This window comes from Tinamus guttatus, unplaced genomic scaffold (assembly GCF_059628265.1).
Source record: "Tinamus guttatus ecotype Peru unplaced genomic scaffold, ASM5962826v1 Tinamus_guttatus_pri_ptg000246l, whole genome shotgun sequence".
Taxonomy (NCBI): Eukaryota; Metazoa; Chordata; class Aves; order Tinamiformes; family Tinamidae; genus Tinamus; species Tinamus guttatus.
In genome coordinates, this window is record NW_028288780.1 from 3,263,786 (window position 1) to 3,374,476 (window position 110,691).

Consider the following 110,691-nt stretch of genomic DNA (forward strand, 5'->3'; position numbering starts at 1 on the left):
AGCCGGGCCGGTTGAGCACGTGCCACTTGGCCGAGCGCCGCGGGCGCCCGTGCTGGGCACAGGCGGGCAAGGGCCGTGGCCGCGCTGCACATGGGCAGGCGAGGGCGGCGGGCGCCGGGCACAGGCGGGTGAGGGCCATGGCTGCGCTGCGCACGGGCGGGCGAGGGCCGTGGTCCCCAGCACCCTCGTGCGGAGCCACTGGGCTGCAGGGCGGCCTCCGGCCCCAGCGGCACCGCGTGGGCCTGGCCTTGCTGGTGCTCACCTCGTGCAGTGCGAGGAAGGGATGAAGTTGGGAACGCCAAGCTTGGCCCTTCGACCTAGCGGGAACGTGCGTTATTCTAAAGGAAGCTGATTCAGCTTGTTCGCTGGGGTTAGATTTTGCTTTTTTTCATCCTTAACTATGTCCTAAATTATCTGGTGAGATGCTGTTTTGTTCTACTGATAATTGTTTGTTCCTGTTGTGTCTGATGTCCCAAGTTCGTAGGGTAACAGTTACAACTGTGCTAGCATTGTACACTTGCATAGCTGAGTAAAGGTGGTATTAAAATAGCATCTGTGCTTGCTGGTTATAATGTTGTATCTGCATTTGTACATGTGTAATATACATAATGCTGTCCCATGCTTGCTTACAATTTCAGATGCAATTAGTGTCTATATGGGTATTGTGCTGGATATCGTTTTCAGTTATGTCAGTATTTTTGGACTACTTTTCTTTATAAGGATGATTTGTTTCATATTCAGATGGTGAATCACCAGTCTGAAATGTGTCTTCCTGCATCCATTTAAATAGATTTCTGCAAAAATGCAGCATGAAAAGATCAGAGCTCTTAGTGTCCGTGTGTATTTACATATTTTAACCTTATAAAGTTTGTGAAAGAGCTCTTCAAACTTCCCCTGTCCTGGAAGATGTCTGCAGCACGGTATCTGTGAAGCTGCTTTTCACCTGAGACTCAACATTTGTGGGTGGGGATTTCCATTATCAAATGTTGTTTTATCCCTGTGTATGAGAGAGCCTTTGCAGGTATTATCTTTTAAAGAGATTAAATGCAAGTTCTTCACCTTGCAAACAGCTCTGTTCTGGTGTTTAATCCTATTGACTCCTTTGAACCCTATATGCAGACTATACCCATACGTGCAAGTGGCAGCAGGGTGGGTATCATGCTGGAGAAGCAGATGAAGTGTTCTCAAACTGTCACTTTCGCAGAGCTTGCTTCATTTCTAAGTGCTTTTGGACAACATGCAGAAATAGAGCTGTGTCCAGCCTGGCAGTCAGTGGCTGTTTTTGATTATTTGGGCTGTGCTCAGCAGAGCCTCTAACTCTGCAATCCCAGCTCTCCTTCGCAGAGCAAAGCTGCTTTCCTTGCCACCCATGGACACGCCGGTCTGTGGAGCCTGCTGGGCTGGCATTGCATGGAGTGCAGGGCAGACCCACTGCAGACCAAGTCCATAAGGAGTTTAACTCCCAACTGAGAAAACGTGCATGAGGAGGGCAGGTTGCTTTTTGTGGGGATGCATTTTTTTCAAAGTTGAGTGAATCTTAATGCTACAGGGGATTGCTGCCAACTGCAAGTCCCTGCTGCAAAGCATGGGAGCAAGAAACTTCTCAAAGAAGATATTGACAATATTCTTATTCTTAATGTTGTTTTGTTTGGTGTATTTTCATCATGGAAAAATAGCCAAAGTAGGTAGGTGGGAAAATTGCAGCCTGTGCTCATATCTTGCTGAAGTTAACAATGAAAATGGAATTACAAGTGTAAAACTTCAATGGCTGTTGAGCCCAGAAGTTGAGCTCTGCTTCTGTGGATGAAACAAAAGGCTCATTCCTCATCAGTCGTTATGGGAGCTGACTCTCCAAGCCTGTACATAGCATTGATAGGATTGCAACCACTTCTCCTGGGAAGTTGGAATGGGTTATCTTGCCCTCTGTAACTCAGTGTTACAAGTGTTGTGTATGCAGAATGTTTCTGTGCAGCCCTTGTACAAACACCATTCTTGTTTCACGCGTTCATTTTTTCCTCAGTGGTAACAGCTCATGAGAAATTGTAAATGTTTGTGTGTACCGCCTTCTGTGGCAGAGAGTAAATCTGATGGAAACTTATCTAAAAGGGGGACTTTTAGCTTCCCCTAAACCTCTGCCTGACAAACTACCACTGAAGGAAAGGTGAGTAAGCAATCAGCATAAGATTTGGCTAAGTTGATAAAAATGGTCCACTGTATCTAGTTAGATTTCATTATAATCTCTCCTAAATTTGAATGTGCTGACGTGAACATTACTAAGTTGTAGGAATATTGGAGACGAAATGGTATTATACCAACCAGTAGAAGCAAGTGTTTTCTAACAGTAGGAGGGAGTGAGCGCACTACATAAGTATAGAAGAGCTGTAATTTTTTGGTTAAAGATGTGTTTTGTTTTTACCTAGCTTCTGGTGCAGTGAGCATTTACCTCCTGCAGACACTGTGGCTCGTGGCTGGCACAGCACCCTGGACCATGTGCCCTCCCCAGGCTCAGTGCTGACATGTGTCCTTCCCTCCCTGCTGCCGGTGCCCAGGTGAGCGCCCTCTCCAGCGTGTCCCTGGATCCCTCTTTGCTGCCACCTCCTATCGTGCCCCCGCTAAGCAACCCAGCCTGGGGGAAAAGCCCTTTGCAGAAACAGAAAATGGAAACGCATAAATTTGTGCACAAGACTAGAATGCAATGCTTTCCTGAAAGTATTGGTGAACTGTGAAAAGCAAGAAGCCAAGGGTATAGGTCAAAAGACAGTGTAAGCAGTTGCCGGCACATGTGTTTCCCTGAACTACTTCTAATTGCTTCCTTTTCTCCCTGATTTCTTGCAGATCTTCCTGTTCCACCATGTCAGCTGACAGCCACCAGCTCCACGCTTACTCCCACCAGGACACACTCAACTCTGCCTGTTACGGTTCCTTGAACGTCAGCAGTCACCCCCTGTCAAAGAGCTCCTCAAGTCTGGTATGTGCTGGGCAATGGCGTTCAGAGGAGAGGCAAAGCAGCAAGCAGGAGCTCAGGAAGAGCCACAGCAGCACCGTCTGCCAAAACCTGGGCTGCGGGAGCGACGCCAGGAGCCTGCCGAGCCCTGCGTGGTCCTTCACGCAGCCTGGGACATCCCTAGTCGGAACCATGAACAGTCAGCCAGCTGACGATGCTGCACAGAGCAGAGCTACGGCTACAAACCACTTCGTTATTGCTGACCAGTGCCCTGCATCCTGTGAGCTGGGGGAGACCAGGATGTGTGTCAAGAGCAGCACTGCTGAGAATGTTTCTTCTGCCTGCACTGTGCACCCACAGAGCATGTGTAAAATGGAAGAACTGGGAGCTGGCCTCCAGAGAAGCCACTCAGACCTAACCTGCATCTGCAAACAGCAGGGTTATATCCCTCACATAAATGCCAGTGCTGCTCACTCCAGCCTGAGCTCTTCTAGCAGTGGGCATGCTCCGTCAGTGGCCAGGATGCCTTTCCAAGCACAGAGACATGGATCAGAAACAAATGAAAAAACCCATTATCAAAACCTTGCAACTCACCTGTCAGTTCTACCTAGAGACCAAAAAGTACCCACAAATAGCTACGACAGCGGTGGTATTCCACGTAATACTACTGTGTACACAGACCCTGGAACATTTCACACTGCTGTTCTAGGGCCCCACATGCCTGGAAATGGTTTCTCCAACAGGACACTGTTCTGTCAAGCCACCGGGATTATGCAGGGTGGTCTGACTTACAGTAATACCCCAAACTGTGCGTACTCGGCCCTGGTGATGAGTGTGCATAACAACTCTGCGGTGCCCTGCACCCCAAGGCAGGACCCGTGTATGAAAGCAGCTGCCACGGTCGCTGCCTACTGCCATTCCTTGCCCATACCGTCGATCCAGCTCGTCCCACGGCTGGTCTGCTCCGTTAGCGAGTCGGGGAAGGAGCAGGCAGCGCCCGGCTATTGTCATTCCTTGTCTGCCTCAGACATTCTCACGTACCCCAAGCTGGTGTCATCGGTGAGCGAGTCGGGCCTGGATGCCAAGAGAGTCCTGAAGTGCTGTGGCGTTCCCGGGGAAGAGCCGCCACACGCTCAGCACTGTGCCCAGCAGGGCAGAGCTCCTCCAGAAGCCGCCTGCGTTGCCTTCAGCAGCCAGCACGCGGCAGACGCGGTCACGAAAACCAAGGACGTGTGGACTATGACCTCCATGAATGACTTGACCAGAGGACTGAAACAGTCTCTGGAGTGTAGAGATGCCGAAGTACAGACTCTTCCAACCCTGGAATACAAATCTGTGGCCACAAGCCCAGCGGCTGCAGCAGAAGGCCAGCTGCATGTGTTCCCAGAGGTGAATCTGCAACCGGACTTGGAGGCCCCCAAATCTCCAGTACGTGAAGTGAGATGGGACGATGAAGGAATGACGTGGGAAGTGTATGGGGCATCTGTGGACCCAGAAGTTCTTGGTTTAGCCATTCAGAAACACCTTGAGATTCAAATAGAACAATTCCAGACAGAGCCCGTTCAGCCGGCTGAGAAAAGCAACGAGGATCCTTCGGATAAGGAACCACCTTCTGCTAAAGCGGGGAAGAAAAGACCATTCCGGACAATGATGCATTCCCTGAGACACCCGAGCTGTTGTGCCCGGTCCAGCGCGGCAGCAGAGTAAGCAGAGCTCTGCGACAGCCAAACTGTGAATAAATAACACAGTGCACGTGGACAAGCCACTCGCTCCAGCATGAGCTGGAGCCGTGTGAGTGACCGTCAGACATGCGGCACGGGGAGGAAAACCCACGCGTGGGCCGGGTGGCAGGACTTGGGATTGCACCTGCATCGTGCCCTCGGAGTGCTCTCGGCTGTGTTTAATGTGGCACTGTTAGATTCTTCTGTGCTAGTTTTAACTAACGGGATAAGGAATAAGCCTACTTTTCTAAATGATGCATCTTTTTAAAATCATGTTGAATTTCTCTGTGCTTTAATTTAAAGGTAGGTGACAATGATAGGAAATAATGCTTTAGCCGAAGTTCTTGTCATTAGATCCTACTCCCTTAAGTATTTTGGGAAGCTATTTTGCTGTTAATTTATAATAATGCTGACTATAAACACATTTTAGCAATAGGTATCAGGGCAAACTAGTGTAATGCTGTATTACAATAAGCGTAGCATTTGGCTTTTAGTTCTGGAAAGTACTTCTAGTATTGCTCACACAAACTCATATTTCTTCAACGTGATGTATGGTTGGCGGATGCTGCTGCAACTCTCAGATTAGTTTGCAGTTATTTACATTCTGAATATTCAGAGCTAATATTTACCTGGTGGTTGACACAAATATGCAGTGCTACCAAAGATTACTCATGTAATGTGAATTTTTATTGAATGCTTATTTCTTAAATACATGAAACAAAAGCTGATCAGTCTGTCATACTCCATGAAATATAAGCAGTCTTGTTTTGCTTGTATTAAAAGTAATTTCCAGTGAGTTCTTTCTAGGTGCATCTGTCCTTAAGAGTGGTTATTTTGTTGTTGTATAAGCCACAGGCAATAATTTGCATGTAACTTTTACTCATCAGTTTTGATGTGAAGCACGGTCACAACGTGAGCCTTGCTGTCTTCCCCGAAGCGCAGCTCTAACATTGTTTGTTCTGAATGACTTCATTGTAACAGGCAGCTTAAAATATTCTTTTATTAGCAAAAATATTCCCAGCGAGGAACCGTTTTCGAATGTGCTGCAGCAGCAGCAGTGCAAGGCCTGGCTGCATTGGAAGATTTGCTGTAAAAGCCGAGAGCACCGTCTGCAGCATCGTGTGTCCAAGATTCTCTGGGAAAGCAGGCATGTGCAGCATTTTTTGGTGGAGAGAGAGGAGGAACATTCATTTCTATTGCAAAGGAAAAGTTTCCAGGTCAGAGAACTTAGTACTGTGTAATTATCTATTCTTTCTTTAGGTATGTGAGGTTTTGCTCATTTGTCCTGGCTCGCTATAGCAATGACTGAATAGACTGTCTATGTAATGTTAACCTAACAACTATGTTTGAACAGAAGCCACTGATCCTCAAGGCAGTAATAAAATGTCACCCATAAAATCCTTAAATGTAGGTTCCATTACCTGGAAAGTGCTGTAATTTAATAATGTACAAGATTTCAAGATGAAGCTTTCATTTCTGGGTATTAAGCACTGCAAAACTCCCTTTGACTTGAGTAGACCTCATTTAGGCTTTACAGCATTTGCTTTGATCAGGTCTGAAGTCGGTGAGTTTTAATCAAATTCAGTCCAAAGCTGGTGGAATGTGACCCAACATTTAGTCTGTCTTTATAGCTGGGAGCCTTCAGGTTTTGATAATGACCCCTGAAGTTTTGAAGTTACTTTTATTAGATTTACTTGTATAAAAGTACAATCTCTGCTTCAGCAGAGATCTGTTACACTTCCAAGATCTGATTACTGTTCCTGGACAAGAAAAATATTATATGTCAAGGGGAAAGGACACCAATGTTTTGTTAACGAAGAAAAACAGATGTTCCCGCATTTCTAACAACATAGCTCTTTAGATACTAATTTGAAGCACTGTTGGACAGCGCATTTGTGTCAGAGGATTTCCTTTGCTTTGGCAAGGATTAAAATATATGGGATATTAATGGAGATTTAGGAAAAAGAAATCTGAATATTGACTGTATGGATAAAACGTAAGCTGTTACATTTGTATGATGCGTGTCTCTTAAAGGGAATACGGAATCACTTTGCATTTGGATTACAAATACTTGAAATTTCAAGTTGTACACTTGACTACTTTTCATATTGGACTTCCGTTAAAGTGTTATTCTTGTAAATTTGTAAGAATTAGGATTAGTATTGCAGCAAGACTGTATCTCTTTTTCTTTTTTTAATGTTTTCTAATTTAGGAAAATCCAAATTGCACTCTACTTTTAAATTTAAATGGGAGAACTTAACCAGATGATCCTTTGGCCTCACGCTGCTGGAGGAGACCATTTTACTTGCTACAGCTTGGATCATGAGCTGTTTAGGATGGCCCCAAATCTCATCCTTCCTGCACAGGTTTTGCTTTAGGACCCCCTGCTCTAGAATAAGCATCTTTCCTAGCTTAAGGAATTGTGTGTGTTGTATAACAGAGCCAAAAGTTTTTATTGCAATAGTGCTCCTGCTCCCCTGAGACAGGAGTGAAGTGGGGGAAAGGCTGCTTGGTGTCCAGCTGTAACCATTTGGGATGTTTCTGAGAGAGAAAAAAAAGAAAGCATCTCCAGTGTATGTACTGTGGGACACAGTCCTCCTTGATCACTTTGCTGTTTAAAAACAGTACGAAATAATGGCAAGTTGGACTAATTGCATTATTGGATAGACATTTAGCCTTTCAAATCCAAAGCAGGAATGACCTGTCCAGACACATGCTGAGGTAAGGGGCCTCCTGGAAGGATGTTATTCCTTGTTAGAGATGGAATAAGGAAAAACTGTGCCAGTTCGTTCAGGAAAAGCCATTTCCAGTGAGGTTGGAAGAACCCCACACCTTTGCACAGGGAACTAGACCCAAGAGTTCCTGGCGTGGAGCTGGGTCGGGTGCCCCCACGGGCTGCTGGCCCCTTCCTTTGCCAGGCCTCCAGCTGAGAAATTGCTGTGTTAATTCTTCATTGCCATCTGTTCCTTTCAGACATGTTGAGGTGATTAATTTGTTTTCCTAAGCTCTTTGAAAATGAAAGCAGTCTATTAGCGCTAAGTACTACTGTTAATTGGCAGGAGAGGAGGGGGGAGCATAAGGTTTACTAGATGTAAATAAATACTTCTAATTGAGTAATTCCACAATCCGAATGAAGTAACTCAGTGGAACTTGCTGCATCAGCCATTTGTCTTTCCCTTCTAAGGACCTTCAGGATTGGAAGAATAGAGAGTTTAGGTTGCTTACTTTTTTTTTCTTTTCTGTGTACTCAGAAATATACATTTGAAAGGGCAAGAAAAAATGCACAATGAGCTTATTTCCAGAGCCTGATTATGTAAATGGCTCACGGGCTCCTGCTGGCCCTTGGTGAGGGAGGTGAAGCTGCTGCAGGGGTCTGCGGGGCCGCACGCGGCTGCTGAGGGCGGCAGGAGGCCGGTGAGGGAGGCAGGAGGCCGCCCCGCGGGGTGTCCTGGCACCGCCCGCGCTGAGGCGCCGCCATCCCCTCCACGGGGCTCTCCAGGGGCCGCGGGCTCGCGCCCCGTGCGCGGCGGGCGCTCGCGTGCCTCGGAGCGGGCGCGCGGCCTCGCTCGCAGGCTCGGCTCCAGGGGACGCGGCGGGCGCTCGCGTGCCTCGGAGCGGGCGCGCGGCCTCGCTCGCAGGCTCGGCTCCAGGGGACGCGGCGGGCGCTCGCGTGCCTCGGAGCGGGCGCGCGGCCTCGCTCGCAGGCTCAGCCAGGGCTCCGGCGCCGCCTCAGCGCCGAGGCAGAGTGTCCCCCATGCATCCGTGTTCTGCCGGCACTCCGCCTCGCTGGGAAGCTGCTCTGCTGTCTCCTCCAGTGGCAACTCTGCAGAGAAGGAAAGGTCCTTGAGATTGGGCTAATCTTGGTGAAGTCCCGGTGAAGGACCAAGCATCCAGCCTCCTGCGGCATTTCCTGCTGCTCTGAGGTGCTGAAGGGATGTCCTTTGCTATAGTTGTTTGGATGTCCAGTTTCACCCTTCTCAAACTCTAGAAATGCCGGCTCTTGAGCCGATAGCTGTCACACATACAAGGGTCAATGTGCTCAGATAGCTCTTAGCTGTAGCTCCTAAGTCTTGAGAAGCATTAATCCTATCTAGTATATGACCTAAACAGATGGCATCTATCTTATTATCAGCCTTTCAATATACTACAGGCTATGCGGCTCGGGCAACACGTCAATGAAGCTTTGAAAAGTCAGGGAGAAAGACACTGGTGAGGACATGACACTGCAACCTGCCATCCTGCTCCAGGCACCTTCTGCTCCCTTAGGAGCAAAAGCCCTCCCAAGCAGCTGGCCGAGGCCCTCAGAGGTGTGAAGAGGGGAGATTCTGCTCTCCGTGCGGCTAAAGGTAACGCAGTTTAATGAATCTGTGTCAGACAGGGCCGCGGCTGGCCAGGAGCCCGTCTCCTTGCCCCACCTGTGCTGCGGGGCTGGCACACGGCCTGGCAGCACAAATCCACTCTCTGAGCTTTCCTGCTTCTGCTTGCCCTATACGTTGTTTGCAGAGCAGCAGAGCTGAGCTGGGAGCCCTGCAGAAACCTGCTTCTGTTGGCACCTTGTGGGGTGAAGCCGCTGCCGAGAAGCGCGTTACTTCTCCTGCCTCTGGCGTGGGCCAGAGCGTTGGCTGCAGTACCCCAGACGGGCCACAGGCTGCAAGTGGGTTTAACGCTGCCTCGTGTTCACGTTGTCTGGAAAACCTTGCAAATGTCAGAGAATCCAGAAAGCCTGTGCAAAGTCTGTGCCTAAGCTTGAATTTGGTTATGGTTCTCATTTCTTCCTTGTTTTCTCAGCAATCTGTGTTAGCCAAAAGTTATGCTTTTTTCAGCATCGACCTCACTCTGCAATAATTTTGGGTTCATGTAGTGCCATGCTTTCTTAAAAGTGATCTTGGAAAAGAATGAGAAAGGAAGGGAATGAGACGGAAGGGATGTGTTGTGATTGTGCAGGGATCTCTGATGTTCAACAGGCCCCTTTCCACCTCAAGTGAGAGGTACCAGCTTACCTCTCTGGCAATCTGGTATTTTTATCCACATAAAATTAAAATCTATAAATACCAAGAACAAATGGCAGAATGAAGGTCATCTGCCACATGTTCCTCTGAGAGTATTTTTTTCAGGGACAATGTATTGAAGCCACTGCACATTCAGTGTCTAATAACCAGACACAAACAAATCCCTCTCCATGAACATGCACATGAACTGTCCTCAAAGCAGGCAAACCAAACCCCGGCCTCGTGTCCCCAAACCTCTCCAGGCTGAGATGTGTGAGGGCTTTAACCCCAAGACCCAGCTCTTCTGGGAGCCAATTTTAGCAGGGGCCTCTACCCTTGCTGATAAACTTTTCCGTTAACATTCTGACTTTTTACATGTTCAACCTTTCTGTTATCCCCAGTATGTTCTTAAAATTATTCAAGAACGGTGTAGTGTACACAGAACATTACTAAGGATTTCTTTTTAATATTCCTTTTCCACTAGTTCAAGTTGTATGAGCCCCTAAGTCCAGGATCACTGGACCGCTGGTGGTGGCATGTGACCTTGCCTACTGAAAGCAAATACATGTTTTGTCTGCGTATTGCGGAGTAGCTCACACCCTGTGCAGCCTTCGGAGAGTATTTCCTGACAAATACGGCAGCAGGAACTGTCTCAGGCACCGAACTAAAGCCCTGCTGGGGGCAGTTGCGGGTCTCACTACAAGCACATCCAGCCTCTAAGGTGATTTTTTTCAGTGACACAAATGTCATTGTCGTATTTAAGTCACTAACAAACACGGTTACTGCTGAATAGCAATAGCCATTTCTGCAAAAGCCTGGCTCTAAGAAGTGGTCTCCGAGCTCCACCAGCGCCCTGAGGCTTCGGGGAGAAAAAATAAAAGTGCTACCGCGCCCGGCAGGGCCGAGATGGCGGCCCTCGCGACATGGCGCCGCAGCGCGACATGGCGGCGTGGGCGGGGCGGCGGCGCTCTCGCGAGAGCTCCCCCCACCCCCCGCGCGCAGCCGCCACGCAGAGGGAGCGCCGCGGCCGCCGGTAAGAGCGGCCCCCCCCCCCCGCTGCCGCGGTCCCGCCGGGCGCGCTCGTTGCTGCGCGGGCAGCCCGGGGCTGCGCTAACGGCAGTACCGGCCGCGCGGGGAGCGGGCCGGGCGCCGCCGGCGGGAGGCCGAGCTGCGCCGTGCCCGGCCCCGGGGCCGCGGCGCCACGCGTGGCTGCGGCCCGCTCCTCCCGGGCGCCGCGTTTCGGGCGTTCCGCGGCGCTCGGCGGGCGCCGTGCCTCGCAGGCGCGTTCCGGGTTGGAAGCGCGCAGCACCGAGCCGTGACCAGAGCAGAACGGAGCACCCGGTGAAACGTGCCCCGGCGGCGCCCGCTGCACGGCCCGCGCGCCCGGCGCGGTGCTGGAGCGCGCTTCTCCGTGCGGGGGATCGCAGCGGCTGCGCGGGAGCACGGCCCTTCCCCGGTAGGAGATTCGTGCTGGCCGCGCTGATGCTGACCCGTGTAAACGCGTGTTGATTTTGGATACAAACGGAGATGCCCGAGGGCGGCTGCTGGTGCCCAGGGCCCGGCCCCGCCGCCCGTGGCGTTTGGGGTGGCGGCGCCCGGGGCGGGCTGCGCTCGGCCGAGGCCGCTGCCTTCAAACCAGCTCGGAGCGGCCTCGGGGCCGCCGCGGGGAGGCGGCTGGAAGGGGCCGGTCAGCGCCTGCAAAGGGGAGCGGGGCGTCGCGTGGGAGCGCGGTCCCCTCCGGGGGCTCCCGTCCCTCCGGGGAAGCGGCAGCAGGAGGCGGGCGCTGCGCCCGGCCTGGAGCCGGTCGGGCCGGTTCCCCGCGCCGCTCTTCGCAGGCTGGGGAGCTGGTTCCGCCTGCTCTGCTCCCCGGCCTCGTCATGTTTAATTAAAATCCGAATTACTGTGTTTGTTATCGCGCTTCTGAGCGAGCCCGAAACGGGAGCGGGAGGCGGCGGCTCGCGCAGCCTCCCCGCAGCGCAAGGCGGCAGTGCCGGGCCGGCCGTGCGGTTCCGCGGGGACAACTTTCCCGGGAGACGGGCGGCCGTTCGGCAGCGGGGACAGCAGCGCGCGTTCCCAGCACAACTCGCTGGCGCCTTCGAGGCGGTTCGTGAGCGGTGCTCGTGCTCGAGCCGGTGCCCCCGCGCCGGGAGCGGGGAGGCGCCCGGAGGCCGCGGGGAGGGGCGGCCGCGGGGCGCCCATAAAGGCGCGGGGCGGAGGCGGCGGCGGCCGCGGCGCCGGGCGGGCAGGTAGGGGGGCGGGAGGGGCGCGGGGCACCGGGAGCCGCGCGGGGCCGGGGCCGTGTCCGTGTCCGTGTCTCGCGCCGGGGTTTGGGACGGAACGTGTCATTTTTTGGCTGCTTCCGAGCACGGGAGCTGCGCTCTGACCTGCTGGTGCTTCGGGGCAGCTTCGGGCAGTTTGTTCAGTTCTGCTGCACAAGCAGGGGGTTTGGATTAAGGTTGTTGAGAAGGGTAAGGTTATCTCTTATTGAAAATTGCTAGCGGGATGAAGAATGTGGAGCCTTATGGAACTGAAGCTCTGACCCGTGCAAGTAAGAAACTAACGCTGGTCTCGCTGGCTCTGGTTGGAGGGTGACGTGGTTTGGCCGTTTATGCCTTGATGATGCAGTGCAGAATTGAAACGAGTTTAGGAAATAAATCCAGGGCACCTTATCTTGTAGTTTGGATGTGCTCTGTGTTCCCTAGAGGATGAGCCAGGACAGGAAGGCTAGGAGCCTGTGGAGCTTGCAAGCTGCAGACCAAGCGACCCAACTCTGGAGGGTTGTTGCTGTGTTCAAAATAATCTCAACTTTCCTCCAGTGTGCATGGGAGAGAGACCATAAAGTATTATACAGGCATGTTTGTACCTAACTCTGCTGTGGATTGTCATAGAAGCCTTTGCTGGAGGGGCATTTTAACTTGCTAAATAGATCGCTTACTCTGAAGCATTTTAAGATGGTGCTTCAGGAGATCCGCGAAACTGAACGGGAGGATTGAAACACTCAAGTAACAAGAAAAACTGCTGCTGCTTCCTGTTTTTATTAAAACATCTATATTTAGCTTTTTTTGCCTGTCTAGCAAAATCCTTATTCATCTAACTCCTTATTTGTGTAACTTCTGCAGAAACTTTGTGTCTGAGCTCCTTTTATTTGAGGATATGTCGAAGTGAGGTCACTGCAGGCTCTGTCCCCAACAAATAGCAAGCAGTTTTTGTAAGCGTGGGCCCAGGACGCTTAGGGGAGCATTTGAGCCGTGTATCATGGAATTTATCAGCTCCTGCAACTGACTTCCATTCTTTCCCTCTATGAGAGGCTTTAAGGGAGCAGCGAAGCGCTCGCTGCCCTGGGGACGTCGCCAGGCGATTCCCGGGCCGCCCCGTGCCTGGAGCGGCTGCCGCGGTTGCTGATTAGCCAAGTTAAGCCGGAGGAATGTGAGCGCCGGGGCTGGGTTGCTCAAGCTCCTGCGGTTGAGCCTGTTGACGAAGGGCTGTTGGGTTCCCTGTGATTGCACTAATTCCCGTGCCAAGGCTTGGGAGAGGCGCTCGTCTTCGCTTTTATCCGTATTGAGAAGACTCGCTTTGCTGTGGGGTCTTCGGCTTTCTAGCAAATGCATATGGAGATGGGGATTTTCATATGATCACCATTCCCTATTGAAGAGGAAGAGAAACTATTAAAAAGAACACTTTTCATCCTGCTTTAGGAACACCTCAAGAATGAGTCCACCACAAGATAGAAGTAGGAATTCCTGCGGCAGCGAGACTCTGGCAAAGTGCCTTCAAGCCAGGAAAGACTTGGAGACGGCCATTTCTGGAATTGTCAAAGCTGAACAACAGATTAAAGACAACTGGAGAGAGGTAATTTAATTTTGAAGTAAAACAATGTGGCTTCACCAACAGTTCTAGTTATTCCAAAGTACTTTGTGCAGTATGGTGCTGGAATGAAATTTTCCTAGAGACAGCAGGCATCTTGCTGTGCAATGTGGTCATGCTCCTGCTGAAGTACACTGAAGGTGCTGTAGTAGTGCTGCTCTGTTTTATTTCTTCTGCTTTGGAAAATACCTGGAAATAGCTCTAGGCTTGGACATTGGGATATAGAGATGCCACAAATAACAGTGTTATTTGATGCTCCCTTAGAGATTGCCTTGGAACTTGCACTAATTTATGAGTCATGTGGCTTAAATGGTGCCTGTGGTTTGCGTTCAGAAGACTTGAGAAATAGCTTGGTCCCAAACTAGCCCTCTCCTGTGAGCGATACGGTTTTGTACGGGGCGCGGGGCGCTGCTGCTGGGGCCGCTGTGGAGACGCCGCGTGTCCCCTTGCAGGTGAAAGCCAAGATCCACAGCCACATCAGCCGCCACCTGGAGTGCCTGCGCAGCCGCGAGGTCTGGCTCTTCGAGCAGGTCGATCTCATCCAGCAGCTCAAGGAGGAGGCCTTGCAGCAGCAAGCTCAGCAGCTCTACTGGGTAAGATGTGGGTACATTTACTGGGTAAATGCACTGGCATTTCCCAATACACTTCAGTTTTGCAAGTATTTTCTTATTTTACTCTTAGAGGCCAAAAAATTAACGGGTGTGTTGTCTTCCATGCAGTACTTGGGACAGTTCAATTGCCTTATCCATCAGCTGGAACACTCCTACAGCAACGAACTAGCAAACCAGATTTCAGTTTGCCTGGAGAGGTAAGTGTATTGTAGAGCATGTTAAATTCTTAAGTCAAAGTCAATCTTTATTTTTTGATTCTGAGTAATGGATATAACTTGACTTTCACACATTTTCTTTCATGCATCCTTAAAGGTTCCTACAAATAAGATTTTTAAAGCACTCCGATTCCTCTCACCACTTCTTTTAATCTTAAAGTGAAAGAGCAAGACTATAATTAGGAGTGTAGATTATTTCAGATACTTTTTTAATGGTAACTGAAGTGAGAAGGGAACATCTGTTTTTTCTTGCTGACTCTTTTCCTTTTTTGCTTGTGGATAGGCACCTCATGCTTGTGCAAGCATGAAAAGTTTTTCTTTAGTTAATTATTGCAAAGACTTGAGTTTGGAAGCCCTTTTATAAAATGCAGGTCTAATCCCTAAAACGTGGCAGGTGTGGAAGAAAGTAGTTTCTTTTTCCATAACTACCATTTTGTTTTTTCAGACTGGAAAGTCTTACTCTTAAACCAGAAGAGTCTTCTGTCCTCAATTTCGAGGCCGATACATCTTACCTTCGCCAGGCTATTACCTCATTTGGCTCCATTAAAACCATGGTAAGCACCAAGGCTTGCCTGCATTACCAGGCTTCCCCCCCAAAAATCTTGTTTCAAAGCAGTAATATATTCTGAGTGATCTTTTTGTAGTTGCGTGTTGACTAGATAGGATGTATAAGTCATGTTGTTATAGCTGTAGAATACATATGTGGTTTGTTGATTTTTGCATTTGATTTGGTTCTGGCCAAGCTAGATCTGGTAATGTACACATTACTGTGATGTATTTTGGCAGAGACTGAACATGTGATGGCAGCATTCTTTGCTTCACCAGCAACTGTAAATTCATGTTAAGATATTATTGATGTCAGTAGTTGTAGATAGATAGATGGAAAGAACTGGATAGTTGCAGCGGTGCTTTTACCTCTGCTGTGTTTATAATTTATCTTACAAATTGGACAAAATTGAGATTTTAATTGACTGCTACTTTACTTTACCTACAGCAAACCTCTGAGAGAGAGAATACTTCTCCCTGGTTTCATGGGCAGAATTGCACCCTAAAGAACTGTGAACAGGTAAGATCAAGACTTGGTGAAAGGAGAACTCACACACGATAAGTTGGCTTGATTGAGTAACAGCTTCTGCTTCTTTGTTAAGATGATGGTTGAAAATTAGTGGAGGAGTCTTATGGGTAAAAGGAAAGTTACGGTGGGATTGCGCATATCGGAGCTGCGTGTTGTAGAAGTTGTCACTTCCCCTTCTTGCCCCTTGCTCTCAGAGGGGGCTGAAAGACATAAACCAGTATTTTGGTGCAGTGACTGAGAGTCGTACTGGTGTTCCTTTTTTGTTCCTTTCTGTCTTTTATGAGAAAGGCCTCAATGATTATCCTTTTGCTTTAGAAATATTAATGCATGCTGAGTGCCCATTTTGATGTTTACTGTAGATTGCTTCAGCACGTAGGTATTTCTGTAACTGAAACCACTCTGTGTGTGCAGAAAACACTGTACGGGACCGTGGGTGCTTCACTGGCCGACTGGTTACTTGGAAGCAGATCCGTGGGCGTTCGCCCGGCTCCCTATGTCCCCAGCACCAACCTGGAGGACTGGGTGCTGCAGAAATGCGTGTGGGACCCCAAGCAGGTAGGCTCTTCCTGCCTCGCCTGAGCTGTCATAGAAAGGAAAGTGCAGCTGGGATATGGTGGGAGTTGCATCTTCTGCAGTTCTCTTTGCTTTGTGTCAGCTAACAGTTTTGCATTTATACTCAGTACACTCTGAACTACAGCTGTGCAAACAGTATTTGGACATTGTCTTTCAGCGTTACTAAACGCATTTCAATGTGTCTTTTACTAGGATTTACATTCGTCCAAAGTTTGTTATCTGGAGCAAGCGTGGGGAAATCTGAAAGATTTGGAGCACTGGCTCCTGAAGAACCAACAGCACGATGCTGCTCGGAAGGCGGATTCCCAGGGCCGCAAGGACTCCACCTCGACCTCCAGCTCCACCTTTTCCATTGAAAAGATTGAGGAACTGGAATCCTTTGGGCAGGAGGAGATGGATCTTTCTGACTGGCTGCTTACGCCTGACACAGAAGATGGAAATAGTTCTTCGGATGAGAAATGGAAGAATGAGTTTAAACCTTTTAAGGAAGAATTTAATATAAGTGATTGGCTCCCTCAAGCCGAAACGTGTACCAGCTGTCGTGGCAGCCAGGCCAAAGGTGTGGAAATCGAGAACCTGGGAAACCTGAAGTGCCTCAACGAGCATCTTGACGGGAAGAAGTTGCCCACCGCGTCCGCTGTTAACGCGTGGCTTCTTCAACACCCGCCAGCCCCGTTTAAGGTGGAAGAGGTGTGCAAAGCTAACGAGCTGTGTGCCAGCCTGTCCGAGTGCGTGTGCGACGAAAACTGCGGGAAGGAGGCCCTCTGCCAGTGGCTCCTGAGGAAGGACGCGAAGGATAAGAACGGGGTCCCGGTGAGCCAGAAGGCCCTTGGCAGCCCCGGGGAGGAGCCGCCCGCGCCCGCTGGCAGCCCCTGGCTTCACCCCTCGCAGCGGGGCGCAGAGGGACCCGTGTCCGCCGAGAAGGCGGATTATTCAGCAGAGGTAGCGGAGCCCCTGAAGGTGCTGCTCGAACGGCCGCTGGCGAGCTGGCTAGCCCAGCCTGAGCACAAAGCAGAACGTGCAGAAGAAAAGGCCAACAGCGAAAAGGCAGATAACAGCTTCAAGAGCCCTTTCCTAGACCTCTTGGCTCCGTTCCACCTCCCCCTGAACGTAAACAGCTGGGTGCTGACGTCCAACAACCTAGAAAACACTGACCCGCCTCCCGTGGAAGATAAATGGCTCCTGCGCAAGAAAGCACAAGTGAGTGTGTTCCCCGTGTCTCTAGGGCCCTGTCTGCAGCCAGGGGGCCGGGGTTTGTTTTACTGAACCTAAATTCTCAAATTTCGTAATTCAAATTCTTAACTCTCCTAGAGAATACCGAAAGATGATTTTTAGGTTTCTTTCCTCTTCTACTGTGTTCCGTGGTTTCTTAGTTATTTCAGCAATGAGGACAGCACTGAACATAAAGCACCAGTTAATTCTGAAGTCTAAATGGTCCCATTAAATGAACAAAATACTCATCTCAATCCTAATACTCAGTTTTTGTGAACACTTCACAGAATTTGAAGATGTACTGGAATATATTTAACTTCTATTTAGCTACCAGTAATAAAAGTGATTTTCTCTTTCAGGACTTTGGTCTTCCTACAGTTTGTGACCTTTTTGCCTGTATGAAACTGAGTGGAGATCAAGACAAATGGCTGTACCAGACTCCCTTGCAGGTAGGATGCAGAGCATGTGCTAGAACACCCCCACCTAAGCGTAATGTAACTGAAGGATGGGGGCAGCTAATTACCATCCTCTGAATTCTCCAAAGCCAGGGGCTAGCAGCCTTGCGGCTTCCTTATTAACATTTGTACCCGCTTGGACTGCTCTGTTTTTTTCATTATTTCTCCTCAATCCCGAGCTGGGGAGGGAGTTTGTTCTGAAGTAAATCACTATTAAACTGATCATCTCTTGGTACAGTCTTGGTAACTTCTACTGTAGCTAAGAGGTGCACTTAATGCCTGAATTTCTAGGCAGCTACTTGCTTATCTTAACAGTGCATTTACAGGTGGAGTCATGTTTTGCTCTCTGCCAGAATAACTTTATCACTGTTTAGGAAATTAGTGGAAAGCACCCCTTTTGGCAAGAATACGTCAAAACCTAAAATAGAAGGGTCTTGGGTTCTGAAAAGTATCTTAGTATGATTTTTTTTCCTGAGTATGCCTTATATATGCCTTTATCCAAAAGTGTTGCTTTATCAGAGATCAGAGAATAACCCTATTTTGAATTTGCTTAGATGTGAAGAATCAGAAGCGTTGGAATTGTCCCATTCCTGCTGATTATCGCGCATCCATGCTGAGTGACTGCAGCCAGATGAATTCTTGTGTTTGTGTTTGGACGTCTGCTTTTTCTTCCAAAATTATAACAAAAAGCAAAAATATTCATATGACAGAGTTATGGTGCAGAAAAATGCCTTTTTGTTATGATTAATTCTGAAATGTAGACCCACAGAGCATAAGCAAACTGACACAATGGAGGTGTTTGTAAATTCCTGTCTGTTATGGGACTGTGTGAATCCCCTCTATTGGGTTGCCACTTGAAAGCCAGTGCAGGTGTAACGCGAAATGTCTGGTGCTGCGAAACGTCCACCTTTGGCGTTGATTTACGAGTGTTGTTCTCTCAGCTGCTACAACTTTGTCGTGAGTTGGGGTCCGGCTTACTGGGGTGGTAAGGTGGCTTCGGCTGTAGTGGGAAGCAATTTCTTAATGGGCAGCTGCTAATTTAAAGATTTCATTTGCGTTTCCTATTGGCCTGTCTCCCCGCTGGGACTTTGAGAGAGATGTGAACTTATGGGACCTGACCTGGGGCAGGAGAACTGGTAACTTAGTTCTGTGGGAAAACTTCCTTGTAGATTTCTGAGCCGTTCAGAGAACGGAGCGGACTTGGGTCAGCTGGATTGCCAGGCTGTTCTGCGGGGTGGTTTTCATGCAGCAGTGGACTGAGAACCTGTGTCCCCCACTCTCAGCAGTATGAATTCCACTGAAGAAAGCTGTATGATGAAAGGTGTATGTTTCTGCTAGTTTTAGATAATTTATGACTAACTTGTTTTGACTAAGCCACTGTAACACAGGCATCCTAGTTAACATTTGGGGAACTGGGTGCCTTCTGTGCTATTTAATGGGAAAACACCACCATGGCAACCTGTGTGGATCCCCACTGTCTGATCTGCTTTAAAGCTCCTTAAGCTGTGGATTCCCTTAGAGCTGTGGGGGGGAGTAACTGCTCCCGGTAGCAGAGGACGTGGTAACAGACACCTCCTTCCGTATGGGAGATTTTACGCCTGTAGGAAACAGTGCAGAGACACTAGATGGAAATGTGGCCCCTGCTTGCCAGCTTGCTTGGAAAACTGCAGTTTTTCAGCCTCTGGTGCAGCTTTTGGTCACCTACACCAGCTCCTCTTAACAGCTGTACAGAACAGCTTCCACTTCTTCCCATCCCCAAAGCCACCTGGAATTAAGTGGTTTCAGCTCTTCCCAGGATGATCAGTCGGCTCGAGCCATGATACCACTTTGCAGTAGGAGAGGGCTACACTGCGTGTCTGGAACTAGACCCCAAAGGACATCAGACCCAATCAGTGAACCACTCGACATTGCTGTCACTTGAATAGTTTGGGCTTTCTACTGAAAGCAGAAAGATATTTCTGAAGGTAATTTCTCCCCTCTCAGTGTGTGCTTGTTGCTGCATGGAGGACTCCACTGTCACTAACTCCAGTAATAGCCTCTTTTGATTAGCAAGTGAAGGTGATTGAAGTGTCACCCACCTCTAATAGTAGTTGTCCATGTGTGCTCTCTGTTAGTCCATTATGAGCCTTTAAACCTTGGGGGTTATGTACGTATTCATTTACTTGTTCAACTGACCTGTTATCACTAATTGATATTTATGTAAGACATTGATTAGTCTTTTCCATTAAAAAAAATTACTGCAACCGAAGTCTGTGGTATGTCGTGTTTGAAAGGTGACTGAAGCAAAGCGCGGAGGAAGCGTGTCCGGCAACGCCTGCCGCGGCTGGGCCTGCGCTTGGGCCCCGCTGCTGCGTCGGGGGCTGCTCCCTTGGCTGCTGCCTGCACCTCCGCGGCCCTGGGACCCAAAGGGATCGTCGGATACGAGGCACTGGCTGCCTCCCGCAGGTCGCTCCCACGGGGAATTCCTGGCACAGGCTCCCCTGCGACATAAACCAGCAGACGCAAAGCTCGTCTGTCTAACCCACCTGGCCTTTATTCAGGTGCTGTAGAAATACAGATTCAGACAAAATGACACATTTGTTTCTTATCCTTCTTGAATATTTGAGGATATGGTTATTTTAATAGGCCCTGTCCCTCCCTGCCTGTGATTGTAGCACCTCTCCTGGCTGGGCAGCTAAAGGTTGGTTCCTCTTGCTGGGGCTCTTCTGTTTTCTTGGATTTTGCATATTAGGCTCCATAGTCTGTCTCCTTTGAGTCCTTCTCAGTCCTTTAACCTGGCAGGAGTGACTTCACCCAACCTGCGTTACACAGGGAGAACCTTCCCCCGTGCGGCTGTGGCTGGCACCTTTCCTACCCCTGTGCCTTGGGTTTCACAGGGTTGTGTAAAAACACATTTAAGAAGAAAGAAAGAAAAGACTAGGGTTTGTGTTAGATGGAGATGTGCACATGGTATCTCCTATGAGTCACAGGGAAAACAAGCCTTCCACCTACCCCAGAATGACTATTTGTGGTGTTACAAACAGCTGAGGAACTTCCCCAGACCGAGAAGATCAGCGGCCTGAGGCTCTGCACTGAGCGATGGGGAGTCCCCTCCTGAAGGCCAACTCCGCTTCCCTGCGCGCAGCCACCTCCCCCTCTTCCCATAGCAGGAAGGTGCTTGCCTTGAGGGGGAAGCAGCAGCTCCAGGCTACCTCCTGCCCTGGCCCTGATACCCTGCGGCAGGAGCGTGCCCGCTTCCTACCTGACCTCAGGAACCATGGGGAGGAGCAGGGAGGAAGGGCACGGGTGCCCTGCAAACCCCTTTCCTTTGCCACAGGTGGGTGAAGCCCGGGGCAGCCTTTACCAGACAGAAGTTACTGCTGCTTCAGGCCTTTCAAAGGAGGTGCCAGAGGAGAAGGGGGGCCCTTCCTGAGCATGTGCCCCGGGAAGGGCTCCTGGGCACGAGACTGCCCAGCACCTCCTGCTCCTGCTGCAAGTCTGGCCCCAGTGCAGGACTGGGGTGGGGAGGGGGGGATCTTGGTGCCAGAGACAGCCCAGGGGCACGCAAGGAACATTGAGGACAGTTGGAAACCACCGAAAAGGGTCTGGGATCCTGTGGTGGGGTGCGTGTTCACAATCCTGGCTGTGTCTGACCTTGTGCAGGGCAAGGCTAGTGGAGTTTCCCTAAAACTCCATTGAAAACACACAACCTCCCTAACTCAATCTAGACTATTCTGCACAACCGTAACAGTCCAAAAATCCAAAAAGGGCTCCTCCCCCGCCCCTTTTCCAGTCCGAGATCAGCCCTGGGATGCACAGGATAGGAGCACTGCGTCCTTTTTACTGCCCTAACATACACATCCCCCATGTGGTGACACTCAGCCTCTGCTCCAGCCAGGACACTGGAGAGTCCCACCATGGGACTAGAGATTTTTTTTTTTTCAACAAATTCCCCCAACCATAAGAAGTTTGATAAGCTGATGGGAAATCATAAAAGTGGTTTGCCTTTCTCAATTCCTTAGATTACACAAAAACTGCTTTACCAAGTGCAAGAGATGTTAGGACAGCCAGCAGCTCCAAGTCCATCACTGGCTGCTACAGGACAGCAAGTTGCCACCAGTGTTGGCAAAACTAGGCGGCCTACGTAGCACCACAGGCAGAATAAGCAGCTACAAGATGGCCAAGATCTCCCACACTCACATCCATGTACATCACCACAGGAGGACCAGCACGTGCTCACCAGATCCTATGGCTGCAGCTTCGTTTTACTTCCTTTTATTCCTGTATTACTGTCTCCTCCTTTCCTCAGTCTCTGTATACGCGTGAGCCGACTTAAAGCCTTTGTTCTAACTTATCACTTGCCCCTTCCAACTCTCCTGTGCTCATCCTCCTCTGAAACGCTTCTCTGCCTTTGGCAACTTTCCTTGCTAAGACTCAGGACATCCAAAGCCAAATCTAATCCAGGGACGGAGATTGGCGTCTCGCTGCTTTGCTGAGTCTGGCTGCTCCTCCAGGATCTTCCCAGGCCGCTTTTACCCAGGTAGGGGAGTGAGGCCACATGGGTCACAGCCTTTGGTAACAACCCTGCATCAACTGCTCAGGGGCTGTGGACCCAGCAAGTCCTAACAGGGAACATCAGGATGGGTCCTAGACCCCATACCTCCAACCCGCAGGAGGGACTTCTTGCTTTGGAGACTCCGGGCCATACAGCATGGTCGTACCTCAGCACGTTCAGGGCTGCACTGAACTCACTCGGTACAGTTCATTCCGCTGTAGGCAGCCAGGCTACGAAGCAAGGCTTCTGGCAGCCTTGGAAGCAAAGCTATTTGAGACAAACGCACTCTGCTCTGCCCCGAGGCCGTTCCAGGAAACAGAGGTTACTGCGCAGCAGATAACGCACGAGGTTGTCCTAGCAGCCAGCCTGGCCTCGAGGTCACAGCAACGCTCAGCTCAGGAGCTCGTTTCTACACTCTTCCCACTGAACCCAAAGGAAAGAGGCCATGGGATGATTGCGGCTCTCCCAGGTCAGTTAGGGGCAGAGAGCTCCCAGGTCAAACTTCCGCACCGAGAAAGCCTCTAGCAAAGTCAAACCCAACTGACGTGCTGCTCAGCTCAGACACATACGGCACGTGCCCTGGCAGCCAACGGTGCTCTCCCTCACGCTGAAGGGCAGCAGTGCAGGTGCACAGCAAGGGCGCCCAGCAAGAAGGGAGCCAAGGGCAGCCATGGGGAGGCCATGCGGGCACCTGCAGACATCCCACCCGACGGCACCGTGGGGCTGCTGCGCGGGTCACCTTGCAGCAGCCTGCGACTGGGACGCAGATGCTCTGCTGGGACAGCCCGTGAAAAACGCATGTGAGGAGGCCCAGTGCTTACACCAGAACAGCAATGTACAACCTGCTAAAAAAAGCAGAACCTAAGTAAGGATTAACAGAAAACAGCACTTATAAAAGGGGTCAGAAAAAAACCTGTATTCCTTCCCTCACACAGATCCAACTAGGTACTGGCACACGGCGCCTGCTCTGCACCGTGGCCAAGGCAGGCACACTGAATTCAGCTGCGGAGGCTCGTTAGCGAGAGCCCTCCCGCTCGCTATAACAAGCTCCTCTCAGAGGCCTCCTCCTCCCCAAGGAAGCAGCCTTGGGACAAAGCTCTGCTACTTCTCAGAGGAAGGTAAGTGCTGTCTTCTTCCCTTGGCTGCCTGTTATTTCTATGCTGTTGGGTACACTCGCAGGAGCTGTTTCAGCAGGAAGTGCCCAAGTAAAGCACCCCCTTGTTTTGCATTGTCACCTCCCAAACTCTGCATTTTTCTCTTTGCTTTCTCTCCTTTCATGTTGTTTCAGACCTGTTTTACTGTTTATAGATTCTATATAAAATCTGGGGCCTAAGCTAGCACACAGTAACTCAAGCTATTGAATCAAATAACCGCTTATGGCTTAGTTTAGCTGCAAACGTTGCCCTACATGTGGTGTAACACTGTTGAAGAGTCAGAGTAATGGAGCAGAGTCCCCAGTTCTGTCTCACCATCACCTCACAGCAGGATACAATCAGCCCATCGGTTCACTTCCTCCCACCCACCAATTCTCTCAGGATTGTATCACATCAGCCCTTCAAAACTAAGCAGTAAGAGAGCCTCTGCAGTTGGCAGTCTCTTGCCTCAGCAGCAGTAAGAACAGCAAAGCATGTGAAGACCTATAGCCTAAGTACCACCCTTTTTATTTGCCACCCCTTCCAGGAGCTTACCCTGTGCTGCAGGAATAGCAAGCCGTGCCTGGCTCGCTCTGGGCGCTGCCTGCCGGGGTGGTGCACGGTGAAGGACTGCAGTGACCGGCTCTGTGGACACAAACTTTATTGCGCAGCAGTACATGCGACTGGGCGAGCCTGGTGGCGCAGCTCTGGGCCCGCGTGCCCTCGCCGCCCCGGCCTGGGCTGCCTGGGGAGGTCTCGGGGAGCCTGCGTCCTGCCAGGCGCTCTGCTTGCTTGCAGGTCCAATGCGCACTGCGGCCTCCAGCTCCCGGCTGGCAGGAAGGAAAGGGCCGGTCCAGCCCAGCGGTGTCAGGAGGTTGCTCCCAGCATGATAGTTTCCTTCAGTTTCGCACGAGTTGTCAATAAAATAGGAAGGGGCACCAGACAGATGTCAGCCGATTGCCTTGGTGACGGTGGAGCGTGTCCTCTGCCCAGCGCCGGGGCCCTGCTCAGAGGGACTGCCGCGCCAGGGAGCCCCTCATGTGCTCCCAGTTGTTGTAGAGAGCGTAGAGGCCTGTGAGGGTCAGACCCATGATGCCGCCTCGTGCCACCCCACGCACTCCACCTGTGGAGAGGGGAGGGGAAAGGGGAAAGATTAAGGGCCTATTAGCTTACATACAGGGAAACAGCCAACTGCAGCAACTCCACGAGCTGTTGAAATCCACAAGCATCTTAGGTACAACACAATTTTGCTTTTGTGAAGAACCTTCTGGACAGGATACCTGGGGGAGTTTTACAGGCCCTGCAAATGTACTGCCAGATTCTGAAACATGGGTTGCTCCTGCTCCTGACTCTGGTTTGGCTGAGGTGCCTCTCAAACAATTCTAACACCACTGCCTTAAATCACTACAGAACATGGGAAGCAAACATGGCTTTTCCTAACTTCTACTTTACCCACTTTTTTTTTTTCCTATCCTCATAACAGATGCTCATATGCAGATACAATCTTTCCTGTTTTGAGTCTCAAATCTAGAATTTCAATTGAAGAGTAATAATCGTGTTTGTCAGTTATAGCAGTTGCTTGGGAGGATGAGAAAGGGCAGGGTGGAAGTAAGTGATCACAAAGCAGCTGATGTGGACGTGATCTGGGGCACCCAAGCTTCATGAGGGCCAGTGCATAGAACTGACCACTGCTTTCAGGTCTGGGGAATTTCTGAAGAAAAAGGGAAAGTAGATGAAAGGGAAATTAACAAGCATCCACTTTTTTAAAAAACACTGGTATTAATATTCCAAATTATCTTGTCAATCATGACCAAAACCTAATTGCACACAATAAAATCAACAGTTTCAGAAGAAAAAGGCTTAATTTTCAGACAGACTTTCACGAGTGGTTGTGCAGGTAAACACACTTGTTGGCTGCTACCAGCACAGCTGATTGGAGCGAGGAGTCAGATGGCATCTCCATGCTCCACTCCCTGTGTCAAGGCTGGGATGTAGAGCAGAGGAGGAGACTTCTGCCATGCTGCTTTTACTGACCAGCAGATCACTCTTGTTCCTTCTCAGTAGTTTAGACTGTCTTGGAAACATTCCCAGAATACAGCATACGTGCAGGAACACCTGAACCCATGAGCCTCAACATGTAGGAAAGCTTCACTAAGTTTGATACTTCAATGTTTATCAATCCCAAATGGAGCACTTTGATAATGTGTACGGAATACAGAACAGGGCCATTTCCAGATAAAGCCTGCCTGCTTTAGTAGTGAAACTGACTGTGCAATTTGAGTTGCTCAGACTTGAAAGGAAACGCATCCTGCTAATCTGGGCGTGTGGTGGTTATCTCTTCATTGTGGGCCATAAAGTCTTCGCCCTGGACCGCGTTCAGGCCTGTACAGGGTGAGGAGCTGCTGGCGCCAGCTAGCCTGGGACGGGTACGTGTGCTGCCAGCCTAAGCAGAACCTCCTGGGTGCTGCTTGCTTATACTGCCCAGGCATGTGCTGAAAGCAGGAAGCTGTAGAGGGGTTAGCAGAAGTTGGACTAGCCCTATGGGTCATTTCTCACAGCAGCTGGATGTGGTACTAGAGGTTGTGTCTGACTCTTCTTTCCAGAACCTTTGCAGTTGGACTCTGATGGTCTGAGGGCCCTTCCTGGCAAAAGGGCTAGCCAGATCTCCAGAAAGCCTCCCTGAGAGCCTCTCCTGCTGTAGCTGCAGAGAACCTAACAGCTCTCAGCAAAGCTCTGAACAGTAATGAAAGCCTTAGCTCTCGTCTAGAGGCCTTACCAGGATCTAGGAACCTGAATGCACACCTCTGTTTTTGATAATCCTGAATTTGTGGCAAACATTTCTTTCCCCCTCCACATGAAGAGCTTGCAGCTGGGTACACAGAACTGTTCTGCAGCAACCAGCTTCTGGCCAAAAGCTGTAAGTGAAATTTAAAGGACACTTTGTGCAAAACAAATATGTGAGAGAATCAATAAAACCTCCACCTCTTCACTACTTCTGGGAAAATGAATACAACCTTAGATTTATTTATTTAATTTTTTTTCCCCCCTACCTCTGCCCTTTACCTTAGGAGCTCATAGGAGAAATGGCAAAAGAGGGCTCTTACCCAGGCCAGTACACAGGGAAATGCAAGAAAGTTGGAACTCCCTCATAGAGCACAAGGTAGGACAGAGCTGTGACTATCCTGCAGTCTTTCCTCCCTCCCAAGTTCAAATCTTCTGCCCATTAAGCACCTATTCTTCTCATGGAAAACAGACTGGGAGCTGACCGAGTCTGGTTTTGGCTTCTGGGAAGCTTTGATGGTACAAGAAAAACACTTTCTCTAATTTGGATAGCTAAGCTGCCTTGCAAGTACCAACCACAACAGCCTGTAGGTCTGCATGCAGCTAAGGGTCACCTCAGTGGAAGTTCTTCATTAACTGGGGGTGCACCTGTGCAGTTGCTCTGGGGGCACTGCTCAGCAAGCTGGGAAAAACGCCCAGAAGAAAATGCGTAACAGTTTCTTAGCAGGTTCACTATGCTTCTGCCACAAACATTTAAACATTTACCAGTAATTTAGTTTTAGTTGTAATGTCTGTCTCAAAATCCACAGTATTTTTTAAAAGCTTTTCTTTTTCCTATCTGGCTAGCAAGTATTTGAGTCAACACCTCCGGGTCTGTGCAGGCATCCTAGAGCAGTGCAAGGCAGAGCACAGCCCAGCTGCTGGGCAGGAAGTGTTAAGGTCTCTGTGGAGACGAGTTGTTAAAATTCCCCCCTCCCATGCCAGCTGTGTTTGCACGATAGACAAGTTCTCACCTCTCCTCTGCAATCACCCTCTGCAAGCTTGAGATACCAAGTCTGCCTCGGCAAAGCCTGCTAGAAGCATGGCTGGAAGCACCTCGGCTTGCATGTCAGGACAAGATAACTCTTAAGTGCCAGCTGACAGACACTTCTGGAAGCAGGTAGCTGAACATCAGCCAACTTGCAAGATAGCTGAGAAGCTGCCATGGGTTTCTAAAGATGCCTCTGATGCTCTCTAAACGAGAACTTTTCTTAGGTTTAAGACGATGCAGCCTTTCACCATAGAGTATTCTCCCTCCCCTATGCATTTAAAATCTGCTTTTTTAAATGCTGTGCAAAGACCCAGAGCAATCCAGCAATCCAACTTTGTACAGTTTGATGCATGGCCTGCTCACAAATACTGCATTTCACCCACTTTTATAGTAGGGAAAACTATAATCAACATTGCACAACAGGAGGGAACATATCCAGTTTAAGACTTTAACGCCTCTATTAAATAGCTAAGATTTTCAGAATATGTCACCTTAGACCTCCTAGGAAATGTTCTTAAAAGCAAGAACTATCCAATGGTGAACACTAGGAGCAACACCTTAATTGGAAGCCCAGACTCCTATATTTATGCTGAACAAAAGTGGAACAGTTAATTTGTGATTAGTTTTCTGGCTTTGGTCTCTATCTCAGATGTTTAGAATTCAAACCTTTTTATTTTTTTTATATTTTTTTTCTCCTTTTGGGCTTCCATAAGCTATTTTTAAATGGTTCACAAGGCTTAACTTTTCTGACATAACAAAGCAACCTCAGTCTGCTCCAGCTTCAAGCAGAGCTCTGTGACCATCTGAACCATAGGGCATAGCTGTTTGGTGGGTATTTGTGGGTGGCCCTATGATAGGAGAAGATTCTAGAAATTTCTTCCTGCTGCCCTATGGGATTTGTGTGAAGTCTCATAAGTGTGGGCTAAGTCTGTGGATACAGTAATTACTGTACTGAAAATGTGACTTTTTTGCAACAGGAAACACTAACCAAACATGTTTCCTTTTCAAACTGCTGCAACTAAGACAGCTGTGTGGTTAAAATACAGAAGCAACAGCCTGAAATAGGGAAGTTTTCCTACAATAACTAGAGAGATGGCTACATTAGAAAAAGCGGAAGAATTTACATTTTCCCTTAGAAGCTGATAGGTACTAAAACTGATAGGGTTACTCTGCATGTATTAAATTACTCTTCTCCCACTGAGTGCAAACAGCAGCAGCCTGCAGTTCCCAGCAGTGGCAGCACGAACCCTGCGGCTGGGTAATGCAGGGAGAGCGGAGACCTGTTTCTGCTCTGGGACTGGGCAGAAGGCAGCACCACACTCATGTTCCCTGTTTATTCGTAGAGGTTAGCTCTTGAATAACAAAGACAGCCTCAACAAGTTCCTTCATGCAAGATCTTATTCTCATCTTATTCTATTCTTCTAGAATATGGGATCTCATATTCTACTCCTTGTTTCAGATCTTAAGCAAAACCCTTTTGACAAACTTGTGTTTGAGCAATCAGCCTGTAGGCTTGCTTTCATACTAAAAGGAGGTTTTAACAGAGGTTCCAATTTTCTGAAGGCCTAATGGGCTCCATGCTCGCAGCTCAGAAGCAAATTCTTTAGTTAATTTTCCTGCAGGGCTGTAACTGTAGCTGTCTGTAAATGTTTTCCTGTCATCCCAGGAAAACAACAAAACATTTGTACCAAAAGAAAATGTACATGAGTATAAAGGAAAGAGACTATTACAGTTCCACATGTACTTAGTTAACTCCGTTGCCCTGTGCTCCTGCCCACTGAAGGTCACCAAACTTATCTTTGACTCTGGTCCAATTTTATTGCTAGTAATGGAAGATTTAGCTCATAGTTTGTAATGCCCTGTCTTTAGGGCTGTGTTCTGAGGTCTCAGAAGGGTAACTTTTAGTTATCCTTGGCATGTGTCTCCCTTCTCTTCAGACACATGCCTTCATGCACCACGTTCTCTAACACTGACTGTACAAGCAGCATGAGATGGTCTATCTAGCATCAGGTTCGTACCGCGCTGCAGTACAGTAAAACAAGTGGATCCAGCTTGTCCTAAGCATTAGTTCACTCTTGTTTTTATTCCCCTAACTTCCAAAGGGGAAAAAAAGGGAGAGAACACCTATAATGTTCTATAATATGAGTTAAAGGTTGTTTAAATTTCTGCCTAAGGAATTCATTTTCAAGAGGGCCAATAAACAAGATATTAATGCCTGTGACGCTGAGGCAGTCCAAAGTCCCACCAAGCTCAGTATCTTTTTCCTGACTGATCAACAGCATATGCTTCCCGAGGTCGGTAAAGTTCTTATCCAGCTATATCCTTCAAGATATGATGACTGGAATGGTGTACGCACTTACATGATAGAAGGGTGCGGGAGTGACAGAGTGTACAGTGACTATCAGCTTCTGATTTTGCTCTTTTCTAACACTGTTTGCCTCCTTAACCACTGCTGCTTTCAGAGATGAATGCAGTTATGCCAAAGTTGTTGGATTTGAAATGGAGGATGTAGGAAAAAGTATGTGAGAAGGGGCTAAATACTTGTTTGCTTTAAGATTTGTGCTAGTATTTGTGTTTTGTATCATATATCATAATAAAACTTAGCACAGTAGATTTTAATTTCTGCCTTTTTTGAAGTTGAAGAATACATAACTTCTTTACTAACTGGAAAATCCATCCTAGTGGAATTAGGAAGTCATATTTCATTTTAGTGGAAATGGAATAGTTTTGATCAAGTCCAAGTTTGTTTTGTTTTTTAAATACAAGGAGTTTTGCTTGAGTGTATAGTTTCTGAAAACAAAGGATAAATGCTCTTTTCTTAGAAATTGACTCTACTTTTGGAGACTCACCGGGAGCCAAAGGAGGAGAACTAGTCTCTCCAGCATAGCAATAAGGATAGTTATAAGGGCAGTTAGAAGATAGCTTCTATCTGGGAAAACTAAACAAATTAAGTTCTGTTTGATAGCTCAGAGCATTATTGCAACATTTCTAATTCATAAGCCACTGGCAAAGGAACAAAAAGAGATTTTTTTTTTATTATTATTTTTAAATCCTACTCTTAACTGCTATCCAGAACATCCAGGTTAAATTGTGAATTCAAAATGCAGCTTGCACGAAGTTGAAAGTCTAGCTTACTGAGTTAACACTGTGCTTTGATTGCTATGTTTGACTAGACACCAGTAAGTAATCCCAGCAGTAAACTCCTCCTCAAGCAAATATGAAAGCTTTAGATCCCTTTGGATAAGAGATCAGCCAGTGTACTGTTTTGAAGCTTCTCCAGTTACTATTCTGCTTGCATTCTAAGCCTTACAGAATTCTGAAGAAGATTGTATGGCACAGCTTCATTTATAATGGCAAAATAAGTCTCCTGCTTACTGCTTGGAGGATCATCGGAAGACTTAACTGCTTTAGTCACATACAGCAAAGAATTTTCAGAATTTTCACTGACTAAGGCCACTCCCAATGGGGCCTTACACAGGAGGGTGGTACTTCCAGCTCTCACATGCAGATTTTTTTTTTTAAAGCTCTTTCATCCTCGCACAAGCTGTGTGCTAAGTAGTCTGAAGAACTGCTTGCAATCCAAGGCATTAGAGTGTTGGAGCTTCGGAAAGTCTCTTGGGTCTAACTGCTAGCATTTTAGCAATGATCAATACCTCTACAAGGACGAAATGTAAAAACTGGAATTTGTTTAGATAACAAATCTCATCACCCTTCAACAGCACTGTCTGTACCACATCTGTATTCACTCTTGGTGGATTTATAGAACAGACTTGCTTTGAAATGGGGCGTGCGTGGGAATTGCCAGCCATTGCTGAAGAGTGGGGGTTCAGCACAAAAATGTCTTTGCCAGCCTTTATATACTCATTTTTAAAATGCCCTAGCATTCCCTGTAATGTGGAAAAAACTACAAATTTAATATATATCCCAGACATGTGCCAATCATTTGCATTAAATTAAAAGCACTCTCCCCACTGTCATTCCCCCCCTCCTCCATTATCTGTTGATGCTGGCAAAAGATAACGTTTTTACAGGGAAGATTTTACTGGAGAGAATTAGGAAGGGCATTCTGGCAAAAGGTGACAGGAAAAGGTGATATAAACAGTGGAGACAAAGCAAGAAGGAAAGACAAAGCAAGGGGGAGACTTCTGCTAAGTGTAAGACAGTTCTGAATGATAACTTCCTACAGAACACATTGAACTCCTATCCTGCTGTCCTAACCAGCTGTTTGCTTGCAATGTGACATACCAATTACAAAATCCTAAATAAGTAACTGATTACATGAGATCTATATGGCCTTGCAAGGTTGAGCAGTTATGACGCTGCAAAAGCTGATTAATTCTTGTTTCAGTTGCTCAAGACCAACAAGAAAATGAGGCTTCTCAACTTGTTTTGCCCCCATATATAAAGCTGACCATATATAAAGCCAGACACTGAGGCTCAGTTAGTCATGTAAAAATCACACTGGTTAGTTCTAGTATTTGTGCTGTAAAATACAGGTGAATCACATAGCCAAACCTTTATTAAGGTCCTTGAAACTCATAAAATACTCCCCTCTGCCCCTCACCACACTGTGGTAGGTAGTACTTCTCTAATTATGGCCTCCAATGTTCAGCCTGTCAAACCTACTAACAGAAGTTCTGCTGATGGAGGTCAAACTCTTTCTTCTGTAAACAATTTGATACTCAGCAACAAACTAACCTCAAATCCATGCTGTTCTCAAATAACCTTTTGTTGGTTTTGATCGTTATGCAAAGATTTGGCAGTTTCACAAACAGTTATGTATATTTCTTTAAAAAGAAATTAATTTCCTTTTAGATATTCTAATGATATGGATTTATAAAACATTTACCACAATCTTTTCTCTTTTTTTTTTGGAGGGGGGAATTTATGTTAAATTTGAACTTCTGATTTTTTTACTTTATTGAAAGCAATTTCTAAACCATTATTTAGAAAATGTTTTTCATAAACCATATTTAGGATCCTAGATGGTTTCATATATGCTTAGAGAAGGTCAAAATCTTGCTTCTTCTAATCTTTCTCATTACTGTTGCTTAACTTCAAAATTAGATGGCATCAATTTATTTTTCCTTTTTTTGGGGGGTACAAATAAATCTAGCAGGTAACTGAGGCCTAATAGTTTAATACTCCCAAACAGCATACTGTTTTCCTAAAAACTACAGCTACATAAGGGAAACTTGTGCTTTAAAAAAAAAATGTATTTATACATTTATAGACAAATTCAACTGGTTTCTTTCAGGCTTGCATAGGAATAATAACAGTGATGCAAGCTGAACTGTCTGTTACTTTAAATCTGAGCAAACATTTAAGTGCTCAGTTAATATACCCAATCCAGTTTATGCTTAGTGATATTTTTCAGATATAGCAAGAATTAGAAACAGTCTCTCAAGTCCACTAGTCTATGCAGGCAAACTGAAATAACTTCTGAAAGGAAGAGAGAGGAAAAGGAACACACAGCACATAGGCTGATTGCTACAAATGAAACTTTTTTTTTTTTTTTTCCCCCCCACTGTAATTTTCAGAGCAGGGATGTATTTAGAAAAAGAACTGACTTTCTAATAGCTCGGATAAAGGACAAAAGGGACACTCTACCGGTGCTTTTGTACAGCATTCCTGTCATAGTTCCAGCAGCTATGGTATTCAGGTCATCTTCTGCACCTCGTGTTTTTTCAATGACTACTCCAAATGCACTATAAAGCAGAGCTGGAAAAGAAAAGAAACATTGAAAAATTAAACCAAACTAACTCCCATCCTCTGCAAAATAAGGCTTAAACTTCAGACTCTGTTTGACTATTTAGGCTATGCTTCTAAAGTATATACTTTTTCTTAAAGGGGGAAAAGCTTCTTTTTTTTTTTCCCCTTCCCCAACCCTACTTTAATTTTACAGATAACATTTAATTTTCCAGTCAGGGTCTGGTAATAAAATAACATTTTTAATGACGCTGGGTTGACAGGGCAACTCCACCTCTGCCTGCATGCAAAACCTTTGTCCTGAGCCCTAGAGAGCTTTGGGAACTGATAGCAAATGGATTAGAGAAGTGTGTAGGCTTTTAGCAGGGATGCACATATAAATCATGCCTTTTGAAGGGGACTCTCCTGCCCACCAAGCACTGTGATACAGTCAAGTATTAAATCTTTCATGCTGACAAAGAACAGGAGAGTATGTCCTTTCATCATAGCAGAAAAATACACTATATGACTTCATTCTTTCTCTGTTCTTCCAGAATAAGAAACACTTCTGTTAAAAATCATGTTAATTCCTTTATAAGCAAGCATATTACAGTCAATGGGAGGAAAAGTAGCATCTTTCTCCACTCAACATAAGTAAGGATGTTTTTACCTGGTCTTAGTACATGTAGTATTACAATGAGAAGGATGAGTTTTATTCAACAAAATATTTTGAAATACTTTAATACAGTTGTTGCTATCCTTCTTTAAAAATAGAATGACAAAAATTGACAGCAGTGACAAAGAAATCCGAGTGACAGAAGCACTTGCACAAGTGAACTGAAATGCAAAATACCTCACCTCCTTGCAAGGAACTTTTCTGGTAATTTCTGGAGCAATATCAGCTCCTAAAATACTACATTCTGTTTAAAGCTATGTTTGAGAGGTCACATTTTAAAAGAAAAAACAATAATTTGTTAATGGAACACACCTACAAACATTTTTGAGTAATCTTTCTTCAAATACAGCTGGAAAAATATGTTAATGTTTCACTTACCCTGGAACCTTGAACTGCAGTGTGCCAACACCTCTGTTTTCAGGCTTGTTTTGATCTGTTTTTGTTTTTTTCTCCAAAATTTACAATACAAAAAATATAGGCAATATACACCCCAACATGTGAATGGCTATACTCTATGTAGTTCAGGACCCCAGCTCTGACCACTGCCTCTACACAAGGCATCAAAAGTGGATGTCTGGACTAAACAGCAAACTAATCTATTTTCTATCTATTCCAAAATAATCTTTTTGCATTAGTTTTGGATTTCTTCCTTCACAGTAACTGAGCATCTTGTGGTTTTAAGGCTAAAGAAAAACAAACTTGTATTCTCTAGTGCACCAGTTATTTCACAGATATTTATGAAGTCCTCTAGAGTCACCTTTGAGGTAGATGGTGGGATTTTTTCCAAAGCTTATCTCATTGAAAAGTTTTTTTTATTCTTGTACATCAGACTCTTGATCATTTTCTTTGTTCTTTGTCTAATCTGTCAACATACTACATTAAGTTGTTTTCTAATGTATACTAAATTGTTTTCTAATTACATGCCTCCAGGTACCTGTGCTTAAACTTTTCTGAGTGTCATTAATTTTTTTCTAATGCTTACTTGATATTTCTTTATGATCCAAAGGAAAAAAGTTGCAGATTTTTTCCTAGCAGATTTGATGATGAAAATTTTGAAGGATATTCTTGCCCTTTAAAAAGGTCTATCTGTATGAATTAAGCTTACTCTATAATATAAAATAGCAAGTTTACTTACCCAGAGATCCCAGTGTGTTAGCCCATAATGCTCCTTGCCTTGTCACCATATTTAGAATTCTATAAGATAGTTTAAAATATATTAAAAGCTTTAGTTCTCTGCATTTATATTGAGGTAGAGTCATAAGCTGCAAAATTGAGGTTTATTGAGGCTTAAAGTGTTTATTCTGTGCATTTGCTTTATCAATTAAAATGGAGTAACTACGCAAAGAAACAATCAAAGGTACATAGAACTGGAAGAAAATGCACAGATACTGGTAATATGTGATCTGCTCTACTATGCCTATTACAAACAGCAATGTGTGCAATGTTGGTAAATATTTAGCCCTGTCAAGATTTAAGAAAATCTTCCTCTTTTCCAGTTTAACTGGTACTACTAAGAATTAATTCTCTCCCTTAACATGACTTTCCAGTAACCTAGTCAATAAAACTTCTTCTTACAGTGACTGTATGTATTTATCCAGACTGACTGATACACTTAGACTGACTTCAGGGGCTGTGAGAGCTCCAGGAAAGCTAGAGCCCTCCCCTAGCAGGTGTGACTGATGGAGTCAGTGACCATGTTTGAGGGAGCACCTTGCGGCCTGAAAAAATGGGATGGGAACCAAAGCTTGAACAAAAGCATGTCAGGGAGAAAAGAGGCAGGCTTTCACATCTGTTTCTCCAGGGCGGCACACACAACAAGAGCAAAGAGCACTGAGTATTTCTGCATGTATGCTTCCGGACTAGCACTAAAGAGGTGTAGCATATCCTTAGTATGCTCTCACAGAAGCATAATAGTACTTCCTTCTGGCATCAGCCGTCTCCAGAACGGTGACAACAACAGCCAGAAGAAATGACTGACGTTTATCTCCCAGCAGTGTAACACTATCACAGGCATGGTACTGCCCTGGACAGCTGACTACCACTGGGAATAGCTCATCATTTAATGCAAAGTGTTGCATGTTATATTCTCATTAGAGAATGTTACTTTTCCTTTTTTTTTTTTTCTCTTATTTTTTGTTTTATTTTCACTAGGAGATAAGCCATTACACGGTATGGGTAGGTAATGAACTAAATGCTTATGGAAAAATTCAGTCTCAAATGTGGGGGGAGGGGAGAAAGAGGGAAAAACAAGAAGCTAGTGTACTAGTTAACTTCCATCCTGTTTCCCTCCCCCTGTCGATTTTGTTAACATTAATTCAGTTCTGAACTGATGAGAAAGTTTGTAATTTTAATAATTACAATGTGAGATATTTGACAATGGAAATATTAATAGCAAAATTCCAGGTCAGAAAAAAATCTCAATATACACAAAAATAGTCAAGGAAAATCTAGACAGGCATCTTTTTTCCTATCTGATAAGGAAAACATGGAACTTAACATGCCATTTCAAGGTGATGACCTTCAATGTGCCTTCTCCCTTGAATGGTAAGAACTAACTGTGTCCTGACTGCCACCTGCTGGGCTTCACTCATCAGAGCTTGACAAAATGTTTTTGTAGGACTTCGCTCATTTCATGTTCATAAAATACACCTTTCTTCATTTAGAAGATTATGGAAGAGTCATAGTTATAGTGAGGAGTTTTTAATTTTTAACTGCATTTTTAATTGTAGAGATGGGTAAAGAAATGGAAGAGGAACATAAAAACGGCATTTAAAAAGGAGCAGAGCCACTCCAAACAGTACCAATCAATATTAGCGTCCTCTAATATTCCCTTCTTCCAAAGCACTGTGAAAGAGTGAAAATGTTTTCCCTCAGTTATCTCACTCCTCTAGGTTCCTATGTCCCCCTCACAGGTAACGAATTTTTCCTATTGTTATGTTTAATCAACTGATACTTTATAATTTTAGAAGCAGAAGCATTCTGCATTAAAAAATGTTCTTTACTGGATTCTTTCAGATATTCAGATGCAGTGACAACATGGGAATGCTCTGAGTGTTTGTGGAAGCCATAATCAAGAAAAACTTGCACCATCCAACACTTGCTAGCACACACCTAGGTTGTCCCTAATGCAAAATTGGGCAGGCCCAGCTTCTACATTTTAATCTCTTTCAGTTTTGGAAAGGTCAGGAGTTCTATGAGAACTTACTCTAGGGAAAGTGAAAGCAAAACATGCCTCAAAATGGGCATTTTGGGAATATTTCAATGTCCAAAAAAAATATTAACTTTGAAGCAGATTTCTAGCAAATATCAAAGAAACAGTTACTTTCTCAAATATTTAAGGTAAGTCAGAGGAGATACTGATTATTATCCCTCACTGAAACGGAACTATGTAACTAATGTGTGTATTTTTGAGATTAAGTACTTACTGTACATTTCTAGGTTTTGACCATGCCATATTCTGTGTCTCCTTCAAGCCAAGCCGCAAGCCATTCAGTGCACCAAATGCTGCTCCTAGTTAGAATAACATTAGTTTAGTACTAAAAAATAGCTACTAGAAGCAGAGAGGATATTGAAGGTGTTCAGACTGAAGCAATTTATCTGGATCTATAGATGAACACTGAATAACAAGACACTTAAGATCCTGTTAATTAGTTTGGTACATTAGTACTACCTGGATAATTGGCAAAAAAAATACTACAGCTTACCTGTCATACAACATCCTCCAATGGTAAAAAAGGCCAATTCAAATCTGCCCCGTGTTTTGTTGGCTCCTGTGGGCAGGATAAACTCATCTGTATCCTGGAAAAAGATCAATATGATAAGCTTGTATTTTCCATGTATGCCCCTTTCAAAATATAAGTTGCATTTAAAATTATTAATCTTTCATTCATAAAATGAACTGAAGGAAAAACTGAACCAAACTGTTTCTAAATAACTGGTATCTACATTCAAGGGAAGAGCCCACCTATGTATGTTAATGAGAACAAAGGAAGATCTTCAAAAAACAGCTGGCTGTCCTAACTTTCCAAAAATGAAATCAGACAGTCAAGGAACTCATACTGTCATTTATTTAACAAATGTTTGCTTAATTAAACTTTATAATTTGAAGCTGGCAATACAGGGCTAACTGCTCTTTAGGGACCCTCCTGTTGTCTGATTACACAGCATTGTTTTTCCTTGAGAAACCTATGGTAATGCATTAAGATTTTCTCACTACTTGGAAACTAAAGGAAAATTAAGTAATTCACTGCACTAAGTGACCTATTTTGAAGATATGACAAAACAAATAATTTATTCATGACCACCACTGGTTTTGAATGTGAAATATGAAGTTGGTAATTTGGTTATATTTGTGCATTCTTCTACAGGAATAGACTTGTGTTCTTGTAGACAGTCTAAAAAGAAGAATATCAAGAGCAGATGGATGATAACTAGCATATGTATAGAAATAAGGTCAACTAAAGCATACTTTTTTTTTAGATTTTGCTGAGATGTACGTATGCTCATAAGGTGCCCAAGAAGTAATATCTCTTTTTATGCTTCTGTGCTTTCCACAATCACACTTGTAGTTTATTCACTATATAAATAGTACATCATTAGAACAAGCACAGTCTCAACTGCATTCTGAACCTTTTTCTTAGTCCATACTTGACACATTATCCAGAGTAGCAATTATTTAAGGTGGCAGACAGTATAGATGATTTGTGTATATATATGTATATATTTGGCTTCTAATTTTTTTAATAACATGAACAAACTGAACCTGTAATATTGTTCCCTGTAGCTGGATATCTGGAGAAATTGTGTGATTTATTAATTAGGAGTTTATTACTAGTTCCTCCTCGTAAGACTCATGCTTATTACTAGTGCTAGTCTGTGTCACTACTGGCACTGTGTTACTAGACTGTAAACATTAAGGGTGACTCTCCTAGGCAGGAGGGTGCACTCAACATTCTGAAAGCAAATGGGTGTTCTGCCAGAAACAAGGGATCTCCATCCCTCCACAGATACTTTAAGACACAAAGCAAATTCTAAGGCTAATAATTTAGACTCTTGTATTTTGAAATCTTGCATTAAAAAAACTCCATTAATTTTTAGAACAACAAAGTAATCGAGATTGGAATGGACCTCTGGAGATAATCTTGTCTAATCTAGTCCAAGCCCCTGCTCAAAGTAGGGTCGTTTCCAGGTGGGTTTTGAGCATCTCCAAAAATGGAGAATCTGGGCAATGGTCTAATACCTGACAGTCTGAAAGGGGGGGGGGGAGGGGGGAAACAAAACACGTTTCTCTCAAATAAAGGGAAATTCAATTGAATGTACTTCTCGGTGACAAATGGCAAGAGCATACAACACATGCTGTTCTGCTACCTATTGTTGTTACACTAGAGATTATTTTTAGATCTATTTTGTAAGTTATGACACTAAGTTATGACATTAATGCCAGAAACTTAATTTCTTTTAAAGCCCCTTTCATTTTAAAGCTGTTAGTTAGCATACAGAAACTTTGCCACCAAAATTCTGGTCTCATACAATGTTGTTTCCAGATATACTGTGCTAGCTACATGAGACAATGTTAAATGGCATTTTGGGAAGAGATCTTTATAATCACTAGGCCTTTTTTCCCCACTACTCAAAGACAGCAGGTTAGAAAACTGTGCTAGTGAATCCACCTAAGACAGGTGTGTATCTCTTGTTTACTACCTTTAGAGGAATTTCATATTGTATTTTTGACCACAACAGCTTATAGTAGAAAAACAATTTTTTAAAAAATTTCCCTCAGTTGCATTCACAGCTTTCTATTGGCAAAAGTGGTGACAAAAAAAATAAAATGAAACAAAAGCCTCAGATTAGCAAATACTATATAACTGATTACTTTCTGTGCTACTCTAGCAAAATTTAATGGTCACAGATAATCATAGAATCCTTAAGGTTGGAAGGGACCTCTAGAGGTCATCTAGTCCAGCCCTCCTGCACACGCAGGGTCACCTAGAGCACGGGACACATGACTGTGTCCAAGCGGGCCTTCAAGATCTCCAGAGAAGGAGACTCCACAACCTCTCTGGGCAGCCTGTTCCACTGCTCCATCACCCTCACTGCTTGTGCAAGCCATATACACATAAGTTAAGTAACTGAAATCATTAAGACATGTTTCCTTATTGACTAAGCTTAAACTTTTTTCGGCTATGCTTAATGTAACAAAAACAAAAAAAAGGAAAACACAGCGTTTTCATTAATGTTTCCTCATTTGTCTCAAGACTGCCTATCACAGATTGGTTGAGGTTGGCCAGTCCAACTCCCCTGTTCAAGCACGGTCACCTAGAGCACATTGCCCAAAATTGTGTCCAGGTGGCTTCTGAATATCTCCAAGATGCTCCATAACCTCTCTGGGCAACCTGCTCCAGTGCTCTACAGGCCATTGTATGTTAACTAAATACTATGCTGTGTTAAGTACCCAAGCCCCATTATTCTGTAGATACAAACTGAAAGATTTATCTCCTAACAATCTCACTTTGGCTATGAAAGGTGATGGCGGAAACTGATGGAGAATTACAGGAATTTGCAGCCACTGTGGGAACAGCACATGTCTGTGTCACCCCTTTTGTGAACTGTCCAACTCATGACTGTACAAAAAAATAACCCATTGAAAGGGTGGATAGTTTCTGGATGTTTTGACTGGCAGAATGGGCTCAAAAAGGCCAGAACTGGAGCAGGGCAGTGAGGCAGCCAAGTGCCTGAGAGCAAGGAGGAAAAAAGGAAAACAGAGGTGAGCAAAACCTTTTCCTTTTCACTAGCAACAGCTTGTTATACTGATACAGTAGCCTCATTTAGTTTCTATTGAATTAATTTTCTTAGACTAGACGTTATCTTGCCTTGGCACTAGGGCCATGCATGATTTTAAGCACAGTACTGAAAATCATCCATTGCCTTCAGGAGTTAATCACATGCTATACAGCACTGCATGAATTCTGAAGCCTCTGTACATACCATATCAACAGTGGGAATAAGTTCAATGCGATAAAAACAACCATTCTTCTCACCTGTACTAGGTACCTGGGGTCCAAATTTAAATATGGAGACAAAGGATTCATCCCGGTTACTGAAAGAAAAGAAAGAACACGCTGATTGACACTTTCTCTCATAATTTCAAGCCCAGTATGTCGAGGAGGGCAGAGCCAGAGGATGGAGCCAATGGGAATCCCGTCATTGTGCCGCATAGTTGGCTAAAACGGGCAGGCGCCTACAGGAGATCCCTATTTAGGGGAGCGCCGCGCTCAGGTACGCGCTGCGTTTCCTGCCACGCGCCCGGCGGCCCGGCCGAGGGCCCGGCCAGCAGGAAGCGCTCCCAGGCCGCCCCGAGCGGCACACGAGGCCGAGGGGGAGGCGGCGGCCCGGCCCGGCCCCGCGCCATGATGCTTCCCCTTCACCTTCCTCTCCTCCCCTTCCCGGCGCTACTCACGCGGCACCCCGGCCAGGTCCGCGTGCGAGTAGCCCGCGCTGCCGGCGCCGAAGAGGCCGCCGAGGCCGCTGCCCTTGGAGTTGCCGCCGCCGCCCTCCATGGCGCCGCCGGGGCCGGGCCGGGCCGCCAACCGCCACCAACGGCCGCCGCGACGACCTCGGCGCCGCCGTAAAGCGCCGCCCGCGCGGCGCTGCTTTCCGGCTGCCGCGCGGCGGCGGCGGCGGGCGGAGCGCGGTTGCCATGGTGAGCGGCAGAGGCGGGCGGGGAGCCATTTTGGAGCGGGCCCCTCGCTGCCCGCCCGCCCGTGCCGCGACCGGCCCCGGCCCCGCGCCGAGCCCCGACCCGCCGCGCCGCGGCCCAGAGGATGCGCAGGGCCCGAGGCGCCGTCGCGCCGCGCCGTGCCCGGGGGGCAGCCCGGCCCCCGCGGCCGTTGGCGGCGCCGCCGCGCGGCTGAGGCGCAGGCGGGTCCGCGCCCGCCGAGGATGAGCGCGGCCTGCGGGCCCGACCCCCCCCGAAAGCGAGCGCGGCCCGACCCCGGGCCCGGCCCCCGGCCGCCGCCGCCCGCCAGCCCCGCCGTGGGGAACAAAGGTCGGTGCCGGCGCCGGCGGCGGCCGTTGTTGATCCTGCTCTTTGGGGGCCTGCAGTAAGCGCGCAACCCGCGGAGCGGGGCGGGGGCGCGTTCCTGGGGGCCGGCGGGCATGGGGTGCCCAGGCCTTAGTGCGCGGCGAAGTGCGCCCTTCGGGACAGCAGGGAGGAAGGGAAGGGAAGGGAAGGGAAGGGAGAGCCGTCCCTCGCGTTTGCCGCGTGCCCGAGTGGGTGCCTGGGACATCGGTAGCAACGGGAGCAAGTAACTAAGAGGCTACTTGGAGCAGGTAGTAGTGTGGTGTTGTACGCACGCTGATGTTGTTGTTTGCAAAGTGATAAAAACTGAAAATACAGTTGCTTTTCTCTGATAGAATCTGAGGAATGGTATGTTTTTTTGTTTCTTTTTTTAAGTTGGAAATGTTGATGAGAAACTTAGTTATCCTTTAAAAATAACAAAAGTTAACCTTATTGTTTACACTGATTGCAAATGTATGTTGGCTTGTTCTTAACTTTTATGCTTTTACCACCTTATGAGCAGTAAAAACAGGTGCTAGTCTCATTAAAGACAAGTACTATGTGTTATATTCATTTTCAGGCTTAAAGGGCAAGTCACATGCAAAGTTTCCAAACCAAAGTGATTTTGTTCTGTTCTGAAGCTGCTGCTGCCACAATTTCTCCTTTTTTGTCTAGTTTGTTCCTCAAACAGTAGTCATTTGGCTTGATAGAGATTTATTTGCCCTACATTTCAGAATGTCTGGCTGCTTTGCACCCCTTTCCTGTTGGTGATCTTGAGACATGAAATACAGGATGATGAAAATTTGATAAGCAGGGATAATATTTTTAAGTTATAATGGATCATTAGAAATATATATTTTTTTATTTTTCAATTCATAACTCTGCCAAAAGCTCTTGTTTTTGTGGGGGTGGGGTGGCAGTTATTTTTGAAAGTGTGGCATGGCTCTGCCTGTGCCTCGTGTGTATGTGGCTTGACCCCATGACCTAGTCAAATGGTAGCAACTTTGCCCCTTTACTTTTGTGCTAGGTTTTAGAAAAGCGTGAGATGCTTTAAATATTTTCTAGACATTACCTTTACGTGCAAAAAATTCTGTACTTCTGGAAAGGATATTCATAACCAGCTGTGGAGAAAGTGGCATTCATGGCCTTGAACTTTACTGTGATACCTTCTAGGTTACCTATGGCACAAAAAAGTTAGAGAACCCCTTTTGCAATAAAATGCTAAGTCAGTAGTGACTGTAAATCAGAGTAGCTAGATCTGTTGTTCTGATCTACATGTTGTGCAAAACTGCTGTTGCAATGGGAAAATTGTATATTTTAATTACCCAGTTGACAGCAGTGAGTAGACACCTTGTACAGTCAGCAGGGGCAGGTAGAGAAAATCTCTTGGCAAATGGAAAGAAAGGGAACTGAAGCTGGCCGTCATTTTTTTTTAGCATTAAGTTTAAAAACAAGAGTAAAAAAAACTGAAAGTCTTCTTGCACTAATGCCACTCTACTATAGACTTTCCAGATGTGAAGTGACTGCCTCAACTCTTTGTTTCCCGAGTCTCTAGATAATTAGTTCCTGGGGTGCTGTTCTAATCAAAGCTTTTCTGAACTGCAGCAACGTGGCAGAGATAAAAAAGACTGATACATTCACTGGGCCTTTATGGTTGATAGTGAATTTGAAAAAGATGCAACACATTTTCTTGCTGTTTAGGGGAGTCAGCATTGATAGCCTTTACAAATTTGTTTTTGGCGGGGGAGAGAGTCTTTTTTTCAGTGTTGGTCACTCTTAACACTCAGTCTTTATATTAAAATTCATGCTCACGGTATACTACGTGCAAGTAAGATTGTCTTATGGGTCTTCTAAAACTCAATTGCAAACAGGAGGCTTTGGGTTGGTTTTAATTTGATTATGTTGCATCTCCTCGTTATTCCAAAGTTCAGCACAAATCTTTCAGACTCTCTGTGTTGGTGAGAATAAAAGGTAATAAAGGCTGACTATATTAAAACTAAACATTGCACCACATGTAATGTTAATAATGTTAATCTGGATGCTTCCTGTAGCAGAGGTGATGATAAAGAAGGTACTCTCACTTGCATTCCACGCAAGCTATTTTACTCATAGGCAATCATGTTGCAGTCTCGTCATGTTTCATGTAATAATGTAGCAAATTGTATTTTTGCAGTTTGTAAACAACGGACAATTACCTCTTGGTTGGAGAACAAAGGACCCCAGAGAAAGGAGTCCGAAAGGTAAAATGTGCAAATGTACATATACCTATCTAAAAGCTGTGTTCTTTGAGATGCCTTTGGCAAGCACGACTAGCCACTGAAAAAAAGCAGCTCTGGTTCTGTTGCTTTCTTTGCCTAGGCATGTCTCCTATGGAGAATTAGTTGACAGAGTCTCACTACTGAAAGCTAGCTAGCCAAATTTAAAAAAAATAAATAAAAAATGCTGACTTAGCTCATTGGATCAGCATGACACTTACCCCTGCTGGTCTCAGGAGTAGACAACTGTTAGATGAGATCGGTGGTCATGTCCTTAGTTAAGAATCCTGCCTTTATTTTGTCTTAACACAGAGAATAATAATTTTCAGATTTTGACTGATGGTCTTGTACTCACAGATTTATTGTTAATTTAAAGACAAAATTCAGTTTTGCTTCATCCCGATAGGCTATAATAGTATAAGTTCATGCAACCCTAATTAATTTGGGCTAAAATTAACAAGACCCTCAACTGTTAATTTGAGCTATTTTGTCAAAGGTGTCATGGAAGTTTTGCTACTGAAGAGCACCATGTAAATTTTTATGGTACTAAATTTTTATGGTACTTATGTAGTGTGTCAGGAGCAGTGTTGGCAAGACAACTATATTCTCATGGGTTTCATTTTAATGATATGTACTTCAGAGGAATATCAAGTGGTAAATCTCTATAATTCCAGTTGTAAAAATGGTGTTTTATTTTTCATTAATATTTGTTAATAATTAGATAGTATAATCTATGGCAGTGCTGAAATGATTAGCAAAAGACAGGTGAACTTATGAAAGTTAATAGTATAGTTCTACTAGATTAGTACAAAAATTAGTTTATTAATAATGTTCATTTAATAATGATTTAATAATTAAAATTTAATAATTGTAATTTTGTAATCAGTTCTAAACATACTCTAATGTTATACCTATGCATGGTGATTCTTCTAGGTATAAAGAGCCATATTCTGCTTACAAGAGTAAGGAAATAGCTTGACATTTTTGAGACTGTTACATTATTTTGCATCTTGCTCTTTTATACAGTAAATGGGAGAGAATAGTTACAAAGCAATAGAATTCCTTAGTCTTGCTGTCTTTAACTGTTTAAAAAGAAAGTTAAGGAGGACTTTTCATAACTTTTTTTTTCCCCCCTCATTTGGAGAAAATACCTAAATAATGAGTTTCAAGTGACCTGAGGCACAGTATAATACAGTTTTTGGAAAATTTAAACAAAAAGATTTTAGGTTTGGACATAGGGTTAATGAGTCATTGGACTAGATTTACTAGGGTAAGCAACTGATTCATCATCCTTTGAAGGCTTTAAATGGCAGTTATTACTAAAAGATATTTCCCACTTCAGTAAAACTTGTTGGTCCTGATAGTGCTCACTTAACAGATATAATGGGGTTTCTGTTTTATGCTTACAGTCATTCTCTGCTTTAAAAATACGTAGAGATTTCGTTTGGAGATAAGGCATTAATTTCTCTTAATTCTATCCCACAGCTTGGAAAGGAAAATTAATAATAATACTGAAGTAAATCCCAAGATGACTTCCATTAAAAAAGACAACTTCTGTGAACATGATGTGAAAAAGCTAGAGAATATTTGTCAGCAAAATTTTCCAAATATATCTGTGGAAGTTGGTGCAAAGCACCCAGATGTGCCTCAGACAGGCAGCATGTATAACTGGGAGGCTGAAGGTGTGTGTAAAGACCCAATCTTGGACTCGGAGCCTGTGAAGGGGACACAATCTGGAGAGCTGTTTAGAAATGCCAACATTGATCAGCTGCATAAAACTGGCAAACAGGCCCAAAGAGGCTCCGAAGAAAACAGTGACATTTGGACTCAAAGGAAATTATCTTCAGGACGGTCTTTGAAAACGGGAAATACAAAACTTTCTTCAAAAGTCACTGAGACGGATGCACAAGTTGTTTCCTGCAGTTCACAGAAGCTGAAGAGTTGCAATTCTGATGATGTAGCCTGCTCAGTGAGTGAACAAGAGGAAGGGGATGTAGTTCCAGAAAGCCCCCTTTCAGATGCGGGTTGTGATGCTTGTGTATCTGATCTTGGAGGTCCTGGGAAGCTGAGCAAATGTCAGAGTAGTTCAGGAGATTCTCCTGCTTTTGAGAAAGAAAGTGAACCAGAGTCACCAATGGATGTAGATAATTCTAAAAATAGCTGTCATGGATCAGAGGCTGATGAAGAAACAAGTCCTTTTTTTGATGAGAGAGAGCAGATAAATATGTCAAAATCCATAAACCAGTCTCCCAGAATTCAGTGTGGGGATACTGAACTGGAGGCAAGGAAGTCACAGTTCTCTACCAAGGGTTGTGAAGGCTTTGAGGGGACAGATAACTCTGCCAAAGAGGATGAGCTGCATATGAAGTCACTTGGTATCTGTCCTGCTCCACTGTCAGAATGCAAAGGTGCAAAACAGGGTGGGAAGAAAGACTCCAAAATCACCTCTCATTTCATGAGGGTACCTAAAATTGAAGAGAAAAGGTTTGTCTGCTTGTCTCTCCGTCTGTGTTTTCTCACCTGAGTATTTTACTACTTAATGATAGCATTTTGAATGCTGGATTGTACAAGGAATGTTGCAAAATATGTGCTAAGAAATGAAAACAACTTCAATGTAAGCTTTAAATAACCCCTATTTTTTAATAGGACTGCATTTTTAAAGGATATGTTTTTCTAGTGCCATTTTTAATTCACTGGAGACTTAGCTAACATTGGGAGCTGTGTTCACTGTAGAAAGCTGGTTTAGTTTATGAAGGAAGTGATTTAGGGCCATTGGATTTTTAATGCTTGAAAACAAATGGTGATACAGGAGTACTTTGCACAGTGTAGAAGCTTTGAGGTCAGTGCAAAAATTTTGTCTTTCAAAAGAAGTAGAGATGTGAGGCTTTCTTTTGGGGAGTCTTTATTCATAACTTGTGAGAAAGGAGGAATAGAGATGAGACACATCATAGAAACAAAAGGCCTAAGCAGGACCCAGAAGTCCATATGTTAGATTAGTCCATATGTTATATAAGGACACACGGATAATTTCTGCCCTGAAGAGCTTGGATTTCAGAGAGCAGAGCAGGGAGAGAGCTGTGTTAGCTGTTGTAATATGCAATCATCTCACACTAATGTTTCCTTTCAAGTCTTAAAAGTGGGACAAGAAAGGAGTTTTTTATACATTTACTGGGACAAGGAACAGCACAAACCATACTAGTGAAGGAAATACAGAGGGTAACAGAGGGTGAAAAGCTTGAATTTGAAAAATCTTGAGATCGGTAGGCTGGGAATGGACTTGGGAGTATTAGGGGTGCTTTGCAGAATAGCTAGTAAGATAAACTGTGAGGTTGTTCTGACTTTAACCAAGATGATGTGAAGGTTTTAAGCTTCAATACCAGGCTAAACAGTGGAATTGTCTATAGTGCTTAAGAAAACAATTAGAATAAAACTTAATTTTCTGAGTTTTAGTTAGGCGAGGTCTGCAGTAGGTAAGAGCGGCCGAGTTCTCAATTTGGGGAGAAAAAAAAATCAGTGTTTCATTAAGCTGGTCTTGGTAAAGTGTCATGCTAATGCAACTGCATAGTTTGCATGTTATTACCCTTCCTTTTTTCATTATTTGCACCTGAAAATATTGGCGTATGCACAGATGTAGCAAACAGGTTCAACAACATCTTTATTCAGAGTGGAGTAACTTCGCTAAGGGGAGCCAAGAGATCTAAGCCATACCTGGAAGTGTAGGCTTTTATCTTGTTTTGCATTTTCCTCTGAGAACTTTTCTTTCTTGAATGAGAAACATTCGGAATGTTGCATCAAGCACATAGCTAAGCCCCAGTCAAATTTGTAGAAACAGTCACAAATGCTATTTAGGGGCTCTTAGCTGGTCCAGTTAAATTGTCTTGTTACAGAAAGAGTTTTAACTTCTCAAAAAGGAATAAGGGAATCGAGGTGATGCTACATGAAATGCTAAGAATGGATGGCCATGCAGATTGTGTCGTGTGACATGCTGAATCAGCACGCGTGTGCTTTTTCGAAACATGGGCCTATTTTGGATAGAGGAGAGAGGAGTGAAGTTTGAAATAGACTGTCATGTCCTTTCTGTCAAGTCCGTAAACTTCTAAGTAGCACTTCTGTCTCCAGTGTCAGCTTATGAGTATGCCGAGATTAGCACATATTTGTAAAAGTTGCATCCTAACATGGTAATGTAACATAAAAGCGGTTTTAGAAACGTAGCGAAGCTTAAGAAGCCTTCCTGGTATTTTATGCTCTGATATCAAAGCAAACCGTGAAGAACAAAATAAATAAGTTCCATATGGGTTATACACTTAGCTCTCCCACCCCCTCACCTGCCATGTTTGAAGCTTTAAAGGAGAAAAATTGTTGCATCCATTGCGAGTGTTTCATACTGTTTGAAACAGATGATAAAATTTCAAACATAACTTGTTTTGAAGCAGGTAGATTGATCTGCTCTTCCACATATTTAAAACTTGCAGGTGTTTTTTGAATTGTCATTTTTACTTTTTTTGTAACCATTTGGTCTGACGTGAAAAAAATAACTGAGAAAAGGTGATCAAGAATTTTAGTTTGTAGTTAAAGGAATGTGTGTATGCTTGCCTGTGTGTGTGTGTTCGTTTTTTGACTACATTAAGAGAGGGCTCTAGAGAGGGTCCTGACAATTGCAAACCACTGAGTAACACTTCTGTCCTTGGTAAGATCTCTAATAAGGAGTGGGATCATGGAAAAACAGTCTGGAATTTATCGGACTATTTATCAGTCAGCCTTGCTCCTCAGAGAAGGCTCCTGCCTCACTAACCTGTTGCAGCTCTGCCAAGGTGTTTGTGAGCATGTAGAAGAAGAAATTTAAGTAAAAGTATTTGAGAGGGAGGGGGTAGATGGGGAGGGCTGATGTTAGTGGTTGAGTGTTTTCCCCTAAATAAGCTTTGGTCTGGGGCTGCAGCAAGGCTGGTGTGGAAACTGGCAGACTTATACGCTTAAATCTCGAAGCAGAAACTGTGTGCATTTGCCACCAGGTTTTTCAGTGGAAATGAAATGTTTAATTATATTTGTATTTTAACAGCAAGAAAGAAAAGTGTGAATTCAAACCTCAGAGGCCAGGAAGGAAGATTCCTAAATATGTGCCCCCTCCGCTTCCAGCTAATAAGAAGTGGTTTGGGACACCAATTGAGGAGATGAGAAGAATGCCTTTGTGTGCGGCCCGTCTTCCTCACCTGCGACCCTCAGCTAATCACACAGTAACCATCAGAGTACGATCAGTTAGCATATTTGCTTTAAAACAAAAATTTCTTACTGAGTTGATATTCAGTAATAAGAAACTAAGGCAGTTCTGCCGTGCATTAGATTTACTACATTAGCAGGTTATGTAAATCTTTCCTTGCAGCTCCCTGCTATCAGCCTGGGACAACTGACTTTCCTGAGAGTTGAGTTGTCTCCTGATTCTGAGAATCAGGATGTTAAGATCCAGAGAAAATGTAGTTACATTTTTTAGTGCCTCTGGCTTGTTTGATTATTTTTTTTTCCTTGCACAGGTATATGCATGTTTCTTGGTCTGATTTGTAAGCTGTGGGTTTTGAAATATGTCTGCATATTTCTTTTGGATTTAAGATGGAAAATAGGTTCAAGATATAAGAAAGACTATGAGTGGAGTTGGGAGCAATTTTGCACTGGATTTTAGGTCAAATCTGACATATAGATCTTCTCCTTTTGAGTAATATGTAGTTGAATATTCCTGAGAGAAAGTGTGTGACCAAAAACTTGCAGGGTCCTTGACAAATCCCAAACAGAAGCACGGTGCATTACATTTAAAAAAAATTAAGTTTTGAAAAAGCTTAAACAAAAGTTCAAACAAGCAAATGCCAGTATTAAGGAAATTAATTCTTGCAGAAAGACACGTAACAGGTTAGATCTTTAAGAATATTGCATTATTTATTTTATATTTCCTCATATTCTGTGGCATAAGATTAAACTACTGCTGTATCTTATAATGACTTATCCTGTTTATTATTAGTTTAAAGGATGTTATTTATGTGCTTGGCTATGGTTTCTCTTCCAACAATATTTTGATTACTTTGGTGAAAGTATTTGGATGAAGTAACTGCTTAAGCTTATAAGTAAGGATATCTGTAGCTGAAAATTGAACATCAAGATAACTGCATGTATTGCTTTTATTTTGGTGCACATTAGGAGATCAAATGTTAAGGTGTTCTTTTTTATCAAGTTTAACACTTGAGGGGATCTTAACAATTATGTAGATCTTTACCTCCTGTCTGAATTCCTGTTGGTAACCTCAGTGAACATTATTTATTTATTTATTTTTGTTAAGTTGCGACACATACTATTTAGGACTTAGAGATGGAAAAATCCATCATATAGGTTTTTGGTTGTTCTCGTTTTCCCTCTTTCTGAAAGAGGTGACTGTAGATGAAAGCTTTTCATTTCATTATGCCTGTGCTTTTTCTTTGCTCCATATAAAATTTTCAAAATGAAGCTTGAGGCTTTTTTTCTTCTCCCTCCCCCTGGGTTTTAGGTAGACCTTTTGAGGGAAGGAGAGGTACCTAAACCTTTTCCAACTCACTACAAAGACTTGTGGGACAACAAACATGTCAAAATGCCCTGCTCCGAACAAAATCTCTACCCTGTAGAGGATGAGGTAAGATAAAGGTGCTTAGAGTTGTGCAATAAAATATGTACTTTTTATTCCATATATATATTTATATACATATACAGGTCATGTATGAGTTTTCTGTTTTTCTCTATCTGAGTTTTCACTCATGCTCGGTGGGCAAACTATGTGCTTGGCACTGGAAAGTCTGGTAGATGGATGTATTTGGCCTGAAAATCTGGATTCTGGGGCATGCATGATGCTGCAGATAGAGGGTTGTTTTTTCCTTCTAGTAGTTATTATCTATTTTTTTTTCTGATTACAGAGGACAGGGGGAGGCTTTTATTGGTAAAGCAATTCAGGATAACCACAAATATGAGTGAAATGACAACCAAATTCTGAATTTAATGTTCTGTCAGGGGTTGCTCACTGATTGAAATAAATCTGACTTTGCTGTTTGGCTAAAATGATGGCAGGAGGATTAAAGAGGTGGCCTTGCTTGGTTTGATCAGGTGTTTCTGCTCACAATATATTTAAACACCTGATGAAACACAGCATAGGGTGCTGGTTAAAGTGAGCAAGTGCCCTGTGGTGAAAGCTGTACTGTTGGTAGTGGGAATGGAGATTTTTGACTTCTAGGTAAATTACCCTCTGTCTTTTTCATTTATCGACTTTACAGATGCAGCATAAGATGAATTGAATTAATCTTTCACTGATGTTTCTTTGTTGCCAGTTGAGGAAGATGGGTTGTACCTGGCCAGCAGTAGTCTTGTAGCTATTGTGTAAATATCAGGCACCAAAACTTCCTGTTCCGAAAGAATATTATAGGGTGTTATATGTAAATTGGGTTGGTGGATAAGTGAGCCATACCAGTCTGTTTTTATAATATATGACCTTAATTTTCCTAATTTTACATTTTTATAAAGTTAGTTAAATTTATATTCTGAGTTGTAGCATTTATAAACTGTGATAATGTTTTATGCGCAAAATTAACTTTATTCATTTGGCCTGAGAAATAGTGCTGCATATGTGAAAAAGAAGACTTCAATTAAAAAGGCACACTTTGAGATAGTAAAATGCAGTGGCTTAAAAGTTGCAACAAGTGCTTTATAATTATTCAAATCACATCATTTATTTTTAAATAACCTCACAAATAAAATGACTCTTCTAAAGTTTTGTGGAAAGGAAGCAATGAGCACTAAATGTCTTTCCATTTTTTTGAATGCTTTCATCTGACTATTTTGATGGTTTTGTTTTGAAGAATGGGGATAGAACTGCTGGAAGTCGATGGGAACTAATTCAAACTGCCTTACTTAATAAATTTACCTGCTCACATGATTTGAAGGTAAGTTTATCAGTCTGAAATCAAGTGCGTATAAACATATAGATTAGAATTACTACCAGGTTTTTCATGTGGTGATGTCAGTGAGTTTGTTTAATCATTTAAAGTCTGTCATATTCAGGAGGTCTCGTAATGAATTCTACAAATTCACTGGGCAAGGAAGATGGGGAGCTTCTACTTTTCTCCCTGGAATCACTTCTGGATATGGTGGTATCTCTGAAAGATATTAAAGGGGCTTGCCTTTGCGAAGAACTGATACAATGCTACTGTTAATACAACAGATGCTGAACAGCATTAGTGAGTCTTGTGCTTAATATTTTAAGCTATATTTTTAAAACTAAATTTAAAAAGAACTACTGTCACTGTTTTGTGGAACTTGAATATGGAATCTCTTTTTTTAACTTAGTTAATTAAAAGAATTAGAAGGATTGATTTTTTTTTTAATCTGTTGTCCTTCTCCATCTTCTAATTAGTCCCATTGAAGTAGCTTCATAGGCAGACAGTTATGTTTGAGGACTAACTGCTCCAATTTCTAGTTCTATGTGCCACACAGTAGCAGTGAAATAAGTAACACGGTCAAAAATAATTCAGATCGGAAATCATTCAGTAGTCGGTCGCGTAGAGTTGGTTGCATCAACTATCTGTCTTTTGTAAGTTGCCAGAAGGTCACAAAAACAGAACTGTTCTTGATAGATTGTCACATTTTTCAGTGAAAAGAGACTGGTATTACTGTATTACCTGAGATGTGTATTTTAGTTTCCATGACTTGCTTTTGATGTATTTTCTCATTATCAGGCTGCTTATACTAGTTAGAAGCACAGTATAAACAATGTTTGCACACAGTGATGTCTAGGTTAAAAAGCTGAAATTCAGACTGTCGTAAGTGTTGCCACTGAATTTCCTTGCTATTGTTAAAATAAATCGGGCTTGATAAGTCTGTACGAAACTGTTTGTCCAGCAGGAACAGCATCTGGATCTTTTTGTGTAAAAAGAATTGCAGGGAATTCTTTAGCCCTTGTTGTGGAAGGGCCAGGTTAATCATGTGGTTCCAATTCTTTAGATTCTTAAACTGATCAAACCTTTGACGTATTGCAGAGGGATACTAGGAGGAAAAAATGTAGACCAGGGGAAAAACTTTCACCATTGAGCTTAAAATACAGGATTTATTAACATGGGATTGTGGCATGTTAGTACAATTGCATGTATTTTGGTAGGTTTTGTGGTAGGCTGTAGCCACTAGATGGTACTGTTCTTTCAAAAAGGAAATTTCATAAATAAAATAATTTTCTTCTGTGTCTCAAAGCGTTAATTTTGCTGTGTTCCTTCCTTAGGAGGCTATCCTGAGATACAACGTTGCTTATGCTAAGAAGTGGGACTTCACGGCTCTTACTGACTTCTGTGATAAGGTAGACCAAGTTGATTTGAAGTAGGAAAATAGGTAAAATCTAAAGAATTGTTCTTTGTATATCTTGAATTGCTTTTGGCTTCATTTCCTCTTTTGGGGTGAAGTTTTGCCTTTTCCAGTAAAAATCTATATAAATAATTATTAGGCTGATAACTTCAGCTGAAATGGTTATTATACTTTAAAAATTAGTTTCACTTTAAATCTTATGCAGCTAAGTGCTCTGAGAGATTCCGTAACAGCTAAGCTTATTGAAGGTAAGACATTAAGGTACACATCCAGTGTTCTTTTTCTGGAAAATGTTGCTCTTCTCTTAAACAAACAAACAAAAACTTTAATGCTACGTTGTAGTGGTTTTTATGTAGACTGTACTTTGCTGGTCTAGCAGTAAAATTTTGCTATATGCCAAGATGATACAACTCTTTCAGTGAGGGTCAAAAGACATCTAGAAATGATGACTGATTTGTGAGATTGCCTGATGAAAGGAGAAAAGACATGCCAAAATATTTTCTTAGACTATGGTGAAACGTGCAGAACTATATTTAGAAATACATATTCTATCATTAAGGATTGTGTGAACTTTTTGTTTTGTAAATTAGCAAGGCATCTGCTTTCAGAAGAGACTTTGCGCAATATATTTGTGCTCTGCTTAAGCGAGCGTGTATTAAACAGAAGGGTCAGATTCTCTGTGGAAATGACCTACATATACTAACTGTAGCAGAGTGTGGCTTTTGAAGTTACTGGGTTTGGGAGTGAACAGTGACTTTTTTTTTTTTTTGCATTTCCTTTTAACAAACGGATTCTGAGCATGAAATCTCCTTTCCTATTCTTGGATCCTATCGACTTGTTATATGCTCTTAACCAAGAATTCTGTGGTCTGTTTTGGAAAGGAACTTGGTAGTGTGCATATTTAATAGTGTCTGTATTAATGATTGATTGGAGGATATTTATTTGGGTGTTACTCTGATAGGTTCTGTATTTTATTAGATTATAAAGCATAATTTGGTGCTGTATTTTATGATTCTGGACACAACTGATGTCGTCTGTTAAGTGCATTCACTTCAATGTGTTTCTTTTGGATTGTTTCCTATTTTAGGTAGTTCCCTTTCAGTTCTTTACAATCCTACTTCTAAATTTCAAATAAATTTTCTTATAGTAACAGCAGTTACAAGTTCTGAGACTTTCTTTAAGTTTATTTTCCTAACTAAAAAAAAAAAAGCAAATGTCATGTAATATGTGACCCAGGACTTCTGCTGTATAGGTCACTTCTTTCACAAGTCTTCTACTGTCACATATGTGTTCAATGCCACCAAGTGGGTGGAATGAGGAGGGCAAGATCTAAAAAGACCTTCATGTAAGACTGATAGCGTGCAAATGATTTGCATTTTTGTAATGCAAAGACTTGACAAGAAGGTGCTTTCCAGACCTGAACTACTGTATCAGTCTTTTGTTGGAGAGCAAGGCTACATCATGCTGGAAGTGCTTAAAACCTTGAGAGCTCGGTCTGAGGATCAAAAGAAATGTGTCTGGGGTTATAATTTGGAGTTCATTAAAACACCTTTTTTTTTTTTTTTTTTTTTTTTTTTTTTTTTGAGCTGTGCTCTCTTATACTGCTGCCTCTTGCTCCACAAAATGATCTCTGGGTTTAAATAAAGCCAAAAAAAAAAAGCCAAAAAAAAACAAACAAAAAGGAACTAGTAAATCTGCTCCAATTCATTTGCCTAACACATCTGGACACCAACCATACTCTATGCCTTTAATCACCCCATTAATTACACCAAAATGCTTACCTGTTAATACCTAAGCTGAAGTTTAACATCTGGCAGCAATACTACTTACTTGAATTTAAACACCTGCTAGCTGTTATCCTCAGCGCATACACCATTTCCCACCCTGGCTTGCCCTGGTGCTGTGATGGGGGTGGGAATTATTTGCTAGAGCTTGTCCCCACGTTGTGGCTGACTCTTAACTGCAGAGAGCTGTTTTGAAACAAATGCTAACGGGAGCCCGTGGGAGGTATGGTCTAGAAGTGACCTAGAGCATAGAATTTATGGTCAGGTGGGTTAAACTGGATCAGTCAGGTGGTGGGTTTTTGGTTTTTTTTTGTTTGTTTGTTTGTTTTTGAGACTGCAGTTTCTTATATTAGTAAATAAAACGCATGGTGGCTTCTGGGGAAACAGTATGTCACAGGAGCTGCACTCTGGCACTTCAGAAGTCTTAGATTTTTGTTTTTTTGATTGTTTTTGGCAATATTGAGGTATAGTAGAGAGATACTCAAAAAGCTGAACTAGCATGTAGCTACCTTCCCAATGGTCTTCCCAGTGAGACACTACAATTAAGGTCCTGAACCAAAATCTGGAGATTATAGATGACTGGTGCCTTTAACCATCCATAAATTAAGTTTCAGATCCTTCCCTATCTTTATTGAGAGGTTAACTTTTTTATTATTATTATCTGTGTGCAACTTTCTGTAATGCAAATGCTGGGATTGGAACTCTTTTTAGAGTGAAAATTTTAGAACCAATAAACTGGAGTGAAATACTTTGGTTCATCAGGGCTGTTCTCTTGGTAGAGACTGTCCCTTGCTAGATTAGTGTACTACCATGTACCTAGGGAACGGAACAAGTTAGCCTGAACTGAAATTCTTACGGACAAAAATGCTGTCTGTTTGTGGTCCCTGAATCCCCTCTACCTAATCGGGGTAGCAGTTACTGACTAGCTGTAAAATGTTAGGTGGAAACTAACCTAAATTAACTCTGAAGTTGGAATAGTTTAAGTTTAAAAGCCATTTCAATCTTCTTTGCATAACTAAAAGTGTAAATGATTCATGTTGCTCAACTCACTGTATTGTTATAACTGCATAAAATCACATCTTTTATTTGGAGAGGAGGGCAGTTTGTCCTTTCTTTCCCATATAGGGAAAATGTTTTTCTGATGCCACTGTTACAGCTTTTAAAAAAAAAATTCCTTCATGTTATAGAAATTTCCTGACAATGGAGCTGCTGGAATTTCAGATTGTTTTTCTTGGTGTGCTTTTTGGTAAGGGGGAAAATTCCGTACTCAAGTGTGGGATGCTGAATAAAAATTTGAAAGTTCTATCCAAATCTCTTCTACTGAAGTGTTTTGTCAAAGAACAGCTATACATCTCTCTTTAATGGACTGCTGTGCAAAAGGATCTGTTTTTGCAAATAACGTCCTAAAAACTTCTCTTATTTTCATGAAGAGTGTGGGTGTTTGTTTTTTCTTTTTCAAAACAGGATTTCCCGACAAACGCATCCTTACTGCTTGTGCTTTTTTTTTTTTTCCTTTTTTTTTTTTTCGTGTGTGTGTGTGTGTTGTCGCAAGAGGGAGCCCTCACTCTACTTACAAAAAAAATTCTCTGGATTGCCAATTAATGCGTGAAAGTAAAATTCCTGTTTGTCCTGGAAAGTAAATGTGGGAACTTGCTTTAATTCTTTTGTATTTTGAAAATTTCATAGCACAGATCAATGATGTACATCAATGGCATCGTGCAAGACTGATGTCTTAAACTAATCTCCAACAAAAGCAAATTTACTTAAAGGGAAGAAGATGACTTTTATCATTTAATGCTGTCAGCTGCCTTAAATTAGGACTAACAGTTTTGGACATAGTTTGTTTTCTTTGCGTTATTTTTAAGTCTCTCTGGAGTTTAAGCGTAATTCTCTCTTGCTGATAGTGTTTCAAGAACTCTTCTTACAGCTCTGCTCTTTCAGAGACAGGGTTTAAATCTAAAAAAGGCATCATATAAGCAATACAGACTCTCTACAGAGGTGATGCTGCTTTTCACTTTCATTTTAGTTGCACAGTATACAAGAAAAACTTAAATGAGCAGGACTTGCATTGTGAATCCTCAGTGACTTTGATATGGAACCTCATTCATCATTAAAACTGGAGCTCTTCTGTGATAAAACCAGTCTGTGAGCTGCCTCATGGTTTTTGTCCTTTGCAATAGAGCTGTTTAAAAGGAAGTTTTTAGTCCCATCTGAAACTTGGGAATTTTATCAGCAATACTCAAATTAATAGTAAGACCACAGGGAAGAAAGGCTGTGAAGGGATAAAAAGGAACTCACGAGGTAACAAAGCGACAATGGGAGCTCTTATCGTCCATGAGGCTTAATTTTGGGCTGCTTTAAAGCCCTTAGTTTTCATCCTCCCGTCTTCTGTAGTATTTCTTCTTCTTTCTAGTGTCAGAAAACAAATACACTGATAATAGCTATTGTTTTTTATTTGCAGGTTATCTAAGTTACAGGGTCTTCTGATGTGCTTCAGTAAAAGGGAAGCCTAGGATTTAGTTACTTGATTTGTTTGCTTTTTGCTTTGTTTTTAGCCACGCTTGCTGCTGGATGTATATAAAAAGCAGAGCAAGAGATTCATTTGATGTTTGTGGCGCTGTTAGTGTTTAGCATATGACAAACATCCTGTTTAAAAAACTACTTTGCATTGGATATCAGTATGATGTCCAGGGCTGAAAAGGGGTTAAATCCAGTTTTTGAGCATGTCATGAAAAGACAAACTGTGAAGTCTGATCATTCCTGTATTGGAAATTGCAAATAGAAAGTTTAGATTTGGTATTAGATCCCTTACAAAACACTGAGTAATAGAATTTTGGTAAGTTTATGTGGCAAAGATCTGAAAAATGTGAAATTGAGAGGTTACAGTGAGAGAAGCAGGAGTGATTAAAGCTGTATAATAATGTCCATGGGAGGAACATTTCAATAGTGTAGGATTACTTCATGCTTGTCACTTTATTTTTCTGGGTTCTCTGCAAATCTTTAAACCCCTCCTTCTGCCTCAGTATGTGTTTTTACAACAGAGACTTAAAGGGCATGGCCTTTACAAAGATGCTCCTTTCTTCTCCACAGTTTCCATTCTCTGGGTGTGTGTCTGCAATGTTTTCTGCTTATGGATATAGAGTGAACCTTTATCACCATTTTTTTGCCAGGCTCTATCAGTCTGTATAATGACCAGGAGTATACTTGCTGTTGATTTCGCAACGTAAACTTGGTGTCCTAAACAAAGTAGGTTATTTGTTTTCAAGACTATTCTTTTCCAGATTTTTTTTTTTTAAGAGAGTTCATATGTTTTCCATGTTTTCCATTTGGACTTTTTCTGTGAGGTAAAAGAAATGTGATGATTATCTTTAGAAAGGCTAGCCTTTTCAGTATCTGTGCTCAATTGCAAGGAAAATCTTTTGCATGAAAGAAAACTGAGGAATATGCCAAACAACCTCACCTGTGCTCCTTCTCCTGTTTCAGTCAAACACAGTTTCACTGCTTTTAGCCTTAAAACTGGCAGCTCTTATCAGTTTGCTTTTATCATGCCATAAATCTCAGCTGATCTTAAAATCCAATTGAAGCTGTGTAGCAAGAAAACAAGGTCAGTTGTCAGGCTGAAGCAGTGTATTCTAATTTGTCTTCATCCTTTAGTTACACTTATACAGGCTTAAAGGCAATAGGCTATTAAAACGTTTGTCTTATAGCTTGTAATTTCTTCTTGAAACAAGATTAGGACAAGACTCCTACTTCTGCCTGCTGCTTTCCATTAATGTTCACATGATGATTGTGTTGCTAGATCCTCTTGAGATCAGGGTGGGAGATTTTATTGTTCTCCCTTTATGTGCAGAAGTTTCTTTCAAAAATAAATTAAAAAAAAGCTCATTGTAGTTTCTATTTGCACAGATTTTTTAGATTTTGGCTTAGCAATGTTCATGTGGATATGTGCATATTCTTTCAAAAGTATTGTGTTTTTTTTCTAATGTAAAGTGCTCCATGCAAGCTTCAGCATATAGCGCAGTAATGAATGCCTAATTCTGCTAGTCAGTATTTTCCACACAAAATAATAATAATAAAAAAATCTTTGGTAGATTTCAGCCTAAAAACTAGAATAAATATGTGTTTGAATTGCTAAGTTGTTCCAAATTTTGCTAGCTTTGTGTCGTAATATCTGCAAAATGTACTTAGTGTTTTGTTGTTGTTGAAGTATTTTTCATTTGAGTGTATGTTGCTAGGTACTATATTGGTGCTTTTGATGTGAACTTAGTAATTTAGAAAACGTATTGGCTAAAAATTGGGTTAAGATATTTGAGAAGCACTGGAGAAGGAAATCCTGTGTGCAGATATTGGCAGTGTATTGACTGGTTACTCTCTTGAGATGAATTGTGAGATCATGGGCTGATTTGAATGCAATTAAGAAATGTTTTAATTGAGAAGTAAATGAAATTAGGGATAAGGGAAATATTCTGCTTCTATTGCAAAAATAGCCACAAATAGCCACAGAGCCACACAAAGCTTTGAGCACTACAGACTTTAATAAGAAATTTTTGAAAACCACCTGGTAAAGGCAAAAATTATACTTGCATTTTTATTGCTATTACTTCCCATTTTCTCATCTAAAAAAGACGGTAAGTACAACATATCTGAACATCATTTGACTGTAGTTTGATCTAGCTGGATTAGGGTTTTCTACTCATTTCTTGAGGAAGACTAGGCCATTTAAAGACAACCTCTGGCATCAGGTGCAGGCGTATCTTGGAAGAAAATTCCTGTGCTTTAATAAGACTTTATACCACTCTTGTCTTTGAGTGGGTCTATGGAACTGCTCAGGCCTTTTGTGTACCTTTTGTTATTTGAATGAACTGCTTGAAAAAGTGATGGCTGTAATCAAAGAAGCAGGAATCGCAAAAAATTTAAAATACCAAATTGTTCTGATGACTGGTTTTTTGATAATAATTTTTATAATTGTCTGGACAGTACTAACAGAAATGAGCATTGTGGAGAGATGTCAGTGCTACAAATGTAGGCTTTTAAGCGAGAAACAAAATGCCCTAAGGCTTGAAAATAGCTTATCCTTTGCTCTTTGCTGCGTTTCACTTTAGTCCAGATGTTTCCAAACAATTTTCATTACATCAGATTACCTTTTTAAAAGCTAAACTGAAAAACTCATTTGAATGTGTAGCAGAGGGTTTCATTTGCACAGTAGCAGAGGAGAATTTGTCCCCATATTGGACAAAACGTCAGGTTCCCTAGTATGTAAAATAGAGAGGCAAGTACTTGCACGTCTTGTACACATTCAAAGCGCGAGAAGCCAGCTATTGTCAAGGTGAAATATCAATGAGCTCTGAATTACAGGCGACTTGTTAGTTTTCTGTGGTTTCCCAGCAAAACAGTTGAATATCTGCCAACTGCTATTTTGTGAGCACCTTAGCAATGGCTATTGAATAGACTCAGATGTCCTGGGACAGGCTATACCAGATAAAAAAGTTGTAAGTATAACGGTTAAGGGCTTTGTGGCTCTGTAATGCTTTGAGACAATGTAAAGGTACATCCTTAGAATCTTTCAGAGTTTTTCACTGCATCAATAACATTTCTGGTTTTAAAAATAAGAACTAGTAAATTTCAAAGATCATTAAAAAATATTTCCCATTGAGAGTTACACTGTGGTAGTTACAGGGGGGCAGATGAACACATTCCTCTGCTACTGTTAGATTTTTGTTTAAATCATTACTGCTCACCCATCTAAAATGAGGAGGAAAAATGTTGGGCTGTGAGAATTTTCATTTTGTAGCTCTAGATTTTGTATGTCAGAAGAAGTCGTAATAAAGATCAGGTGATGGTAAAACATGTGGAGGGAAAGAAATACTCCATGGAAAAGTGTACGTGGAAGCGGGGAGGAGGTAAAGAAGCACTGCCATGATGAGGGCTCTAAAGGCATAAATAAAGTGTTTATTAACTTTATTCTGCATTTAGCTCCTGCTATTTTATCTGTGATGTTAATTTGTTAATATCGCTAGTACGTCCTTGCACTTTGCTGTTAATAGCTGGGCATGCCTTAAACTGAGTTTGCCAGGGTGATGCTGAACATGAGCCCTGGGAACAGGTGCTTATGTCTCTTAACGGGGAACTAATTTAGCCAATATTAGCTTGTTGGTTATTTTTTCTCAAGACACTACTAAAATTCAGTCTTTAATACTGATAATCTACCAGAAAACATTCTATACTCTGTGGAAGTCCACAATTTGTTTACTCTTGTCTTTAACCCCTCTGTAGAAACAAGGCTGATGTCCTTTTCAAAATGCTCTGCTTCTCTATAATAAGTCACAAGCTCATGGAAGAGGAGGATATGGCATTCCTTTGAATGACTCTGCCGGTGCTTGGGAAATGGCTGTGATGCTTCCGTTCATTAGGATTTCTTTTCAGTGGATGTACAAGGAGTGTCTGTTGAGAGCCTTGCTGAAAATTGAAACGAAGGTGTCCTCCGTTGGTAGCAAAAATGATTGAGGTTAGCTTTCCACTGCTGTGGAAGTCTGAACTATACTTTTAAAAACTTAAAAGGAGAGGCAAAAATAAACACACAGTCTTATATCTCACGAATGCTTCTTTTTTTTGTAACATTGCAAATCTCTAAGAATGAAGCCACGGTTGTTGCGAGTGATAAAGCTGAGAGATCACCCTGGGCTGGATTGGCAGAAGATGTGAATGAGCCTTCAAAAAAAAAATTAAATGAAAATGAATTAACCTCTGCCTTGTAGACTGTCTTCCTTTTTCCTCCTGGAGTGTCAGTTTATGGTTGTGATAAATGTCAGAAGCATTCTTCTCAAATAAGATTCTTCCCCATATAATCCAAGGTTGTTAATTTTTTTTTTCTTCTCCTCCCTCCAAAGATTACGCTGTATTTACTGTGGTTTCTAATCAGACAAGTGCTCAAGAAATGTGATGGATTTGACAGCTAAGTGTGTTTCTTAGTGAATTAGTTTTGTGAAGGACCTAAGGTGAGAGATGAGGTTATTCTTTCATGCAGTTTGGAAAATTCATTAACTTAAAATAGGAGTTAAATATTCTGCCCTGCCCCCATACTTTGCTTCTACATTTTTATTATATTAAAACATTATATGTACAATATTTTGCATAATCGAATATTATTGTTTCACTGGTACAATGGCATACATGTATACAACCTAATAGCCTGTACCCAGTTTTTCTGTTTAGTGCCTGATACTGTGTCACAACTATTGGTGTATTTACCTAGACTTTACCTACTCCTTGCCCAGGAGAAAAGCTTATCACACAATGATGATGTGATAATTTTGTAGGAAGCATGAGTTAAAGAAAAGTTACCATTTCTGCCAAGTATATTAGATTAATATATTAGTTTCTGAAGTTAACCTGATAAGAATTTAAGTCTTTGTGTTTTTCCATCTGTTTCGAATAACCTGTTCAGAAAGTCTGCTTTTAGGATGTTGGAAGTGTTTGAAGGTACTTAAGAGACGAGCATTAGACTAAGACTCTGGACTCTGGGGCAGGAAAGGGGGCACAGATTGGCAATTTGAGGTTGTATTCCTTTCTAGTAAAAGATTTTTTTAAAAAAAAAGTTCTACATTGACACTGAGAAATTGCAGTTGTGAACCAAGACCTGAGCTTGTTTGTGTAGCACAGTCCTTGCACGGAACACAGACCTTGTATATGAGGCTGAGGTGAGCAAGTAAATAAATACAGGCTAATGTGGAAATAAAAGAATTAGAGGGCAATGTTCATTAGTGCAGCAGGGAGCAGTCACAAGTTTAATTAGGTGAAATTTTTGTGTTATATGCATCATCTCAAAGGAAAGCCTTAGCTGAAGGGGAATAGAGAGGGAGACACTCGAGGATACATGTGAGATTCTTGGGTACCCAAGACTTCCTAAGGGAATCTTGCACTTAGTGAAAGCATTAATAGTATCTATTTGTTCACACATCTCTTTCTTTTTTTTTTTTTTTTTTTTTGTTTGAGATGCTGACTTGAAAGAGATCTAATGATGATGTTATGCCTAAGTAGGCTGTGTATACCTCTTCTTGTTACATTTCTGTTTTCAGTTGGGTTTTTCGACTCAGAAGGAAATGTTGTATATATCTTGTATACGTAGATCATATAATGTTGTAAAATTATACAGAGACTATTTTACTTTGAGACAAGTTGAAGGTAATGAAGAAAGCAAGCTGCTTTTTATCCCAGAAAGTAGAGAGGTAAAATTACTCTGAGTAAAGTAGATACAAATTGCATGGTTTGTCTAATTTATTAGCTAGAAGGTCATTAGCACTTACTATCTCTTATTAAAATTATTATTACTCGAAAGATAAGAGAGTAACTAGTGACATAAGGTGCACTTTAAAGCAGGAGCTGAATCGCGGTTATTCTGAGAAAAGAGCCCTTTCTTGTACTCGCGTTATGTCCGCGTGGAAGCACGAAGTCAGGTGGCCAAAACGCGTTGCAGTTAGGAAATGCAAATCCCATCGGGTGTGGGGGGAGAAAAATAGTCCAGTTTTCTCTTCATCTTTCAGAATGAGGTTCAGTCAGTGTCTGTTCTACCATGGTTAGTTAATATGGAGAATAAAAGCGAACAATAAAAAGATGAAACTTGAAGCCTTTGCTGTCTAAGCATGCTGTTTGCATGTTGGCTTGATTAGCCTTCCTTCTCACATGATAAAGCTGTCCAAAAATCTGTTTTGTATGTTAGGTTTGTTTGTTTTGATGAGCTGTCAGACTTGGATTTAAGTTCTCTACCATCACCACTGCTCTCTGCTACCTCAGCTCCTTCTCATTAGGACTGTCAGGCACACTCGTCCATTACAGTTTGGAGGAGTGGTGTGCAGTGACAGGTAGCTGTTATTTATGGCTGTGTTTAGTCAGGCTTCCTCACTGTAGTATGAATGTTCATTCTGCTAAAATGCAGGGAAGATGCCTGGCCAGGAGCTCTTACCTCTGCTGCAGATTGCTGAGCAATTTGCATCTTATGAATTGGAGCCCTCAGTCATGTTCATTAATCAGCTATTCCTGTACAGACATTGATGAAACCACCAAGTGATTTCTTTGGCAAAAGGCAGTTCATGTTTTGTAACTCTGATTCTGTGCACTTTTCCCAGAGGAATAGCCTCTGCTTTTATCTTATTCCCAGAGTTCTCTTAAATGAATCGGGGTTTGTGAATAAAACCAACAATATGTTTTTATCGTTCTGTTTTGAATCTCGAAAGAAACTGTAGAGAATGTGTGTTTAATGCAAGCACAAGGACTGATCAATTATAAATCAACTCAGATGTAGTACTCTGATGTATTTTCCTTTATCAAAATTCATTCATAACTCATGTTTTGAGAGTTCATTAAGTTATAAAACAAGAATTGTTAACTTTAAAAGTTGAAATCCAGTCTTTTCTCGTGGTGTTTTAAGATTTGCATACTTTTGTACACAGTTAAAAAGACACTACTGAATCAAATATGTTCCTGTACTAGGTGATCTACTTCAAAGGTGCTTGTTTTGCTGTAGCAGCTTCCTATTAAGTAGGCATGATTGCAGTTGTGTGAGAAGAGTTGTACCTTGAGCCCTGGTGAGGGGGGCACCTGCTTCTGTTTCGCCTGCCACCCACCCTGCACCACATCTCGTAGTGCCTGACCTTCTGGTAGGCAGGTTCAATTAATGCAATGGAACATAGGAACTGGTGAAATGGGGTGGATGGGTGTGTTTGAGAGGGAAGAAAGGTGCTAGCTCTTTGAGCAGAAATGGGTAGACTGGCTCAAGCATGGTGGGTAAGGTGACTTTAAATATACAGGACTTTACATCATAGAATCATAGAATGCTTAAGGTTGCAAGGGACTTCTAGAGATCATCTAGTCCAACCCCCCTGCACACGCAGGGTCACCTAGAGCACGTGGCACAGGACTGCGTCCAAGCGGGTTTGGAAGATCTCCAGAGAAGGAGACTCCACAACCTCTCTGGGCAGCCTGTTCCAGGGCTCTGTCACCCTCACTGTTAAGAAATTTTTCCTTAAGTTCCTGTGGAACTTTTGGTGCTTCAGTTTGTGGCCATTTCCTCTAGTTCTGTCAGTGCCTTCATTTGCATGCAGGAATGATCTGTCTGAAGTCCAGTGGGAATTTTTCTGGACATTAACAGCTCCCAGTTTGGAATTTTTTTCATTGGAGAAGGGCTTGCAATTAAAATTGTAGGTGATAATGATGCTGCTGTATGACATGAGGAAGAAAAGGAAAGAGAGGTAGAATTCTAAAATTCTAAGGTGTGCATTTTGTTTATTTATGCATTCAGCATTGGATCTGAGCTGTGCAGTTGCTGGCCCTGCTTTTGTTTTGGGAGGAAATGTCTCATACTATTACATTATTTTCAAAGGAGCATAAGGAAAAGGTTGAAGTCTTGACAGCTATGACAAAGTCTAGTGCCATAATGTGTCATCAGATAAATGCTGCTGTATGGTCTGTGGCAGTCAGCAAAGCATGGCAGCCACTATTTATGTCAACTTTAAAAGACAGGAAGTGCTACCCGAAGGGGAGAGAATATCAGAAGTTGACAGCCTGGTAGACATCTGGGGTTAAATGTCATATTTTGAATAGATTTAACTTACATATTCATTTTATTTTGTGTACTGAAACCTGAAATTCCAGTCTTCAAATACTCATTTTGTTATTTAATAGTGCTTAAAGGTCTGTGTCCAAGAGGAGCAAGGAAAAGTTTCTTGCTAGAGTGAAATATGTAAAAGGTTATGTGTGAGTTTGGGATAGCTGACTTATACTGCTTAAAAATATAAGTTTACCTTCAGCCAACAACTATAGAAGAGAGATAAGCATCTTATTTATTCTTTAACAATAAAACAATACAAACAACAACTGTTTTTAGTGATAAAGTATATTACTTGGATTCTTCTTCTACTGAATGAAATGACCTTCAGATTGCCTAGGTTTGCTGTTCCCTTGTTCTCTATAAGTCTTTGTTTCAGTTTAACCTTTTAAATTAAAACCTAACCCAGCAGAGTGTTTCATGCAATTAACGTAAATAGTTCCAGTGCTCTGTGGCTGCATGGCGATTTCTTTCTTTTGAGAATCTGGTTCATTATTCTGAATATGTTATTGCTCCCAGGTTACTTTACTTGGTGTGTTTGATAGTCTCTGCAGCAGCTTTGGAGAGAGTTGTTGCTCTATTTGAATTTTGTTGTTTATTGTGAGGCAAAACGCAATGAGGTACTGTGATGAAAAATGTTACAGATTTTGCAAGTTTTTTGCTCTTCCTTTATTTGGGCAGGCTCTGTTTCTACGGACTTGTGTGTTTGTTATTTCTGGAGTAAAATCTTTCTTTTGTTTATTCACTGTTTAAATTTAAACAGATCCTTGAAGATGCAGAGGCTCAGCACTTGTTCCAGTCCATCCTTCCTGATATGGTGAAGTTGGCACTTTGTCTCCCTACTATCTGCACGCAGGTAGGTAGAGCTAGCTGAAAGCTCTGTGGCAGACTGCTTTTATGCAAAGGGTAACTAATGGCTACGGTCAAAACACCAGGGCCATGATATGTCCCTTGATAAATATTATGGTCGAGGGTTAGGTAGTCGGTATAATCGAATGCCAGGGACAGGACCCTTCACTGTCATATTTTTAGCCTGAACTTCAGTTACACCTTACTTTCCGTGTGGTAGAGGTGCTTCATGTTTTTCTTTAGTAAAACTGCTGTAGAACTTTTCAGATTTTAAATCAAATTTAGCATTTGAAATATTTCAGACATCTGAAAACATCTGATTCTTGCTCTTAGATCTTTTTTTTCAGTCATGGGAGTGCTATTTGCATAAAGCCTTCCTTTAGTCTGGAGCACACTTTGTTCTTGTCAGAGTCTCACAGTACTTTTGCACATGCAGCCCTTAACTAATTCTTTGCTGTTATCATAGGAATCGGCCCTGTAGATACTAAAGCTGATAAAAGGTCTATTGCTGTGAGTAGTTCCACTGAAATTAATAGGACTGCTCAAATAAGTGAAGATGTAGTGCGTGATGAAACATGAGCTGGAGTGAGACACATTTATAAGCTCCTTTGTTGCAGGTTTCTAAATCACTTTTCTTGCACTGGAGCAGGAAAATCTCTCCATACTTTAATGTGCTGACAGAGTACCTTCAATAGATGTACTATTTCAAACAATATACTTAAGATTTTTTTGTTACATGATGGAAGGGGCTTTTGAGTGTTATGAACTTTCCAAATATTAAGTTAAGCACAAAACTTCAAGCTCATTCAGTAATGCTTATTATGAAGATAGTGTACTGCTAAGCAGTATAAACTGCTTAAGAATTTATTTCATAAGTTAAATGTACAGCTAAACTTGATGTTTCAGTATAACATACCATCCAAAATGCCCTGTTTTTGTAGACTTACAGAATTAATTAGAACTTCTCAGAGTCTTTTCCTCTCTACCTGTGTGACCTCAGTGATTGTAATAAAACTTATTAATTAAATAGCCGGCAGGCTGAATGAGATTCAGAGAATGTGAGTATAATAATTTCAAGAATCAAGGAGAACTTTCTTGCTTATTTTTTGAAGACTTTAGTGTCAGTTTTAGGGGCATGTATTCAGCAGCCTAAAATTAGCAGCACTTTCTGCCCTCACAAATGAAATGTAGCTTCTCAGCTCTCCTGGAATTAGGCTAAGGGCGATAGAGAATGATGAAAGAACAAATTCCTGTCTTACTACCAAGTAGACTTGTTATAATCATTGCTGGGCTGTTTACTAAAGACTTGATTTTTTAAAAAAATATTTATTTGTTTATTTTGTTTTTTTTAGAAGAAGGAGCCTTAAATATGGTGAGGGAAAATTCCAAATCGGGAGACGACAGCCTCATAAGATGAATGTCACTTTAGCTTTGGGGTTTTTCTCCTTTGTTTTTTAATGAAAGCACCTTTTTCTAGAGTGAAATAAGCTTCTCAAATTAAAACCAATATGAAGCTTTGTTTCTTATTCATTCTGGTTATAAAAGAGGTGCTACCTATATTGTTTCTGCAGAGATTTTTAGTCTCCCTCAAAAGAGGGAGAATAGAACAAAACTCAAAGCAAGCCGCAGGGTAAGGATTATTGGAGTGACTTCTACCTTTCTAAAGTGCAAAGTGTGGTGGGGGTGTTTTTATTTCAATTTTTAAGATTTGCCAGGATTTCAATATACCATCTATTTCTTTTCTCCCAATTTCCACTGTTTTTGTTTGGTAAGTTGTGTTTTCTTTGTCTTATTATTATTGATTAGAAATCTGCAGTTTGTCAAGCAAGCTTTTCCCAATCATCTTGAATAAACTATTCTTGACTTTAATGGTGCTTCTGATTTAAGGGTACTCCAATAGCCTAAATTACTCTTGCTCTAATTTAACAAATGTAATTTGGTGCTCCTGTGTTTTTTCTCTTAAAATTGGTAAGCTAATTACTTTTCTTTTTTTCCTTCCTTTCCTCCTTCCCTTCTCCTTCCCCCTCCCTGGCTTTTCGTTCCTACTTGGTAGCCAATACCTCTGCTGAAGCAAAAGATGAATCACTCCATCACGATGTCACAGGAACAAATTGCTAGTTTTCTGGCCAATGCTTTTTTCTGCACCTTTCCACGTCGTAATGCGAAGATGAAGTCCGAGTATTCTAGTTATCCAGATATTAACTTCAACAGGTATGGCACTCTGAAGTGAATGGAGCTGATGACATTTGAAAGGAAGTATTACTCACATTTAATGGAGAAGCCTGCTTGTTCTTTCACCTTTTAGATGCTCATTGTTATTAATTCCAATAGATTGCTTTGTGTCTTTTTTTTCTGAGAGACAAGACGACTTTATCACTCAGAAAAGATTTTATGGTCAAAAGATGTACTTAATATTTGAATCCTTTTTCATTTCATCCCACATCTCTATGCCTGTCTTCTTCCATACTCTTACCCTGGCATAAAAAGCTGATGTAGTACCCTACCTCCTCACAGAAGTCATCTAAGAAGGGCTTATTTTGGTTTCAGTTGTGCCTTGATTGTCCTATTTAAACTTGTATTAAATGCCAGTGTGGCCCGACAATTTTTCAGTTTGCTTTAGGTCAGATCGGTAGGACTGGCTTCTTCAGTAACTATACAGTCATTACTAGTTCAAAGCATTTGTGGAACTACATGTTTAAGTAAACCTGTCCTTTTTGCCCCAAGTTAGCCTAAAAGGTTTTAAAACCACAACAAGAGTGTCATTTAGTATATTCTGATATCTGAACCAGCCCTTACTCAGTTTTCCTCAGTACTAGTTTAAATACAGATTTTATTTGGAAAATATTCAAACTTGTTTCACTTATAAATGGAGGAGAAGCTCCTCTGTTGAGTAAAATTGTTCTTACACACTTGTAGATTTAAAATGTTCCTGTTCTTCTGGGCTTTTCTATTCAAGTCAGTTTTTCTTATTTTGCCACTGCTACCACATGTTACCATATATGCCTTGAACGATGGAATGAATTATAAAAACATAGTGCTGCCTGTGAACCAACACACTGGATATTTGTATTATAAGAGCTATGTTATGCTGGACCTTTCCAGAATTAATTAGTCAGGTATGATGAGGCACTTAATGGTTTTGGCCTTTGATGTCGTTGCGAGCTAGCACAGGGATCTTTACACTCCGTTTTCCGAGAAATAACCACAAAATTATTCTGGGAAAAGGCTTGATGACTTGATGTTGATTTCGGAAGTGCACGGTGGGCATTCATGCTCCATACAACTCAACATATTTTCCACAGTAACTTCATAAAAGCAAATAAAAAAGGTAGAGAGCCATTCATTGCTAAATATTTATGTTCAGCGTAGTTTAAGAAGAGCTACACAGCTAAGCTGTGGTGAGAGTCCTGTTTGCACCATCTATGCGCTTACAGTTGAATGTTTTCTTAAAGAATTTATAAGTTACTATTAAGTACTTATAATTACTATTTTTTTCTCCAATTTAAGATTGCTGTAAATCAAGCTGCTCAATTATTAAGTAGAGAATAAAACACTGAAAGAGATTTTTAATCATTGGAGTGAGTTTATGTCCTCTGACCACTGCACAGCAATGTAAAGTCAAAGCAATGCAGTGTAGTAATAGCAGTTAACTCAGCGTAATGTTTTGAACAACTTCTAAAAAAAATCTTGACAAGTTATAGGGTAAATAACTGATTTCTATGGCCTCAGACAACAACTAGTGTAAAGTAATAAGTATTCAGGATTTTCTGCCTAACTCTTGTCAGTCTTCCTCTTTTTTTCTTAGCCTGTGGTTTCTTAGCCCATATACATTGGTTGCTATAAACTGAAGTAAATTCCAGCAGTATTCTTTAAAAGGGATAATACAACGGACAACATTCAGACTCTCCTCTTGCATTATGTATGAGGTAACTCATGACACACAAGGTAGAATACAACCCTTATTTGCTAAAGTGCAAGAGTATTGTCGCCAAACTGGAGAACAGATGATGGGGAACCTGATGTCCTTTGGTTCCTGAAGATTAAAAGCAACTGATCTTCAGTGTTTGCTAATTTATGGGTGTTCTGTAACAAGCGTAGTCTCATTGATTGATACTTCTTTTGTATAATCATTTGTTAGACCAAATACAGTATTTGTTCCTTCTGTTAATTTAATGAGCAAGTTAGTGAACAAGAAGAAATGAAAAATAGAAGTGTGACTCACAGTGAATGAAGTGAATGTGCCAAAAAAGATTGATAGCATAAAAGCAAAAGGAGATTGGCATGAGTGAAGGATGGAGAGACTACTACAAGGTTTTACACCACTTCTGTCATGTTATTTCATGTAACCTGACTTGGTTTAAATCTAAAATGAGAGGAAAAGGGCAGGAGGGTGGACAGCATCCCATTTCTTTCTTCTCTGTCAGGTATGTCGTTTTTCATCTCAAAAATCTAGCTCTTCAGTAGAAAGGAAAGACCATAAAATATCATGTTTCAACCATTATCTCAGATTTGTAAAGAGGACAAAATTTGGTCCATAGCAGTGTGTATTTTCAGCTTTTACAAAAAGTCTTTCACAAGGCTGGATATGTTCAAAGGACAGTAGGCAACAGCTGTAATTACATTTGTGAGACTTTTTTCATTTATAACAATGTTTTCATTTAAAGGCTTTGGAGGCTATTTTTCTGCTCTGTTTAAAGCTGGAGACAAGGGACTGTGGCACACAGCAACCCATTCTCCCCTCGGTGTTATAGTCCTCATTTTCTTCCAGGCTTAGTTCTTTCCTCCATGTAATTTGTCTGCTGCCTGGCTGTGGGTGAATTATTTTGTTCCTTTGGGTACGACAAAATCATGCTCCGTCATTCCATAATGAGGCAGGATTACTGAGCGCAAGTGAGCACTGATTACATGAGCACAATTATTTTAAGCAGATATGGTCATCTTAAATTGTGCGTGCCCCTTCTGAGTTCATATCAAAGGCTTGATAAGCTGGAAAATATTTTTTTGTCCTCCTTTTTATCTTAAAAACACAACTGTGTAAACAATTTCTCTTGGGTGTTTTCAATTTTATGCTGCTGCTGTTGATCAAGTCACATTATACAAACTTAAATATTTACATGTTATAAAATATTTTTAATGCAATATTTAAATAGCATATTGTGATTTTTAAGCCCTCTCCTTACTCAATAAAAATCTTTTAGACAAAAAATAGGCGCATAGTACCGGAATTTACCCTTTCCTCTGGTAATAGTTTTGCAGTGCACCAATGGGGCTTGGCCTCACTAAAGCAGTGCAGATGGCCCGTTGTCTGAATGCTGGTGTGTGTGCCCGTAACTGAATCTGCTCAGAAGAAAGAGCATTTCATGTGTGAGCGTCACATAAATCAGCGGGGCTTCCTCTCCTCTCTATGCTGGACTTGCTTGGTGGGTGCAAGGGGAGGGAGTGTTGCCCTTTGGACACCGGACTCTGCTGGCTTAATAGAGTCTTGTGCCACTGAGTGTCCTTTTTGGTGGCTCACTGTGCTGCAGTGACAGCTGCTCATAGAAGAAAGTGCTTGCTAATTTAGTGAAATTCCTCTCTTTTGAACTTGACAGGGATGGGCCTCTTATGGTTATTAAAAGTTATTAATAAAATAATTTATTTAGAATGGGGTTGATATAATGGAGTCTCTAGCTTAACTTTGAGAGCTTGAATGGTTATGAGTTTTAGTTGATTAAAGCATTGTGTCCTTTCAAAACATGAAACTAGGAATTCTGTGCTCAGTTTTTCTTACTAAAATATATATTTTTTTAATATTTACCATGGAAAATGGTAGGACAGTGTTGTGCAAAAATATCCTGTCAAAAAAGACAGTGTTAAATTTGCAGTTTTGTTGCTCTTGCTGAAGACTTCCACAGAAATCACATGCCGATTGAGTGTAGAGCATGAACTGCACTGACTATTTCAAGATCACCCTCTAGAGAGCCTCTCTGTAGGAAGATCTCAGACCACCTAGTGCAGTTGTGATGTTGGATGCTGTTTCAAGTAGTTTGTTTTGGTGTTGCTTCTAATGAACCTTCTTTATGAATGGGCTAATTTAAAGCTTTTCTGAAAAAGGTTTCAAAATGGTTGTTAGCCCTCCTCTTTTGAAATATGTTAATGTTAAGATTAAACTGTTTTCTTGCATTTACTTTTGAGTGGGTATTGAAAGGGATACAGTGTACTGCATAAGACTTTATTCTGTGAGGTGTTTTTCCTCCCTCCTTTTGGCTGAATTGTCAGACTAGCAGGGTACGATTTAGTAATTTAGAAAACTACCAAGTTGGACATACATAAAAGCAAAGTGTAAGTGAGTAAAATCCCTCTTGCCATCTTGAGTCGCTCTTCTGGCCAACTGAGAAGGTGCCTGGCTTGTCCAAGACCCGTTTTGTTTTTGCCATGCCTTCCCTCTCCATTCTTCACTGCAGAAGAATGTTAGAGAAGGAACTCCTTCCCTGTTTTGCTTTCAAAAACACACTATGCATTTATAGTAGCTATCATCCAAGTTATTTAGGTCATATTAATAATTAAAGGTAGCATGTCTAATAAGGAATATCTGGTAGGTCTTTTGGCACTAAGTGAGGCGCTCTGGTCACAACACAGAACTGCCACTGCACCACTAGGACTGAATTTCTTTGATTGTGTCAAGCAAGTGATTGGAAATGAGGAAAAGAAAATACACTAGTTAAGATATATATGTATTTTATGGAATGTGTAATATATGAAAGGAAATGGGCAAACTGTATAGTACGTTTATAGAGGAGAATTGAAATCTAATTTAGCACTAATGCAATTGTCTCTTCATAAACAACATCAATCCTGCCATGCTAATGATTATTCGCTGGGGAATATGTTATCCGGCGCCTCTGAGAGACCTCGGTTTGGCCTGAGAGATGCATCATTCCTAGGAAAAGTGATTCTAGGTTTGCTGTGTTTACAAACACTGATCCTAAAAAAACCTGAGCCTGTTCTCCCTGCCTTAGGTTTGTGTTCTATCTAGCCTTTTAAATAGAGCATTAGCTTCTGAAAAAATGCACGCTTGTATACAGTAGAGGGTGAAATACTCTATAAATAGCCAATTTTGAAAGGAAATTAACCATAACGTGTCCAGTGTAATTAATTTGCTTTAGTGATTAAAACAGTGCGTTGATGTCTGAATACATTACTCCTTTGGTAAATTACTAAATATGATAATATAATCATTATTAAATATGGTAATATAATCCACAATTTAATTGTATTGTGGAATGGCTCTTGTTTTAGATGCTCAGTAGAAAACATTTTGGCTTGCTGTTCTTTGGTCATGAATGCTTGGAGTCAGCATCTTTGAATTTTTGTCAAAGTCAAGATGTGATGTGAAGTATAAATCTGATAAATATTTAAGACTCCTAAATGATGTCTTTCAAAAAACAACTCCACTGCTCCAAATTGCTTGCCAAATTAAACAAAAATCCTTCCAAAAAAGCATAGATAATGGGAGTGAATATGAGTGTCTGGGAAGGGAAGAATATCAAAAAATAGCATAGCTCAATTTCTGTATTTTAATACAAATCTCAAAGCAAAGTCACTATTTAACCTAAAAATGAAATTCTGATTAAACATAAGGATGTAGAGAGGTTTGATGTTCTTAAATCAAGATGACAAGTTGATGAATTTTGCATTTGACAGTAAGAAATTGCCTATGAGGTTGAATTCTTGAAAGTGTCGTTTTCCCTCGTGCTTGATGCCAAGGGGCCTCGGAGCTGCAATTGCTCTGTGTATGAACACAGGAAAGGGCAGTAGCTTGGGAAGATGGAGCCTGTGCAGCTAGTGGCGCGCTGGGCGAGGTGTCCTTGTCCGTGCTGTAGCTCAAGTATTCAGTGGTCTCGGGGACTGTATTCACCCAGTACAGCATGTAAGCAAGTAGCAGATTATGTGCTATTATGCAAGCATTATATCTCTGCATCTGTGTGTTTGCATCAATCGAGCTAAAGTTTGGAATGTAACGGCTACAGAAATGAAGATATTTCTTTCTTTGTGTGTTTTGTCAGTCTGTGCATTAAACCAATACTCTGCTTAGCAATTAGTACTTTTTTGAGGTTGAAAATAATGTCTATTCTGTATTTTTACTTCTGCCTTAACTTTTCCCTTTTCTTTCTGCTCCATCTTCTTACTGGGGGAAGTCTATCTCTCTATACCTCTTCCTTGCAAATCTTTCTTACGCTTCTTTTCGTAGGAGAAAATCAACTTTTTGTTAAGGTCTTGCATTTGTTTAGATGCAGTGTTATCGTTATTGAGAACTTACCAAAATGCAGGAAACCATGCAGTTGGTCTTCAGCTATAGCAGGAAAGCTGAAGGCATTTCAGATTTGCTCCATGGGCTAATTTTACAAGTGCCTTTGGGTGGGATGCCTGTAACTGATTTATATAACCACACATTTGCAAACAGCATCTGTGACTGCCACTCACTCGTGGATGGGACGTTTATACAGCACAATGCAGTACGAATTACACGTGCAGGGATTTGAAGATTGCTAGGGTGGGTCAGTTTTTGAAGGCATGTGACATTTGATTTCAGTTTAAATACATTATTGTACCCTTTTGATAAGAAGCATTCAGAGGACATTCAGCTTGAGCATGGAAATACCATTAAGATGGTACTTAGTATTATCTGGGAGGTTAAACTGCGTGATTGTAATGGTTCTTTCTGTGCTTGTAAAATTACTGAGGCCAGTTTTTGGAGTAACATCAAGTAATCATTTTGCTCCTTGGAAATAAATGTTGCAAGTAAGCTATTGTATTGCATTATCCCTTAATCAGAAGCAATATATTTTGGAACTGTTTGCTTGAGGTGCTTCAGCTTTTCCCTAGTAAGCTCTATTTATGTCAAGGTCATTTTTGTGTAGCACTTAATGTTATCAAATCATCAATTTGAAATGCACACTTTAAATACTTTGCAAATTTGCCATGAGGTAAATCTGTACAGCACTCTGTGCTTTATCTCTATGTGTTTTTCTCTGCATGTTCTTTGCATCTGTTAGTCTTAGAAATAACATGCTTGGGCAGTAATGCTGAAATTCCCATGGCAGTTCTTGGTTGCAGAAATCTAAGGTAGAAATGTTAGGTTAAAATAAGCAAACTTCAAGTTTGCAGCTAGTCAGACTTCAAAGAAGCAGAATATTTATCACATTTCTAAAATACTTCTTTCCACTTCAAAAATCTCAGCAAAACACTAATATAAAAAAAAAGTTTTCATAATAATCAATAAAGAAGCGATATAAACTGTTGCTTTGTAACCTTTCTGCAGTCCCTAGTTACTTTTAAGTCTTTCATAGTATCTGTTTATATTTAAATACAGAATTTCTTTTCAAAACAGTTTAATTAAGCATCTGAATATTAGCTTGGAAAGTTTGTGTAGCTGCAGTTACCCTGGCAATACCTCCCTGGTGCGTGGGAGAGCACCGAGGTGTCCTGCAGCCCTCTGCGGAGGCTTTGCGTTGGAGGATGTAAAGCTGCTGCTGCGCCCGTTCCTGCGGGACACGGTGGTCCTCCTGGGGACACGGTGCCGCCTGGGCTTGCTGGGGAGCTTTGGAGCGGGCAGGGAGCTGCGCGCAGGGAGAGCGCCTCGTGCGCAGCAGCCGCGCGTCCCGCGTGCGGGACTGGAGCGCAAAGCGGGCCTCGCGCTTCACTCGCAGTGCGCTTCAGCTGGGTGAGTTCTTCCATTGGGTTTAATGGCTTTTGGCCCTGGGTGGTTCTTGTCAGTAAGTTGATTATGTGGATTCTGCTTGTGGTTTGGGGGTACTTTTCAATAGGATTTGTGTTCCAGAGATGGAAGAAAAAAAAATATCATCCATGTCCCTTTGTAACTTTGTACTTCAGAACGGCAGTATTTGCATCAGAAATAAAACTTCTGCTAATATTGCCTGCTTGATCAGAAGTAAGGCTCTAGTGTGGAGAGTTTGTAGTTTTTCTGTGTTTTGTCCTCATTTAAGTTCAGGGGAGCAGAGTTAGGCCGCATGCAGGCGTTGCAATTACCATGCTTTTCCTGGGGCTTAGGTAGGCCCTCATGAAGATGCCGGGTTACTTTGCGCTGTGTTTAAGAAAGCATGGTTATAGATACGGGCTGGGGTTTGGTGCTCGGTTTTCTCTTGTGCCCTTTTTTTTTTCCTTTCTATCTTCAGTAGAGCTCGTGGAAGCCTCCTGAATTGTTAATGTCCCTGCGATCCAGTTCCTGTGGAGATTTAAAAGAACATATGAAACCATGACATTCAACTGACTTAAGATCAGTAATTCCATAGTAAATACTTACGTACTATGAGGATTTAAGGTTAGTTGGTAACCCATTAAAATTCAGGAGGATTTTTCCAGTGATCTCAATGGTCTTTAAAACAGATTCCCAATGTTGTAAAGCAGTTTTGCTTGGAATATCTGTTTGAAGACAAAGGAGTTCTCTGTCTAGCTGTATGAAAATACGTAAGTAACATTCTAGCCTTTATATATTGGAAACTGGCATATAATAAGCATGCTTGCAGAAGGCTATCTTTAATTTGCTCATTAATAAAGATAAATCATAGAAGCCAAAAATATGAAATGCACCCAAAAATTCATCTAAGGCATGGCGCTCTTTGCAATTTATTCAGCCTCTCATACATGGTCTTCCTCTTACAAGTGAGTTAAGGCAAACGCTATTTGTGGTGGATTTAAAGCTATTGTTTTTAGAAAAATATATGTTCAGGAAACTTGTTGCCTGTTCAAAAAAAAAAAAAAAAAGGGGGAGAAAAATAGAAGAAATTTGTATGTTTAACAATGAGAGTGGTAGTGGATTTTTCAAGTGAAAATGCATCATATGTTGTGTCATAAGGAGGAAAAGTGAATCCTGAGAGGAGAAGGGCGATGGAGCTCATGTGCAAACTGCAAATGGAAAAATATAGAAACAGGTCAAAATGCAATTAACTTCTCAATGCCACTGTTCTCTCTCTCCTACATGGTTTGTCTTGGAGTTTGCTGCCATGAAGTTCATTTTAATGTTCGTTCCAAGAATGAAATCAGCATAAGACTTTTTTTTTTTTTTTTTTTTTTTTTTTTTTTTTTTTTTGCTTTTTTTAAAAAATAAGAGCTTTTGTGGCATGGCATAGATTTTGGATAAACTAATCTCTACAGTAAAAATATTTAACAGGAATTTTTAAATATTGGAAAAAAAAATCTAGTTCATTTTAGTACTAGAAAGCTAAATTTACCTGAAAGCTTTCTGCTTTTAAAGGCAGGTTGTCATTGCAAAGCATGGAAACAAATTATGTTGCGTCTGTTGCTTTATTTGCAGGCTGTTTTTTGAAAAAAAAAAAATCTTATCTCCTCAGGGCTGTATCAGACATCTTTTAGTGAACTTCCTATTCTAAGGGTATTATTTCTGAAGTCCTCTCTATTCTTCCTTCCAGACAAATTCCATTATGTGTTGCCAATAACAATGCCATGTCACTCTATTAGGAATTAAATTAAGTAATGCATGTTCAAGTTGGCGGAAGACGGATGATGCAGTAAAGTATTTCAGCTAACCTTAAGAAACACATTCACTTAATGGCTAAAAACGGAATGCTTCTCTTCAATGCTTAGGTTTTTACAAATGAATGCTAGAATAGCAACAGTGGCCCTGTGGATAGAGGCTTTTGGGGATTGGGGCGAGGGATTATTTTTCTTTAGATACAGTGCAACTTCTGAAGCAGAGTGGTTGCTTGTATTTCTCTGTTAATACTGGATACTAGAAGACTCAACATAATGTATTTTCAGCTCCAGGTAAATTTTTTTCAGTGCAAGCCAGGCAGTTGCTAATAAAAACGGTTAACTCTTCCTAGCTTTCCTGGGATTATCATATTGAAATATTTTAGATATTATGGAATCAGTGTAAGGGAGATAGGCATTCCCTTAGAGTTTTCGTCAGAAATTCAGCAAGTAAATAAACTTGCCACTCCTAAAGGCCAGCTCAGCTTTAGTGATATTGGTGTAGAGAAGATTGCATTCTGGTTCACACTGAGTAACTGGTCAGTGGCTTTTGGTTTCTCTTCCTCCTGAAAAACACTGCTGGGTCTTGTCCTTCCTGACTTTTCCTGTTCTTTCCATTTCACTTTCTTTTTGTTAATTTGAAGTCTGTTTCTGCAAATAAACGTGTTACTTCATGTGAACTACCTCTTTGAACTCCGTAGGTCTACTTGGGTGAAAGGAAAATAAGCCAGTGCCTCCAAGAACAGCCTCTTGGTTTTTGCATTTCATTCGGGTAGAAACAGTCCCTTCCAGGCCCAATTGCATCGAATATTGTATTGGAGGGTGCTGCTTTTCTCTGAACGATTTCAAAGTGTAATGCAAATACTGTACTGGGGCTATAGAAATTCAGAGGAATCTGTGATGGGGTTTTTTTTAGGTATTTTTAGGGAGCAGAATCATGATCTTCAAAGCTTATAATAATTTAAATGTCAGAGCATGAGCAGATACAAAACATTTCTTTAGGTTAAGAATGTTGCTAACTATTCTTTATGAGACTTCCTGAAGGTATCAGTTAGTGCTTCTGAATTTAGAGTACTCCACAGCAAAGTGTGTAGATGTGCTTGCCAGGGAGCTCTGGGGCATGTGCCATCTCAGTCCCTGACAGAGCCCAGGGTGTCCCCAGAGCTGGTGTGAAGGGCAGGATTGCTGGTGAGCTTTAGGGTTCAGGATCATGGCAAGGGGCCGCTGGGCTGCGGCTTGGCACTAATACTGTGCTCTGGAAGGAGCTCCTGGACACAGCCCCTCTGCATCTGCATTGCGTAATGCTGAGGTGCTTGGCTTTAATGGGGGCACACTGTCTTTTAGTTGTATGCATAAGTTGTACTCATTACAATATGTCAAAAGGGGGAAAAAAAAGTTACAAATTATGACTTGATTTTTATGTAGCCTAATTACTATTCACTTAAGTCATCCTCTGCTTTTTGTTTTCCAGATTGTTTGAAGGACGATCACCAAGGAAGCCTGAGAAGCTTAAGACACTTTTCTGCTATTTCAGGAGAGTCACAGAAAAAAGTATGTCCTTTAATCGTTTCTTTGAGCTATAAAACAGGTACAGGATGAGTTAAACCTCATTAAATTTAGAAATTGCTCTGCAGCATTATGATGGAAGTTTCAAACTGGAGCCAGCCTGCTGAGTACACTGGTATTTGTGTTAGTGTAGCTTCCTCCCATTACAGATGATGCATGCAGAGTTTGTTGTTGTTTTATTTTGTATGGAGGTTATTCTCATTTCTTTCTCTCTGTTTTATATGAGTGTGTGTGTGCGTATGTATACACACATATGCATACACACATGTGCTTAATATATACACCCACTTGCTGCAGTGTATCAGAGTGAGGATGCAGGGGGAACTTAGCAATAGATGTAGTAATTAATAGCAATGTGTGGTAATTATAAGATATCTACCTAGGTTCTGTTGCACACTTGAAAACCCTTAATGGAGTTTCAAATTTCCTGTTGCATGCACATCTAATACATTGTCTATGAACTCTTAGGAGTTTCCCTTATTTATGTTAATATTGCGCTTTTCCCCTTTGATTCTCCTAAAGGAAAGCTGTTGTGAAGCTTTTCCAGGTTAAAGTAAAAGAAGCGATCTAGCAAGATGTGAGATAGCCTCAACTCTTGGAAGTTAACGTGATATTTTCCTGGTGTATTTAATCAGATCTGCTGCTGTTACCACTAATTTGAACATCCTCCAAGCTCTCAAATATTTACTCATCTCTATGAAAGAACTGTTTCAGAGTTTACGTGTTGTATTTGGGAGGAAGGGATTATACTATGGTAGTATACATCACATCTGCGGCAATATCTTATTATAGCAATTCTTTAATTATAGAACTTTTTTTTTTCTTGACAGTTTCCCATTATCAGCTTCGTGTTTTTTCAGAAGTATTTGTTTTTTAGGAAAAGAAATAAGCTATTAAGTAGAAATCCCTTTACTTGTTTCTGTCTGTCTTCAGTATTTATATTTCCACCACAAATTAAATGTAGCTACATGCCGTTTCAGTTATCAAACTTTAAGCAAGATCTGTACAATGAAATATCTAAGGTCAAAAGTAAATTATGATCTGTATATATGATTAAAAAATTTTGTGTCCTGACACAAATTTGGTTTTAATGCAAACCAAATCCTAAATTTATGCAGACATGCCTGCCTGTTCATATGAAATCTGTTGGGAGTACACTTATTGGGAAAGTATTTTGTATTAGATTTCTTAAGATTATAATTTCAAATAATATTTAATGAGATTCTTGTATGCTGTCATCTTGAATTAAAAATTTACACCGTACCTTTAAAAGACCCCCTTTCTTGTTCTTTTCTGTATAATGTATTAATAAGACCGAAGTAATGTAGCCCTGTAAATTACTTTCATAACTATAAGAAATGGTAATTGTATTGCTTGTAACAGAATGCACTGGAGCCTATACAAGCTGAGATATTTGTGCTATACTTGATTTGTAAAAGATTGCCACTGATATACACAGTGCCCTTGGGGGAAGGCGCTCGATTACTGCAAATTGCACATTTTTGAAGACCAAGCAGTCCTTCGTTTTCCTTAAACCCATATGATTTCTAAGAAAGTCATACAGCAGGCTTAGTGTAGCAAAGGATTACATCTGAAATGCATTTTTTTTTTTATTGGGATGACATCACCTAGTAAAAGGTTGATGTCTGTAGCCCAAAGGACCTTTTATTTTTCTTTAGTAAAGTCATGGCCAGAACAATAAATAGACCAAGTCTCCAAGAGATGACTTTTTTTCCTCCTAAGTGGCAGCTTGTTTTAATGTCACCTCAGCCATCAGGTCCTTTCAGTGAAGCTCACAGTTTAAGTGAAAATCACTTGGAAAACGTTTTTTTTTTTTTTTTTTTTTTTTCTTGATCTGGAAAAAGAAAAATACTCAGACTGTGAAAGGAGACAGACTGGTCACTGGTAATGTCTTACAGCCACTTCAGTACTTTTGGCTGACGCAAAGTGCATAATTGAAGGAAGTAGAAGCAGAAAGGTGAATGTTTTGGTCTTCATTCCAATTGTTTTCAATTTGAGCATAGGCTGTTGAGGAAGATACAAAGCAGCTTTGTAAGGAAAGTTAAATGTTTGTATTTCTGCCAGGAGTCATGTCTGTTGTAGCTCTAAAATTTTACCAGCTAAAATAACTTAAGGCCTAAGTTTGTACCAGTTAATGTGTTATATTTGGGTTGTTTTGCCTGTAGAACCTACTGGATTGGTGACATTTACAAGGCAGAGTCTCCAGGAGTTTCCAGATTGGGGAAGGTAAGTCAAACAAATAAAAGAAATTGCTTATATTACTGTTAGGAATAGAATATAGTGATTCTTAAGGAACTGATGGAGGCTTGGAAGGGTTGCAGGAAACACTGTTTGGTATGGGTTGTTACTGAGGGAAGTTGGGAAGGAAGTGGGAGGATGACAGAAGCCATTTGGGTGCTCTGTGTTTTTGAGCATTTTTGTTGCCTGAGAAGGCAGCAGGTCTCGCATGAATTTTTAGAACAGAAACACGTCTTTGGTACTTTTGGTTGACTGGGGAAAAGGACCTGAGGCTAATGGTCCCTTGTTTTCAGGAATTACAAGGAATAAAATGAAGTGTGGGAGATGGCCACCACAGAAAGACTGTTACAGCTTCCTGCATGGTTAACGAGTTAAGGTGGTAAACCCTGTGTGAAAAGTGTGGAACTCTGATTTCAGATTTGAGGTTTTATGGTGAAAGATGTGGAGGAGCTTAGGGGTTCACTATGTTAAACCTTAGATTCTTTCTCAATGAAAAATGCATTTATTTAATCAACTTTTAGCCATCTTATGTTAGGCAGTATAAGAAGCTAATGTTTTTGAATGGATTCTTCTTTTAAAAAGTATATTTAAGTATGTAGCTGCTGTAATCATTTTTACATGTACAATATCTTTTCTCCAATTATAAGGTCCCAGAAAAAACTGACTAGATTGCATGTCACCTATGAAGGCACTATTGAAAGCAATGGACATGGTATGCTACAGGTAAGCATGTAACAATTAATGAGGCATCTTAAAGTTATTTGTTAATCCTAAGTTATTTAAATGGTAAGATATTATGTGTAAAAACAAAACAACAGACTTATTACAAAGTTCCCAAGTTCATTCAAGTTTTGCAGATGTCCCTGTTACAGAACTAGCTGACAGAAAGAACAGGGCATAGACGACTTCAGGTCTCTTGGTTCAACCAGGATCAAAGATTGACAAGGTACAAGGTTCCGGCTATGATCTTGATGAGCTGTCAAGATTTTATTTTTTTTTAATGATTCTTGTGCCCCTGTTGGTGACCAGTTCAGGAGTTCAAAAGACTTTTTTTGCTGTTGCCAGCACTACTGTTTCAGTCTGGGAGCCAGTCAGCTATAAAACAGATCGATAAGAAGGACATCTTGTCTGTATGTCCATATATGGCAAGGTACATGTTTGAATTTCACAGTTAAAGTTTGTCTTCCAGAGTTAAATTAAAAAAAAAAAAATTCTTAGCTGGAAATGAATGATGCAATGTAAGAGGAGGTGAGAAAATTAGAGAGCCTTTTCTGAAAAAGGCACATTCCAGAGAGTAGTAAAAAGTTATTTTTTTTTCTACTAAGATAGTTATTGTGTAAATAATGGAAGAAAACCTCTTCATAAGTTTTTAAAAAAAAAAAAAAAAAAAAAGTGACCTTGTTTTTGTAATCTTTTATCTTTCTTTTTCTATTGCTATTACTTGCTTTATATGTTTTGGCTGAAAATAGACTTATGTTTTTCACAAGGACTGTCAGTTGTGCTTTGGGCCTGTAGGGCAGTTGAGGTAATGGGGATCTCTCTGTAGGTATTACTGCAGGACAAATAATAGAATAAGTTGCTTAAATATCCTGATTGACATCCAAGTAGCAAAGGTCAAAAATTGCTTGTGAGCAGGGAGGAAGTCCTAAACTTGAAGTGCTCAGCTGTTTGTTCATTTTTTTTCCCTAATCTCATGGCCTTATAAAATTAAGCAGCCAAAACATACTGAAATTATTATAAACTCAGCAAATGCTGCCTCCTAATCCAGATACCTCTAACTTCAAGGGAAAGAGAAGTTTAAATTATGCTGTCACATGCGCTGTTTGCATTTCAGAAGCTCTCAGTAGAAATAAATATTGCCTGGGGACTGATATTTTCCCTTCTGGCCATTCCAAGCCTTATCAAGCAAACCAAGCGCCCGGGTGCACCAAAGGGCTCCCTTGCAGCAGGGAGCACGAGCAGGGCTGCTCCCCCGGGGAGAGGACCCGGACAAAGGGTCGGCAGCCGGGCTCGGTGCCAGCTCTGTCCCTGCATAGACCTGAGGGGACGAGTCGCCTCCCTGGGATCGCAGCTGGAGCCTGGTCAGGAGGTCGGGATCGGCAGAGGGCAGGACAAGGCTGGACATGGCCCCGCGTCCCATGGTGTTAGGGGGAGCTCCTGTGCCCCAGGACAGAGGGTGCTGCAGATGTGTCCTTAAGGGTAATCAGGGCCTATGGGTGCAGCCCTGCCTGGTGGGTAGCATTTATTGTTGCCATCATTACTCTTTTATCACTTGTAAAATATGTACTATGGCTGCAAAAGCTAGTCCCGAGGTGCTTCCTTTCGGGCAGAAATTTTAATGATCAAAGTGACTTGCCTTGTACAAGTGCATTTCAAGCAGAATTTATGAAAAATTATTTCTAGGTACAGAACAGCTGATACAGGGGCGAAAATGCTTCAGGGTAGACAGCTGGGGCAGAAGCTTGTGATTAGAGTCTGTACAACTCAGGAAGAGAATATTGTAATTTGCTGTTTACTCTTTTTGCATTTATTGAAATAAATCCTAAATACATGCTCTACATATACCAAAAAAAAAAAAAAAAACAAAAAAACCAGAAAACTTACATCTAAGGCATTTGAGATACACAACTGTACTTTGCTTTAAAATGTTTCCATTTTCTAATTTTACATTGTCTCAGAAGAAAAGGACAAATGAAAAGCACTGTCCTGCTGCTTTTATTTTCAAGTAATAGCAGCTAAACGAAAGTATAGCAGAACAGTGTTGAAATATGTGTGGGACTCTCTTTACCTAGCTAAATGAAAGGATATTACAGTGTTTGCTTATCTTATAATCTTCCTGAATATATTTTTTGTTAGGTTGATTTTGCAAACCGTTTTGTTGGAGGTGGTGTCACTGGGGCAGGACTAGTACAAGAAGAAATTCGCTTTTTAATTAACCCAGAACTGATTGTATCTAGGCTCATCACTGAAGTCTTGGATCACAATGAATGTCTTATCATCACAGGTTAGTCTTTGTGGAAGGTGTTTCACATATCATTCCGGTTTTATGTTGTGTGTGTGTGCGTGTACATTTATTTCAAACTGAACTTACATGTTTAAGGTGTTGGGAGTACCCTTGTCCTAAAGGTACTCCTAACGAGTATTCACCTCCTAAGAATTACAGGATCTCTGTTCCAATAGAAGATTTGTGAAGGAATTTTTTAAAACAAAAGAAACAGATGACAGCAAGCAGTCAAGTGTCATAAAACTTCTTCATCATATATATTTTCTATGTTTGTGTGATTGAAGTCGCAGCATTTCTAGCTCTAACTAAAGGATACCCTAGGGTGGTGTAAGTAAAGGGTGCAGTTACCAGCTCATAGCTTATGCTTCTGTTGTGCTGAAAGCAGGGGGGATTCTGTTCCCTCTGCCACTGGGATGACCTGATGAGATCAGTGTGATTGAAAGCTTGTGTGTGAGAAGAGCAACTGGCTTCTAGTTACCAAATAGAGGAGGAAATGGAGAAAGGCAGTATCCATTAAAAAGGATTTCAAGTCAGTAAATGTATCTGAGAATATTTATCTTGTATCTTATATGTTTCTTTTGACTGCCAGTTAAACAAAATTTTTATACCAAATGCTTTTTCAGATTATGTTGTGAGGCTGTGTATGAAGATGTGCTGTCTGTCCAGTGCTTCACTCAGAGTATTTTGCCTTTTGTTTCCACCTCTGTCTTAACATTTGGAATGTTTTTAATCCACCTAAATGGATAATAAACAGCTAATTCACTGTTAAAAGGTTAGAGAGGCCCAGATAATGCTGTGTGTGTCTGTTCTACACCCGGGAACGCAGGGAGCAGCTGCGTGCTTCCTGACAGAAAAATAAAGTGGATATGATTTATTTACTGTAAGCAACAGCTATGAAGAAATATCTGACCAGAGAAATCCTCTAGGCAAATATTATAAGAGATTATGTATGGTTTGTATTATTCAGATTGCTGTAGTAAAACCATGTTGCGTTTAGTTACCCGAGCTGCCTCGGCAGGCAGGGGTGCAGAGCCCAGGCCGCAGCCCGCGGGCAGCGCTCCTACCCACCCGGCAGGAACCGCAGCGTGGATCTGCCGACCTTCCCGTGCCCACGGAGCCATCGGCGGTGGTGGGCAGAGCATGTCTTGGTTTCACTCTTGACCTTGGTAATCTTTCTAAAAACTTCTGTGCCTTTCTGTGAAAACTTTTTGACAAATGGGCTTTGGTGATTAATTTAAACTGAGTCAGAAAATTCTTGGCCAGGCCTTATTTCTGCCGTGGGTATGAGACTGTAATAGGATTAACATATTAAAGTTTTGTCCTTTGCATGAGACTCTTTTGGGGAAGGTAAAAGTAGAGCACAGCTATTCGTCTGTGTTAGAGCTGCTTGGGAGAAAGAGCAAGTTAATGTTTTGAAAGAGCTTCTTCCTTTCTCCTGGGAAAAAATGATTTGCGATGAAAAGGTAAAGGTGACTTTTTCACTGTGGTAGAATTCTTTCAGTTTTACTTTTTTTACAGTGTTTTGCAATTAATATCTATGCTAAGATGTTCTGCTCCTCTAATGGAAATGGCCATGCCATCATCTTCGTTTCATCCCTGGCATTCCTCCAGCTTGGTTTGTGACCAAGTCTCCACTGTGTGTCACCACCCTCTTGATAAATTACCTTCTTTCTATGGTGCGTCTGACTCGGTGGCCTAATGGGTATAACTGTGTAGCTTAAATTTGCAGAAGAGCCTGAGAAATTGGAAAGAAATTCAATTCTTTGTGATTGCATGGCATCTGGCTAAGATCACTGCTGTAATGAATATGGGGCTGGTCATGCAAACAGGCAAGTTCTTCAACACAGCATCTGCCTACAGAAACGTGAGCCCTCATGTCAGAGACTCCAGTGGCTGCATTCCTGCTACATTTTCTCCGATATATCTGTTTTTAAGTATCAATATTTTACTTTTTTTATGGCAAGGGGTTGGTGGGGTTTTTTTGAGTTCATCTACACAAAAGCAGGGCTAAGAGCAGATAAAGCTGTGGTCCCTGTTGTGAGTTAGGGATTGACCAAGGGCTGGTCCTTGCTGCTTTGGGAAGTGCCTCTTCGGAGACTTGTGAGCGCCATGTCGGGGCAGGGAGCTCAGGCAGCTGCTCCTGCTGGAAGTCAACCCTGTGGGAAAAGCTGTTTCTTAGCTGGATTGGTTTGTTGATTGTGCCCAGGAAAAGGGTTGGAAGAACACAGAATAAGAGGACCTTTCCCTTAAGTCTTACCAGTAAATGTCTGTTCATATTGGCCTGTGGTGGCTACAAAACCTTCTGGGCAGAAGCACAAAACTACCCAGTGTTTTTCATGTGTACTGCCCTTTTATTGGGTGCCAGCAGTGTTGCTTACCCCCTGCCTGCAGAGTTAGATTTCTGGCTCATCAGCAATGCTAGTAGGCCTTGCGTGTGTGTTATCCCATCCCTGGTACCTTATAACATCACACAGATTTATGCAAATTAAAAGTAAGATTCTGGAGACTGAGAATCATGTATTTATTTTTAGTAATAATTGCAACTTTTTTTACATGGATGAGTGCTAGCATTTGGCAATTTCACTGTTCCACTGCTTCTGTAGCTACTGCACGTTTTACTAAATGTATTTTTGAAAGATTGGTGTATGTATATTTTTTTCTTTTTGTCTGGGTGGGCTTCTTCATTTTGTAGCTTCTTTTCAAAACTATGGAAATGTGACCGTGTGCTGTATTTGTGGCTTGTTGTGTGTGTGGTTGTTGGTTTTTTGTTTTTGTTTTTTTTTCTTCCTCCTTTCTATATTTTTATGGGAGGAAAGAAAGACTCACCACAAACGTTTGAAGTCTGATTCATTCTGTATTGCTTCCGTTCCCCCAGCTGTAGCGCTTTGTATCTCTGTGATTCACAGGCAAAAGTACTGCCAGTTTTTGTCTGACCTCTTTCCAGAGCTTCACTTATTTCACTTATCAGCCCATTGATTTTAATTAACTCTTGGTTTTGAGACCTGAGCTTAGAGTTTGTATGATTTCTTTGTGCTTCTGTTATTGATTTATGTATATATTTGCTTGTTTGTTGACGCTTTCCTCCTCGGAAGCTGTACTTTAATAAAAATGAATGAAAGCAATGACCTTTTTTTAAAAAGTAAGCTTAATAGTAGGGCTGTCACTTAATCTATCCTGATGCAACATCTTAACTGTCTTTTTTTTCCACATGCTAGACCCCAAAGGAAATCAGCTCTTCTGAGCTGAGGTTTTCCTAGACTGTTTTCTCTAGGGCTGTCGGAAAGGTCAAACATTTCCCTTGTTTGTCTTTTCTCACTATTTGCTCAGACAGTTTTTCAAACCATATCAATAAATATGATTTTTACCCAAGTCGAGAAAACTATTACTGAAGGCTGATAGCCTATAATTTGATTAAGAGACTGACTTCAGAATATTTAAGCTGTTCATAGTTCTATCTTGTGTGATATGCCTTTACAATTTGGGGAGGAGGAAGGCAAGTCTTGGTGTGAAGTTTCTGGTATGATTTTTATTTATTTATTTATTTATTTTTAAACCATCGCATTCATTTTGAGTAGCAACTTCTCAAATTAGCCTTGAGGGGAGTTTGTGTGTCCCCAGTTTGATTTTATCTTCTAAATAAATGGAATACTCAAAGTATGAGTTAACAATACAGCACATGATTTGAAGGAGCACTGGTAAGTTAAAATGAACTTAGGTAAATAGGGAAAATGTTTTGAAAACATTCATCATTTTAAATGGTTTTAACAGTTTACGTTGTTCTGAAGACCCCTAAAAGCAAGCATTCAAATTTCTTTGTCAGAGAAGGTTAAAAGTGAATAGTTGTAGGTTTCTGACAGTTCAACTTTTTTTTTTTTTTCCTATTTACAGATTGCAAGACTGAGATTAAATTTAAGCAGCCGTATTCTTAGTTTCATCCATCTATGCAGTGTTATGCATGACTCTTGCGTTAGACGCTGTTGTGCTGTCAATTATTTTGAATGCTTGCAGGTCTTTCCAAAACCCAGTTTGCTGCTATATTTATAGCACTAGTAGGTACCACTGTGTGATAAGGGAGTTGCTTAGCAGTTTTCATCTGGTTGATATTGTGCCAAGTGGTACCTGTTTGAGCTGAAATTTTCGAAATGAGGTATTTCCTGCAATCCTCTGCTTTTGAAATTCAACCAAAAATAATTCTGCTGTTGTGAACACAACTAGGAGAAAACTTGTGTTTTTCTTTAGAAGTATTTCCTTGAAACATTTGTGCATTGCTAAGTTTGGAAGCAGAGACTTGACGTCTGTCAAGATGGGATGGAAGGGGCTTTTGCAGAAGGCTTGTGATACTTGGGCTCAGTTAAAATGCTCCCCTTCTTGGTCTTGGGATAAACATCCAAGTAATAGCTTGGACACTACTGTGTAATAGCTAAAATTATTAGAGATTTTAATAGTTTAATTTCTTTCATCCCTTAATACCTGGCCACAAGGCTTTTCTTCAGCTTTATGGGTTTGGGGTTAAGCTTTTTAAAAAGAAAACTGTTCTGTGGGAATGTACAGCCCACGAAAACCACTTTTTATGTTTTCTCCTCGTGTTTCCTAGAGCTGTCATCTCAGCTCTTAGCTAAGCTGTGATGTAGCAGTGTTGCCATGTTTTGAATAATAGAGTGACTCTTTTATTATCGTGTTTGCAGGTAGTAGCCTCAAAGATGCTTCTAGGTTTGAGTTGTGCTAATTAATAACTTGTCATGTCATGAGCCTGGGCTGTTTATAAACGATTTGCTTAAGAATTTCTTTCCTTATCCCTGCATGGCTCCAGCCAGTATTTCAGAGTGAATGCTGAAGGTTAATAACATGCCTTTCTGTCAAACGCTCTGGAGTTGCCTTCAGTTTTGAAGGCTGAGAGTTGGAGATGACCACGGCATCGTTAAAGCTGAGAAGGCTCTTGCTGCTCTGCGTAGCCTTCCTTTGCTACAGGGCCCTGTTGCTGCATCTGGGGAAAGCTTACCTGGAGCTTTCCTCAAGTTTGCTCCTTGATATGTTTGAGAAATCTCTTTTTATCCGCCTGAATCTAAGAAAAACAAGATCTTGGTGAAGGGAAGGCACCTGCTCTTTCTTAATCAGGTATTAATCTGTAAAACTTCCATGACAAAAGGCCTTTTGTTGAGAAGCTGTCCATCTCTGGAGTGGCAAAGTCAAGAATTATCTTCCAGCCGTGCTGTGTGCACGGTACAGCGTGTGTAAGAGATTTGTGTTTGCAGTGTTCTGTGATGGATGCTGGCTATCATCTGTGGAAAAGAAGCGTGTGCTGGTTATGGGAAGACTTATATCCCCATGCAGATAGGAAGCTCCAGCTTCTGCCGATGCTCCTGAAAGCATTGCACATTTGTTCAGAGAAACAGTGATTGCTGTGAAAGGTTCTTTGCCAAGAGGAAAAATATTTACAGTCTTTTTATGTAATGAGAATGTTGTTTGCATTTCAGGTACTGAGCAGTACAGTGAATACACAGGCTATGCAGAAACCTACAGGTGGGCAAGAAGCCATGAAGATAAGACTCCAAGGTAAAGTTTCACATAAAAATATCAGCTGAAGAAATAAGTAACTGTCTAAAATTTTGAAAAAATGGGTGGCTTGAGTATTTCCTAGCCATTCTCCCAATAGAAAACTCTTTTGTTTGCTCCTGCTGTCTTCAATAACTTACCTGAAGTTAATCAACAAGATTCCCTGCTTGCTTGATGCCGATTGTGGTATCTGCCAATGTGTCATTCTTAAACTAACAACCTCGAGGTATTTTTAATTTGAAATTTTGTTAATATATTGACTAACGTGGGGCTTGATAGAGCCTCATGAGAAGTTTGACAGTGATACCTTGAGGGTCACACTGCCAGTGACACTTGCGTGGCAAACTAAGATTTAATTTAATAAATCTCAATTGAAAGCCTAGAGTTCTTTTTTTATTCAACAATGTTGTTATACAGTATACATAGAATTATGCATTTGCTATGGGAAAAAGACAAGCTGAGGAGAAACGAGCTCTTTCGAAATATATGCAGTGTACTGTCCTATAAATATTGGAAGAAGGCAGAGCCAAAGTGCCTTTTTCCTAACCTTGAAGTGTTCCTTTGTAGCTAATAAACAGTGCAGTTTAATTAGATTTTCTTTCACATTTCTACTCCAATGTTCAAAGTACAGCCAGGGTATTTTTACTTATATTGGAAGCCTTCTGTCTCTTTCCTGATGCTGCTGCTTCTTCCTCCCCACTCCCCAAAAACCCTGCGCCACTGACCGCTGTGGGCTTCACCTCCCTGGCTTCTACTAGCAGAGAAGCTCTGCAGGGAGTTGCTTACTTGAGATCTTGCTTACGTGGCCAATACTAAACAACTAATTTTACTGTCATCCACTTTTGTCCTCCCTCCAATTTTAGGGATGAATGGCAGCGGCGCTACACCGAAATCGTTGCTATAGATGCATTTCATTTCAGACGTTTCCTTGATCAGTTTGGTCCGGAGAAAATTAGAAGAGAGCTCAACAAGGCCAGTAACTTTTTATTGCAGTCAACAGTCTTAAGGCTGCTTCACTGATGCTTATAGTACCTTTTCAGTACTTTTGTGTTGTTCAGCTAAGGATATTCTTGCTTAATTGTCTTTTATAGAAGATGCACTTTGGGGTTTTGCCCTCTAATGTTAAAGCAGAAGCTTTTCAAATAGAAGCACTTATTCCTAGAAACTCAATTCAAAGATGTGTTTTCTTTAACGTTCAAAAAATATGTACAAAGTTTGGATATATGTGTTTTTAACTCTCCATTGTCTTGCTTCTAAAATGTGATTTTAAGTCCTCTCCTAGTGTTTTTATGGGACTGAGTTATGCCTAACTCTGCTAAATCATACTCAGCCTTCCAATTAAGGTGGAGAGGCAGTCTTAACATGTCACATATGGTGTCCCTTGCTTTTCTTGCACCTTTCATGCTAATTTTTAAGGTACTCCCCTATGAAGATGGGGTCACTTTCCCTCCTGCCTGTTGTAGAGGGTTTATCCTGTTACTCAGAGGGCTTGGCTTTTATTTTTATTTCTTTGCTTAGCTGCTGTTTATTTTCCTGAAGCAGTCCTTCCCCATCTCTCAAGGCTTTGTTTTTCCAATGACCGGCAATTGCCATGAGTGAGCTGCTTTTAGCACTGGGGCCTCAGCTTTCAACTCGTGTCCGTGTTTCCAAGGCCTTTGGTGTTACTCCATGCTTAAACTGTGTGTCACAGCACGAGGCAGCCCTTGCCAAGCTCTGTTTCGGGGTGCAGGCCGGTACCGCCGCTGCCGGACCGGGCTGGGGCTCCAGGTCTGCGGCCTCCTGCAGCAGGGGCAGTTCTGCCGTGCTGGGCCATGGAGCAGGGAGCCTTGCACACTTGTTACTGTGTTTGTGCGGGTTAAAAACAAACTAATCCTGAGGTCTGTGTAGTGCACTTTCATAGCTGCTATAGGCTTCAGCTTTATCTGCAGAATTAAAACCAAGGAGGCACTGCTACAGTTGTTGAAATATCGTGCTTTCAGTCACTGTAGAATGTAATAGGACGTGTCTAAGTAAATTCCATCCTCAGTATTTCCCTAGCATCCAGTTGGAAAGGGACTGCACCTTAAAGAGTAACTTTTTTTTTTTCTTCACAGTAATGGTGTACTTTGATAAAAGACTAACTTAGCTTTCAAACTTGAGCTTCATAACTAAAGTAACATTCATCAGCTTGTTTCTTTATGGTTGGTAAGGAAATTAGCCCTGAAAATGATTGTAAATAAATATAAACTTCAGTGACATCTTACTACGAAATTCAAGTTACCAACTCTACTGAATATATGATCTGTCTACAATTTTCATTTTTCATTGCAATTTAATAACATAGGGCTCAGTAAACTAAGTATGTGCACATAGGCTGTGAAATACGACTACATTAACTATTACTAGACATAGCTTAATCCCATTTTTTTTTCCAGAGGCTCTTTTGACCCTCTGTTACTTTGTTAAATGTTAGGAAATGCTTGAAATAACTTGAATAAAATATTTTTCTTACATACTTGTATTTTCCTGTAAGCATACATGATGTCTCCTTTACACACTTCATTTGTCTTCAAGAACCAGATGTTCACTGACAGCCAAATTGCTCAAATGGCAACTGTGTTAGGGTGACTCCTATTTCTGGTTTATCTTGTGCCTGAAAAACAAGATGAATATTGTCCTAAATCAACTGCTTACAATGAGAAGAAACCCCATTGTGTCTGACTTCAGTATTCAGATTTGCAGATACATGTGTAAAAGATGTCACATTTTTATCTGTGCTGTCCCATGAGATTAGTGCCTAATGAAGCCTCTCCCTAGCAATAATTTTCTTCTAGTTGGAAGTTCCAGCTTCCAAAAGCAAAAGAACAGCTGACTTATGAGTGTGATTGCAAGCCCAACTATAAATGTCATGAAACCTGTTTTGATAGCCTCTGATTTAAAAGCCTATAGCTTCATCTTCAGCAAGAAGTGCTTCCCTAAAAGTTACAGCCTGGTTGTTTTCAACAGCATGAACTGTGAGAACGATGCTGAGCAGCTGTGGAGAGAGGGCGGGGAGGGGGAAGCCAGCTGTAAACATCACACACTTTGAAATCATATCGCTGCCATACATTTAGAATTGTGTACAGCTTGAAGAGCTTAATTCATGTTACTCAAAAGCAACAATTTTCCCTCTTTCCATATGGAAGTAACTGCTTTATCTAAATTTTGCACCAAAAAGCTTTCATATTTCTGTGTTCTTAAGTGAAAACTACTTAAAATGTCTAATGTATTGTTTCTTTTTTAGGAAGTGATTAGCTATATTAAATTCTCTATTTAAAGATAGCTTTACCCTTTATTTGCTATAAAAAAATCATGAGAATACTTCTTCCAGGTGTTCTCTTTGTTGCTGCAGCCCTTCCAAGGACGGACAGACTTTTTTTTTTTTACTGTTTCTGACATGACAGTTTTTGTTCTCCATGTTTTTTCCTGGTTAGTTGAGAAACACCTGTTTGTTAAGTAAAAACTGAAAAGAAAACGACATCCTACTGCAGCAGCAATCTGTATCTCTCATTGGGAGGATGGAGTCTGAAGAATTATTTTTCCAGGCAGACGGGGTAATAGCTTGTTTGGCCCACACATTTTATACAATGTGCTTTGGACATTAAGTGCACTAATAGCTCTCTTTAGAGAGAGCTTAAAAAGCTGCACCTGATGGAGCAGGTAATTTGTAGACATTTGTGTAAATGCTCCTTTTGCAAACCTGAGTCATGGTACGCTGCCAAATTATAACAGAAGTCAGAATTTACTGCTAAAATCAGTTAGGGGTAAAAGACGTGGATTTTTCAATTCATGTCAGACAACGTGTTCAGTAATTTTTTGTGCTATCACAAAAACTTGAGGTGTATTTTTTTTTCTGTGTATGTATACAAACATTGCCATTACTCAAGACTTCCTAGTGCATATCAGACTCTCCCCCTTCCTCGTTTATTGTATTAGACCTGTATTTTAAGATGCCACTTTGCATTTTGTTTTCAGAATTCAGGAATTTTAAAACTACTAGATAAAGCAGCCTAGCAGTGGGCTGAAAAGCAACAAAAGTGAAACAATATACTGTTAAAGTTGCAGTCTCTGTTCTGGCTAATCTAGAACTACTGTAACTTAATGAAATGCCTAGGAGGTTGTGCTTTTATATAACTCTTAGCTTGGATCAGCATGCATCAAACATCCTCTTGCTTTAAATTCTTCAGCGCTACTGCGATTAATGTTACATTTAGAGGAATGCCGTATTGAATCTGTTTACGTTGACTAGCAGTAGTCCTGGCTGCCGTCGCCACGTGGCGGTGTGGCAAGGCTGGCGCGTGCCCGCCTCACGTGCCCCCTCGTGTGCCTGCAGGCCTTCTGCGGCTTCGGCCGCCCCGGCGTGCCCCCCGCGCAGCTCGCGGCCGTCGCCACCGGCAACTGGGGATGCGGCGCCTTCGGCGGGGACTCCCGGCTGAAAGGTAAGCACGGGAATGCTCGCGCCAACCAAGGAGCTCGCGTTTTGGTCAACTGGCCTTTTCTCATTTACGGTTATTAAATTTTAGGCAAGAATTGGAACAAGAATTTAACTATCTATAGAACTGGTTCATTAACCCCCATCTGTAGGCTGTGACCTTAATAAAAGGCTTACCACTTTTACATGCCATTTGTAGCTGAAAGTTTAAGGTAGGTAGTAGGTAGGAAATGCTTTGTTTATAGGGACCCGTAACCCTGAAAACTTCAAAACCATGTATCTGCAAAATTAATTCACAAAGGAACATAATCATTGTGATCATCAGTCATACAAATCTTTTTGCTTTCTGGGCAAATCTCTTAGATGAAACATAAGATATTTTCATCTCTGCAAAGCTGCTTTAACTAAGGCTCTGGTAGCTGGCAGGCTTTCCCAAGCCCCCTTGCAATGCTTAATGTTCAGTCTTGCTGCTTAGTTCTTAGCTGCAAGCTGCCCCACAGGCACTTGGAGACATTGCTCCCTCTGGATTCAGCCACTAGCCCCTGCCTTCCATGTCCTTTCTTTAATTAGAATATTTATAGTGCAGCAGGTATTGCATGCCTGCATTCATTTCGGGCTCTTTTCCCATCAAGTTAAGGAGTGACGGATCCTGACACTTAAATCCATATGCTGATTTATATAATTGTAAGTAGAAATTTACATTTTGGTTACTGTCAAACCCTTGGAGAGTATTTAAAATTTGTTTTTCGCAACAGCTTTAGGTGGTTATGTTCTCAGATGAATGATTTTCAGGCTACCAGCTTCATTAGTTCTCTTTCTGAACGTGTTTTATTCATTGAGAATCTATTTTTCTCTCAATGCTCATTGATTTCATGACAGCTGTCTTTGGGTTTCCATTAGACAAAATAGATTGCCAAGTTCGTGTCATCAATATCAGGAGCAGTATTTATTGCAGGATCTGATCATATTTGATTAATGATTCACATTAGGAAGGTTTAATAAACATTTTAATTTGCAGGAGACCTGTTCTTGGATATGTAGTACCCTATGTATATGTTTTTTAAGCATACAGGTTTCTGCTAAAAGTATGGTTTATCTTATTTAAAACTTACCATTTGTTCAAAATGTGAATGTGAATTATACAATAGGAATTGCTCAAAACTGAGGTACTAACAAAGACCCACAGAGCTGACAGGGTGTGTTGAGGTAGCCCATAAGAAGAGCTGTAGGTGTAGACAAAGAAATGGGCCATAATCATGCAGTGCTTCATAGATTAGGTGTCCAAGAACCTGCCCAAGAACCTTGATAAAAGTGCCTGTTACGTATTTATAACATTCTGTTTTATTTTAGCTTATATCTTACTTTAACCTTTCATTCATTGTTTTCCTTCAGTTTTGAATCAACTTTGTTTTTTCCAATGTTTGCCAGAATTAACATTTAAAAGCAAGTTACAGCACTGCTGCTGTTCTGAAAACATTTATATATATATATATATATATATATATATATATATATATATATGCGATAACCAAATGAAGGCTTTTCTACATCGTCTGAAGTGCCAAAGGTGTTTATCTCTTCCGTCCTTAAATATTGCAAAGGGTCATTTTGAACTGCAAATTTTCTCAGTGGTTCCCTTCACTATGGCCAAATCTTTTACAGTGGAGAAAAGTCTTTTGCAATTTATAGGGCATCACGAACCTTTCCTTTCTGGAGATATTTTAGAAAACTAAAATACCCCAGTTCCACTTAACCCAAGGGAAAAAGTGTTCATGGCTATACAGGCTAAACAGTGTATTGCAGGGGATAGGTGAACGGTTTGCAGATGCAGAGGGTATGTTTAATTGTCTAATGATGAAAAGAGGGTAGTTTTACTGTATAACGTGCAGAGACCATGAAACGCCTGGACTTGACTTGCAAGGGCTACAAGGAGGTTCCGCGCAGCCGAATCGCTGCTCTTCGCGTTCCCTGCGGGGACACTGCCTCTCGCTAATGCCCGCGCGATGGTGAAGCTGATTCTTGCCAAAACTGCTTGGCCCTCCTTTAATGACGTTTTAGAGCTAGTCGGAATAAGCAGTAGGGTTTTTGTAGTGCTTTTGATGTGTGGTGTTGTTTGGAGTGAGTATGATCGCTCATTAGATTCTGTTCCCCTATGCAAGCTAGTTAATTAGGCCCTTTAAAAACTGAACTACTGAAGCTTTACCAAATCCACAACTGGTTCAGTAGTTTAATTAAAATATCATTCCCAGATTGAGATTAATTTCACATGTGAATCATGTAATTTATAACTTTAGCTATGGGTTTACAAGAGTTTTTTCATTAAAGACTGCAATATTTCACTAGGTCTCTTTAAAAATGTGAGCTAAGCTATGAGCAGCTTCCTATTTAAATTCCACTAGCAGGTAGTACGCAATATGCTTTCTGTTTTATTTAAAATGATCATTTTTCCTTTTCTGCCCAGTAAGTAAAGTTAGCATGTGATTAATATTGTCATTGCACAGTATTGAAAATGTGTCCATATAATCTGAAACCAGACAAGCTCTAGTAGATTAAATAGTTGATAGGGACCCTTTATTTGGATTGTCGTAACACTATCTGCACTATCTGATTGATTGTGTTTGCAGGTCGCACTCCCTCTTACAGTAAGATCAGCTTGGAGGTCGGCGAAGGAGCTGGGCTCTTGTAACAGCTTGGTGCCCCCTACCAGGGTCTTGGCTTCCCTTTCCCCCACCCTTCCTCTGGGCTCTGGTGCCTCCTGGGCACTGACTCTTGCAAACCCCTCCATCTGCCAGTTCCACTGCTAAAGTAGCAGAAATCACCTTTATTTCCCTGTTGTATAACTTGCCAAGCCATTTACTAAGCTGGCAGCAGAGATGTCTGAGTATCTGAGATGCTGCAAAATAGGTAGGAGGTAGGTGGGGAAGGGGAGCATGCCAGAGGGCCCGAGCTGCCCCCTCTAGTTGCTGTGAGTCATTACTTTGGCTCAACTCCCTCCTCCATCAGTACCCTAGACCGTGTCGCATCATAAATCTTAAAAAAAATCTATTTCTGAGATATGGCACATTGTTCTTTCTCTTCCATATAGAAAAACAGTCTAAGTCAATTTTGTGATGTCACCTATCACCAGAGCATGGGATGCAGCTTGGCCCAGTGGCTTTGAAAGAAAGCTGGAAATTAAAGCACCTGAATTGCATTCGTGTGACACCATGAGCCACTTGTTATGGGTCCGAGTGAGCTATCATATTACATGCTGCATACTTGGATTATAGATTAGATGAAGACCTTGCACTGTGCTATAAGATGCTGCAGCATCTTAGATTTCCTCCTGGGAGACAGAAGTGAGGCACAGTCTGTGCTGCTTACGCAGTAAAAGGGGATGCTCCATTTCTTCTGAAGGGTGGTAGGGACTGGAAATTGCCCCATGCTGATGGTGGCTCTTTACTCCTTTCTTGCTGTGACTCTTTCTAAATACCTTCAAACAGGATGTAAAATGGTGCTCTGTGTTTTTTTTGTGCTATAGCACCTGCTCATTGCATAGCCAGTGTGCTTGGCCAGCCAGTGCTGCCTGGGAGAAAAAAACCTTGATTTTCAAGGTGTTTCTGCAGGCAGATGTGCAAGGTGGTTGTCTCCTGTGACTCCAGCAGAATCTCATATTCACCTGTGTAATCTCTTTTCTGTTTCAGCCTTAATACAGATACTGGCAGCTGCCGAGGCTGGGCGTGATGTTGTTTATTTTACCTTTGGGGATGTGGAGCTGATGAGAGACATTTACAGCGTGCACACTTTTCTCTGTGAGAAGGGCCAAACTGTTGGTGAGCATAAGGAAATCTTTTCCTGTAGCAGAGAGATTTATCCTTCGTTAAGAGGAAATTGCCTAGTGAGAACTATTGTCATCAAGTCTGGAACCAAAGCAAATTTTTCTTAGTTTATTTGCACCTGTTTCCAAAGTGAGGAACTGTTCTGATTCAGAGCCAACTGAGAAGCATTAATTTGTGGAAAGACTTTCTGAATCCTTAAAACAGATTAACACTTCTCAGTTGGCCTTTGGGAATCATGCCCCAGAGCTTGGAAAATCTGGATATATGTGGTCAAGAGAAGACTTACAAAGACAGTATAATCTAGTTTTGTTTGAAATATATTTTTAAATGAAGTTCTACTTACACACTCTTGATATAGATTTGTTTCATAATGGTTTTGGCTTGATTCTACAAGGTGAATTAGTAGCTAGAACTGTTATCCAGTAGCAATACAGAAAAAGCTGCCTATCCGTTGCCCCGCTGTAAATGTTACAGTGCCCTTAACTTCTGCAATAAAAACTAGCAAAAGGACATAGGTAAGGCCTGGGGAAGGGGCATGTGTGCAAGGCAGTGCCCAGGTGGTGCAGAGAGCTGAGCAGGAGGCTGAGGGAGCCCCCCGCAGAGCCGTGCAGCTCCCCTGCACCCTCCTCGGGGGGGATGTTCCCCGCCACCCCGCGCAGGCCGCAGCCCCCAGTGGGTATGAGCTCGCGTTTTAAAGAGATGTTTTTCTTCTCATTTTGAAGGCGATGTTTATCGGCTGTTACTGAGATATTACAATGAAGAGTGCAGAAGCTGTTCCGCTTCAGGACCAGAAGTCAAGCTGTACTCTTTCATCTATAGCACCGTTGAGTCCTATGCAGATTCTACTGATGATGATGATGATGGTGACGAAGAAAAAGGAGTGTACTTTGAGGATTAAAATGAGTATGTTGTTCTCCTCCCACTGGTATATTTTTTTTGAATTGTTTGTGAATTGTCTTTATATATATTGATTGCATTGGTAGTACTACGTACATCATCCAAACAAAAATCAACCTTTGAGAGAGATTATTTTTGTTTGATACATGAAAACCTGGTTCATATGCATATAGAAGGATTTATTTGGTAAATCCTGATTGCGTTATGCCTTGTTATTATGCCAGCAGGGCATTTTAATACACTTGCATTTCAGTCAAGAAATTACTGGAAAATGTCAAAATATTTTCCTGTGTTCTTCTGCATTTATTTTTGAGCTACCTTACCTAGATTTCTTACATAATCTTAAGGGAGTACTAAGAGCCACATAACTCCTGGGATAATTGTAGAGGGAAGAACAGTTACAATTGTTCTTACTGACAGTAGTGTTATTTTTTTACTTCATTAGGATTGCCACCATATTTTGGTTTTATCAACTTTTTCATTCATTTAATTTAAAATGGCTAGATAGGCAAGGTTCACTGCTGTTGGCAATATCATTTGAGTTAAGGTCTGCTAATTGTGTTTATATTCTCATATCAGCCCTTCCTTATTGAAATATATGTAGAAGCATAAGATGGAGATGTAGCTGGAATGGCTTGGGTCAGGAAATGGGAATATATCTCAGTGAGAGAAATGTCCTCAGGCTACAGATAAGAGGGGGGGGGCAAAAAGAGCTCTTTTGTTTGGAGCTTGCGCCTGTGTCTTTTTAGACATGGGAAAGGCAACAAGGAAAAGAGGTCAAAAGATGTTTTGGGGGGAAAAAACAACAAGAGAGAGCTATTACGAGCTGTGTGAATACCAAATGAATGTTGCTGCAGTACATTAAAGACAAATTAATAGTTTACACAGAACTTCAGGTACACCAGTGATGAAACTTTTCTAGGCCTATGTATAGGGCCAGTCCAGTGCAAGGTTTGTCTCCTCATTAGTTGATCCCCAGTTGAAGCCCAAATTGCTAAGGTTTGCCTCATCTCTGTGTGTTTTTTGTTTGTTTGTTTCCTGTCTGTCTGGTCTGTCATTGCTGTTCTACCCAGTTTAGCAGTGCAGCACAAACCAGCTGCAGGAGATGCCCTGAGCTACGGTTCTGGTGTCAGCAAAGCTTTTGGGTTCGTGCCTGATAGAATCTCTCCAAGCCTGGAATATGACGTAATTAAATGCTGGAAGCTGTTGGGATTCTGACTGGCAGTAACGTGTTCCCTGCTGGAGCTGCTCTGGTGGAACGGACAGTGAAGAGTCTGGGTGGTTTAAGTGCTTCAGAGTGCGATGCCATCGTGTTAATGCTGCCGTGGGCAGCTTGGAAACATGTTGCTTGGAAGGTGACACAACAGCGTAAGCAGTTTCTTCCTATCATTCCTATGAGCTGTAGTTTCTTCCACCTGCATCCCTTATAACAAAGCAAAGAAAAAATTGGGACAGGATTTCAGGTCCTTTACTTTATGCATGACTTCTGTCCTCAGAGTGAGCAAGATTGTTTCTCCTGCTCCTAGTTTTCCAGCATTAGCTCAGATTCTGGCAACAGGAATAATAACACTGTTTAGGATAAGCTCTTATTTGGGTGCTTAGTTCAGCTATGATAGTGTTCCTAGGTACAGTGCTAATGATAAACGTACCCTGCTAATTGAGAAAAGCAATGGAAAAACGGTGCTGTTTGCCAAACCTCATTCACCTTACTGCTCAGGAATTCCTATAAAGAAAAAAATAAACAGAATTTGTTCCTGAACAACTGGAAGAAGATAGGATAAAAAGCTTTAGGTGGCTAGATATGACCTCCCGTTTCTTGTAAATAACAACATCTTAGTGCAATATTTATTTTCATCACTGGGGGGGGTGGATTTTTGTGTATGAAAAATATACCAAATAAGATGGCATGAAATTCTACATTGGCTCTAGAAATGGAAAAATACATTTAACTCTGAAAAGAGTCTCTCAAGATCGTATTGTGGTGTATTAAGAGATCTTTTGTAGTATCAAGTATTTCCAGGATAATCCTAGTGATCGTATGTAGTCTGTAATTTCACTGATACCTGAGGATCACTCTTTAGGATATGTTTCCCGTAGGTTTACCTGTGAAGTATGGTTGTTGGGATGGGCTAAAAGGAAGGTAAGAGTTAAGATTTTAGCAACAGTGTTAGATTCCTGTCACTTTAACGGAACTGCCCAGAATGCCGCATCAACGCGGAAGCAGGAATTTTGGATCAGTCTGATCTCTGCTCTGTATCTTAGTTATTTCTTCATCCAACTTTCACCCTCTGTTTCTAAACTACCTGAAATGTTTTCTTTAGCTAGAGATGTTATTTTGGTGCTCTTCAGGAAACGGTGTGAAAAGGAGCTGCCAATGGCCTCTCTGTGCACCTGAGTAAACTTCAGTTTCATTCTTCTAGAAACCTGTTTATGGAATAGTCTCTTCTTTTGCTTTTATTACATTAGAGAACTTTGCTATATGATTTCAAATAAACTTCTACCAAAACTATTGTTTTATATTTCTTTTAGCAGCTAAACTGAATGCTTAATATGAAGCAAGGCTGGGCAGTTATTTAGATTGCAGTGTTGCCTCATGATCACGTTTGGTGCGAGAGCAGCACCTCTCTGTTTGACAGCTCTTGCACCGAAATTCCTCAGTTGAGGTGTTAGTTATGAGATGTTCTTATCTAATGATGAGTACCCATGACTGTATATATTAATTTATAAACTGTTGAAGTGTTGACATTCTTTTAAACCTACAGTTTATGCATCATTATATTATATTGATTTTTCTGGATCTGTATGCTAATGTTTACATGATTTTATAGGAATACAATTAAAAAATTCTGACAAGCAATAGAGCCTGCTTTTATTTATTCTCTTAATTTGCTTTACAGGATATAAATTTCAGCACACTTGACTGCACAACACTAAGTAGTAAGTTCTAGTAGTAGATTTAATAATAAAAATTGTTTGCTACATAAAATGATAGCTAGGTAATCTTGTTCTTATTGCATAATATTTTAGGAGTTGAGCGAGACTGTAGCTATCTAAATGAGAAGTAACTACTGTAAGTTTTAAGGGCAAATCAATTGAGAAGGTGTGAACATGAATATGAGAGTTCATAAGCTTAAATGTATGGGGCAAAAATGCAGACTTTTTGCTATTAAATTCTTCATTTGTCTTTGGAAAGTGGTCAATTGACTATTCTTTGATCTTTGTGAAGGAAACAAAACAAAATAAAGTATAAAAGTGAACAAAAGCCTAAAAATGTATAAATAATAACATGTGTAAACGTTTGCAGGGTTTTTAAAAGTAGATGTCCTCTTCAATGGAAGGCTGTAAACTATTTTTCAAAAAGCCAACGTTAAACTAATACAGAGTATGTTTTTGAGCATTACAGAAAGGAGAAAATGTAATTTCTGGTTGCTCCTGAGCATTTAGATATATCTGAACTTTATTACTGTTTGTAGTGCTAATAATAAATAATTTAAGACTTATAGTACAACAGTGTTGTAACAAAGCTTAGATTTTCTTCTGGTGGGTCTAGCATTTTGTGTTATTCCAAAACTTACAGTTTTCATACACAACTTCAAATTTCTTGAGTATAAAGTGAAAATCTACTGTTTATAGTCTGAGCTTTGCCAAATGCACAGTTTTCCTCTCTACTTTGAAAGAAGGAGAGGGAAAAAAAGCAGGGAAAAAAGAGTCAATTTTTAGGTGCTGTGGCAGAACAAGGAAAGAAAATGCAGTCTGTAAGCAGCAGCATCCCAACTACTTGCAATGCTGGAAAGAATAGTGTTTGCTTATGTGGGAGCTGATGAACCAAAGCAGCAGCTTAAAATACAGATCTCAACTACCATGAGCAGTTGGATGCTGTTTTTTTTCCTAAGTTGTCCTCAGCCAACGTGGACCTGAAGCAATATTGGTTTGCATATGCAAATATCATACAAATCAGAATGTTAAAAACAGCCTCAAGGTAGTTCCAGTGAAAACTCCTCGGTGCACCTCGGAAGGAGCAGGAGGTGCTGCCCAGGGCTGCTGCCTTGTTCCTGCTGCGCTTATGGCCCGTTCCTCTGCGTGCAAACGCCCTGGCAGAGCTCGACGGCCTCGGCCGTCCCAGGGCTCAGCCCTCAGATCCACAACTTGTGGTGTTCACGGTCCAAGCGGTTTCCACTTGCTCTCCAGTGGATGTAGGACCGAGCTGCTATAAATCCTTAGGGTTTGGCAATGTATTCCTGCGTAATCCGGAGGAGAATGTTGCAATATTTGCTCTGGATGGATGGCTGTTTTAAATGAATAAATCAAAGTCTACCTAAAGCCTCTCTTCACTATTACACAGCACATTTTTGACAGGAGTGAAAGCATGCATAAAATGTTGGAAATTACAAGATGCTGCAGTTCCCTGAAGTTTCTTTAACTAAAAATTGGGTATTTATGGTCTTGTTTTGTGCTCACAGTGTTTGGTGCTCGTTTATCATTGCTTAAGTGAGTGTGACCTGGAAGCTATATGAGGGGTATCTGTCTCTGATAACACCCCTACAGCAGTACCATAAATTCCTGGTTAAGTGAGCTGTCAGCCGGGGGGTGGTGGATGGTTCGCATAGGTGCAGAGTTGAAGGAAGCTCCAGGACGTTCCCAGTCCTCCTGGCAGTGCTTGGACGGGGTGTCGTGACGGTGACAGCTCCGCGGGGGCGCCCGGCGCGCTCTGCTCTGGGTACTGCCTCGCGGAGATGTACGGGAGCTCACGAGCTGCTGCAGCAGGGCCTGTGAATGCACCACTAACCGGCTGTGCGTCCACTGCAGGGAGAACAGGGGAACCTGCGCACGGTAAAAAGTACTGCAGTGTCTTCACAGAGGGTCTCGTTTTGCTCGCTGGGCCTCCTACAGCTGGTGTTCATGCATGGGGGTGTTTTATAGACCTTATAGTTCTTCTTCAGACCAACTGCGTCACACCGAAAATATTTTTCCTACCTAATTTTCCTAACAAAAACATGAGCTACTAATTTTATAATGTAAATGAAACTGGTGATATTGAAAATGAGAAATTTGTTACCCTTCCTTTTTTTTTTTTTTTTTTTTGAATACAAAGGTGCACTGCCTTGCTATTCAAGTTTCCAGAGTGATGGAGTACAAGCAAGGCCTTCTTTCACTGCAGATAAAATGCTAAAGTCATGTCCGATCATGTAAATGTTACTGAAAATCCATAAATCATCTTCTTGCAGCGAGTGGATTGTGTAAAGAGCTTCTTGGAGAACAAGGCAAGTGCCCTGTCTAGAACTTTCCGCAGATGATTTTTCTACGCTGCTTTCAGGTATATTGCCATCGGAAGTTCAGGTGAATGACAGATTTTTATGTTCTTTATAGATATGCCTTCCATTACTGCTTGAAACTTTTATTGATATAATAGCAATTCCTCCTTTCGAAATGAGTCTCATCAAAATAGGATTTTGCACAGATGAAAACTGCACTAAACAGGAGAGCAAAAAAAAAAAAAGAGTGGAATGGTTATTGTTTGAAAGTTCACATTTATATTTACCAAGAATCAGAAGGCAGTGACATGTGAGATGCTGCCGTATCTGAAAGAACACAATTGTGTTGTACTGCAACTTAATCACTCTACCTAAAGAAATATTAAACTTTAATTCTAAAGTCTATTTTAATAGGAAGTCTGTCATAACTAAGAAACTGCATACTGCCTCTTTTAATGACTCCTAATTCAGTCGCTTTTTATCTGTCTGACCTTAGCTAGGGGTTAATATTATTAGTAATATTTTTTGTCTGGAAATATGTTTGCTAACTGCTTGTTTTTCTAGTTTATCTAATTGCTTTAGAGATGCATTTAGACTCATCTTTCTATATGTCCTTATAGGTAAGGTCCTTTTGGGTTCGTTTCTGGAGGAACACTCTGCTTTAAGCTGGGGGTCAGTTGGCAGGGCTAAATGTGCTAAATCTCTTTCACTCATAGAACAGCTTGGCACACAAGATACAATAAAGATATTGTATAAATCAAAGTGGCTGCGACAAGAAATTCACTGCGAAGATGTGAAGAGTTACATTTCCAAAATTAAACGTTAAGAAAACTGCTTTGAATAGCTAAATTCTGTTATTGAATAATGACACGATTTTCCTTAATGTACTAGGAATTGATTGGTTCTAAACCAAAATGTCATGGAAATAAATTGAAGTAAGTGTAAATGTTTCACACCCTTTCCTATAAAGGATAAGGTCCTAACAAATTGCATTTTCAAATCCCAAGCTGACTCTGTCTTGAGCATGCTGCATTGTAAAGTAATTATCCTGTTCAAGTTTTAAGTCATTATTTTGCCTGTTGCCCGAGGAGTTTTACAGCAGAACAGTATTAATAAAATGCCAAAAGTACAAATTTCTTACGTTAATCTCTGTCATAAACAGAGTTCATATAAGCAAATTGGCATTTTCATTCATAATTACTTGACCAACTATACATATGCGTCAGGAATGAAAGAATGTTTGATTTTACGATCTATGAAAAATGAAAACCTTTATATTTTGAGGAAAAAGACAAAAAACGGTGTCTTCTGAGAAAGCTTTGAGCAAAGGAGACTTCTAATTCTTCCACCTGGTAAATCTCAGCTAATGCTGGGGATGACAATTTCCCAGCGTTTGTGGTGAAAGAAAGACCTAGCAACTGATTGCGTCTGTGCAAGCCTCGCTCCACCAGCCCCACACATACCGAAATAACAGCCAAGCCCAGGAGATTAAATTTAAAATGCAACAGCTTGGGAATTCTTTTGCTCTCTGAAATTCAAACATTTTGATTGCAGGCAATCATATGAACTAGCCTTTTTTTTTTTCTTTTCCTTTTAACGAAAACCTGGTGCCTCAAAAAGTCATCCGACTTCATCATCTGGAGCTTCAAATCTTTTGACTTATCACTTTGTAAGTTTTTGAAGACTCTAAATCATTTGTCAGTCCCTGGCATGTGAGATTTGAAACTTGCACCTTCTGCATGTCAGTTTTCGGAGCTGTTATTTTTAATAAGTGGCAGCAGGAGCCTCCTGTGCCTGCTCAGGGGCTTTTGGCCTCTGTCGTTTCAAGGCTGATCACATTCTGTTTCTTTTAAACAAGCATCCTCCTCTTTTTCCTTCAAATCTTGATTACATGTGGCCTTCAAATAGCCTCAAAATGTTAATAAATTACTTTTAGATGAGTTTCTGTTACAGTCTAGTAAAAGCTCCTGACAGATCTGTTAAGTTATACCCATGGAAGATGAACAGGCTATGACCAGAGGAAAGCATCTGTAGACTTCGATGACAGTGGCTTTGCTCTTCTGAAAATCTGTTTGGCAACAGCATGATAAAACTATGAATTGAGTAAGTTAATGACAACTTCAGATTCACCTCCCCTAAAGTTAAGCTAGTGTTTACTGAATGGTGTGCACAGCAAAGGCTGGATCACAGGGACCAGCACTACTCTTAGGTATTTTCTGTTTTCTTGCTATTTCTTTATGGCTCGGAGTCATAATGCAAGCAGTAACTAGCACTGAAGTCTCATAATGATATCTAATAGGTTGTTTCTCAAAGCTTTTGCAAAAAATGACTATCTAGAACATCCCTGTGTAGGGGAAGTGACCTAACCGAGGTTGGGCAGGCGGCTGGGAGGGAAGGCGGCAGGGGCGCGGGCCGGTCTCGCAGGCAGGCCGTGCTGGGGAGACCCGGGCAGCCCGTTCCTCATAGCGAGGCGAAACGCGCCAGGGCCGCCGCGGGAGGCGTCTGGGTGAACCCGCTGCGGCCGTGCCCACGGAGGGGTTAACGGCTGCCCGCGGGAGCGCTCTGCGCCGCGCGCCCCCTTCTCCGCCGCGTCTCGCCAGTGAGCTCAGCGGCGGCCTCCGCGCTGCGCCCTGGGTGCAGCAAGGGCCGTAATTCAGCCTCCCTGCTCGCTTTCTACAGCTTGACTTGATGATCTTAAAGGTCTTTTCCAGCCGTAATGATTCTGTGATTCCCTGGAGCCTCTGCTGCCCGTGTCCTCTGAGAGCTCTGCCTGGTGGCTCTGCGTTACCCGGTGAACTTCAGCCAGCCTCAAACTTCAGCCTTCAGCTAATCCCGGTCCTGACGTGACGCACAGCCCCTGTTCCCCACAGTGGTAATGAGCAAGCATCATGTTTTACTAGGTGTTTGCTAAGAAATGACAAGTAGAATTTATTTCTGACCTTCCAAACACTTTTACAGAGTTTGCACATTTTTTTTTTCCTTAATTGGCTCCAGTGACAGCTTTCCACAGGCCCCGTGCTGATCCACAGGAACTGGTACTATGCGGGAAAGGTCTGTAAATGCCATAGAAATAGTGCTAAAAAGCCAAACCCGATGTTTTATGCTCCCAAACTCATCCCACTGTGGTTTCTGCCTTTTGCTTAATGTTCTTCTTCCTCGTGTAGCGTACTGTGCGCTCAGAGTGCTCATATACCTAATCAGTCCAGATTTTCACAGTTCCAAATGCTTTAAAACAGAGCTGCAGCAGCACTATTTTAATGCTAAGGAAACAATGTCAGAAAGGCAGTGACTGCGAGCTGGCCGGAGGAGCAGAGCTGCAACCTGCGTTGGCCAGCGCTCGTGTACTGCAACGAGCTCAGCGCGAGGGTCCAAGGGTTTGCAAAGCAGAGAGCCGCCTAAGGAGGCGGTTTGAACCGTGGAGCAACTTAGTCTGGAAGCACCGTAGAGCAAATTTAGAGCAACTTAGTCCGAGCCAATAAAGGAAAGACACAAGAACTTGCTGCGGCAAGTTTAGGGTAAATTGTTGCATCTTTTCTAAAACACCTTTTTTTTTTTTTTTTTTTTTCTTAAAAACCATCCGTAGTCCCTATGAACAGTAAGCTCACTTTCGTAAGTAAGACACACAAACTATTTCCAGTTTTGCAGAATAACAAATTTACTATAAAATACAGGCAGCAAATATTTAAGGAAGCAAAGGGCTGTTTCAGCTCCGACTAAGAATCACTCTCTGCGGTTATCTAGCTGCTTCCAGTGCTGTGAACATAATGTTTTCAGATGGCCACCACCGGGAAATAAGGAACGACTGTTGCTGTGCACGTAATAGATTTGATATTTACCCCTTGAGCCCCTGGGTGTTTTGCATTAACGCTTCCTCGAGGTCCCTTTGGTTCGAGCAACTGAGGAGAGAGGGTTGAGGGCTGCAAGAGGAAAGCACGGGAAAAAAATTCCGAAGTTTTAACTGTACAACAGGTTTGGAGAGCGGCTTCAAAGGACTCCATTAAAAAACAGATATGGTGCCAGAACAAAAGTAAACAGAAAAGGTTGTTTAGTTATTGCAGAATATCTCAGTGGGGACAGCGCATCTAAGAGAAGTCTAGCTTTGAGGCACAACATGGTGTTGATTAGTGCAAATAAACCTCTTCAAGAGTCACCTTTCAGCAATTACAATCAGACGCTGCCTCTGGGGCTTCAAAAGCTTCATTAGCAAACGCTCCTCCCACCGAGAGCCACAAATCTCAGGCACCCCAGAAGTTCTAACTGATGGAGAACTGTCTTGCCTTATTTATTTCTCTTCCAAATGAAAGAAATAACAGGATAATTACATATCCCCTCATTAGGATAAATAGCATTAAAAATCAAAATAGACCCCCTGGAAAAAAAAATGCAGCCTACGGTATAGAAGAGTTAAAGATATTTTTTCCACTTATGTCAGGGTACATTGACATTATATTTTAACCTAAAGGGAATACCTACGAAAAAATGCAGTATAATATTGATATAGCTGAAAGAAAGTTATCAAGAAATATTTTTTCTCTTTTTAGAGATATAAAGATTTGGAAAAATTAGGATTTTCTTATCAAATAACTGCACACACGGAAAACACTTTTTTCTAGTTATTTTATTCTCATCCATTCATAAGATAGAAGAAAAATATGTTTAAAATATGTTTAAGTAAAAGGCAGTTGCTACTGCTTACTGCATTAGCAACATGGCAAAGGCGGGTAGACGTTTTTGCAACACCGGTGTAGATCCATGTCCATGGTACGTGGGAAGATCTCTTGCAGTTTCCACTTCCAGCTTGTGTTCTTACCAACAGAATACTACAACAAGCTAAGTTGACTGCTCTTGCTAATTTGGACGTGAATTAATATTTAGCAGCTGAAATCAATGTTGTACACCAGTGTTCTTCCCTAAAGTACCCCTCTTTATTGACTCGCTGCTCTGTATGCGGTGTTGATACCTGTTTATTCTCATTCTTTATTCGCATTCTGACAGTATTGATGCGTGTGACGTTTTAGGGAACAGGACAAATCCCGAAGAAGTGTAGTACTGTCAGCGCCACTGCATACTGGCACAGGACATAGCTCTACCAGTGCAACTGAGAAACTTTCACTCAATGCAGGTATGTCTGCCAGAATTAAAATAAAAGTGTGGAGCAAAACCAGGGAAGTTCAGATGAGGAATCTGACAGACAAAGTGCCTGGCAGCATGAGGTAGTTGTCGGTTGCTGCTAAATGTAATTTGGTGACATGGTATGAACTCCAGGCTGAGAAGTATGTTTACAATTAACATCCTTTCACACTAATGGGCGTAAATGGAGCCCACACAGCGCGGGGCGCTCAGCAGCCAGCGCAGAGCTGGGCCCTGCACAGGGAGGACGTGGCACGTGATGACAGGGCCGAGCACTGGCTGACACGCCGTGGTCAGCCTCCTGCACAAGCCGCTCTGGATACGCAGCAGTTCTGCGGGGCGAACGGGCTGACGTAGCCGTGAGTACCCTGACTAGGGGACCTTAAGTTCCTGTCACATCTTAATTTCAAATATTTTAGCTGGGAGGGACACAGAAAAGGCGGAGAAATGTTGTCCAAATAAATTGGTGCAAGCCTCGGCTGGCAGAATGAGTGCTGTTTCTCTGCTTATGCTTATAGGCACTAAGGATGTTTTTTAGCTCTTATTAGAAACATCTACATAGCAGAAGCAGCATGAAACAAGAGCCAGCTTTGAAAACAGGGGAGTGAAGCATTCTTTGGAGCTCTTAGTTCCAGAATGATCAAGCATTTTAAGCTTCAAATTTAAATATTAGACCAGCCTCATGTCCAAATCCCTGAAAGCTATTCCCTGTTTTCTATTGTTAGGTTCAATGTGACAGCATACATTCCCATTCCCAAATTGCCCTTCTTTAAGAAGAGGTGCAACTTTAGATTTTAAGCTATGTTATATTAGAGTCTTAATGTGTAATTAGGAAATAAGAAAGTAAAATGGAGTGTGTCTGTGCTTGGCCTAAGAA

The 110,691-nt window shown here is 41.6% G+C and overlaps 4 protein-coding genes and 1 non-coding gene across 5 annotated transcripts; 3 read left to right on the forward strand and 2 right to left on the reverse strand.

The window, feature by feature from the left end:
• Positions 1 to 2,819: 2,819 nt before the first annotated feature.
• On the forward strand, positions 2,820 to 4,654 carry GPRIN2 (G protein regulated inducer of neurite outgrowth 2). The gene has a single exon (XM_010224526.2). The coding sequence runs from the start codon at positions 2,852 to 2,854 to the stop codon at positions 4,649 to 4,651; it is 1,800 nt and encodes a 599-aa protein (XP_010222828.2). The 5' UTR covers positions 2,820 to 2,851; the 3' UTR covers positions 4,652 to 4,654.
• An 8,633-nt stretch (positions 4,655 to 13,287) lies between these two features.
• NCOA4 (nuclear receptor coactivator 4) lies at positions 13,288 to 18,299 on the forward strand. The gene is made up of 9 exons (XM_010224524.2): positions 13,288 to 13,502; positions 13,970 to 14,110; positions 14,237 to 14,325; positions 14,789 to 14,897; positions 15,338 to 15,409; positions 15,830 to 15,973; positions 16,184 to 17,191; positions 17,563 to 17,652; positions 18,213 to 18,299. The coding sequence occupies exons 1-9, from the start codon at positions 13,362 to 13,364 to the stop codon at positions 18,216 to 18,218; spliced, it is 1,800 nt and encodes a 599-aa protein (XP_010222826.2). The 5' UTR covers positions 13,288 to 13,361; the 3' UTR covers positions 18,219 to 18,299.
• A 5,672-nt stretch (positions 18,300 to 23,971) lies between these two features.
• On the reverse strand, positions 23,972 to 41,132 carry LOC104577084 (mitochondrial import inner membrane translocase subunit Tim23). The gene is made up of 7 exons (XM_088526460.1): positions 40,957 to 41,132; positions 40,538 to 40,596; positions 37,205 to 37,298; positions 36,926 to 37,010; positions 34,636 to 34,694; positions 32,747 to 32,857; positions 23,972 to 24,448 (listed from the first exon to the last, which is right to left on the reverse strand). Exons 1-7 carry the CDS (start codon positions 41,054 to 41,056, stop codon positions 24,333 to 24,335), a joined length of 624 nt encoding a protein of 207 aa, XP_088382586.1. The 5' UTR covers positions 41,057 to 41,132; the 3' UTR covers positions 23,972 to 24,332.
• Positions 35,344 to 35,546, reverse strand: LOC148594441 (small nucleolar RNA SNORA74). Its single transcript, XR_015913496.1, has one exon. It is a non-coding gene; the product is annotated as a small nucleolar RNA SNORA74 (small nucleolar RNA).
• A 306-nt stretch (positions 41,133 to 41,438) lies between the features above and the next one.
• Positions 41,439 to 101,496, forward strand: PARG (poly(ADP-ribose) glycohydrolase). Its single transcript, XM_088526362.1, has 19 exons — positions 41,439 to 41,544; positions 43,730 to 43,796; positions 45,297 to 46,295; positions 48,868 to 49,054; positions 50,335 to 50,457; positions 51,671 to 51,754; positions 53,083 to 53,157; positions 66,310 to 66,402; positions 68,449 to 68,606; positions 79,357 to 79,436; positions 81,638 to 81,698; positions 82,358 to 82,433; positions 84,567 to 84,714; positions 90,189 to 90,267; positions 91,131 to 91,239; positions 94,619 to 94,724; positions 98,401 to 98,529; positions 99,258 to 99,438; positions 100,506 to 101,496. The coding sequence occupies exons 1-18, from the start codon at positions 41,439 to 41,441 to the stop codon at positions 99,431 to 99,433; spliced, it is 2,856 nt and encodes a 951-aa protein (XP_088382488.1). The 3' UTR covers positions 99,434 to 99,438; positions 100,506 to 101,496.
• The last annotated feature ends 9,195 nt before the right edge of the window (positions 101,497 to 110,691 follow it).

Bases quoted from the DNA above. Each gene is read 5' to 3' on its own strand.
- GPRIN2 (XM_010224526.2), top strand. From the start codon at position 2,852: ATGTCAGCTGACAGCCACCAGCTCCACGCTTACTCCCACCAGGACACA.
- NCOA4 (XM_010224524.2), top strand. From the start codon at position 13,362: ATGAGTCCACCACAAGATAGAAGTAGGAATTCCTGCGGCAGCGAGACT. The intron at 14,111-14,236 runs GTAAGATGTGGG...TCTTCCATGCAG, and splicing joins AAGCTCAGCAGCTCTACTGG to TACTTGGGACAGTTCAATTG. The intron at 14,326-14,788 runs GTAAGTGTATTG...TTGTTTTTTCAG, and splicing joins ATTTCAGTTTGCCTGGAGAG to ACTGGAAAGTCTTACTCTTA.
- LOC104577084 (XM_088526460.1), bottom strand. From the start codon at position 41,056: ATGGAGGGCGGCGGCGGCAACTCCAAGGGCAGCGGCCTCGGCGGCCTC. The intron at 40,597-40,956 runs GTGAGTAGCGCC...CTTTTCTTTCAG, and splicing joins GGACCTGGCCGGGGTGCCGC to TAACCGGGATGAATCCTTTG. The intron at 37,011-37,204 runs GTAAGCTGTAGT...TATTCTAACTAG, and splicing joins TGGAGGATGTTGTATGACAG to GAGCAGCATTTGGTGCACTG.
- PARG (XM_088526362.1), top strand. From the start codon at position 41,439: ATGAGCGCGGCCTGCGGGCCCGACCCCCCCCGAAAGCGAGCGCGGCCC. The intron at 46,296-48,867 runs GTTTGTCTGCTT...GTATTTTAACAG, and splicing joins CCTAAAATTGAAGAGAAAAG to CAAGAAAGAAAAGTGTGAAT. The intron at 84,715-90,188 runs GTTAGTCTTTGT...TTTGCATTTCAG, and splicing joins TGAATGTCTTATCATCACAG to GTACTGAGCAGTACAGTGAA.